General features: G+C 37.3%; 1 protein-coding gene and 1 long non-coding RNA gene across 3 annotated transcripts; one reads left to right on the top strand and one right to left on the bottom strand.

Annotated features, from left to right (window-relative positions):
• Positions 1-11074: 11074 nt before the first annotated feature.
• GABRA2 (gamma-aminobutyric acid type A receptor subunit alpha2) lies at positions 11075-72640 on the bottom strand. 2 transcript variants are annotated; one of them, XM_058025375.1, is made up of 10 exons: positions 72593-72640; positions 71896-71984; positions 69229-69344; positions 46496-46563; positions 33754-33974; positions 31375-31457; positions 28310-28453; positions 27353-27505; positions 19172-19374; positions 11075-15104 (listed from the first exon to the last, which is right to left on the bottom strand). In XM_058025375.1, the coding sequence occupies exons 2-10, from the start codon at positions 71964-71966 to the stop codon at positions 14796-14798; spliced, it is 1368 nt and encodes a 455-aa protein (XP_057881358.1). In that variant the 5' UTR covers positions 71967-71984; positions 72593-72640; the 3' UTR covers positions 11075-14795. The 2 variants fall into 2 exon arrangements, with proteins under 2 accessions (XP_057881358.1, XP_057881357.1); XM_058025374.1 differs by lacking the exon at positions 72593-72640 and adding an exon at positions 72083-72265.
• LOC131084177 (uncharacterized) lies at positions 72205-82653 on the top strand. The gene is made up of 3 exons (XR_009114520.1): positions 72205-72279; positions 81804-81911; positions 82570-82653. It is a non-coding gene; the product is annotated as an uncharacterized LOC131084177 (long non-coding RNA).
• Positions 82654-115076: the final 32423 nt, after the last annotated feature.

Here is a 115076-nt window from a genome sequence, read left to right as displayed (position 1 = left end):
AGAAGAAAGCAGAAGAAGAGAAACTCACAAAAAATATATTTTCATTGATTTTAAAGAATCTGTGCTTCTTCTTTCTTATGTATGCCTCTATCAGAGGGAAACATGCCCAGGTTGGAGCTGCACATCTGCACCATCAGCTGCTTGGGGCAAGACTGTAAGTCATGGGTCTGTTTATTCAGAAATTGCATTAGGATGTGAGCTGCCTCAAAATATTGCCTATTGAAAATAGCAATAACCTTTCCTAAACACTTATATACTCATTTTAAATTATTCACAAATTGTACAGGTACTGATATTTACATTCTGATGTTTTCTGTGTCCGATTGAGTTACTCCCCAATTATCTAACTAATGGAAATTACCTCGACTGTGTTTCTGACTCACAGTGAGGGAAATAGTCCATGAAATGAATATACATACTCCTATCCCACAACACATTTATTGAAATCCAGGTGCCTTGTAAATATTTTTGTGCTTTAAAGAGTATTACACAGTTGCATGAACAGGTGAGATGGAAAACTTATACAGGTTTTCTTATTATTTTTCTAAATATTAAGCATGATTGCTTCAAAAGTAGTCCTCAAAGAACCTGTGATCTCTCTCATGGAAGACATCTCATTTTTATTATAGGTGCTCCCTATGAATAAGAAACTTAGTTTTCATGCTTGTGAATACAATGTGCTTTGTGCAATCTACATTTTTAACCCTACTCTAAGACTTTACTGAAATTACCATATTTCTAGTTTGGCAGGAAATATACCTATTGTGCTTTTTGCTGAACTGCTTTTTAAAACAGATGTATCAATGAATCATGTTCCTTTATGTAGTCAGATTTTCTGAAGTGCAAAAGAAAATTACAAGGATTAATTCTTTAAAGTTAAGTCAGACTGGGAGGTAATTTGGACTAGAAACATGAACATTTTCTAAGATTTTAATTTTAAATCCATAAAAATATTCAAATATACAAATAATATGCCAAATTGACAAGATTAGTTCTGTAATTTGCTATGAAAATAGTGTGAGTCATTATCCTGAAGTATTCTACTTGAACAATTTCTCTCCTTCCAATTATTTCTCAATTAAAGTAATTATTTTCTTAGATGCTCTGCATATTTCATTTTCTTTTATTCCCTATGGTACTATACCACACAACAGATGTGTTGTAGCTTTTTGCTCTTGAAATTAAACCATTTTTGGGGAGGGAAAATAATATGTGGGGGAGAGAGTTCACTGACATACTATCAAAGGACTGCTAAACAGATACCCAGGTTATTTTATAGCCTCAACATTTCTTTATATTTTAAAAGCTTTTATGCAAAATGGCAAGCTATAAAAAAATAATGGTCCTTGAAGGTTAGATAATGCCTCCAGGCTTAACTGCTGGCATTGATCCTGGATTAGGTAGTTTGAAAACAGTTCTTGGTACAATGCCTATGGAAAGTAATTTAATTCTCTTTGCTGCAACAAGACCCCGCTATGAACCACTACGATGGGAGGACAGAGCACTGGCCTCATCCTCACTGCATTCCATGGTGCTTCCTTTGGGACTGCAATTAAACCTCTGAATGAGCTGGTCAGATAGCAGACAGCTATGGACCTCCCATAGGTGTACCATGAGACGGCGATCATCAGGGCTCCTGCCTTCCTCAGGCAGTTTTTGGTGTCTCACTCACTATGTACCAAACCAAATGGACTGTCACAGCTCACCAGAGCACCACAGGATGTGGCACAGAGAGGGGTTAAGCTTTGCTCTCCTACAGTGGCCCCATGAGGTGCCTGCTGGTGTTGAAGGGAACCAGAGAACCTGGAGGGGAAAGCCAAAGTCATGTAGAGCAGATCACAGTCCACCCGAGCAGGAAAGTGCTGTGTGAGGAGGTCCATTAACCCAGGATTAACTGAGGCAAGTCACCACCATATGGGCAAGCAGGTAAATCAGACGTGACGTGAGTACCAAAGGGTTTTGCTTCAACAGGGTCCCATTCTGCCTTTGTGTCACTGTGCCATTAACCAATGTGGGTTACCTGGGGCCTTCCCCTGGACAGGATTCTGGTCACTGCTGCTCCATGGCAGGGAGCATCTGGAGTTCAGCAAGGTGGGAATACCGCCCACCCCAGACCCCTTCAGCCTGGGAGGGCTTGCTCTGCAATCTAAGCAGAGGTCTGAGGTAAAGAGACACAGGGAGAAGGACTAGTACTTTATAACATTTGATTTGATCTTTTCTCTAAATGAAATGTGACATGTAGACATGGGACCGTTGCATATATCATAAGGCCAGGTGTTCACCAGGTCAAAAATGCTTGCTTCCCTGTGCCACTCCAGCCTTCTTGTTTGTTTGCAGTACAATGCTGCACTTAGTTCCATACTCAAATGCTATGGCTTTCCTCAAGGAATAGACAGGAAGCAGACTTCATCCTCTCAGTGGTATAATTCCTTCTTACAGAGATATGTAATTATGATATGCAATGGCCCGCTACTCCACTGAAGACTCTTTAGGCTGACAAGCTTTTGCTTCAGATTTTACATAAGGTATACATTTTAGAAATTATAATCAATAAATTAACTTGCAAATGAAACCATTAATCATTGTGAATAATATATGTACCATCTATTATCATCTATCATCTATCAGAGATTCAGAATTTATAAAATTCCTTCACCATGGATCAAAGTAAATTCTGATGAACAACACAAACATTCTGAAAAGTAGTATTAATCTCTGATTGCAACACTTAGCACAATGAAAAAAAAATTAACTGTTACTGAAAAATGGAATTGGATGCAAGGATACAGTAATTGGTGCTTGAGCAAGTGTAAGGGATTCAGGAATATTTACTGAAGTGAGAAATGAAAAGCCCACATACATAAAAAATAAATGTCAGAAGTTATACTTCTCTGTGGAAAGGGAATAGTTTAATCACCTTTATTTAAAAAACATTCAGTCAATAAAGCCAGGTAGAAACTCTGAGTGGAAAAAGGTAAGATCTGCAGGAGGAGTTAGTGAGGGAAGTCAAGCTGAGATATATTTCTTGTCATAACCCAAATACACTGCTAAAATTAACAAAATATTACTGATAGAAGATTCTCATTTCATTGTGATGATCCATTTATCATTGATGATCACTATTTCATAAACAGTGAAATAATTACAATAATATTGATATTTGCATCATGCGCAAAGGTCTTGAAAGTTTTGCCGTTATTATTGTCAACAAAGCAACTACACTTCAGACATAAATACTTAGACTTCAGCAACAAGTGTGATGTGTGAGTAGTGAGAAAGGCAACAATTTCAAGTAGTCATCTCTTTATGACATTGTGATTAGCTCAGAATAAAGAGAAATCATCTTGTTGCTGTGAATTGTCTACAGAAGTGAATAGACAATTTTGAAGTTTTCACTGTGAAAATGGAGAATGGATAGCAGGAAAAATGTTGATTCAGTTGTAGCATCTCAGCATTATAAGGACTATTTAATGCACTTTCAGAGTCATAAATATAGCATGTCAAATTGTAATAAGAGATATAGTCATTCAACAGAGAAGAAATAACTAAAGTCATGAAACACATTAAAAGCCTTCTCACACACTGGTTTTCTGTGGTGGGCAAAAGGGTTCTCCTTGCCAACACCAAAATGGGCCTGCAATTCTAGCATGTGTTCTACCATGGGAAAAAGTCCTTTTTAAAGGGCAGGTGTCTGTACCGTTAATATGAGTTTATTATATGCTTTATAACTTCAGAAGGTACTTTTAAATACATCCTTCCTTGCCTTACAACGTTTAAAACTCAGTTTTTTGATTCATTATAGTGTAGCATTGTATAAACCTCAGTTGGCTCTTATTTTATGATTTCCTCTTTCCTCTCCTAAGCACCAAAGTTAAAAATATGTATTTGTAGCCTGGCAGAGGAAACAAACCCTCTTCCATGCTCAAATTACTTAAATTGTCTTAATTGGAGTACCAATTAAATGATTAACTGATTTTTCCACAACACACTAAAATGACACTTCTCAGAAGTGATCTGTTAGTCAGATTGTCTGCAGATTCAGGGAGTGCTGCATCTTTTGATGTTGAGTGTACACTTCAGAAGCTTTCTTTGTAGCTGCAAGGAATGGAAACTGTTGTTCTAAGGCAAAATGAGACATCAGCATAAAAGGTAAGAAAGGGGGCAATGGTGAAGAGTTGCCTACTGTGTTGACTGTTGTGAGAATGCAAGAGATATAGTTAATTTTTGCTAAACTCTTTCATGTAGGAAAAAAGAATCTGCAGAATCAGAAAAAAATCCTAGCAGCCTAATAGTAATGTTATACTACTGGTACTGCTGGAAAAAATTCACTCCTTGATGCCAGACCTTCACAAGTAACGTCACACACATGGAGTTCAATGGGTCTGCTGTCTTTAAGGTGTTTGAAAATGTTTTCCTGGAGTATTTGTTTTGTTACAAAGAAGCCAATCAACAATCAAGGTAAAGACACCCTGTAGGTCACCAGAACCTCCTTCCACCCCTCTTTGAAGGTAGGAATAATATTTGCATCCTTCCCATCCTCAGACTTTTGTTTTCCATAACACTCTAAAAACTTAGAGTGTCTCCTTATCCCTTCCAGGTTATCTGCCCCTGCTTCCAACTTTTTATATTTGAGTTTAGTCAAGGCCAACTTAACTGTACAGGCCTCCTGCCACCTTGGCTTGACCTGTTGCTTGCCAAGTTGGACTTTTCTTGAGTTGGAGAGGAGTATGTTTGAAAATCAAGCAGATGCTCTGGACCTCTTTTTTCTCCAGGAACCATCTGCCAAGGGACTCTTTCAAGCCTTCCCCTCAGCTGCCTGGGGCTGTGAATGGAATTAGCACTGTGCAGAGATCAGGACCAGTCTGCTCTCTTGCAGTCCAGGGCTGGTAGCCAGTTTTTTGCCTTGTTCCTTCCTCTAAGGATCCTGAACACCTCTATCTCATGGTCACCCAAGGCTTGCACATCACTATCCTGTCCATTCCTTTTTGTAAGTATGAGCTGCAACAGAGCTGCATGAACTCCTTGACTCCTCTATCACCTCAGCCAGGAAGTTGGCATTAATGCACTTCAAGAGCCTCCTGTATTTCCCTGGGTTTTTTCAACTCTTTTTTTGGAGTTTTTTTAAATACTATGTCTTAGTGTGAGGTGTGAAGTTACCATTGGAACTGCCAGAGTTGCCAGACGGATCTAGTCTTTGATATTCCCAGTATCACCTGATCACTGGCTCATTGCTGGACACTTGTTCTAGACTATTAATGCTGTCAGAACTCTTCTATTAAAAATAGAAACACTTACCATTGTATACAACCTACAGTAAAAAGAGCTGAACTCTACCTATAATGAAACTTGAAGCATGGTTGACTAAACTCCCATCACTGTCATTTCTGAAAGCACTAACCTGTTTTGTGCCGGGTGGCTGTGGTAGAAAAGAATAACAGAAAGGTGTTTTGAAGGAAAATGTGTTCCATCAGAAATGTTTAAGATAACAATGTCAAGTCACAACTTGAGGGCAATTTTAACTGCTGGTTCTTACTAGCTCCAACATTAACAATTGATTTGGGTGGGTCGGGAGGGAGAGGAGTGCAGGAGTTAAATATGCTGCTCTACAAAAAACAGTAATCTTCATAAAACTGTCACATTCTTTGTATTTGTCACTCATGTCCAGCATTAGCAAAAAGTGATGCTAATCTTTGGAAAGTTGAAAAGACATTAAATTCCTTCCTCTTTAATAAGTTATAGCAGGGTCTCAAAAGATCTGCAAAGAACTTGAAAGCAGAGTTGCTTTTCAATATTTAAAATGTTATGAATATTCATCTTTCACTTTTACTCTGACTCTATCCACCACAAATGCACAGGACAAAATGTTCAAAATGTTTTCCATGCTGGATCTATTTAAATGGTTCTTTTCTCCCATATGAGTTGTCAACTCTGCAAATATTACTCAGGCCCCTGTTTACTTCTTATCCATACATAAAGCACATTTTTGAAACTAAATCCTTATTCATTACAGTCTGATTTTTGGATTAAGTGTTTCCTGAAAAAAATATACTATATTTTGGACCATTTTTGCATTGCTGTTAATCCCTCAGGCCTCCATAAATTGCCTTAGGCAAGGACACGTTCCACTAGACCAGGTTACTCAAAGTCCCATCCAACCTGGCTTTGAACACTTCCAGGGAGGGGGCAGCCACCTTGGGCAATTTGTGCCAGTTCCTCACCACCCTGAGACTAAAAAATTTCTTCTTAATATCTATGTCTTTTAGTTTAAAACCATTTTCCCCTCTCCTATCACCATCTACCCTATCTATGTAAAAAGTCCCTCCTCCTCTTTTTAATAAGCCCCCTTTAAGTACTGAAAGGCCACAATGAGATCTCCCCATAGCCTTCCCTTCTCCAGGCTGAACAACCCAGCTCTCTCAGCCTGTCCTCACGGGACGTGTCCCAGCCCTCTGAGCATCTTTATGGCCTCCTCTGGTCCTGCTCTAACACATCTGTGTCTTTCCTGTGCTGAGGACCCCAGACCTGGGCCCAGCACTCCAGGTGGGGTGTCACCAGGGCAGAGCAGAGGGGAGAATCACCTCCATGGAGCTGCTGCTGCTCCTGCAGCCCAGGATGGGCTTGGCCTTCTGGGCTGTGAGTGCACACTGATGGGTCACGGCCATATTTTCATCCATGAGAACCCCCAAGCCCTTCTCTGCAGATGTCTTCTCAATGGCATCTTCTCTCAGTCTGGGCTCATGTCTGGGACTGCATTGCACCTGGGCTTGCTGAACCTCATGAGGTTCACTTCCCAAGTGTGTCCAGGTCCCCTGAATGGCATCCCTTACTTCTACTGTGTCACCTGCACTGCTCAGCTTTGTGTCAGATGGTGCATGGATCTCATTGTCTGTGTTCTTGATAAAGATATTGAAGAGCATCAGTCCCAAAACAGCACCCTGAGGGTCACCTCTTGTCACTGGTCTCCACCTGGACATTGAGCCATTTGCCACAAATCTCTGTCTGTGTCCATCCAGCCAATTCCTTACCCATCATGTCGTCCACATCTCAAATACATATCTCTCCAATTTGGAAGGAAGGATGTCATGTTCTTCATCATCCATGAATAACATTTATGTGTTTCTTGTGAGAACATGTGACTTTACAGGAAAAGAAAGGATCATCCCAGAAAAATCTACAGCTTTTCCACTGAAAGATTTGGAATCAGAATGCTCATTTTCAAGCAAAAAAAACCCAAAACAAAACAACAAAACAAAAAACAACTCCAAACCCTCACCTTACTAACAGAATAGTTTTCTGTTTGTTTCTAAGTGAGCTTTGTTACCCCATATACTCCCACTGATGAATTAAGCTGTCTGGCAGGAGGTTTCTTCTGCTCCACATCATTTGGTTGTTAGTGTATACCCAGCAGCAACATGTTTTATAACCTTCAGAAAATATGAAACATTGCCATTTGTAATATGAATACATGCGGTTATTCTCATTATATAAAGAGGAAATCTGTTAAACTCTCACCAAGCTGAGGAATATTTTCTTTCCAATATATTGTTTGTTTCCTTTGGGAAATACTGTCTTTAATAAAAAAGCACCTTTGTAGAGGCTGTAATGGGTTGTTTAAAAACAAGAAAATGAAAAACCCACATGTAAGTCCTAAGAGAGAAGATGTGAAGGGAATTAAATATTTCTGCTGTCAAAGCATTAAAAACAAAATACAAAATGTGCTATATTTAAATTAACTTTAATAAGAAGTACAAAAAGATAATGTTAAGCAATATTTTGCATGTGGTTAATAAATATTCTTCAACAGCAAGCAGTGACACATTCAAACATAAATCCAGTTATTTCTTTTACATTTTAGAAAAGTAACGATTTTCCCAGTTAAAACAAGGTCACAAATTACAGAATATTATAATCTTCTTTAATTATTTATAACTATGAAACCTACTAAATAAGTAAACTGTCACCCAGAAGATTTTATATGACATTGATGTTCAAGGTTAAGTATACTTACATTTATCATGCAGTTTCTTATTGTGCATATTTGATTGGTGTTTAATTTCAAAATTATTGGTTTCATTCTTCCCATTCCCTTATTTCTTTTTAATATACTGGGAGTGCCTATTTTCCAAGTCCTATACATTTTCACACCTAAGTGACTCACTAAAGTAGATGTGTCATACAATGCATAAATGTTTTCTGGCTCCAGCCCAGCTGAGAAATTGCAAACCATGTATGAATCAGAGACCACTTTGTTTTTACTATTTTTTTTAATCAAGTAAACAACATTTAGTGTAATCACTTTCATTCAAATTAAAGTGCCTTCAAATGTTTTCTAATAAAGTGACTATTTGGAAGGGAGAGGGTAAAGGGGTGCAGTTTAGGAACTGATATTTTAACAGTTTATAGATACAGTGCATATGTATTCTAACAGATGTAAAGTACTACATTGCATTCCGTGCTATCGCTAAGCTACAGTAGCCTATAAACTGATAAATTCAGCCAAAATGAACATCTAATAAAGAATATCAAAGCAGTTGATCAAAATAATATCTTGTTCCATTCGCTATTTCCATCCATCCTCAACGGCGTGGTTTGGTGGATAAAGTATAGGAAAGCAAATATAACACTTCAACCTGTTGAAGCTCACCCCTTTTAATATCAGATGAATGAAAGCACTCATTGCAATCATCAAAAACCTTGAATGCATAAGGACACACTCCAGAACACCTTATCAAGTAAAGTATTCACATTATGTAAATAATTTGAAAGCAAAATAGAACTTTTAAATTATCCAACAATAAAAATATAATCATATATATTTATGTAGACTCCAACACTAGAGGAAGAGTATACATTATCTTGCATATTTTAAAGTATCCTCAAAATTCCTTTTTGTTAGTGTTATCACCTCATCCTAACTTACAGCACTTTCATAATATTCTTAAAGGTTATTAATAAATATCAAGGAAAAAAACAGACAAAGCTCTGTATTCCAGTATGGTTGACACTTTTAAGGGCTTTAAGGGCTATTTTCATGGATTAGAGAATGGACAACCCATATCCAAAGGAGAGCCCAGGTATAGTTAGGTGTACTCCTCTTCTGGAAAAGTCCTTACTGACTTCACTGATAGAGATTAATATGATGAGGATGTAGATTAGTTTTATTTTAATTTCAGTGCAAATTTTGCCCTGATCTCCATCAGAGATGTCAAGCCCTCAAAATTTATCCTCTTCCAGTAAGATATAATCATAGACCCCAAAAACATGAGTTAAGAGATTCACTAGAAAGATTTGAATCTAAAAAATTAAGTGGTTTCAAGAAGAGAGAAAGAAAACATTTTATGCAATTAACATATGCCAGGCATTGTAACAAAGTTTTGATCCTTTTACTTCTACTACTAAAGACCTAAAGTCCCTCACTGATTCTCAGATGACTGTAATTAATAATTTGATTTAGAAAATAATTTAAAGTTCTATTGTTTTACGGAATTTGGGTCATCTACACAAAAGAGGTGGAGGTTTCTTTGACTGAAGTGAAAAAAAAAGAGATATTAAAGGGATGTAACCAGAATTTATATGGTGCACTAAGAACATTCTAGCAGGAGGTTCACTGGTGCTGGGATGAGATGGAAGGAATCCTAACACTGTTTTATAAAGAACCATTCATTTTACTCAAGGCTGAAGGGCGATCTGACTTTTACACAAATTTACATAATTATTTTAGCATTTGTGTAAGACAAAAACTTTATATGTGATATGAAATTATACCACATTCGGAGAGTCTATTTAGGTCTGTTTAGATATTTCTACAATTGCCAAAATGTGTTTTTTAAATGAAGTAATTTAACTTACTGGGTTATTTTAAAATGTTTTCTTCCTCTACTTTAAAACTCATTGCATGGGTTTCAAAATTTTAGCATTATGTGTCTGCACATAATCGGGCACAGATGATGATAGCTTCATTTCCACACTGAAATAATCTTTCATGCAAATTTGTTAGGAGTGGTAATGTTCAGCAGCATAGACTTCATCTGGTTTGTGAAGGCCAAGGCAAACCTGTGCATTACTAAGCTTTCAGAAAAGGAATGAGAGGTATGGAGGATTAGTGCCGACTCTCTGTGCTTAAGTGAAAGCCATGCTTTTTAAGAAAACAAAGTGTAGAATTAACAAAATTCTACCTACTTTCTGAAGCTTCTTTTCTCCTCGCACCCAAGATGTTCCAATGAGCAGGAGACACCCAGTATTGCATGGTCTGCTTTCACAAAGCAGTCACTAGAGGCCTCTCGCTTTCCAAGGCACAACTCGTGTCCCTCAAGTTCAGTAGAATTATACAAGTGTTTTCATTTTATGTGCTCTAGAAGTTACTGTCCACAACTCACATGTGGCAGTGAAGGCTCAGAACTGAAGCTGAAACAAAAATACACATTACCTCCCTCAGCGACTTCCTCCTCAGTTATCTCACATTCCAGTGCCATGGTAACAAAGCCATTTGTGTGCTCTCTTTCCTCCTTTCCTCCCCCATACATCCCTACCTCCTCCCTGCTGCTTCTGGTTGATTTCATGCAGACATTTTTTTGGTCTCTTTTGAAAAGTCTCATCACCCTGTATGTTATCTGCAACCACTGGGAAGGGAAGGGAAGGGAAGGGAAGGGAAGGGAAGGGAAGGGAAGGGAAGGGAAGGGAAGGGAAGGGAAGGGAAGGGAAGGGAAGGGAAGGGAAGGGAAGGGAAGGGAAGGGAAGGGAAGGGAAGGGAAGGGAAGGGAAGGGAAGGGAAGGGAAGGGAAGGGAAGGGAAGGGAAGGGAAGGGAAGGGAAGGGAAGGGAAGGGAAGGGAAGGGAAGGGAAGGGAAGGGAAGGGAAGGGAAGGGAAGGGAAGGGAAGGGAAGGGAAGGGAAGGGAAGGGAAGGGAAGGGAAGGGAAGGTGATTCAGTAAGGCTCCTGTTCAGTCTCTAGATGCTCTTTCCTGTGACTATATGGGCAAATTGGCTCCTTAATTTAGAATAATGTTCAGTGGTATGAGTGGTCTGCCAAACTAAAGCTCATATCTCAGAATGCCTACCATAACATTTTTTTAAAGATGCTCAACAATGCAGCAGCTACAAGTTGAATTAGCTCACATATGACAGGTGGAGGTAATTTAATTGGCCACAGCACAATTGAGAATTTTCTACTCTTCTGTCATGAAGTCTCCAGCAGACAACTGGCTGATATACTGTGCTGATCTCTACTTTTCATACTGATTTATAAGTTACTGTTAAATTACCTGACACATGCATCCAGAAATATGTGCCCCAGTACTATAGTGGAAGCCTACTTCCTAAACCTCATTTAGAATTACTGTAACTCCAATCTAACTTTACCAGTGTTTTATCTTTGTTTATTTATTTTATTAATTTATTAAATCACAAAATATGATACACTGACCCAAGAATAATAGAAGTAGGTTAGATTAATATGCCAACCAAAAAATTCACTGTCAGATTCCATGTGCAAGTCCTTGAGAAGTGACTTGCATTTTCTCACTCATGCTCCCCACTTTAAGTATTTAAGATCTGCAAGATTTACTCAAATTATAGGAAACCTCTACATATTTGGCACATAGATTTGTGACATTAGCTTTAAAATCCCAGACACAGATTCTATGGTAAATGAAATGACACAGATTCTTTCTAAAGGAAAGTAAGGCCTAACTGTTGTATTCTGGTATTCCTCGCACAATGCTCCCATTCACTTAAATCTTTACATTTATATTCACTTATCCAGTTGGCAGTCTTACAAATTTGCAACTTATGTGTACTCAGTTGGGCCACTGTAAATGTTTCAGCAATGAAACAGTAAAGCATACTCCATCCCATAGAAGGAGATTGCTTTAATGTTGACCAATTTACTAAATTTTCTGGAGTGTGCCCATTTAAAAGACTTGTGATGCTCACAATAGCTGCATGTATGTATTTTAAATGTTTTGGATTTTTTTTTTTAACTGAGTTTAATTGTATGCCTACTTTGCTATATAAGTGGGCAATAAATGTAACTTTACCATGTGATAAACACCTGGTTTTTCTACTGACTCAAGCAACTGTAGAGAAAAGGGTCAGTGGATGAAAAAATAGTAGTACCTAATGAAAGTGGTAGCAGCAGGGCTGACTAGCATGAGACAGCATTGGGCTTCCTGTGCAAACTGAAGATGGGCTTTTTGCATGCAGCAAACTCCACCTGAGTTACCCAGGTGGTATTTTCCAGAGAAGTCTTGCTGGAGAAGACTTTACCATTAAAAGCCTTTGAGAAGGTCCCATTCTTGGATAAGGGTGCAAGAGCCTTCCTTATCAGGTAATTCAACATGACTGAGCACACTCACATTTGGCATGGAGAGACTTCTGACTATACAGTGTCGTGCATGGAGAAATACTCAACAGTTTCAACACTGTGAAGGGTCTGAGTACCTGGGATGTAGCCAAGGGTGAAACACAACCCTCTGTTTCTCACACCCCAGTCTTGAGAGGTTTGCAGAGTCCCTAGATCTTGCTGAGAAGAACAGAAGGTAAGAACTCTCACTAGGTCACAGGAAGGAGACCGCAGCCACAGAAAACATAATCGAGCTATTCAAGTTCAAGAGCGTTTTAGGAGGGGCCTCCATTAAACTATACAGTCAGAGCCCTTTGCCAAAAACAGAGCTAAAAGTGAAGGGATTTTTCTACAGTCCTAATATTTACAATTATTTGTACATATGTACATATTTATATATTTATTCATACTTGGACAACGGGATGTTCAAGGGAAAATTTTTAATTTACAAATGAAACATTTTAAAAATGTATGCTTATACCATGAAAAAACCCTTTTTTTATTGCTTGCCTTCTAGCCTTTTGTTCATAATCACACTATTGCACACATCTCCATGTTACATGGAAGATCTACATTTACATATAAATATATATGAAAATAAGGATATTTTTCTTTTAATGTTCTGAGTAAAGTGCTCGTTTTTAAGCTACTGTTGATGAGAAAGGTTTAGTCTGACAGTTTAATTAGAGGGAATTCAAGGGATACACACCATGTCCATGCTTCTCCCCTTCTTTTATAACCTACTAAATGTCTTTATTTTACTGATGTCAACTCTGTCTTAACTATTAATTCTATTTATAATATGCATTTGTGACCTTGGCATCTATACTGTCACACAAAGTACAAAACAGAATCACATCAAAAGCAAAGAAAAAGCAAGAAAATAAAACAGCAAAAGAAAGCAGTGTTTCTCTTTGTTGTTTTTAGCACACTTCCATGTCTTAAGATACTCTTTTATTTGATTTTAGAAATATTTGTACAACTTTTTTTAAACTCTGAACATATCTATTTTATGCACTATACTCAAGTTACTGTACAAAACTGCAATAAATGACACTATACGACTACATATGTCTCTACTAGAAGACATCATCATAAAGGTGTTTCTTTTTTAAAGGTCAACTAATAACTGCTAATGTATGTGTGAATCAAAATATTTTTGATTGGCCAAGTATACTAAAATCTAAATACAGTACACAGTTATTATTTATGCTATGATTTACCAGGCCTTTAGGGGCATAAAGAATCTTTGCAAAGGCTCAGAAGAAAAACAATTTTACTGATAGTATTAAATGTTCTTATAAAATTGCCAATGGCAGATCCAATTTTGTTATATTTGTGTATATGAAATACAGTTGATGCCTACTGATGATGCATGACCTTTTATTAAAAAAATAACATTCAAATCTTAGCAAAATCATTTCTAGTATACAAAGTTGTTGTAAAGTTATGTCAGCGAAATGTAAAGTTGCAATTTACAAAAGCAGCAGTAAATTTTATTATATGGACATATTCCTGAACTTAAATCATGGTTCTTGTTTCCCTTGAAAACAGTGCTTCCTGGGACAAATACAGGTAAATATTGTAATGGCAGGATTTAGGAAAACATTAAGCAAAGAAAAAAAATTATACTATATTACTGATAAACTTAAACCTGAAAAATTTCTGCGTGATTCTAGAAACCTGAAAATAATTCAATTAGGAACAAAATCAAAAATAATAATTAAAAAAAATCCAGCTTTGCTGAACCAGACAATCCAGCTTAGTAATATCAAATAAACACTGAAAAAATAAGTATCTCACTAGAAGAAGTTGGTTGATACTGAATTTGATTTACCCTTTTCCCTGAAATCAATTAGATGAATTTATTAACAACTTCAAAGAGGACAGAAGTAAGAAACTTGTGGATTTTGCCATACAGTAGAGTGTTTACTACTTCCTTAATCTAACTTGTATCCAGAATGTTTTGAAGAGCAGAACTGTACGACCTCCGTACTCTGTTATGTACATGGGTACTGCTATTGTATGAAACAATTACACCTTTTTAAAAAAATCACTTTTTTTAAATGACAGTTTCTTTCACTAAAGTAGAATTAGTTACTTTATAGAAAAATATTTTAACTTTAAATTAAAAAAATACTGCTCCTAAATAATTATGTAGGATCACATCTTCATCTCATTGTACGGAGAGAATATAATTCTGTATATTTGAATCCTAGTTTAACAGAAGTCCCCTGGGTTTAACTTTTAAAGAGCTGGCTGTATTTGCCATGGGTGCTATCTGTTTACAGACCCATGAATTAACGCTGTGTCCCTCCTTTGGAGACACACAGACAAGACATTTATATACACACTGTACAGAATGGTTCACAGATTAGCAGTTATTAGTCGGACTGTACATAGCGAACAACCTATCTGATTAGAATGATGCTTGAAGTCCTCAGTGCAAGTCAGCTTTTAGGTTGATGGTGCAAAGCCAAGTAAGACAGGCTCCCTGTTTAAATACGTAGCCCAATACACTAAATTAAAAGTACCAAATAAGACTGGAAACACTATTCTAGACATTCTGTCAATTTTGCTAACACTGTTGAATGTCTTCTTTGCTTCTTGTGGCTTCGCTTCTGGTTTTGCCTTGTTGGGTTCTGCAGTTGTAGCACTCTTGGAGATGGTTGGTAGCACTGAGTCCTTGGTAATATTTGGAGCATAGTTGGCAACAGCCACTGCATAGGCATTGTTTTTCTTAATGACAGATGCTTTTTCTTTTTTCTATTGGAAGACAGCAGGAAGTTAAATATTTCATGTGTATTTGCCAGAATAGACTTAATAAAACATAATTTCAAAAGTAAAAGAAACAAGTGAGCATATTAAAATAAATACCATGCCAATAAATTCAGATATAAAGAAAGACATTTCCAGTCTATCCAAAAAGAAGGTTGAGGTGACGTAAGATTGCTCTTGCACCATCAAACGCCCTACTGAAGTTGTGTGAGGAAGTCTCTGTTACTGTGACTGTAAGCATAACTGGAGAAGCATTGCCCTTTCTGTAGTGGCTTTGCATCTGTCTCCTTACAGCAGAATTGCAAATTCCTTACAATGTTTTCTGTGAAGATTACCCGTCATGGTAGTAAAATTAAAATTAGGCCACCTTTCTCACATAAAACTAGCATGACTATTGTTTGGGCATGTCATAACACACCACTAATAAATCCATGAATTTCAGTTAAGGGTTTATATTTTTGGAGACTCTGGAGAAATGTGTTTACACATATATACATAGACATACATATAGAGAGGTCAGTAAGAGATTGCAATTAAGTGAAAGAAGGAATCCAGACTGATAGTTTTGGAACTGAGCTGAGATTTAGCCCTAAAACTATTTCTGGTTTTCATAAATTATTGGTTAAAAAATGCATAACAATGATGAAAACAGGACTAAGAACATAAAAAAAAACAGCAGAAGATAAGGATAGTGGGATGGAATTAATTTAATGAAGCTCAGAAAAGGGCAATTTAAGTCCTGGAGCTGGGGAGGAATAAGCTATGGACCAGTGCAGGCTGAGGCTAATGGGTTTGAAAGATGCTTTGTAGAAAAAGCCCAGGGGGTCTGGGTGGCCACCAAGTTGAACACAAGCCAGCAGTGAGCCCTCACAGAAACAAAGCCAGCAGCCTCCTGGGCTGCATCACAGAGTGCTGCCAGCCAGCCAAGGGAAGCGATCATTGCCCTTGACTCAGCTCTCGTGAGCCACATCTGGAGTGCTGGATCCAGCTCTGTGCTTCCCAGCTCAAGAGAGACATGGAGATAATGAAACTAGTCTAGTCAAGGACCACAGAGATGATTTAAAGCCTGAAGCATCTGAAATACAAAAGGCCAAGAGAGCTGGGGCTGTTTAGCCTGGAAAAGAGAAGGCCCAGGGGAAGTCTTGTCAATGTATGCAAGTATGTGAGAATAAAGATTAGACTTTCCCCAGTGAAATACAGTGGAAGGACAAGAAGCAATGAGCACAAAATTAAATACAGAATATTCCACTTAAGTATTAAAAAACCTTCCATTTTTACTATGAGCTTGCCCTAGCGCTGGCATAGGTTACCTGGAGAGGTTGTGGAATCTTCATCTTTGAAGATATTAAAAAAAAATCTGGACAATGACCCTGAGCAACCATCCCTAGCTGACCCTGCTTGCACTAGGGGAGATAAATGTAATGATCTCCAGAGGTCAATTCCAACTTCACCAGTTCTGTGTTGTTATGGGACTGTGCATGCTTTCAAAGGGCTAAAGTTCAGCCAGGGGCAGGTCACTGGAGAGTCCATGTGGACACATGGGCACAGGGATGTATAATACAGGCTTGGGGTTTTAGACCAATACATAGGTTCACAGACTAATTCTGCAATAAGACTGTAATGCTGTAAATTAATCCAATGCTTTGCAGTTATCTCAGACTAAGGAATTTCTAATAAGAATTCCTACAAGAAAGAATGGAAGGCAGTTTCTTAGGAAGCAATATATATTATTTACATGTATATAAATATAACATATATCATTTTTATATAAAACAATACAATAATACAATGTAATTTAAAATATATGTATGCAATTTAGAGACAAACAAATAAATATTAGATTTAGTCTGTCTCTTCCACAAAATACAGAATTAAGCAGATGAAAAAATAGCTAACTTCTGGATCATATAAGAAATCATCAGTTGTATTGGTTTGTTTTGATTTTTAATCTGATGGATGTGACACAAGTAAGGGAATTCTTGTGACATTTCTCATATAGGCGCATTTCAGTTTTTTTACTTCCACTGGGAGGCATCTATTCCATTTCCAATTTTTGGTTTTAAATTACATAAAATTTGATATTTATCTGGGCCATCTAAAAATCTTGCTAAGATCTTCATGGTTGGATGTTGTGCCTGTAATATCTTGTCTTAGGAGATGGTGTCACATAAAAAGAGAATCTGGGAACCAGCTGGGAATTCAGCATTGTTCCTTATCGACTGGCATGTGAAAAATAGTTGATCAAATATGTAGCTTTTTCCTGCACTTGCCCGCCTGTGAGGCAAATTCCCTGTCAACAGCACTTAGAGAAGAATTTCCATATAATGTGAACACAGACAACTGTCACTGAGGAAACATATTTCATTTTAATTAGTGGAAAGTACTGCATTTTAATTAGTGAAAAGTAAGCCCGGGGTTAGGTGTACAGATACCTTCAGCTAAAAAGAGCAAATTGCCAACTCAAATTCATCTATATTACCAAATTTAATTCATCTCTAAGTCCTTCCTTTCAGACACAATTAGTGTGTTTTAAAAGGTATCTGTACTATCATTAATGAGACCTGCATAATAAAGCTGAACCATACTTTTGTCTGAGAAACTATGACTATGTTAAAAGCTTATCTTTTTGTTAAGTTAGTTTGAAGAAAGAAGAGAACTGGACACATGGATGGTATATAATCTTAAAATGTATTGTCACTTCTAGGGAAGGAATACTGGCTAGCTTTTAAAGAGCTGCCGCTCCTGAGATCATGAGACAACACTTGTACTTTAAAGGAATAACCAAAGGATGATCAGAGAGTTTATAAGGGCTCCCTACATTATTACAATTACAATATTACTACCATTATTGTAATACTGGCAATAACCAGCACACAGGGCAATGTGCCAGTCTGAAAAGCTTCACTCGAGACACGCTGATAAACTCGCCCTGATTTACTTCTAGCAAGAGGTAACAGATCCTGAAGTCATGGATAACACATGCCCTTCCAGAAGTCACAGGGAATTATGAAGAATGAACATTTCTTCTAATTCTCCTTTACTATTGACTGAACATTTTGCTTCTTTATGAATTGCTTCTTTATGCATGCTTCTTTATGCATTCAAAGTGATGAGAAATCAGTTAATGAAACCTGCTCCACACTTACTAGAATCATTTAGAAAGCAAATAAAATTCTATTCTATTTTAGGAAGGATCACAGAAGCCTGTGTATTTTTCAGAAGAAATCTGTTTTCATTGGTAAAATCAAGGACTACAATAGGAAAAAAGGATAAAATATATTAATTCAGTCAAAATGAGTGAGCTTTAATCATTGTTCTGTGTTATTACAGTTCTAAACTGCAAATACAAAAATCACTAGCTCATTCTGTTTATGAAATGAGAAATTCTATCAGGTCAAAACTTCATTCCATCATGGCTACACCATTATAAGGACCAGAAAATTAAGGCATGACTGTGTTTCTGTGTACTCAAAGCATCAACACATCATAGGTGAAGAATTTTGTACATCTGCTATCTAAAGTGGTTTTAAAATTAATGTCTATTTATCATTAGCAGTAAGTTTCAGAATACTGGAAATGTTCAGAAGTTCTAGATTTTGTTATTCATAGTACTAACATATATGGATATTAATTTGCTTTTCTAAACCTTACATACCATGATTAATTATTAATTATTACCAAATTAATATACATTATATATTTCTGTGGGTTTTTTTTTATTTCCAGCTCAACTGAATTAAAAAATACAAAAAGTGATACACCAATATAATCTAGATTAAATTTTATAAATAACCAGATAAACAGTTCCATCTGAGGAGTCAAAAAACAAGACAGGCAGTTCCCAAAAGATAATGTTCTTGATAACCAAATCTGCATTAGTGAGACCAAATGAGATTAGCATAAGGGCAGAAATATTCCTGTTCAGGACAGAAAATATGTGTACATTCTTTTGATGTAAAGCTTTTTTTTTTTGTTATACAGCAAAATATCATAACAATATATTAGAGCTGGTTTAGGTAATTGACTGGAAATAGAACAATTTCCTTAGGACTTACCTTATCATTCACTACACTTTTTCCATCCCAGGCCCATCCTCGCTTTGTGAAATAATTTACAGTTGCAAATTCAATTAATGCAGAGAATACAAATGCATAGCAAACAGCAATAAACCAATCCATAGCTGTTGCATATGCTACTTTGGGGAGTGAATTTCGAGCACTGATGCTCAGTGTTGTCATTGTCAACACAGTTGTTACTCCTGCAGGGGGACACAAAAATAGAACATCAACAATTTCACTTGGATTTTGAATGTTAGCAAAAAAAAATATCATGGTATTCTTTTGAAACACAATGATTATTTTCTTCTAAGTTGCTGACAAACATTGCTAGAATTGTATTAAATGTTGTATCTGGATTTTCCTTTGAAGATCAGTCAGTTCAATTTCCTGTCTAAACTTTCCTTTTTAGATGAGCTGATGATTTTACTTACAGAAAATAATTTTTCTTAACTTGTCAGGGCAGGATACCTTATTGTAACTAACAAAATTAATAATTTCTTCACAGATTCATAATATTTAGCAACATTAGAGCAATAATGATTAATAGGTTAATGTTTGGTAGCTGGCTTCTCTGCAATGGCTGCAGGTTTGGCACCCATATTTACTGAAATTACCAAACAAATACACTTTTTTAATGAGAATTTTTTTTCTTTACAGTTGCTGTCTTACTAACTATTCAGTGACATACTCAAAGACATAAACAGTGTAAGTTCTCATTCAGCTAACATGGATTTTATTCTAGAACAGCACTGATTTGAAGTGACAGATTATTGTAACTGTATTATGTGTCAGAAAACAGGAGCTGGTGATACAGGAAGGCTGTGCATTCACTGTGCAGTTACTAAAAGAACTTTGCAGTACTTTTTTACATAATAAGGATCCAGTTTAAAAAAAAAAAAAAAAGTCCCTCCCAAAAGAATCAGGAAGAAGATACATGGAAGGAAAGGAAGAGAAGAACTTCTGTCTGAGTCAGATTTAGCAAGCAGAAATCTATAGCCATAAATACAGTCTCCATTCCTTAAGTAAATCAGTTCTCCCACCTCAGGCTGAATCACACGTAGACAAACCAAACTATTCCCTTTGTGGCACACCATTAAGCATGTCTGCAGAATTAAAGGCAACACAAAGTGATGTACTCAGCACAGATCAGCAAACCTACACTCCACTATGATAGCAAAGGAGATGCCATGGCAGAAATATCAGTAACAGCACATCACAGCTTCAACAAATACACACTCATAAAACTGGTGTAGGAGGCTTCCCAAGAGAAAGTAAAGTGACTCTCCCTAAGCCAGATCTTCTGCTGTCAGCAATCTGTCACCTGGGTTCTGGAGGATCAACAGAGCTCTGATTCTCCTTCTGCTACAAGAGAAGAAGCAATTTTAACCACTGTGTGAAAGAGAAGAGAGGCAGCAATTGCATCTACTGAGACCTCCTCAGACTCCACAATTTTCATCCCTCCAGTAAAGATTCTCCATCTCTGAAGGTGCCACAAAGGGTGGCAGAGCAAAGCTAAGTGGACTTGGCCTCAGTGCCTTCAAAGGTCTGTGCAGCAGGGAAAACAACACACAGAAGCATCCTGCTGAGTCACACAGGAGACTCCTTAGCAAACATAAATCTCTAATTGCTGATTTTCAGCCTCCATAAATTAAAGAAGTGGATGGCCTGGAATCAGCCATGACACTGTTGGCATCTACTAGGCTATACAATGAAAAGGAAGCAGCTATCACACGGAACAGTACGAAAATCTGTAGACAAAATATATTTTGTAAAGAACTTAGTCTCTCCTAATGCTTACAGAACATATGGCTTAATTAATTTCAGCACCTCAGGGAAAAGACAGCCTATCTTACATCTAAAATTATCACATGTAAATTTTAACACTGGTCCTGAGCTGCAGATAAACCATTATAATTATACAGAGATTCAGTAAAGTGAGTGTTTCTCAGATATAAGGTGACCTTATCCACATGTAAATATATACAGTTGCTAAGGTATTACTCAGTTTAAATCCCACTTTATAGAGTAAATTAATCTTCTGGAAACCACGTTGACTTCTTCAGAAATCTGATTTAAGATTTACTGCTGACCTTTCCTAGTCCCAGTTAAAACATTGTGAATTTATATCTTGTTACCACATGCTACCACTTGACAATTTCTCTAAAAAGTTCAGCAAGTTACACCACTTTGTGACCCAAATGCTAATCAAGCAGCACACTGTCAGACCATTGCCAACATACTTTCATTTATTCCTTCACTCTATAAATTCAGTGATGATCAAGCTACCACAGTCATTTAACCTGAATTGAATGGGAAAAAATTGGACAGAAAATTTCATCTTAATATCTGTCAGTTTAGGATTCTCTAGTCCTTTTAGATTGCTATTATTCTTCAGAGAAAAGACAGATGATTTTGCACATTATAGTTAATTTGAAAAATCAGTTTTATCAAGTCTTCTTTATGAAAAAGGACTGAATGGAAATAACCTGCCTCCTTGCCACGGCTAAACCTGAGAGGACTGAAAAGTTATTAATGTGAAAGAACATGGTCAACTTGAACAAACAAAACTCATTTATTTCCTAAAGGTTTAACTTAAAACCTCACAAAATCCATACACTGATCAGAACAAAACTGTTCATCATTGCTCATCTAATTCATAACACTAGTGAACTAAAATTGGTATAAAATTACCAAGGGGATTGTAGCCCCTACAATGAAGTGGTCAAAAAACATTTAAAGGGCTATGTAAAGACTGCATGATATCACTATGATGCAGAAAAATCAGTTTACATACAAGGTAAGAACTCTCTTCTATAGCCCAGCACCCAGCAGATGTGGCAAGTGAATTGATGCCAGAAGAAACAGTCACGTATTATTTTGTAAGGACCATGAGCAGTCATCAGTTTGTCTTTGAAAAAGGTTGAAAAAAATAAACCATCCAACCACCTTTTTTCTCCAAAGAAGACCAAGCATTTTTACTTAACAGTAAACATCCTTACAAGGTTTGTTCTCAGCAGTGCATGCCTACAAAGCTAAATATCTTCTGTCACTACAGGTTTATCCATTACAGCCAAGACTGGAGTTATTTGATTGCCAGGATTTTTTTTTTTTTTTTAATGGTGCTGCTTTTGAAACAGCATTTGCTTACTGGAGAGAGAAAATCCATCTCCAGAGCTGCAAATTCAACACTTTTCACTGGCACTAAACTTATATCTCTGGAAAGTAGCAGCTCTGTTTTGCTTATAACAGTGGAAGAGGTAATCTGAAAAGCTAGAAATGTCTAACTAGAAACAGAGAGTGGAAATTGGAGGAGTTAACACATATATAATAAAGTTAAAATCTGTCAAGATAACTACTTTATGCCCACATTTATTAGTTACACATAATGGTTGAAGAACATATCACAAAAGGATTGATCAATCACTTTTTTTTTTAAATTTAGGAAATTAATTTCCTTATTCTATTTTTTAACAGCAATTGCAAATGTGTTTTGGTAATTAGATATCCAACCTGGTCCAAAACCCAAAGAGATTCATAAATACAAATAACAGCAGAAAGGAAAGATTGTTGGCCATTTCAGAGATACAGATTACCACTTCATTTTGTCACTCCAAGACCAAATAGAAGTGTAAACAAAAGTTTAAAAATTCTGTATCTAGCATGATATTAAAGCATTGCACCATAACATTTCAGTACACAGGATGCTGTTTGCTTTTATTTACTCAATGCATATGTGTTAGGAGGGAATGCAATACAAAAGGAGTGTACTTTTTTGCTCAAACACCAGCAGGTAAATCTGAACAACCATTGAGAGAATGATTACAGAAAATAGCTCATCACTCTGTCTACCCTTTTCACTAAAATAACAACACCGACCAGACTTTTTAAATAGCTTGGGAGACAAGAACTATAACAAAATCTATTTCCAGAAAAGCTGAATTCAATCATTTGGGTAAGCTATGTATCCATATGGTGAAGTTGGTACCATGCTGCTTCACTGGATCAATACTGAGCAATGGAACACAATTTCCCATTGAGCAACAGACAAGTTTATTCCCAAAGCCAAATGGCAAATGCTATTTACCCCAACTCCAGGAAAAGCTGCATGCAATTATGCCACCCCTGGAATATGAACTAGTGACTTCACACACAACTAAGTTGAGGAGACATATTGGTTTGTTTGTAACAAGCTCAGTCTCTTACTCAGGGCTAGTTTTCCACTACCCACTGCCTATCACTATGTAATTATATCTACATTAAGCAGAAATTCCCAATTAAAAAATTATAAACAGAAATGTGTGAGTGGTGAGATATCTCTAAAGGCACAAAAGATAATCTGCAGCATGTGGAAGGAGAGAAGAATAAAGACACTTGAGATTTTTTTTCAATGAAATGGGAAAATGTACTTTGTATTTATAGAATTGCTCAAAATGACAAGTCCTTATTATTCAATTCCCATGTAAAAATAACCAGAGAACAAATCTTCAAAGTTCTCCAAGAACTTTTCTTGGGTTCCTCTTTCTGTAGTGTCACAATTAAAAAGTTGCTTTGGGTTGGCACGGCAAGGTTTTGGTAGCGGGGCCTGCAGTGGTGGCTTCTGTGAGAAGCTGCCAGGAGCTTCCCCCACGCCTGAGAGATCCAAAGCCAGCCAGCTCCAAGAGGGACCCACAACTGCTGGCCAAGGCCAAGCCCAAGGGCAACACTGCCAGTGCCTCCAGGATGACATATTTAAGATGGAGAAAAAATTATATTGAGCAGACACAACTGCAGGCAGAGAAGACAAGTGAGAATATGTGACAGAAACACCTCTGCAGACACCCAGGTCTGCAGTGGAGAGGGAGAGGGAGGAGGTGCTCTGGCACCAGAGATGAGATCCCCCTTTAGCCCGTGGTAAAAGCCATGGGGAAGCAGCTGTGCCCCTGCAGCCCACAGAGAGGTCCACGGGGGAGCAGAGATCGACCTCCAGCCCATGGAGGGCCCCCCAAAAGAACAGCTGAATGCCTGGAGGAGCCTGTGACACCACGGAAATGTGTGCTGGAGCAGGCTTCCAGCAGGACCTGTGGCTCCATGCTGGAGTACTCTGCTCCTGAAGGACTGCACCCCGTGGAAAGAACCCACATCAAGAACAAGTTAAAACAGACACAGGAACTCAGAGCAACAATAAAATTATCACAGTGAACTGACAAAAGAACATAGCTATGTGAATTTAAATATAATAAACAATAAGACTAATTTTTGTTCTTTCCTGCTTCAGTTAACAAAGATTATATACCTAACTACATTTATTTTATCATTCTCATTGATACTCCATGTGAGTTAAAGGATAGATAACTGTAGAACTAAGGAAACTAATTTCTGATTTGTCACCTGCATCTAATGCTGCTATTCAAACACATGTGATGCTTCTAAGTGCTATGACCCATTTAAACAAAGCAAGAATCCAATAAGCTGCACAAGATTAGTTTTGCTAATATTGTTGACACTAAATGCATGACGATAAACACATTAGTAAAAGAAACAGATTGTAATCTTGCACTAAATGAAGGCATTATGAACCAGTTCTATTTTCTTTCATTAGGAATGCAATCAGATTTATCTGCTAGAGAAAACACATTCAAGACTTATTTAATCAACGATGACGAAACTTTCTTCTTCCAATAATTTAAAGCAAAGTTGAAGCAATATAGTAATATTAAACAGATGCCATAAAGAAAGGGGATTAAAGAGCTCAACTATAAAATAAGCCTCATTATACCAACCCCTAATGTTGGCCTAGAACTTGAAACCACATTGAAGAAAGAGAATAAAAAGGGAAAAGAAAAGTAACTTCTTTCACCCATGAAATAATACATGCTATGTGGTGCTTTGAATAACTTGAAGCTATGTTTCATTGAAAGGAACAGTATTCCTGTAGTAGGTCCTTAGCTGGCAAGAAGACCATTGAAATGAATTTCTCATTGATTTTCAAAAACACTTGGTCAGACTCATAACTTCTGTTTAATTGTATTTTAAAATTTATATATTTGATATAAAATGCAAAAATGGGTATCTAACAAGTGACTACTCCATATAAAAACTGAAAATTAAGTATGATCAATAAAATGTAAAGGAATACCCCCTAAACTTTTTATATTCTCTGCTGAATGTAGCTCATTTCATTAATGTGACTGCAGTATGAGCTTCTCTTGTCACTGGATGGAGCCTACTCCAAAGTACCACCCAGATGAAACCTTGAGTGTACCAGCCCAGCTCCAACTGACAAGAATATTTCCGTACGCTCAAAAACCACTAAAGAGCTACAGAGGAACTTTGTTATGAAACTCTGACGAGCTGCACATTTTTGTAACACATTCAGGCAAGACACCAGGGGGTATCAGAAATCCCAGTGATAACTGCTGCCAGTAGGAATGGAGAAAGCCTGGGAGATCCACTTGGGGCTGTGCATTTAGGGAGCCCATTGGCAGCTTCTGCTGTCAATCTCATCTAGAGTGCCAAAGAATGTTATGAAATAGCTCCTTGGGGAAAATCCAACCCAACCCAATGAAAAAGGCTATGCCTGAGGAGCAAATGCTGCATGCTAGGGCTGAGGTTTCTCCAAAAGGCAGAGCCTGGATGTGTCTTGTTTCCCTGGGTTAAGGGTGCCTGGAGGGGACAGAGCCCTTACTGGCATACAGGGTGCATGTCTGTGTGGCAGGAATAAAATACTAGCATAAAACTGCCATGTCTGCAATAAACTCATTGTTTTTAGTAAAGAGACTTCAGGTTCGGTGTCGCTGAGTGGTGTGATTCTGTTCTTGTGGCCCTCCAATTCACTTCCCTCAAGACTGAATCAGCCCTGAAGCAGGACACTTCATTATCCATTTTACACTAAACCCCAGGAGAGCAAAGCAGCAGCCTGCCATGGAGATACTACTTATTTCTTAAAAAAAATTATAAATTAAACAGAAAATAAATCAATAATATAGAACAGGTGTGCAGGAAGGTACACATTTCAGGAAAATTATCCCAGGGTCTTGTTATGCATGGAGTGCCTTGTTAACAGTGACACAGTAACAGAAAGTGCATTTTAGGAAGAGCAGATGTGAGACTTTTTTTGGAGAGACCAGTGACACTGTCCTATATGTATTGGAGTGGATACAGAAAAGGGCAAAGACAGAGATATAGAAGGATTTGACAGTGTACTTGTGGGGCTGGAAAACAGGAGTGTACATTTTCATAATCAAAATAGATAAATTCACAGAAGATTTTGAAGAAAGACAAAGAATCTGCCTGATAGCTGCCAGGAAAACCATGGTAGAATTCTGGTCCCACTGAAACCACTGAACCACTTCATCTGACTTCTGTAAGGCTCATATTCAAACCTGCAATTTTCACAGTGCTTTGTGTGGCATGTTTTCTACCAGGAGAGACAATAAATGCTTTGTTGTGCATCATATTTAATATGCATTTGAGTTTGGCCTATTTTTTGAAGAGTACACGGTGCTTACTGATGACTAAGCATACCATTTTATGCAGCATTTTTGATGGGTGATTTCACACAGAAAATAATTTTATTTTGCTAATCTCTTTTTCTTTAAAAGCAAACAAACTAAATGAACTTTGCTTTGCAAATAGGAAAGACGTTACTTTGAGAAACACCATCTTATTGCTCTGCTGAACCGGCCTCACAGTAATCTCCAATTTGAATTAGTAAAAAAGTGTTGCCCAAACCCCCGGAATAGGGTTTCTTTAAAAGAACTTCAGCTTGAAATTTTAACACAAATAATTCAACAAATTCAAATTTAATTTGCCTAATTTAAAAATAAATTTAGAAATTTGCTTATTTACCAAGTACCAGAATACTTGGATAATACCAAGGTAAGGAGGATATTTCAGAAAATAATGTAAGTTTACTAAATTTACTTTTTAAATACAAACATTAATATCTTTTTCTATTCTGTGATTTTTTTTTCCTCTTAAGACTCAAGGATATGAGGACAGTTTGCTTGTACGTACTAATTTCCAAGACCTTTGGGATTCTCGGGAGATGTGTAAGTTGCAGTTGAAAGCTGTTTGGACTAGAAATCATATCACATTCTACAAACACTTTAACTGTAATGAAAAAGCCCTTTGATTCAGAAGTACTTTCTAGCATCTTCAGCTACTGGAAACAGAGCTACTGCTACTCAGTATACTCACCAAAGACTGTCCTGGCAGGTACAGATTCTCTGTTCAGCCAGAATGACACTTGAGACAGAATGACAGTCATGATACAGGGGAGGTAAGTCTGAATGACAAAATAACCAATTTTTCTCTTCAAGTGAAAATGAGCCGTCATTACTGTATATTCACCTACGTGCCACAAACAAACAAAAAACAAACAAAAAACAAAAGGTTATCATCTTAAGAAAATCCATTTCCTTGCTCCTAGAACATTTGCTATATTTATGTGAAACAAATGTCCTGCACCAAAGGTATTTTGTAATAGAAAGCATCCTGTAGAATATAAGAAAGATTTTGAGTACAGCTATTTCTTATTCCCACTGTGTTCCATGAAAGATGAGTGTCAAGGAACTTCCAGGAACTTTTGTATGCACTGACAAGTACCTCAGCCTTGAAGTGTTATGCTTATAAGCAACTCTCTGCATTCACACAACAGCTCTCTGGGAGTTTAATCACGCTTAGAAAGAAGTCATGGAGGCCCTGGCCTGGCACATGCAGGAAAACAGTCTAGAGTCTAGTAGAATAGTCCAGTGTTTCATGTCAAAACCATGATGGAAGGGAAACATGGTTAAAACCTGTCTGCTTTGCCAAAATCTATGAAATGAATCCATGAAAAAATGAAATCCATGAAATTTAACAAATATCTCAACCCTGGTTTACAAATGTTAGGATTAAACATGAAGCTCCAGAGCTCCAGAGATCTAGCATTTTTACAAACAGTTACTGAGGGCAATTTCACCTCTGCTATCACCAGCTAATTACAATTTGAAAGAATCAGTGAAGTGCTGTTTTGTGTTACTTGCACAGTACATGCCTAATAGATCCCATTTAGCAACATTCTTTTTCAGAAGCCTGTAACACCACGTGGAATATAGTTTTCACAGCCTGTAACTGCTTTTTTTTCCAAAATATTTCAAAATTTCTTTTACTAACCTGTACTTGACTTAACTGTCTCTTTTCCAATTGTTTGGCCTAAAAGATCATACTGATTCAGTCTTGAGCCATCTGGTGCCACTTGCACTGAATCTGAAGCATTGTAAGTCCAAATGTATGTCACTTCTGAAGTTGTGTATGCATCTGTGGGAAACAAAGTGAAATATTTCATCAACAATTTAAATTAAACAGCGTCCATCAAAACTCACAGAATTACAAGAGCTCCTTATTTTTCAAATAAAACTCGCCCCAAAGAATTTAAAATTGCGTGGTAAAAATATCTTTTGTCGTTTAAAATAGCTTTACTATAAAGTAAGTGCCTATTGTAGCACAGGAACAGGGCATTCACTTGTGATCTTATTAAACACAATTTCTTTCTATTAAACTACAAACAACATTTCTTCTTCACTGTTAAAAGACTTGTCAGAGATTAGATATTATATTTATCCTATAATTTGTGATAACACAGATTAAAAGAAGAACAATTTGCAAGATTTAGGACACACAAAATTTTTAAAAATTCATTCCTGTATAGTTCTGATGTTCCATTGACTCCATGCTCAACTTCGGGGATGTATCACAAGAATTTTATTATTAGCTGAAATCCAGACAAATATGGCAAGCCAGCAGTGAAAACACCCTGGTACCTTGTTCTGCCAACCCTCTTAAATATCACCAGTGTCCATTATTTTGGGGCACACGCCAACATTAAACAGGCTGCTCTCTCAGTACATTCATGATCAAACATACATTTAGCCTGGTCTCTTCTCAAAATAAACTGGTATGAAAGCAAATCAACACTGTATTTTAAACAGCACTAATGCCTCTCCAGTAAGTAAGGAAAAAAAAAAAGAGTATGTCCTGAAAGTTTTTACAGTCTAATATGCTATTAACAAATGGAATATGAAAGAAAAAGGGTAAACCACTTTGAAAAATGAAAACCCAAGAAGTTGGGTGTTCCTTTTGATTGACTGACACAAGTACATTTTAAATCTTACACCATAATTGCAGTGCAATTAAAAAGTAAAGCATTGTTACTGTTGGTCTACAAACATTTTCACTTGAGAAATCTCTATAGGCTCAGAAAGTAGCTTTTTCATGCAACTAGCCATAAATTGCATGACTAACAAAATCTAGCAGGTGGGTAGCAAGTAGAGATTTTTAGCACTTCCCATGTATCCTTCCAGCTTTACACAAAAATATCTCTGCTTTAATGCAAACCAGCAGTATGCCAAATTGCTAATTTCTCTCCATTCTCTTCACTTTCAGCTAGACTTTTTGAAAAGAATAAAGAAAAGCAATCTATTAAGCTACAGCCTCTCCATACATTCAATGTGGCTTTTCTCTTATGTTTAAAGAGAGACATTCATACACGCTGATGATCCTCCTAGCAACGTAAGATTAGCAGCATATGAAGAGCTGTGACAAATATATACTACTGGCAAACTTGCCTTAGTTAAACCAAAATCCTCAGGATTCCTGCTTATTTTCACCACTATTCATCATTCAGTTTCTATCCCAGAATAAAAGCTGAAAAATGGACAGTTTTCTAGAATTGAGTCCTAGGTAAAGAAATAAAATGTGTGTGAAGCCATTCAAAATGAACAGAAGTAAGTGCCACCTGAGAATGTGCCAACAGGCACGGGTGACTTTGAGGGAAATGAAACACACTTTTCAAAATCACATTGCTCACATTTAGAATTCCTCTGATTATTAGAAAATCATAGGCAGAGAAAAAAAGAGCAAGCTGGTAAGAAAAACAAACAATCAGGACCAAAAAGAAGACAAAAAAAGGAGTGATTCACACAGAGTCTAATACACCTAGTAATAAGGATTTCCAATGTAAAATTGCTCCAAAAGAAAGTAGTTTTTTGGCCTGAGTATCAGTTATATTATTACACGAGTTTTCAAATTGCTTTGAGGCTACATAGGAGTCTTTTTTTCCCTGCAACACCTTATAAATCCAACATGCCTTGCTGGTACATATATGTCAATATTATTAGTCAGTAGCTGATTTTGGCTCACATCTCTGGTTTTAGTTACTTAGGCTGCATTATGTACTACAAATTTAATATTGAGGGGGCAAGGGAAGGCTCTATGATGTCAATAGCATTCATTCTAATGATCTTTTATCTCCACAGCTAAGATTTCCTATAAATGTGGAAACATCATCAGAAGCACAGGCTTTGTTTAATTTGCTATAAACTCCAAGGAAAAGGGATATTGGAGCATGATGGAGACAGTGTGCTTGTCATAGCACAGTGTTATGACAAGCATCTTGTGGTTAATGAGGTCCTTAGTGGCAGCATATCCCCTGGTTTGTATTCTGTGGTTGCTACAATTATTGTAAAGTCAGCCAGAATTTATAGGGCTTTAACTTGTTTCCTCAAAAAACCCCAATTTCCTTTCCCAGGCCCAGCAGAGAATGTAGGCTGCAGCCAAAGGAAAAAAAAAAATAAAGCTTTTAGTGTAAAACATCCAAAATATATATAATGAAGAAGAAGAAGAATGGCTGTAATCTAAGAAAGTGAAATAATGCTGCTGTTAAAAATAATACCAGTTAGGTCAAATGCCACCTGTTTGCAACATGGAAATGCAATAAGAATGAAATTTTTTATCACATGAAGCCATTCATTATTACTTTCACTGAATAACAACATTAAAAATATCATTAACAATAAAGAGAAACTAAGTTTTGGTGATAAATTTAAAAAACCCACTCACTGAATTCCTCTATCTGCTCTTTGTTAATGCTACACAGGCTACGTGCATCCAGTTCTGTGCTGGTCAGTGTGATTTGCACACTTCAATGAAAGTAGACCAGTGCAGTGTTGATCAGGTGCAGGCTGTTTGTTGTTAACTGGAGTAATGAAATCTTTAAAATACACTAGAAGACACAATACTTGAATAGAGAAAAGAGATTTTGATGTGTCAGGTTACAGTAATTTTTTTAAGTCCCATCTTGTGGTTTACATTTCTCATGTAACAATTTACTGAAACAAAATTGTGCTGAGAAATGTTAGATATTCACTAATCAAAGGCTCTACTTCCCATTATATACTTACAGCTGCCAAATTTCAGGGGGCACGAGTGAGCATCCATAGGGAAGTCCTCCAAGTGCATTGGACATTCAGCTTGGACTGTAAGCCTAAAAGGCAAAATATCTCTATGCATTAAAGTCATTTAGCAGGACAAGAAAATCAGTTCCACAGAAATGAACAGAGTTCATGCCAATTTAGTAGACTAAATTGAAATTTTATATTAAACTAACAAGAATTTAAATCTACTTTTACTTCTTCCAATTTACGTGGTCCTTTGAAAGGCATTTACTTATCATATCAAGAACCTGTAAAAGCTGACCTCAAAATTATGAACAAAGGTCATTTAAAATAAAATACAAATTAAGTACTGCCAGGCTGTTAAGAAAAATAATTTTTCTCTCATAGTATTCTGTGGTACTTGTGTGCTACTACAGCTCTTAAAGGAGCATCTAAAATACAATTAACTTGCCAAAAAACCCTACTCCAGTCTTTTTAATTCAATTTTTTTCACAGTTTGAATGGAAGATACAGAGGAAAAATATTTGTGTTCTTTCAAAAGACTGCTGCTGCTCATTCTCCATGTTACTAGTATTACCCTTTACATTTATGTAAAGTGTGACAGTATGTTAACAAAGCATCCACTTTTGCCTATTTTGTGAAATATCCCAGTATCATCTATGGGGATTACTACAATAAAAAATAATTTAAAACAATTTGAAGAAAGCATTTCATGGACTTCCCCATTATTTTTAATTTTTAAAAAAAGCCAAGAAAAAAACCCTATGTTTCTCCTTCCTATCCTTTAAGTCTTCTCTGGGTAGAGATTTTTTTCTGTATGCCTTTTCTTCCTCTTCATTCAGCCCCAAACATCAGTTTCACCCTTCTGTATTCCCAGTGGTTCCTAGTCATTGTATTCTCTGCCATATTGTCCCAGCCTTCCACCAAAAAATATTTCATATTTCTACTCCTCCACTCCCCAGGATTGTTTATCTGAATTCAAGGGACACCAGGAGATACGAATCAGCAAACAGGCTGAAGGCAAAGGAAAGAACTGCATGAGCCTCTGATGTAAATCACACAATCATTTTTATGTAGACATGAAAAAAACAGCTGTTTAAAATCTAGGCAAAACAGATCAGTGTGCACATTAATCTCATACCCTGAGAACCAACATACTCACAAGTAACAAAAATGCTTAGTCAATTATAATTAACCTGACTCAGCTTATGCTTCATAATGGTTTCAAACAGTATTTCCTATAATTTATAGTATATGATTCTTATACTCTCTGGAGAAAGAGAATTTCAGTCAGCTTAGACAGATTATTCTCAAATAATTATTTGAGCCAAAGCAAAAATACAACATAGGGGGCTTAAATTTACTTCAATCAAACTTTTCTGAATCTCTCCAAGCACTACATCATCCAATATCATCAGCAGCCTACTCAAGAACTCTCAGTAGTGTAAGGGTTTCAGAGCTGTGTAGTAAAACTGGGTTTCAGGGATGCTGGCATGGCTGCATGGAGAAAGTACCAGAGTACATGTTAACTTTGAAGCTCACATTTTCTATCTGACTTAGGCTGGGGATTTTAAGTCAGCATTCACGACAACTTCAATTTATTAAGTATTCTCCAAGAAAAAGAAAAAACCTAAGTCAAGGGCTTCTGGAAACTTGGGTAAAATATTCAAAAAAATTCACATAGGTAACAAACATTATGGCCAAAAGAGTTACCAAAGAAGAAATCAGTCCTTTAAAAATGCTACTAATATCTGCGTATACATGATTTTTTATAACTTTTCATATTCTATATTCTATTTTCTAAGCAAATTTAATACATTTTACCAGCTGAAGTATTTATCTTAGTTACAAATGATGCACAAGATGAAAGAATTAAAATTTAAAGTTAAATATTGTAATTATATATAAAGAAACAGTAATTACATAGTAAGACATATTTTCCCTTTAGCTCTTGCTGGAAAGAATTTGAGACATTATTATCTCTTCATTCTTGCTCTGTTTTTTTTATTCCCCCGATCTTAATAAAAAATTTGCTTAGGGGCTCATATATTCAGTACAATGGCTGCAGTAATAGGTCAACTCCTACATTATCTTAATAATTCTAAAACAGAGTTGGTAAACTCTACCTGAAGGTCTCACTTAACTTTATTAATCTGTTCAGTATCTTCAATGCATTACAAAAATTGAGGCACACGTAGGAAAACTGATCTAACTCATTATCAGCCAAAAGACTTTAACAGAACTGGAAACAAAAAATACATTTTTTTAGCTTTCTTTCTGCTTAGAGAAAAACAAAACAAAGGAGAGTTCTCCTGAAACCTGATTTAATTGTTCAATGGAAAAATCCCATCAAGAAATAGCTTGAGTAGAGATGAACAGACGTACCTCATGGTGTACAAGAGCGTCCCGTCGTCCTGGATTCGTAGAAGCTTGTTTGGCATGGTCATGTTATGAGCCACTGACTTCTTCCCATTGTGGAAAAATGTATCTGGAGTCCAGATTTTGCTGGCCATTAGGTTATTCAGTCGAAGAATGTTCATTGGGCCTTTAAACTTTAATCTCTCATCCTTCCATCGCTGACGGAAGAACACATCTATCGTGTACTCCTGCAATGGAATAAATACATGGCTTTTTTGACACAATGAAACACTAATCTGCTTTCTGAGAACAAAAATAGAAAAGCTTTGTCTGCAAAATTCCCTTGGCAAAATTGTCAAGGGAGAACAATCATCACAAAAAAAATTGTATAGTACTGAGAATAATAAGCAGGAAGTCAGCTTATTAAGGGTATGACATTCTTCTTCATGATTGCTAGGTGTTGTTTTCATATTGAACTCTTTCAATATTTATATATATTTCTGATGTACAAAGTAACTGTGACCTGAGTAATTAGAGCAAACAGAGTAAGGAAGGAAAGTAAGGAAAAAATACACAAGATTAAATAGTTCTTTCAGCATCTTCTCCTGTAGAGTAACTCAGCATTTCAAAAGCATGGAGAATGGCTGAGCCTGGAAGGAAACAATGCAACCTATAAGGGGTACAGTATATACAAACAGAATGATACAAGATTTTTCCGAAGAGGAATGTAAGGCTCTGTAGTGGTGTGGATTTTATGAACAAAAGTACCTAGTTAGGAAACAGCAGCTGATGATTAACAGGTGACACACACTGCCTGGTAACATCACCCTGATGCCTAGTCTTGGAAGCAGTACAGTGGGGAAAAAAGGATGAAAGCAAAAACAGACTGATGACCTAGACCAGACGCCGGTGTCAACAGGCTGGGTACCCCATCTGGTGGGTGTGTTGCTGTTTAGTTGGTTGCTGGCTGGGCTTAAACCACAACACAAACAAACAAAAAACTGATTAAACATTGAGAACGTAAATTTATCAGCTATCTTCAAAAATGAAACTGCAAATGAAATGAGTGCTTTGCTTTGCCCAGCATAAAACTTAGATATGAGAGAGCTTAAAAACTATGTTGGAAGCAAATTGTATTCAGCATATTGGCAAATGCTACCTTGGTGCAACTTTGTTTTGTTGGACAGGTACAAAATGTGGTCTCATGACTTCCAAATATTAGTATGCTGCAACAGTCTGTACTACTGCAATTGCTCTGCATAGACCATTTTCAAGTAAATTACTTTGAATGGACAAGGCCTGATAAAATTTAACCAATATAAAATTTTCAAGGGATTTCAATATAAAAGTGACTTCAAGGAACTTATCAGCCTCTATCATTTTCTGCTGGCTCCCTTGTGTGCTGATTAACAAGGCTTAGGGTTCTTCTCCATCAATCATACAGAAATACAAAAGGAGTGCTGACTAGACAGAGACAAGTGACAGCTCTCTTTAGCTCCTTTGGTCTGCAAGCCAAAGAGCTGTGAGGACCTTTTCCAGGTCAGGGCCAGAGGCTGAGGAGAGAATGAGGAGTAAAGGAATTTTGTAATGTGAAGGAGCATGACAGGGGCAGGAGAGAAAGCAGTTCTCTTTATGAACGGCGACAGATGCAAAGAGATATTTTGGAAATTATGGATACTTATAAACTAATCTGACAAAAAACAGAAGCTCAGTTTTTAGCTATACCAAGAGGTATATACATAATACATTAATGTAATAAATTCTGTCATTTTTCTAATTAAAATTTTAAATTTTTAAGGTAAACTTAAATAAAACTAACACGATAGTACACTGAACATTTATTTGCTTGATTTTCTTTAATCTCATTTTCTATTTTCTCTAATAATATTTTAGCAAATATATCTGTTTAATACAAAACTATGAACCTCTAAAACATGCATTTCTTTGATATTATACTGGATTTTATTCAGTGCCTCATCACTGCTAGAGACACTGCCTCATAACAAGTGGTTTGCTCACTTCTTTATGATAGATCACATTTAATTGTCCTCTTTTATTTGCTGATTTACATGTTGTTTTATTTTTTAGATGTCATGTGACTTAAAATCCCATTTACAAATAACAAGTTACCTATCAGTTCAGTTGCAGACCAGGGAAAGTGACAAAATGCATAATATCATGGAGGATCAGGAGCAGCAGGGGAGCACATGAAATATAGATAGAAATACCCGGTAATTAAAGGAAAATTGCCCTAAGAGCCTCCTTGTACCTTTCATCTGAGGGGCTTTACCAATAAATAATTTTTATGGTAAGACTGATGTTTGAGGTATAAAGAAGAAGAAGAGCCTGAAGGGATTAAGACTTTGAAATTCCACTGAAATTCAATAGGAGTGAGTGATACGTCCTACAGGTTCTTTTGACAAACACCTCTGCACATAAATGATTAGAATATAAATTTGAACCTTTTTGCAATGTTTCCATCAATAAAGAGCTTCAAAGATGCTGCTTTTTTACTGTCTTCCAACATTCATAAAAATAATTACAAGAGAAATAAAATAGAAAAAAAAGCAGACATGAAATGCTACTAAATCAAAACAGCAACATTTCACAAAACCCTGCATCTGCTGCATGGCAACAGCTAAGGAAGTAGAATTTGCAGGAAAGAATGAGCAGTAAAATGAGCTGCAGCCTTGAAAGATCCTACCAGGAAACCTCTGACTGATCCACAGGTAATGGTTAATGGCTCAAACACTGTTAAGGTAATCACCAAAGGACTTTGCCCACTATGGCAAACCATATAAAAAAGCAACTGCTCTTCTGTTCTGAGACAACAGAACTCCCCTCTCTCCCTCTCCCCACTATGTCTCTGTGAATTCCTGGAAATTTGGACAATAAGTTAAGCCTCCAGATAGGAACTTGAGATAAGATAAAGGTGCTAATATTGTCCCATTATCTCAGGTCTAAGGAGAAGTAGACAAGGCTGAAGCAATGTATCTACAAGAAAAGCCAACTCTGCAGATGTGCTGAAAGTAAGCCCTGGCTGGGTCTGGCAGGGGGAGGCCATAGCTGCCAGACTCATTTCTGGGGTCTTCCACCTGAGGTCTGCACATGATCCACACATGCAACACATCCACATATTGCAAAAGACAGTGTAAAGCTCCCTTCCCCAGGAGAGGTGTCTGGGCACTCCCATGCAAACCTGAACATACATTACTCCATTGCTAATACTGACATACATATTAACTCTATGTTTCATGGTCTCCCCACACCCCTGGCAGATCAAAAGTGTGGCCATCACTTTGACTAACAAACACTCAAATTACATCAAGTCTTGTTGAATCCATGTGTGGTGATATCTTTCTATTCTCCTTTCCTTCTCTTTCTGTCATTTCCTTACAAATTTTCTTCAGTGTTATTTTTATGCTTTTGTACTGCTATATTGCTATTGATACTAATAACCAAAATGGCTACATACCCCCTTTCCATTGCAACCAAAACTTTCCAAAATTAACTCTCACACACACACACACACACACACACACACACACACACCTATATATATACACATGTATGTATGTATGTATGTATGTGTTTATAAATACTGGTCATTCAGTGTTGCTTCGCCCTAATCTGCTCCCAGGATCAATTAATAAGAACCTGAGTTACCCTCACCTTTATGGTGGTTTGTAACACCCTCCAGTCTGCGCTGGAGATCTTTATTTCAGAACATCTCATTTAGAAGATGGAAACAGGATAAACCAAGGTTTGGTGTGAATGATGACAAACACCTTCTGTTTCCATTTTCCACAATAGTAGTAAAATCTCATAGCTCTTAACTTATCTTTCTACAGACTTCTTTGCATTTTTTTTCAATGGAAGTATTAGGATCTCAATTTTGTCACTGTCCATTTAAAATTATTATTTAAGCACCATACAACCCTTGTCTTTGCATCCCAGTGTTATATTCACTGACCCTATGTTCCCTTCTGTGCCAAATTTATTCTACCTATGATCAGGAATATCCCTACTGATGTTTACCATATTAAAAAATTAAAAAATAGGAAGGAATTGAAGTACATTGAATATAATCAATATGATAAAAAGCCAGCTACAAAAAGCTGCTACATAAAGATTTTGAGACTAATTCCTATTCAATATGTTTGATATATATAACTTTGTGATAAATGCTGTGTAATGTTTACTTTTCAGTCAAGACTAATGCCCATGACAAAGGCAAATCTGGACTCCATAAAAAATACTGAGATTAATAGCTGATATTTCTTTCATTCTGCAAATATTCTCCAATGAAAAACCCCTGTTTTCTCTGGATATGACCTAAGCACTCTGCACTAAATAGTGCAGTATATCCACAAAACCACAGGAGCAAACTTCCAGGTCTTCAGAGGAGTCCTGTGATAATTTCTAGACGAGAAAGGCTGCCTACTGTGTCGTGTCTGAAATGGTGCTTATACAGCCAGACTCTAATGCAGTATGATTAAACATAATCTTTCAAATATGTGTTATACTACCTTACATGAAATTTTAGGTGCAGGCAATGAGATTCTTGCTGGAGTTTTAAGAAGCACTCGACCCTCTGCCAGTTCAATGAATAATAAAATGGCAAGGAAATTTTATTCCTCTTTTAATATGCAGTTGTTGTGCATAACACTACGCACCATAAAAAAGATGATAGTGTCTCTGGCTGAAGCTTTAACCGACCTAAGTATAAGCAATCCCTCCCGACTACATGACAGTCTTTATTTTTTTTTTGTTTGTTTTGTTTGTTTTTTGCTAAGGCCAAATTTGTATCCATTCAAACAACAAAAAAAGTACTTTCATCCTTTCCAATAATGGTTGGTATATTTTGGAAGTTTTAGCATCTGGAGTAAAGATGGATGTGTTCCAAATATCTCAAAAATTGTAAGTGTCCATTAGCAAGCAGTATTGTCCTGAAGCAGATGGAACATTTTATTAATTACCTTCTGGAACACAGCATTTTGTTTAATGAATAGTTCAAGCCAGAGTTCCTCATTCCCTATTGTAAAGATTTTTCTGAGTAATTTATCTAAATTATATTTGTCTTTTTCCTGACCACTCTTATAGCAAATAATGGACATATATATATAACCACAAAACCAAATTTTAAATACTGCTAAATATAAAACATTTAAAATGCAAATAAAAAAAATTAAAAGCAAGCAAAGGGGAAATGGCACCTACATCTTTCCACTGAGTCCTGAAACAGTTAGAAATACTGTGGTTGATACACTGATGAGACAGTTCAGATTCATGGACCTAAATCTTGTCTAGCTAATATGGGGACTGAATGTTAATATTTATTTTTACAGCAGTACAATTTCTTCATTTTAGTTCTTAAAATGTACATTCTTGTTTTCATATCTGCCTTAAGGAAACGTGTAATTTTTCTTTTGAATTTTTTTAAAAACATTAACGATCTTAGTATGTAACTGGTGCAGCAGAATACTAATATGTACATATCTAAGCATCAAAATTACTTTCAAAAAAACCAAGAAGGAATTTAGAAGATTCAAAAAATGTAATCAGTCAAAGAAAATTAATCTGCCCATTATATGCACTCTTACCATAACCTGATATTTATCGCTGTGACGAGTTTAAGTTTGTGATGCAACTTCTGCAATTGAATTTATTAAACCTGCACACTAGATATTTTCAGTGAGTGCTGAAATTAGCTTTACAGTAGGAGGATCACATCACATCACATCACTAGTTGGTTGTCTTGGTGGTTGTCTCTGTGGGCAGATCCATGCAGGGTGCAGATGGCAGAAGGAAGGACTGACACACTACAGCAGTCTCCTAAGCTACTGCATCATTGCACTGCTTGGTGGGCTTTGCCTAGGCCCACCTACCAGAATGGACAAATAATCTATCTCACTTTCTACTTTTCTCTTCTCTAAAAACAAGCAATTGTCTTACAATATGAGGACTGAAAGAGTTCTCCTCCAAACCCCCTCAATGCTCCAACAATAAGTACTGACTACTCAGGCTCTGTACAAGCCCTTGTCTATCAACATCAAACCTCACTGCACAGATAAATAAACTGAGTCCATTTTCTCTTCTCCAAAACCTACCTCCTGATGTGTGCACAAGACAGAACATAGAAGGAAACAGCAGACAGACAGAAATTCCCTTCAAGTCTTTCAGAGTGTGGATCGTACATACTAGTGACTAGAATCCTTGAAAATATTCTGATGAAGGAGGATTCTGGTTTGAAACTGCACTGTTGGTTACTTTTTATCTAAACCCTTCACAACCCTGTTAAAAATTGAAACACAATCCCATCACTGCATTTCAAAGGAACATGTATTCATTTTTAAATACATAAGTAATGCCTGCCAGATACATATGACCTTTCATACTATCAAGAATATGTGGAATATTTCTAGGGACTTGCAGCACAATTTTTCTCTATTTGAAGAACATGTTTCAAGCCTTTTATTTCTGCCTAATCTGTGAACCTCAGTCATTTCTGTCTAGGCATTTAATCGAAACATGAAGTATTAAAAAAAATCTGGAAAGAATGTGTTTAACCAGTTTGAATGATAGCGTCTAGGGAAGAGAATGTCTTTCTATTCATATTCATCTATGAAAAGGACCTTCTCAGAATAATTTTCTCTCTCTTTTTTGTCCATATACCTGATGTAGAGTGAACTCTGAGTCTAAAAGAAGCACCAAGGAGGGATAAGAGAGTTCTGTAGAAGATACATATAGGGATTACTTAGAAAAGAAACTACAGGATGTTTTTCTGCTGTCACGGAAAATAAAAACACCTGTCATTATCCCTTTTTTATTCAGACATGGAGAAAGAGCAACCCTGAAACAAAGGGGAGGCCTGGTGCCAGGAACAGGAGCCCAAACAAAGGTACAGAGAGAGCTAACGGCAGTGACAGGCTTGGACACAACCTCTGACAAATCAATCTCCAATACTGATTCCCTTGGCAGGACTTTGAACAGAGGAAAAAGCCTTCCCAACAGAATAAATGGACAGAAACTCTGCAAGAGATCATGTGAGATATTCTCATCAAAATTTCAGTGTATGGATTTAACTTGCAAAGGCAATTACCTGAGCCAACAATGTATTGACTTTTCAGAAATATATCAATTATAAAAACACAACCTAGATGTTCCCCAATTCTGCCCAAAAATTCCAGTGTATTTAGCATTTCCTTTACTCCTTAGTCTTCTCTTACTGAGTTCAAATAATAACTATGTAAAAGTAACTGCAGTACTTTTTTTTCTAATCTATTTGAAAAATGAATCATCTTGATGCATTCCCTTGTTCTGTCCAGACTTAAATATCATACCAGTTCTGTAAAGCTTCTCTTAAGGAATTCTACCTAATAATTAGACTCTGAAACAGAGCTAAAAATAAGTTGCATAGAAAAAATACCCCAAACAAAACCCAAATACAAAGTGACGAAAGTGACGAAATTTGAAAAAACAGAGAGAAATAAATAAACAGGGTTCCATGTTCAGTCACTACCTCTAAAGAACCATCCTCAATTGCAGTGATGAATGCTGTAACAATCCTTCTGCTTATTTCTGTATTTGACTTTCAGCCTTCACTGAAAATTTCTGGTTGTATTTGAAAAATCAGAAACACTTATTGACATTTCAGTTGAAAACTGATGAGATGGAAGTGTGTGTAGTAATGAATATACACATCATACACATACCAGCTGTGTATATGATCTCTACAAAGGAATGTTCCTATTCCTTGAATTCAAAGTGAAAACAGGAAGTCTATCATCAAGAAATTAGGAAAAACTGTTGTTTACAAGCAACTTGGGAATAAAGGTGCAACTACAATGAACAAAACTCCCCAATAACAATGAAAATCTAAGACTGCAAGTTGAAATATAAAAGTTTCAGAAGGCTTCTTAGTTTTAATATTCAAGCTAAACTGATTCAAGTCCTGCCACCTACTAACCATGTGTTGGAGGAAAGCAGGAAAGACCGTTCCCAATGACAATCAGAAAGACTGTTCTGAGGCAAAATTTGCTGCATCTTGGCAAATCTTTCTTCACAGCAGACCTTATATAAGGGACTCAGTACCTACATAATCTGTCTTACATAAAATAACTACTGCTTGAGGAGTAAATAGGTGTCATTTATTATATGTATGTCTGTGGCTGTGGGAGAAATTTTAGGAGCCAAAGTGTCAGAGAGAGCCCAGAAGGACACCAAGCCTGAAAAAAAGAGGCAAAAATACATAGCTTTCAGTGTTGAAATTCAAGTTAGCAGCATGTAGATTTATAGTGATGGTACAGTCTACCAGATTTCAAACAAATTTTTAAAAATAGAAAAATAATCAGGTTTAATGTTCAATCCTTTTATATCCTACAAATTATAGTCCAAAGAAGTTCATCCTTTACCTCTGAATTTTCAAATATTAAACATTTTAATTTCATGATAAAAGCTTTAATTAGCCCCTGTAACAAGAACTTAATCCTACAACACTTCAGAAAATTAAGAGATGCTTTGTTTTTCAGTTGTTCTGTCCAATTTTTCATTTGTTTGTTTTTCTAAATAATGCAGCTTTTCTTCTCTCAGGCTAATGTCAAAATAAATTTTTATCACTGATTGGGTTGGAAGCCTATAAGGCATAACATCACAATACTGAACTTGAACATTTCTGAGAAACAACAACTCAAAAAGACAGAAGGGTGAAAATAAAATCTGTTTAAACTTATGTTTTTGCTTTGCCTTCCTTGATTCTCATTAGCTTGCAAAAGGAAGTTGAAAATCCTTATATAATGGCACTGCATATGTGACATTAGATAGAGTGGTTGACATACAATAGCTTTTCTTTGACACAAATAGTATAGATACCAAAATATTTTTGTTCATTTGAAGCACAGTTTGCAACTGACTGCTGGCCAAGAGAGAACACATTTGGTAGCTGGTTATTTTGGTCAGAACAGAGAGTAGCATCTTTTGAACTTAGTCAAAATGTTAATCCACTACAAGCACCAAATGTTTTTGACTCTTAACACATTTAGAGAAAAACCTCAGCCTCAACTTCTACTTCCTGAATTTATCAACAGCAATTCCAGCTAGCTTAAAGTCAGTTAAAGATCAAATTCCCCTGGACATAATGATTTGTTTGCAAAGTTGTGATACTGCAGAAATACAGCAAGTGGGAATAAAAACCCACACTCAGCAATGACTGAGTCACAGATCAAACACCATACCACACTACCATTAATGGGAACAGCTAGTGAGGGAAACAGACACCTCACAAATTCATAGCAATGCAGCAACAAAGGTTAGAATTGAATTTTATCAACTTTGTGTATCAACACTACATGAGAACTGTGTCCTTAGCTCAAATCCACCCATCACTGCTTGTCTGTCACTTCCTTATTCCAGATTGTAAATGCATATTAAACATCTCACATGTCAGTGAGTCCCCTTCCTGTGTTCAAAAGCACCTCTCTTCTTCCAAGCACCATTATTCTTCACAATATACTAACCAAGGAGGAAAAAACAAACTGCAAAACAGATCATGTAAAGGGGTGCAGTCACACAGCTGATGATCTTATTCCTGTAAGAAACCACAATAGAAGGAATCCTAAGGGCAGCAATAATCCTCAGAGTTTTGGGCAACAGCAGTGTTCAGCCTAAATACCTCACGTGACTGAGGGCCTCACCATTCCCATTGTGCCAGCAGAGGACTTCCTGAGATGGGACCAACCTTCCTGAAAAAATCTGAGCTTAGGATCTTCTAAAAATTCTAGAAGACATGGGCAAGAGTCAAATTTATTCTTGCAATAAAGCTTTTTAAGGAAGAAATTTTAAAAATTTATAATATCCCTGAGTTTCCAGCATTTACAGAAGAAAATATCAATGAATCCTCTACATAATAGTTTAAATTATTGATTCAGTCATGCAGCTCCTAAATGAAAAAGTACTCATGGTTAAAACCCTAATGTCACCTTCATGTTCGACAGGATATGTGATGGTTTGGAAGCTATTATCTCAAAACTCACATGTTGGAATTTTCTCATTGACTGCTCATACGTTTCAAAATTATTCTATAATTATCAACAGAACAAGCTAAATTAACCCTGAAGCTTGTAGCAATAAGAATTAAACTGCTCTTACTTATCTATCTACTTATGTGCAAATAAACCTACCCATTAGAGTAACAGCTGCCATTCTGATGCACTGCACTCTGCTTTGATTAACACCTCTGCACAGATCTGTGCACTGTCTATATGTCTATGCAAACAGACACCCAGAGTTCTCCATACATTTATCCACTGATGTCAGAAGTGTGTTGGGAGGGAGGGAATAGGCTCAGGGAGCTTTCATTACTTTTCCATTTAAGCACAGATGACTTGCACAGCCTTGGGTAAGTCTCCTTGTGGCTCAGTAATCACCTTTAAAAGTGGATTAATATAATCTTCCTGTTACACAGGAATACCATAAATGCCAGACTTCATCACTCTAAAGTCATGAGATACTAGACCAAGAAGGTCAAGATGTTCATATCATCTCTGTACATAGCCGTGGATACCTTTTTTACAAAATTATTAACAAAATAAGAATTATTTCATAAACCTAAAATCATCAGAAAAAAACACCTCAGGAGAATCAGCAACATGTACAGTAATATAAACAAAAGTCTCTTTCTCCTATGAAATCGCCTTTCATGGCCTTTAATGTGAAATCTTACCTGTGTATTCATAACTTTCAAAACAGAGCTTGAAAACACAAAACAAACCACACAAAAAACCCCCACAAAAGCCCACTAGAATATATTTTCCAAAGCTATGATTACCAGGTAATCAAATAACTTTTAACTTAAAATAACTTTTAAAATGTTCAATGTACTGTGAAAAATTTAGCTTCATAAACTTGTTCATAACATCATAATGTTCCCTGTTTTGTATGATGCATAGCCTGATTTTTTTCCATAGAAAGAGAAATGTTGTCTTATTTTAAAAAATATTAATTTTGAGTATCTCCAGCTACACCAAGGTAGTATTTAATACGTCTCATACATAATAAAGAATATTTGAAACATTTCAAAAATAATTTCTCGCAGGGTTGGCAAGGGTAGCATGAAAGACTGAGATGTTAATGGCTAATGGCTCAAACAATCAGCCATTTGCAAGAGCAGCAGGTGCTGTGCTGAGGATGAGCACAGTAACAGCCCAGGTGCAGAGGGTGTGAGCACCAGGGGATGACCATGACAAAGCAGCCTTTGCTCAGCAAGAAGCTGGGGTTTCAGACAGATAAGGGCCAAAAAGAAGCAGATCCTGTGAGGTGGACTAATACTTTTTGTCATGCTGATGTCCTTCCTTGCACAAGTGGCTCATTTGTGAAACTCCTCCCCACCTGGGGGACATACTGGGACATTCACACACAGGCCTGAAGATGTTCATCCCTTCTGATGGGGCATAAGGGGCTCAACTGCACTGACTGAGAGGCAGTTTTCATGTCTTAGAAAATGTCACAAACCATCAAAAACCCCAAAAATACCCCCAGAATAATTCCTGGGGTCTTCCACCAGAGGACTGAGCAGGATCCACAGCTTTGCAACAGATTCAAGGTGCTGCAAAAGACAGCATAAAACTCCCCACTCCAGGGAAGGTGCCTTGGCATTCCATCTAAAGCTAAGCATATATAAACACTCTGGAATTTGTGTTTTGTGGGTTTTTCCCACCCCTGATGGATCAAGATACCATTTAGACCAAAGGACATCAAAATCGAGTCTTGTTACTAAATCCACAGATGGTGATATCATTCTGCTCTTATCCTTTCCTTCTCCTTCTTTCTCCATTTCCTCTCAAAAAATTCCTGTCAATGCCTTATTAAGTGTCCTGTATCTGGATTTGAAAAGCTTGGCTAAGTTTAAGTTTGCTAAACTAAAGTTTGTGAAGTACTTACTTTGGATGTTGTTTTAACATCAGTCTATCTTATTCTATCTTGATGTTCTACATTTTGCAAGTAAAAGATTGTTGTTGACTCTTCTGAGAATTTTGTTCTCTCCTACACATTTCCCAGAGTCAATTAAACCACCTCCCCCTAAACCAGGCAAGTGAACAAGAGCATGACAAGTAAAGTAAGTTTGATACTGTCCTTCCCTTTCCTTTTAGAGAGCTATATCCATCAGGTCTTTCTACCCAGTGTGAAACATTCTCCCTAGTTTCTGTACTATTTTCAGTGAGCCTACAAACAATTCCTTATAATCCAGAGCAATATTCTGAAAGTTTCTTTCTTTTTTAATGTCACTGACTTCTTTAAATGCTTACTAAACAATGCAAATTATCAAGGACAGATCTGTAAAACCCCACAATCATGTTGATTACCCAGCTTCCAAGCTATGTCCTTCAAGAAGTTTTAGGTTTGACTTCCATCAGGTCCCTCAGTCTATTGCCAGTATTAAGAGTGCTCCTTTCACTCCAGGTTTTCAGGTTTTCATGCAAGAGGAATCCAGTTCATCCATATCAAGATTGCTCCAGAATATAAACCAAAGTACAGTCAGTGGGAAAATCAGAAGATTTACTGGTCTAAATTAAACAGGTAACACAAGCACACTTATCATGTAAAATCCATAAATCGATTTTCAAATTTCAAACTACATGGGGTTTGGCACATTCTGATTTCAGTGAGATTGTTTCAAATCCATCCACAATAAGTAAAAGAACACAGGTTTAAAGGAAGTTTATATATAATCTTACACCATTTATCCATATATGCAAAAGATTCAGGAACTCACCATATCAGTATCTGACACAGGTCCAAAACTGGTCACATAGATGTTAGTGAAGACTTCAGTAATACTATCTGATATAAAAAGAAAAAAAAAAAAAAACAAAACAAGCAAACATTTTAAATTGACAGTACTTTTTCTATTGTTATGTAAGATTATGGGACATTTTGAACAGGTTTCTCTCCTTATTTACTACCCCTCATCAGTGTCCTGTTGTAAATACTGGGGGTTTCTTTCCCACTTAACACAGAGGTTAACAAACAAGCATTTGTCCCACAGAGCAGCTTGTTTCAGCTTGTTCAGTTATACAATCACCAGCAACTACACACACATATCCTGTTTCTCGACCCGCAAAAATACCCCAGCATCGTGGACTTAACATGGAAGGAGAGTCCTGAACACAAAATGCCTTTGTTGCATAGGTGTTACCTCTGTTGTTGCAGATCTCTCCTATTAAAGCCTTTCTAGTTGAAGGCTGTTTTCTACATTCTTAATAGCTTTTTCAAAGAAAAAGACAAGAAAAGGCAATTATTGACTGTACCAAATGTAACACAACAGCATCCTACTTTTCAGTTGCGTGTGTTTTTAAGTGGCACATATTTTAATATAACAGCTCCTTTCCTTGATAGGCAATGCTCATGACACATTGCTGTGGTACTGTGAACACTTTGAGAAAATGTCCTTCCCAATCATTGCAGTCAGACAGCCATGAAATCAGAATATTAGATATTGTACTGCAGGGAAAAATAACTGCTTAGTTTTCTATCTTCAGTTTTCAATTAGGCTTGAAATAGAATGATATTCACTAAGAGGGGTAGTATGCACAGGAAATTTCTTAACAGCAGTTGCCAACCACAGTCTGCCTTCTAGACACACAGTCAGCATTCTAGACAGTCAACACAAGGAATTCTCTGCCTTAAAGCCAGCTGCTGATTGGAAAAGAAAAATGTGAATATAACTAGGTGCAATTTGACTCATTGCAGAATTTCCCATTCCCAAAAATAATACAACTGCCTGTTGTATAAGTGATCCTGCTGTTATATTATGATTATACTTCCATATTTAATCATTATTAAATGTGGGTAGCTAATAGTTTCTGTTTTCCTGAAAGCTGCCTTTTAACAAATACATGATACAAGCCAATTTTACTTCTAATTGTATGGAGGACAACAGTTCAATCCCTGCTCCTCACTGGGAGAAACCAGTGGTGCTCACTCATGACAGCAGAGTCTCTGCCAGGCACCAGGAAAAGGCCAGGACTGATCCATGAGCAGCTGCATGGGGAGCAGTGCATTTTCAAAGGGATGTTGATGCAAAGACACAGCGATTTCAGACAACTTCTGGACATGGACGAGGAATATTTATCTGTTCTCATCTGCAAGGAAACTTCCTTTTTCAGCCAAACGCTAGAAATATGGGACTCCAAAAAGCCCTTCCTACCAAAAAGAATCTTTTCCCCAGGATCATGTCTGCTTTTTAAGCAAATAAATAAAGATTGACTCCTAAAATTCCTCTGCACGTCCTGAGATAAGTTTATTTGTATGATAGAGACTTCTGAAATCCATTATGAAGCATCCTTACACAAGCTAAGTTGATTTCTACTCCGAATTTCTTACAAACAAATTTTAAGTCAGTGGACAGAAAAGGTGCTAATGAGTCTGCATAGCCCTTACTATTCAACATAGATAAAGTAGAGGTATGGCTGAAGTATCCTACAGGAGACACAGGTACATTTCAGAGGACTAGAGGCTTCATGCTGCCTGTGGGAGACTCTCCAGAAAATAAAAAAAGATTATTATCTCCAAATGGTTACCTGGCACAGACTGGAATGAAATAAGAGAGTGACAAGAGAGCCACTCTTCAGGAGGTAAAATGGAGCTGCAGGGACTAATTGTGAAATTTGGCCTGTACTGATGACAATACAAAATATTAATTAAAATTCCAAGAAAAGCACTGGTGTTACAAAAATATGACTGACAATCAAGTATCCCAACAGCAGAGTATCAAGGCTAAATTCAAATATACTTGTATAACTTGAAGGAACCCTACTATAGGCAACAAAGTCACTTGGCAAATCTTTACCTGCATGCTCCTCACGCAATAAATGCTTGGAAACATGATCCTCTTGTAAACTCACTCTAATGCTACCAGTTATTTGTATGTGATTTTTTTATTTGACACAGAGGAATGGTTTTAATATTTGCATTTAATAAACTACAGGACATGGAATCTTCAAGCTTGCCTTGCATTCGAAGTTTTAATTTTTAAAAAAATTCCCATATTCTGTTATATGATTTCTAAACTCTTCTGGATCTATTTTTCCATCAGAAATGAGTAGAGAAGACAGAGAGGAGAACAAACATATTGACCACAACTTATGCTATTAGAACAGTCTATCGATTCTCCCTGTTGGTTTGTGTTAAGAAAAAGTACACTAAAGAAGAAATGGCAGTTTTTTATATTTTTACCTCCTATTTTCCAAATTCTGCATAGTTAAGAAGTTTCTATTCATACCCTACCTTAAAGAAAACAAGCCCTTAAAGACAAAAGAAGCTGAAATGTAATAAATCTTGAATTACTCCTGTTACCATTTGTGTTAGCAGCCTGAATCTTGTGTTTGTTTCTTCCTTGTTACTTTACATAGTGCTAAAATAAAGGTACCTCTGAATTAAATATTTGAACTTGAGGTTTCTGAATCAACATCTACAAAAACAAAAAATACATCATCCTTTTTTACAATAAATATTGTAGCTACTGCTTTGAAGGAGTATGTACTTGTCAAACAAACAATTCAGAAGCACAAAGCACAGTTTCAAATGGGCTCTCTAATCAAAATTCATCCAGCAGGCGTCACAGTTACAGGCTTTTTATAACTCATATTCTGTCAAGAACAGCACCAGTCATCATACTTAGCCCACCAGAGATTCAAACAGTTCTGGATCATCAGTTCTTGTGGAAAAGCCAAGGAATATAGTCAGCTAAAAGATGTTCCATGCAACATGTGTTTGCATAAAAATCTAGCTTGTTTTTTTTGAGAAAAGGACAAGCTTTTCCCACTGGGATTATAAAATTTGTTTCCTCAAGTGACACATATGCCTGTAACTAAAAGGCCTGATTTTCAAAAGTGCCGAAATCAATGGAGGCCCATATTGAAAAACAGTCTAGATTTTAAAGAATCCTCTGTTGGGAGGAAGGGGTGCAGATTCATTTATACTTGTGGGCTCTTAAGTTATTCTGAATCACTGCTTTTGAAAGTTATACAAAGAAATGGGAACAGCAAAGGGTAAGGATATAATTTCTATTTAAGATGCTTCTTTTAGGGGAAAAAAATCTCAGGCAAAGAATAAAACAAGTAGCTGCCAGCATCACATGACATACTCTAAAACAAGTAGCTGTAAAGGCTATTATAGCACCATTTCTAACTTGCTTTGGTCATAAATGTTAAAAAAATTCCCGATCTGACTTAGATCAGACCAGTTTCTCAGACGATGGAAGTCAAGGGTAAACTTACAAAATGTAGTCAATAAAATTAATGATAAACAAAGGAAGAAAAGCACATCCCGTGGAAGTAAAAAAAAACCCCAGTAATTATTAAGATCACATTGCACATGGTTCTCAAGCACTGGTTTCTTCTGATTCCCCTTCCATACTTGAACTGACATGGTATTACTACTGGGGAAAACAAAAAACAGAAAGGAAGAAAAAGCAATACATATAACAAATTGTAGAAGATTTATACATCCTTATCTGTCCTTAGCTGGAATGTTTGCTGTGTATTTTAATTACATTTAGGATTTAAAAAGAAAAAATGTTAATTACAACAACTCCTCTATGAAGATAACAATGTTATTATCCTCAATTTTCCTTGGGAAGCTGAGGCAGAAGGACTAAGTTATGTGCAAGTAAAGTGAAGCACAGGTGTTTGCCAAATCTGGTTACAGCTGTCCAACACTAAGTAACCACACTGGAAAATGTCAACATCATTGACTTGTCAAAGAATTAGAAAAGTGGTTCAGCACTTAGCTGGAGTTGGTATCAGTGGCATCACCAATTCCTTTATGCCAACCCTCCAGCTGTTGGGATACCCTTTCTGATGGTCTGGACCCCTGCTGACTTGTCCCTCAGCAGAAGAGCTGGCTCAGCTGAAGCAGGCTGCTTGGCAGAGAATTTGCAGTGGCTGAAGTCTAAACCAATCCAGGCTGAGTAATGGAGATGATCAGAAAAGTCAGAAGAAAAGGCTCCTCAGGAGCATCTACCAGCTTGTCAAAATGCTAAGATTCCACAGAGGCATTTAAATTTTCAATGAGTTCCTTTGGTCTGCTGTCTGACAGTAGTTTTCAAAATTTTTTCGAGTTCTTTCATATGCCCCTTCTCAGCTGCCTGCATCCCTGACAGGGTACACAGAGTTCCAGTCTGTGATGGACATGCAGGATTCTGCATACCTGAGAGCTCCCCCTCTCCCGGAGAATGCTGAGAAGGCATCACATTTATTGAAATAAATTTTCAGAGTATTTCCCATATTTGACAATGACCTGAGTATTGAGAATGACCTGAGTATTATTCATTCACCCCCCACCACCACCAAAATAATCTAGATTCCTTTCCTCACAGAGGTTAGGGACAAAGCATGCATGGCTCACTCTAGGTATGCTTAAAAGAAGAGAAGAAAGGAGCGTGATCACTGCAAAATCTTCAGAAAAGTTCCAGATGTTTGTTTGCATGAAACTGGCTATATTATTGATTAATGTGTCAAGGCTGTTTTCAGAAGAAAACAGGCCTGAAAGATTGGGTTGGGCTTTGCATTCTTTTTAATTTCAATTTTTATTCAGTAAAGCTGTAAATACAGGCTTTGGGCAGCTAAAATAGAAGACAATCTCTTTGAGGTAATCAAAAACCATCAAAAGTCTTCTTGGTGGGATAGAACTTCTAAAGTATACATATGCAGTTCTAATGTATATAATAAAAATATTCAGAAAAACATTATTTTAAATGTAGAATTAATAGTACCTGTGAGAACACTGCAAGGCTGTAACTGAAAGGCTGCTAAAGCATGCAAAAAAAAAAAAAAAGAAGCAAAAATAAAATACTGGTCTTTAAATAAATATGTCAACAACAACAAAAAAAGGAGGTCAAGTTGCAGTGCTATGGGAAACTTAAGTGAGGATTTCTGACTTTTTGTGGAAATGCTGTCAAAAGCTTGATGTTAATTTAATTATTTTTCTATAAAAAATTATTTATCTGGAATTGACATTGTTCTGACATTGTAATATGGTCTCCAGGGGCATGCTTGGCAATGTTGCCCAAAGGCCTTGAAAATGTCATTCATAATACAAGTCAGAAATTGCACAGGTGAAACAGCCAGGGTCTTAATCCATCAAACACTGTTCCAACTCAACATGCTGCCCTTATCTGACAAGCTCCTTAGTGTGTCTGTTGACAGCTCAAGACACTGACTGGCTGGCAGGGAATGGGGGTCAGAGGAGGTCGTGCAACACAGAGCTGTAACAGCAGCAAAATCCGTGGGAACACAGATATTTCAAAATCATGTTCTGCCATTTCTTTATTTTTGGTTTAGGTGGTTTATGCAACAATTTTATTTATCCAACTTCAGCATCTTCATTCATTATCCACTATTAAATTCCAACAGTCTCAAAGCCACATATGCCCTACATAAAACCACTTCCAATTTATAAACTGAAGTCATCTGTGAGAAGAGAAAATCCATTTCTCCCCTTGACATCAGCACTTCCCTTCCAATGGGCTCACTTTAACCATGAAATATCAGCAAGAAAATTTCTTCATATAGGCCACAATTGTCTTTCAAATCTCCATCTTTAACAAAGCTTATGTAGAATAAGCTTACCAGTTTAACTTCTGGAGCTTCTAGTAAAATACTACTAAGTATCATATCAACAGCTGCACTCTTGACTCACATTGGTGTAAATAAACCAGAATCAGACACTGTACTGAATTCCTCATAGTGTTGACTGGAACAAGAATATATTCTGGAGAAAATGTCTGGAGGAAGAGACAGGAGTTGAAAGCCAGTAGGCTTAGAGACCCCAACTGACTTACTTCTGAAGAGCTGATATCTATTAACAGATATTATATCACTTATTAAATTAATGACAGCTCCATATAAAGTCTATCAGGGGCCCTCCAAAGGCCTATTCAGAACTTTCAAAATTCAGCAGCCCTGGAAAGCAGTACCATAAATACTATTATGTCATTTACACTAACAAAATATTTGGGCTGCATATAAGCCCACCCTTTTATTTCAGCAAAGCAGTATTCATTATTCTGAAATAATTAAAATTTGTTCAAAATGACAAGAATTTGCTATAAGAAAATAATTCAGTTAAACATTAGTGTTTCTTAAGAGATGAGTAAGACTTTTTGACCATCAGAAAAACACACTAACCTGGAAAAAAGAATTTAGCTTAACTGTCAACACCCTTCTCTACTCTAGCAAAAAATATGACTTGTGAAAACATTCTCAGATATTTTTTTAGCTAATCTAACAGCTTTTTTAGGTGTAGGCTACCCACAAAATGTGCACAGAAGGATATGTAGGCACATCTTAAACACAAATAAAGTGATATATTATCACAATCAGTATTTACTGTTTGTGCTGTATGTAGAAGATGCTGGTGCGAACTGCCTTAGCATCATTACCAGATATCAAATGAAAAAACAAAAAAATTCTGTGCTGAGAGAACATTTACACATTACTAAGATAATTTTCACATGTATATGACAAATTTGAGGCTTAACTCTCAGTGAAAAAGAAGAGTGCAGATCACACACATAAACATTATATTTACTACATTTTCTTCTCTCTTTCCTAAGTGACCTTTAATTTGCAAACCTTATTATTTCATATCACAAATTTAAATTTCCAAAGGGTCCTGTGAATGAAGAACTTTGGATATAAGTGACATTTGGGGTGCAGTTTTAACTTTATTTTATGCTTTCTCCACAAATTTGAGAAAGGTGCTCAAGGATAGTGCTAAAGACTGATTTTGGTGCTCAATTATCTCTTAAAGTATATTGGACAAGATGCACAAAGTTATTTAAGCTCCAAGTTTCCATTTAAATCAATCAAAGTTAATCTGAATGTCTCTGTGGTCCAGATCATAATGACTAAGTTTTGCACTTATATTTGTCTGAATCCCCTTTATTCCCAAATTGCTGTCTAACACTGTCAGTACCTAAATTTCCCCGGCTGCTTATATTTCCACCTTAAGGCAAATATATCCCAATGCTGCCAAGCAGCCTAAAGAACTGGCTCTCAACCAAGTCCCAACGAGTTCCTCAAACTATAAATAATTACAAATTTACTGAGCCAGAAAGATTTTGAGAGAGAAAGCAAGAAAACAAGCAAAAGACTATTTCCACAGCCTAGCACTACTCATGGGATAGAGCAGACTTAAACTGAAGCCTCTGCTCAAGATCTAATTATTTACACAAAGCAGAACAATTCCTTCCAAAGACTGAGGAAGCATGCTGTGTCTTAGAAAATTCACCTCTGTGGTCAAGACAGAACCTGACACACAGTAACTGAGCTCATGTCTCTGCTTTAAACTAGAGCATGCACTTGACAAGAGCTGCTCTCTATTTTAGAAGTTTCCATTAAACCCGACCATCAGCTTCTCTCATGGCTCTTTTCAGGAAAGGAGGAATGACATGAGAGGGAACACCCCTGTGAATAGATGAAAAGGAGACTGGTAAAGTTTTCACACCCAAACTTGGTTGTTTCACATGTGTTGGTAAGGAAAGGCTTCAGCTGCTTGCTCCTCTTCAGCATTTTTAATTACTTAGCTTGACAGATTTCTACTCAGTTTATCAACTTTAAGAGCCACATTTGTAGACAGTTATGCCAACACCATCTCTGAGATGTGCCAACACGCCCAGCTTTGCTCATGTTCCACATAGGATGCCCAGCTGTTGGAAGCAATGAATTCCACTCTATCTGGGCTCCAGGAGATGTGGGAACTGACAAACCTAAGCCCTCAGTCTTGTGGAGCCAACTGGCCAAAGACCATGAATGCCCCTAAATGGCAGCAGGAAAAAAGAGATCTCAGTCCATGTTCTGACACATAGGTAGCTATTTTATACAATTAAATAAGTAAAACATCTCCAACGGAAGAAGCCACTTTCTCAGAATGATCAAAAGCCCTGTGCCTACATAAAAGGTTTGGAAAGTGGGAAATATGGATTCAGAACCCTTTTCCAAATCAGGTAGGGAGTAACTAAGATGTTTAATCTAGAATGAACTTTATCCCTGAGGAGAAGGCGTTGTACTGACTGGTGCAGCTCATATCACATTGGGCCAATCAACCATCCAGGGTCTTGCCTGAATCCTGCCACTACTTTAACATGAAAGAGATTTCAAACAACCCAAAAGTGCATAACTTAATTGGTTCTTTGCACCGGGAAAAGAAGATATTTACTCTCACTCATTACTGTTGAACTTCATAGACTTTTGTCACCTCCGGCAACATTTTGACAATCTCAGAGGTATTGACTGCCAAGTGATTAAGAAAGCAATTAACTATCTAGACAGCTTTTTGGATTTTTTCCCTATCATTTAAACAGAGAATTCCTCCAATTTACAGGTTCATTGTAAAGGTATTAATACAATATGGATGCTTTGGTTGTATAAACACTTGCAAAAGCTGGGTAATTATGAACATTAGTGTTGACCATTAAAAAGGGAGAGACAAAATGCGGAAAAGAAGTAAATTAAATCATTGGGAAGAACAATCTAAACACATGGGCATAAACTTGTTCCCATAAGACTACCATGAAATCCACCAAATCTCCCTTCTTCCCTTTTCATTACATCCTCACACACAGTGAAGGAAAAAAAATAAAAATAAAAATAACTTAAAAGTATACAGCTCTAAAATAAACTACCAGTGTGAGAAATTTTTACTTAAAGTTGCACAAAATGTTCAACAGAAACATGAAATTGAAAACATAGTTGAGTTTGGCTGGAAGAAATGTGATCTTGCTGAAACAGATTACTTAAATGTTGAAGTTAGAGGAATTTAGCTAGCACACAACACATTTGGCAGCAAACCAAAACTACATGTCACACAAATGAAAACTAAAACATCAGCACTAAATCTGGTCCCTTTAGACACTACAGCTTCCATCAGGATGAGGAGTGTTTATAATTACCAGGCTGAGTAATAAATATGACTGCTGCATTGTTTAGATCAACTGGATGAGCATGATGGAGCTAAAATGAACCAGACTGCCCCAACACTCTCTAAAGAATGAGACAGAGGAAGACAAAAAAAGCACTCAAACAAGCCTGGAAGTCTGGAAGGGAGCAGACTTTGACAAAGTAGAGCAGTACTTATTTGAACTGACCTGAATTGGTGTCATCACACAAGTAGGGAGGGCAAAGTTATTACCCGCATGAGACCATATTTCTGTCTACTCTGCTCAGAGATTTGTGCTACTAGAGAGAAAATCATAACATGTAGGTAAGGCACAAAAATTCCCAAAATGATTCCAGATTGCAGAAATTTATACTCAGAGGTCTTCATCTCTCTTCTTTTTTTTAAATGTTTGAATTTTATGACCTCAGTACTTAGAGTCATCAAACACCTTGGCAAATTCTGCAGCATTACACTTCTAGGCTAATTTCAGGTTTAATCTCCGTGCTTTACTCCAAGTCATAGCATTTATAAATCATCCCATTTGATACACTCACTCTGACAGTCCCTCCTGCATTTCAAACCACATCTACCCCTAACAGCAGTATCATTTTTAAAAAGTAGCTGCTTCCAGTTTCTCTTTGCAGTCATAATGCAGCCAAGTCTGGGTTTCTTAACAAGTGATTTTATTGTATAGTGGCTATTGGCTCTTCAAAAACTTCATTTTTGTTGTTAGCTTATTTGCTTGCCCATCACTTACATAGGCCCAGCTGCTGTTCTAACCAAGATCACTCATTCTAGATTTTATCCAAATTAGATTTCAAAAGCCAGTTTGGTTCATATATATATATATATATATATATAAAATATGTAACATGTCAACTTGCCAGTGAAAAGTGAAAGTACAAGTTATAAAAGGATGCTGTCCTTCAGGACCTTCCCACATTCTAAACATTAAAAAAACCCTCAATTTTTGTTATTTCCTGGAAAAACATCAGAAGTCTGCATCCAGCACTGGTAAAATGGCCACAGAATTCAGTGGATTGTCCAGGAAACTGTGATAATACATTATCATATATACATAGAGCATAGATATACATATAATATACACAGAGCATTTCGTTATTTGGCTACTCTGCTTTCTCTAAGCTGAAACAGACACTGTCACAGTGCTTATTAGCCTTGTTAATTATTTAATGAGGAATTTGGGTAGCAGAGCCCACTGAAGTCAGTGAAAAAGTCTTTGCTTACTGACTACCAGCTTCAGCAGAAGCCTTTGGATTATGTCTGGCCAGCCACAGCAAAAAAGTTGCCACCCTGGAGCTGACAGAAACTGTGATGAAGCTCTGGGAAGGATTGTCTCGCTTGTTCTGGGGCAAGCACTCACATCACCAGAAGCTGGCATCCTCCCAAGGCTTGCAGCTATCAGAACAAAGTATGAAACTCACATGTTTCAAAGTCCCAAAGGCTGATGATGTCCTCCAGAGATCAACAGACATAAGAAAGCATTGAAAATTAAGATCCTTTCAGACAGATTAATTTTAATGTCTGTGCTTAGTGTCTGGGTATTATAGTCCTGGATTGTGTAGTCATTAAAAATGGAGCTGCAGCTCTTTTATCTTTTGCTAGCCTTGTACTTTGCATTCAAGCATGACAGGAACCAATGGTAGAAAGAGGTAGTGCCTTTATTTAATAGAGCTGCATATTAGTGGGCACTTTTAATGCATCTTTTTTGCAGCAGGATCCTCAAATATATTTTTCATATGTAATGCTGTATGAAATTCTATAATAGTATTTCAGAGGACTGTGATACACTATTAAAAAAAATAAATTACAGAGTGTTCTAATCCTTTTATCAACCAGGCAGCAGCTCCTATTTCAAGCCAGGTAAAATAACTATGAAAGACAGGAAATTAATGTTTGTCCAGACTACTCTATATTCTCAAAAAAGCTAGCCAGAGGAATTACTAAAATCACCCAGAGGTTGTGTGCTTGTTAACACCCTAAATACCTGGCATACTTAAGCACACGTAGACACACACTTCACTCACACATTCCTGAGCATCACAGCTGCTGAAACGCAGGGAAGGAAGGAGTACACTTATGGTTTCAAGACACAGCACAAATCAAACTGGCTGCCAAGCTGCCTTTTAATTTTTTATTAACATTTTTTGTCTGGCAGGACAACTCAGGAGATGGTCATGGGTAATAAGCTTCCTGCTAAACAGGACTCCTGACAAACAATGAGTTCATGGCTTGATCCAACAGAGAATAATTTTAATACTTCAACGAGCATCTCCCAAATAAGCAAAAAATACTGGCATGGGCAGCAATGAAGCAATTTTTAATTTCCATTTTAAGATGCTACAGAGTTGTCAGCTATTTTTCTGCTATCCAGTTAATACTAAAAAAGGTCTTAGTGTGTACAAGAAGTGTACTGTGGCACTCAGAAGTCCCACAGCTGAGTCACTAGAATGTCTCCAAGCTACTTTACAGATAACAGTGTTTCCCTGGATCTCCTCTAAAACATACTCCCAGGATACTCCCAGAGCTTGGATTAAGCAGCCTCAAATTTGTCTTTTATTTTCGCCTATGACAAGAGAATTTGCCTCTGGCTGTCTATGGAACTTTGTGAATCCACTAGGTTTCTATATGTGGAAAGACTATATATTTGAGACTGGAATCTGCTTGTAAAATTAAATTAACAGGTTGGAATTTTTGCAGGCATAAATTAAAAAACAGAGTGTTTTTTTTTATTTGAAACAATGCCTAATATGAGTTTAATCAGAACCCAGTTCTTTAAAGTGCATATTGTTCTAAGCAGAAATATTTGTGAAAATGCAGGTAATATCTACTGCAGATATTATTTTAAAACAGTCAATTACTTTAAAATAGCATTATCATGCAGTAGCAAACCAGATTATCTATTCTTTTTTTTTTTCTTCTAATGGTCATTAAAGACAAAATGTCTAGTAAAAGCATAAAGAATTCTCTGACAGCTTTTAGCACCCAGCAGATGAAAAGGGATTATTAAAAATGTGACCATTTCCTTATCTCAAGTAACAGGCATTTATATTTCTCCTTTCTCATCTTTACTTATTTGTTTATTTATTTATTTATTTTCCCAGGTGGAAGTCTCTTCCCTTTTCCTTTCAGAAACTGCATGAGATGATGCCGTACCAAATTCACATTTACAGATCTGGTAAAAAGAAGTTCACTGTTCAATGCTCAGTTAAAACTATTGACACAAACAAGTCCATGAAATGCTATGGAATGCCTTAGGATGGCAGAGTGGTTATATAAACACAGCACTGCATCTATGACTAAAACCTTTGGTTTTCTCATTTATATACACCACAATACAACTCTCTTCAGCTGCTTCTCATTCAGTGAGCCTTTAACTTATTATTTCAAATAGTGAGAAGAAACAGGCATCTACAGCAGCCTTCAGACTGTCACTCAGAATGACACATCTAGAACATTATGCTGGTGTATTAAGGGTAGGAACTGTCCCTTGAACCCATCTCTAAATTCTTGAATATAAACACAGACTTCCTCACCTGTTCCATTCCTTTTCTGCTCTCTGGTGTTGTGCTGAGAGGCTTACACACTTGCAAGAATGGAAATAATAATAATAATAATAATAATAATAATAATAATAATAATAATAATAATAATAATAATAATAATAATAATACTTCCTAATTTACTGATAGAAGTCTGAGGAACCTATTGTCTTAGAACAACTAAGAACGGATACAAGAAAGAAAAAGAGGGAATGTGTTGGAAGACAATTATCTCTTTTGGATGAGAGAATCAGCACCAAGCAATTGAGACAAACAAAGAAGAAGTAGCAACATTCAGGGCAATCATTCAGTCAGAACATACATTGCCTTCATGTCATCTTGCTGTTTAAGAGATGGACAGTATGCAATTTTTTAAATTAAAACAGAAGAAGGTGCCAAATGAAGATAGGTAACTCCATGAAACTACTTTCACACCAAAGATCATAAATGCAAGCAGTCTTGAAAATTTTACAGCATACACCACTTTTTTAACTGATTTATATGGAACCATATGTGAAGGTCAGTGGTCCATAGCACTGAATTTTATCTTCAATCAACTCTATTAGTCATAACACTACCAGATTATAAAATACTTAATTTACAGTCTGTAGAAAAACACAGATTAAGCAGATGGAACATGGGACACCCAGGTTTTCTCAAACAAACTAGATAAGGACATGTGATCTCTACTGGTTCAACAAAAAAAAAAAAAAAATCATGAGGAGGACCAAATATGTATGTATATACATTAAAAAATGAATGCAGTTTGGTCAGACTAGATCCAATCTCTGCAGCTGCACAGCTTCACTGCAGTGTTCAATGTTCTCTGATGCACAATAATCCCAGGTAAGAGGGGAATTGATTTACATTTCTTTCACAGTGTTAAATGTTCTAATTATTAAATAGCCCTCAACATATGGCAAGGAATTAAGGAATGTAAATCAGGAGCCGTGTGCTGCACAGTAATCACATAAATGGTTCCCAAACAGCAATACCACTTCTGGAAGATTAGCAGAATCATACTTTTGTGATTTACATACAATTTCCACAAACTATGGTGAAATACTCTGCATGATAAAGCAAACTATTAATTGGGTGACAGTGGTAAACAAAATTTATTTTAGCTCGTGATTAATTTCATTAGAGCATTAACATGTAAAAAAAAACAGATATAAAAATGTATTTAAAGATTAATATTGGGATATTAAAGTCCTTTGATTCTTATAAATAAAATTTATTAATTTTTGACAGTATTAATTCAAAATATTCTGCTGGTGCTTTAATTTAGCAGTTTGGTGAATAGTACAGCAACACATCCTCTATACCTGTTTCTTGAGATGGATGACTCATTGTTGAACAACTGTAATATCAGAAATTTAAATGCATGCATACACCATAATGATAACATTTCTTATCTATTCTACTTTCAAACTTCCAAAGGATATTTGAAAAAAAGATCATACAGCTGTTTAAATCTGCCATTTTTTTAAAAGTTGTCAATGGTTAGTATGACAATTTTATCTTCTTTCACTCGTCATCTCTTTGTTCTTCTCTCCTTCCCTTTCCCATATTTATTGCTCATAGTGGTTTTTCACCTTGGCTTGTATTACCCTAATGCTATGTTGTTGAAAAAGAGCTTTTTTTCTACTTCATATATGTTATTTGGAGTATTTAGAAGCTACTTTTAGATATTAATTGTAGCCATGAATACTGACAATTAAAACAGACCAAAATACTGGGGGAAAAAAAAAAAAAAAAGCCTGCCCTGTTTTTATATATAGACAATTACAATGTCCTCCTCTATGATCCTTTCTGACGAAATACCTCTATCTCTCTCTCCACACTATTAATTCTAAAAATTGGATGCACTAGATTGTGCATTGAAAAGGTTATTCTAAAAGACAGTCACAAAATGGTAGCATTGTAAGAAAGCAGAAACAGGAATATGCAGTCAGGAGAACTGCCAGAAGCAACAGATCTGTCTCAGACCAGTCAACAGCACCAGAGAACTGTGCTGGCACAACAGGAAAACCATTTTTTCTGTGGGTAAAGGATAATTTTTGCTTTCTACCCACCTAGGAGCCTGTCTTCACATCATTTCAACCTCCTCCATCCAGTTCCACTGGATAAGAAATCTTTCAGGCAGCTGGATGTCAGCAGCTGTATTACATCTACATGGCAGGTCTCACCTGGACTTAGCTAACTTTATATTTAGATGGAATTGGACAAATTCATCAAATTTTGGTCAAAAAAGACAGTTGGGCATTTTTTATAAGAATAGACAAAATAGACAGGTATTTAGAAAAGAAAAAGGCAATGTAAAAACTGAAGAATGAAACAGGAGGAGCCTTGGAAGGTATCTTGGGGCACTTCAGAAGGGTAGTGATTAGAGACTCCTGGATGCCTCCTGAGGAGGTGTTGATCTCTAGGATGCACAGTGTTGTGCAGCTTTTCACTTCCCTGTACATTGCTGAAGTAAATTGAAACGGATTTGATGAAATACAGTGCCTGTCCTTTAAAATACTGTCTTTTCACATATTTAACCCTTTTCAGGACTTCAGCATAAGGTGATAGTAGGAAAAATGTGGCTAAGACTACAAACAAGGATATTTCCTCTTCATTTTTGCAGATCTGTCTACCCAAAATCTTATATTTTTCAGTGGGCTCTTTATGAATAATAAGCTCAAGAGTTATACAACACTGTGCATCCTGCTGTTCTGAAGCAGTTTAAAACTTTCATTTACACAGACTTTTCCTTCAGCTATATCTTCAAGATCTAATATACTAATTTTTTTTTTACCTTTTCCAAGTAAGATGGAAAGCTGCAGCCATTATTTCAATGTCTTGCTGGCTGTCAGTTAAAGAATCTTAGAACAACTGAGTTTGAAAAGAACCTTTGGAAGGTCCAAGGCAGAGCAATCTCTAAAAACACAGCAAGTTACCCAAGTCATATTCTGTCAAATTGTGAGGGTCTCCACAAAGATGGAAATTCCACCACAACTCTGAGCAGTCATTATCTCTGTAACTGTTGAAAATCATCAGCATTGGCATAATAGTAATGAGTTATATTATAACTATTATGAGTTATGAGTTTGCCTAGTAAAGCTAAGGAGGGGAAGAAAATAATTCTTCTTTTTTTTTGGTCCTTTTAGATTATGTCTCATAAAGACACAGTATTGTTACACTGTTTTGCCACAATCAGGCCTTGAATGTAACAGGAGCCCAATCTGCTATGCAGAATGAATGTCTTGTGGCAGTTTTTTCTTTATAGGTGCTAAAATATATTTAGATATATTTAAATGTATATTTACCATTACAGGGCTCAAGAACAAAGGTTACGAAAACCCCCAATCTTTTCTACACAAAGTTGAAGGAGTTATACATGCCCATTTAATCCCAAGTTTTTAGTTTTCATTGAAAATAAAATGTCAAAACTTGCCAATTAATTGTCTTGAAAGTTATGCTTCACTATTTGTTCAAATATTGGTTGTTGTAACACAAGTAGAAATGAACATCACTAAATAGTGATGCCAGTCATACCACAGTGATATAATTGCCATTTTTCCTTAAATCAACCATCTTCCAAGGTCCACTTTTTTCACCTTAGTGGAGGGCAGTGTATTCCAAATATAGTCTGCATCCTATGCATCTAAACCCAAAATGTGAAAGACCATCAATGCTTTATTTTAAACTGATTTAATAGCTCTTCACCAAAATTTTCATATTATCTGTAGGTAATTATATAACTGAAAAAGAGATCTCTATAGCTTCCTTCTTACACTCTTAATTAGCACTCTTTTTGGTATATCTTCCTTAAGAAAATATTTGAAATGTAATTCTATGTGTGTCTCCTATAAAAAGAATATACAAAACTGGGTACTCCATGGGTGCATCACAGCAGTAAACACGAAAGGATTTCCCTGATATTCTTTATAAGTGCAACCCAGAATACTATTAATCTTGTATTACACAATCTCTTCATTTCTAAAGACTGAATAACAATTTCTTCATTTTAAGCAACATATACATTGATTACTACATTTTAAATTAACTTTTTGCTTGGTTAAAATCCACTAGTAAAAACCCATGAAATCCATTAAAATAACCCAAAGTTATCCTGGATGAATTTCTAATGTGCTTAAATATCTCTGAAAATGTTTTAGAGTTAGATTATTTAAATAATAATTGTATTTCCAATTCAGGTAGCTTTATGCAAATTGCATCATTACACAAGGGTAATAAAAACTTTGGAACTATGATATTGCATTCCTTTGGTACTTAGCTATTTAAACTAGTCAGCCTGAATGAGAAGTAGTTGTATATTTGAGACAGAAAAAAATCATTGCAAGATTTAATAAGATAAAAGGCCTTAGTGGAAAGCAGTCAATAATAGAATAACTTGGATACCAACAAGACCACTGCTTCTTAACCCTTTCCTAAATAACCCAGAATAACTGCATCACAGATAAAAAGTGATGGTTTTGATTTCTTTGTTTATCAAATCTGCCTGAAAAAAATGTTATCACCCCATTGGTCTGATTTACATTGAGCACCAATGAGCTACAGAGAAATCTGCAGTATCTGCTTTCACATCTTCCTTGCAGATAAGACAAAAGTAAGCAAAGCTCTAATTCAGCATTGGTGTCGTCAGCAGTAATTCTAGCATTAGAAGCAAATGCTGATGCTTTGCCAGGAAAGAAAAAAAAAGTACTAAATATACATGTTCAGTGAACTGGGAGAGCCTCCCAGACCAGCTCCTCTATGGGCACATGTAACTACTGTACAGTACCTACATTTCTGTTAACTCATCTGAGGCAGAGCATTTGACTCTTTGGGATGGTGCTGTTCAGGCCCTGGAGTTGGGTCCAATGATCCTTGTGGGTCCCTTCCAAATCAGCTTATTTTGTGATTCTGTGCAATACTTCCCCCAGTTGCACTACCCTGCACAGCTGTAGCATTCATTTTATTTTTAAGTCTTCACTGTTGATTTATTCACAGACTTCAATAAATAAATAACCAAATAACCTCTGTCTAGCTACTCAGCCCTATCCTATACTAGACAAGTTTTCTGGTTTGTTCTTAAGTATCAAAGAGGTTTCTGTAGGTTTTTTATCCTTCCTTTTTCCTAATAAATCATTCCCTGGAATGCTTATAGCTACTGAGTTACTTCTGTTCTTGCATCTTAACACTGTCTGCATGCCCTGGATAAGTTATTAATGAGATGTTCATATCCTTTCTCTATCGCTTCTCCATTTTTTACAAGGAATGCTTTTTGCCAATATACATTATCCACAGCTCTAACATAAGTTTCTCACTGACTCCTCTGAAAGCACCATTATGGGCAGATTCCATGTGGCCCTTCCAGGTATGCCCAAAAGGGGAGCATACATACAGTAGTTTATCCCTTTGTGTCCCAGCATAGCTACAAGGACAGTGGGCTTTTAGAAGATGCAAGTGCTGCTCTGCACTAGCACTGGCAGAGAGATATTACCATTTCCAAAATATTAACCTAGATCAAAGAAAGCCTAAGGAAGCAACCAGAACTGAGATGGGGAGCTGCACTTTTTCCCTTTAAAAACAGTAGTGGAAGGCTCATTAAAAACTCTGAATTACAGTGATATATAAATACAGTGCCCTAAATGCAGATTATAATATAGGGTATATTATTATGCCCTATTCCAGATTATCAGCATATGACCATGGCTGTGTTTCCTGGCAACTGAAAACCTCCAACTATGTGATAAACACACACACACACACACATATATATGGATACAGCTCTCCTGATCCAGGCAAGAGAAAAAGGTAATCTGTGAAAAAATGAGTTTCCCTTGTGCTCATATTGGTGAGCACATCACAAAACTTTTAATCACTAAGTCTGATATTCTACACCATTACACTGATTCTATGCAATGAAATATCCAGTTCTCCAAAGATGAAAGATCACACCTGCAAGTGCTCATTGCTGACCATCTCTCTGATAGGAATAGTCAGCAAGAATTCCCTTCAATTCTTTTCAGTTTTCCTGTTCAACTGATTTACAAAATGTTGGGAAAAAAGAGGATTTGGTCTGTCTGTGTGAGAAATGCAATGCAGATGCTTGCTTAAAGCATTCAGGACATTTGAAAGCAGAGATGGTTCCTTCAAAATAGATTCACAGTGCATTTAATTTTCACCTACCTACTGTCTTATCTTCCTCTTTTTTAACAACCATCATTCAACTCTTTGGTTACAATAAGAATACCATTCCTGAAGCTGATGAGACTGACCAGTTTGCAGAAGGATCCTGACATTTCCATAGATTTTTTCAATATCAATATGGCACTTGAAACTTTAGGCTAGGAAGTCCAGTCTTCTGCCCTTGTAACTTCCCTTTTCTTTTGCTTTGTTGTTTGTTTGTTTCTTTTCTCCAACATTTTAGCTTTCTATTCAGTTCTGTTTTATAAGTTTCTGAGAGTAGAAAATACAGAATTTCTTTAGGTGTTGGAAAGGCTAATTTCAGATGTGAGAAAGTAAAGAAGGCTGAATAACTTATGGAGATAGTCACAATACTGAAGTATCCAGCATGATCATGTCTGTTCATGGGGCAGAGGAGAGCAGACAGATAATTCAATCACTTACAGATATTTTGGTTCCTTGCTTAGTTTTAGTGCCCATTAATGTGTGGATTTGCTTTTCTACATGCTAATAAAAAGCAAAAGATTTATGAAAAAATGTTAGCCTAAGTGTATTGCAAACATTACAGCAAATAAAAAGAAGAAAATACCTTCATTAATTGTAGAAAGTCATAAACAATGAAGGTCTGTATGACTTGCCATTTGCATGGCTATATTTCATATAAATTAATGCTAATGATACAGGAAAATTTGGTTTGAAGTCAAACTTGTAATTTATTTTGATGACTAAACAGAAATGGTATAGAATGTTTGGGTAAAATGGTTCACTTCAGAGCTGAAAGTACAGTCAAGAGTGTTCCAGCTGGAATCCTGTGCTTAGCATAAAATGAGTACAGAGAAAATATTATCTCCCCTCAAATAAACCCATGCTCATGTCTATCAATACAGCAGGCTGGGGTATGTAGCTAAGTCATATGAGATGTCTCTGGCTTCAGGGCATGGTGCAGTGTCATCTTCCCCCTGCCCACACCCATTTTGCAGGTCATTTCATCACTGTTGTGTTCATACACCACTCAAGGATCCCAGCTGCTAGGATAGCCAACAGCCAACAGCCAAAACCTGTTTATCTGACCAAGGTGTACCACCAGTAAAAGTTAAACCTTCCTCAACAGCTTATAGAAAATAGTACTCTGTTTTGAATTGCATCAGTAAAGCATCAAGTTACATACTGTCAGTAGTCAGACTGTGTCCCAGGAAAATGAATTCCAAATCTATCCCTTAATTCAAGAACAACCTCCAAATCAGACATTTATTTAGCTGAATTTAATATACAGACTTTCAAGAAGCCTGTACATTTCCCTTTGGTTGGTCAATAACTAGATAAAATGGTAATATCAACCCAAAACATTTCATTACTAAAGGAGCAGTTTTTTACAATGAGCTAAATCCTTGCTGTAAGACATCTCTGAAAATGTCTTTCACAGCAAGTGAAAGTGGGCTGATGAACAGCTCTTGCTTTCAGATGACTTCAGAAGGATCTCAGACCCTGGACTATTTCTGTTGTAGCATGTTAGGCCAGATTGTGATCCCAGTCATAGCAGTGATATGTTCACGACAATGCAAACTGCTGTGCCAAAGTAAACATTCTGCTGCATTCAAATGAGCTATTTCAGATTCATATAAAGAGAAGGGAAACGCAACTGAGACTAGGTATCTTAAATTAATGATGTGTGTGGCATGGTCAGAATGCAGTAATCTCTTGCAAAAACACTTTTAGAAATTCCCAGGCTTACTAGGCACATAGTGTTAAAAAAAGGAAGGTTAATTATTTCCACATCTCTTTTCAGACTACAAGTCAGTATAGAAAAAGGAATAGAAAATTCCTGAAATATGAAGATATTTAATATGTAGATAATTACTAAGCACTATGTACAAAAGTCTAGTTTGGTATGTTTTGTATCATGAATTATCACAACTGCCATTTACAAGTGTTCTTCTAAACTGTAAGAATCCATCCATCCATAACTGAAGTATTTTTGAGGATTAAGATTAATGTGTCATGAATCACCACGGTTTAATATGCATGACACAGTTTCATTTCACACATATTCTGCATGGGTTGATTGCCATGTATACCAATATCAAACAGATGTTAATTCTTTAATTTTTTGTTCTCAGAGTATGTTTTAATTATCTATGAGGCTTTATAAAGAAAAAGAGGGAGGTTATTCTGAAGCAAATTTAGTGAAAAATAGAAAAATCCATTACATCTGTATTTCATGCTCTCAAAAATATTATTTCAAGATTAAAAAAATGCTTGATATGCAAAGGAACTGCAGACTGCTCTCATTAAATGGCTCATCCCTTGTAAGCAAGAAAACTTTGACTATTTTTCTAATAAAATGCATTATTTTAAAAGCCCTGTCAATTCAACATGAGTTTGGTGATATGAAATGTTTCTGCAAGTCATTCTATGTTTATACTATGCGTAAATTCTTAAATTTGAGTATTTTGCAAAGAAATCAAAACTCCACGTAAAAAAAATTACTATATAAATTCTGGCATCAACAGTTCTATAGGTCCCCTGTATCATCCAAATTAAGAAATCTTTGAATATAAAATATTTCACAAGCTTTCACTGTACAGAGGCCAAAAATGGAAATGAAAAGACATCCTAGTTTAAAAGCAATGCATAATGAGAAATCTGTTTCAGTCAGCGTCAGCTCCCACTTTCTGCTGTGTCAGATTCAAGCCACAATTCCCCAGGACCAGAACAGCAACAGAGCCACAGGTCAGGATGGAATAGTGTTGGATAAAAACTCTGAGCTTTAACTAAGGCCTAATTTGATCAGAGCTGTTATTGTAATTTCCATGGAAGTTGGAGTGTGTCTCTAGCTTTGGGCCTGATCTTCCTGAAATCAACAGGAACAGGAATGGCTCCCAAGGATTTTGTACTGGAATTAGCTTCACCAAGCTGAAACAGTCTCCAGGTTGAAAATTACAATTACCAAAACTGTTACAAATAATAATAGTGGCCGTAGAAGTGTATATTTGAATCATACATGTCAATGTTAGATAGTATAAATACAGATAAACAATAGTAGTAGACAAAATATTGTCAAAACTGAGATATTCAGCCCCTCCCTATGTCATAGGTATTTTTCTGTACTCAGTAATATTTTCAACACCACAAAAACTATTTAAATTTCTTGCCAATATAACACATACTGACAAAAGATGGCATCAGCTTTAAAATCAAAATGTGAACTGACATTTTGAAAAATAACTGACAGTCATGGCACAAGAGTGCAGAGACCTCTGTCCTTCAATATTCTCTTTTTCTCTATTTTTTTTTCCAAATGCTCAAATAAGTGCAAGGTGCCCAGAAATGAAATGTATATTACCAGTGACACCCCAATTCCAAAGAAGTCAAAATCACAACATTTTCACTGAACTTACTGGGCCAAGGAACAAATCTCAAATGTGGAATTTATACGCATCGCACAAAACACTTGTGCAGATTTCTGAAAACATACACCTATCAGATTGCAGGGAATTAAGCCTAGATTCCTTGTTCAACCAAAATTCCCTGACTGGAATAACAGCTTTAGATGTTATTTTTGTTCACATTCTGTTTTACTATGTTAAAACACCAGATTTTTTCTTTTTACTTAAGATAAATGTGTGAAAATGCCTTCTTTCCATTCATAGATGTTATCTTCCTCAAACTTCAAATGATTCATCTGGGTGAATGCAGTTATAAATAATTTATCAAGATGCATACCAGTTGTTAGGGGGAAAAAAAACCCCGAAGGAAGAATATCACTGCATAAAATCTGAACATTAAAATTGATTTTTTTAAATCAATCTTTAATTGGTTGTATTACCTCCTAATCCAGGTCTGAGGCGATTATCATAACCATCCAGAAGTCTGTCTAGAATTCTTGTAAAGATGGTGATGTTATTCTTAGCTTCGTCTTCCAGGGAGTCAGCCAGCACCGATCTAAATGGATATTTTACATTTTAGAGGGTGCTAAGTATGTTTTAACATACACTCAACATGCATTTTTTTTGGACTGGCCATTACTTGCTGCATTCCAACAGGAAAGGAGTATTTATAGTATGCAAATACAGAATTTCTATATAACAAGTTCAGACACATAAGGGTCAACAGAATACTACTTAAAATACCCAAGAAGTCATTTTGCAGTAGTCTGTACTTGCATGCATCATTGCATTACTGTGAGTGCTGCTTCCAGCTCCCCAAACATTGTTAGTGGAGGCTGCACTGGTGCAAAACCCTGAAGAGCCTCCCAGGCTTTGGTGGCATGTCACTCCTGGGCTGATAACCCGGGTTCCCATGCACAAACCCATCTCCTTCTAGCTCTATCTTATCTGTCCTCACTTAGGCATACTCTATCTCTGGATAAATCCTGTGGATTTGCCTCCACCCAATGGTCATGTAATGTACATGACCAGAAGAACTAACATGAGGGAAAACTCCAGCGATCATGCTCAGGGAGTCCTCTGACGCCAGCAGTTGGTGGGAGGGAACACCAGCGCTGACTAGCAAGCTGCAGGGTAGCTGTGGACAGCCCTCATCTTTCTAAAATGCTATTTTGTCATAAAACGCGCTGTCTGATACTCCATCAGATGCAGACAAACCTTATAAATGCTGGATGGAAAAAGGAATCACAAATGAAGTGTCAAGAAGAATCTGTAGAACACTGATGGTTTCAAAGTTCCCCAATAAAGAAAGAGACATTACAGCCTTTATGGTCAAATCTCTGTGGGACATGCTACAGGGGCTGGAATATGAACCTGCTGCCCAGCCAGCCGTGGTGCCCCACAGTGCTCTGGAACCTGGGCACCCAGACCAACAGGGTTTGTGCCAGGGAAGCCCCGACACACAGAAAGCCTTACACATGCAAATGTTACCGTGCCAACAATTTTAAGCACCATGCATGTGAAATACAGGAGCTCATCAGTTTTAACTACTTAAAACCAGCACATTGGTATCAAGGAAGTAAAGCATCATGTGCTACGCACATACCATTTATATCTTTTTCAGGTACCTAAATTTTTAACCCTAAATGTTTGAGTATTAGTCATCTTGAAATGAAGGTATTCTGAATGCCATAATAGCAAGCATGTTTTCCTCCTCCTCCAAACCGAAAGTAGGTTTGGGTGATATTTTCTCTAAAGGAAGCTATAAAAGGATTAAAGACAAGGCTGTATGTTGGTCTCCAGCTCAATGGCATAAAGAAGTATTTAAATGTAAATCATTGCAGTCTGTGCTTTCCATCATATAAACCATAGAATCGACGCAAATCAGATAACTTAAAAAGAACCCATGAAAATGTCATGTGTGATTTTACTCATGTGTCAGTTTTTTCTTAGTTGCAATTACTGGATGGTTCTTTCTCAGTTTGTAAAATGTATCGTTGTACTCATGGACTACCAGAGTACGTCTCTGCCATTTTTAAGCTTCTTTTTGAGATATAACAGTTTTTGAACTCAAGATTCCACTAAAAATATTAGATCAATATAATTACATCAAATTAGTGTCGAATCTTGCAAACTTTACTCAGGCATAAAGTCTTTAATAACGCTTATAGTCTCTTTGACGTCAGTAAGATTACTCACTTGAGTAGGGTTTGCAGGATCTGGCCCACTGTGACTCAACTAATACTGCACCATAGTTAGGTATAAAGTGAAATAGAAAATATAGTTTCAGGAAATATTTTGTTCACTGGGAAACAAACAAAAATATTGGAGACATGTTAAATCATAGGAAACTTGCATTACATAGCATACAATCTTTACCATATTAGGACAAGACCTACTGCAGCCACAACCAAAGCAAGTGAATCAAAGTTACAAACTACAATTAATTATTGTGTTTAGGGACTGTGAGCAACACAAAAGTATAATGTAATAAAAATTACTTGCTCTTATGCTGTCACTTTAGAAATTGAGAACTTTACACAACATAAGAAAAGTTGATTAATAAATGATGGTATTGTTTTATTATATGTGATTGTGAAGTTGTATGCTATCTCCACCTAGAGGTTTAAGGCTTAAGCATCATTTTGAATTCTATTATGTTTGACCAAAAAAAAAAATCAAGGGAAAAAAAAAAAAAGGCATGGCCATATTAATAAATATATGAGCATTATTTTAAGAACAGTGATTTGCAGTGAGACTTCATAAAAATCTATTTCTCCATTTTGTATGGTACAGAATCACAGTCATGCAGTAACTCAAGTCTTTAAGATCCAAAAAGGCATTTAAAGAAATTGTTATTTTAATGGTGGAATAAAGCATCAATTCACAAACCGTTTAAGGACAAGAGATCAGGCTTTTATAGTCCTTAAACTACATTCTACTGCATTTGCTCTCGAAACTATGTAATACTGCATTCAAACAGCTAAGAAAGATTTTTTTATTACGTTACTACATACTGTACTTTTATAGCCCCTCACACAAGCTTACCCTTAGCAGATTGTGACATGCATGTTCGCACTGAACAACGAAACTAAATATCCTCTCACCTCGTTGGTAGCCACACCAATAAAACGAGAAGAACCAACTGCATCTCGGAGAGTGCCAGCTTCTTCTTCATCGCTGCTCTTTGCAAAACCTAACGGTGCAAGAAAAACACAAACCCACTCTCAGTCACAGTCAGTCTCCGCCAAGCAGTGCTTTCAACTTAAACCCGAGGAAAATATGGCACTTCACTGGAGAAAGGAAACCACTGGATTTCCGCAGCACTTTTCGGTACTAGCAACTTATTGTATCTCCATCTTTCCCAACGATGCTGCTCTCTGCAAGGAGGCAATGTATGATCAGAAGTGGCATGTGAGCCGGCGCATCAGATGCTTTCCTGTTCCGTGATGTGAAAGCCCCGAGACGAAAAGGAACAAAAAATAAAAGCCGTGTGTATGGGAGGATGGGGGTTTAACCACCCCTCGCCTCACTACGGCACACCGCAGCCGGGGGGGCGGGGGGGCGGGCGGCAGGCAGAGTCATGCCATTCGCCGGGGCTCGGTGCGGGGACCGAGCGCGGGCGAGCCGCCCCCCGCCGCCGCCGAGCGCCCGGCACGTTTGACAGCTGCTCGGCGGAGCGCCGCCGGGGAGCGCGGGGCGGCGGCGGGGGCAGCCCCGCAGGCTGACAAGTTGCGGAGCGCAGCAGAGCCCCCGACACGGGCGGGCGCTGCCGCCGCAGCTGGGGACCCCCCGGGACCCTACCTGGGAGCAGCGGGCGGGCGGGCTGGCGGCCGAGGCGGGGAGGGAGGGCAGAGGGAGGGAGGGAAGCGGGAGGGAGGGGAGGCGGGTGCCGCCGGCGAGCGGGGCAGGCGGCGGCGGGGAGCGGCGGGGAGCGGCGGGGAGCGGCGGGGAGCGCGGGGCGGCGGCGGCGGGCGCGGCCGGGACCGAGCGCGGCCGGGACCGAGCGGGGACCGAGCGGCGGGGGCGCGCGCGCGTGCCCGCTCGTGCCGGGGCGCGGGGCTGCCCCGGGGGCCGTCACGGGGCCGCGCCCGCCGCCCCCGCGGCCCGGCCCTCACGGGACACGGCGGGCGCGGGGTCCCCGCCGAGGGGCGTCGGCACCGGCACCGGCCCGGGGCGGCTGCCGCGGCCTCGGAGCCCGGAGCCGGCGGGCGCGGCAGTGCTGCCGGTGCGCGAACGAGAAACGGGGCGGAAAGCGGTCCCCGGAGCGGTACGAGACATTTTCCGTAGCCCTCCCTCCTCAGCCTCCCGGTCGCCTCCGGCCAAGCGCGCGTTCGGCGGGGCACAGCCCCGGAGCCGCCGCGCTGCCCCGGACTGCGGCGGGAGCGGGAGCCGCCAGCCCCGGCTCCCAGCCCGCTGCCGCCGCCTCATTAACATTCCCTTCCCCGCTTGCCCACTGGCACAGTCTAATTGGAATGCAGAGAGAAGAAAAGTCTATCATTTAATGTGAGCTCAGGATGAAGGCAGACAAGAAAACAAACCTCGCTCGTATTTTTTTCCCTTTTTCCGCCTCAAATTGCATTACTTTCTGTTGTACTGTCTTTTAAGCACGCTGCCCTCCTTTCGTATACGCAGTCCTTCTCTGGTAGTAACTGGATCGCTGCTGGGATTCATTCCCGTAGATTTCAGGTTTTCCAGTACAAGTAGAACAGGACAGGCTTAATAATTAAAGATAAGGGTTTATATTTAGTGTACCCTCATTTTGCATTGTTAACTCGGAAATAATTAAATAACGCTGGCAATAGTATTAAAGCCCTTTTCTTGCATTTTAAACCAATCCTCACCTATCTCCTTTCCTTTCAATCTCTAAACTGCCCAAAGCACCATCTCGATTATCCTCTCTTAATGTCACTGGCCCGCTTATTATGTTTAACTGAAATTATTCTGATGAAGTTTGGTCCTGAATCAATACCAGTCCCAACATGAACATGTGAAATAGGATGCACAGACATGGAAGGGGTCTGGGGGAGGGGGGGGGCAAGGAGGGAGGAGAGGGAAATAGGAGGGAAGGAGAAGTAGGAAAAAAATAAGAAAAAAAATTCTTAGGTTACCTATTGAATTGGGGTGTTCCAGTTTGCAATTGGTGGTGTCCTTGTTTCCTTCTCCTTTCATGGTTTAATGACTCCACAGTAGAGGATGAGAAACAGAGAAAGGAAGAAAAAAACTTGGGCAATCAAGACAATTTGTTCCTTCCAACTTAGAGATATTTTGTAACTTGGAGTAAGACTGAGAAGAGAGAGGGAATAAGCTCAATGTCTTTGTTTTCGAATAACCTGTAAAATGACAGCCCAAACTATGGAAAATGACAAAGATAAGGACAGAGGAGCAAAAGCTGAAATCTGAAAAACACTCTTTCAGCAGCCATCTAACACTGGCTGTGTCTAAGACACAAGGCCCTCATCTCTCCATGTACAGATGTGAAAATGTGCTGTGTTCACTCTCAGGTATCTATGGTCGATCCAAAGTCTTCTTTGAATCTGCCTCTAAGTCCCACACATTAGGAATTAATAACTGATACTAGATGCAGAATCAACCCTCACAGTAAAGGAAACTAGTTTTAGCTACTTGTCCTAAGAAAAAGTGACTTCACAGGTATCAAAATGGAAGGAGAAAAAGAATCACGGAAAGTGAAGTCTTCATGATTTATTCTTATATGAAACACATTATGTAATCCGAGCAGAATGATTTTTTCCACAGGTATTCATGCCATTCCTTTTCAAAACACACTTCCAGTAATAATAATATTGAAGCATTAATCTAATTTCCATATGTAAGTTGCATCAAAAAATTTAAAGACCACATTCATTAAGGAGAGCAGTCACAGTGGCTCCTTGTTGCTGTGACAGCACATTGTCACTCCTCAAAGGCCACACAGGGTAGCTATGTATTTATGCTGAGCTTGTGCTCATAGACTTTCCCAAGGAAAATGTGCTAGTTTTTAGGCTCTAATCACAATTACCCATGATGTTCTTTGAGATTTACCATAGCTTCATGCATTGAAGTCATGCTTCAGATTAAAATTTTTAAATAACCCCTCATACCCATTTTAAACAAGTTGGACAGGCCTGTGAGGTATCCCAAATCACAGGAAAGCTGAGTAGAGGGATAAACTATGTGGCAACATGAAAAATCAGAGGCAAGATAATTACTAACAGAGAGAAGGGTTTTTCTGGTAGGCTCACATACTTACAGCCTGTGCTGCTGGTGAACTGGAAAGTATTTGGGGAGAAAGCTGTGGTGTTGCTGGGCTGTTATTGCTTTGTTGGGCTACATGCAAGCATAGCTCAAATGTGTTAGCTCTAGGTGGTTAGAAAAAATGTGTTTGAGCCCCCTCAGGTGCACAATCAGCAGGGAACCTTTCTTCCCTTCTGCATTATTATTTCTGGTATGGTATTGAATGCCGTCTTTCATTATTGAATTTCAATTAACTCTAAGTGATATGCAGTGTCCATCATGTCACCAGGGTTTGTGAGACTCCCCTGAGTCCTGATGCAAGCACCCTGGAAGGTGGGGAGCCATGCCCTTGGTTTAAATAGGACTTGAAATAGTCCACAGGAAGGCAGCAGGTCTCCAAATTGTTACTTTCAAAGTATAAATAAAATATTTTACTTAAAAGGCTTTATTTCTTTTGTGCTATATTTGCTGCAATATATAAATAGAATTCAATCCCTATTTTGATATTTAAAAAAATCTTAAAAACAAACAAAGGACCTTACAATCCTATTATCCCCCTTGCCAAGGATCTCAAAACTCTGCACAGGCTGATAAACGATGTTTCAGAATTCTTTTGTGAGACTGGAATGACTTCCTCTGTGAGCACAAATTGAATAGCAGGGTAGGTATGTGACATTTCATAACCATTTCTTAGAGTTTAGAGGTAATAGAAACACAGGAGAGGTTAAGCCAAGGCCTCAAGTCATTATCCAGACTGAAAAACACTAGATTGAATGCTTCCTTTAAAATTGTGCTTAAAAGAATCATCTATATGACAAAGTTACACCATCCTTCAGACAAAATAAATTACTCAAAAACAATACCTCCAATTTGTAGCCACTAGGGAGGTCCCAGTAATCATTTTCTGTCATGGACATAATCAAGTAATGCAAAACAGAACTTAATACATAATTCTGATCTGGAGTACATTCTGCAGTATAGCATTTCCAGAAAAAAATTGGCAGATTGAGGTAATCAGCATTTACTTTGTACTGCTTGAGAATAATCCCCACCCTTATATCTAGGCCAGCAGCACTCTGAGCTGTAAGGATATAAACAATAATCACTGGAGTTAAATGACGTGATGCATATGTGTGAAAATTGAAGTGATATATCAGAAATTTTTGTATGTGATAGGTGGATATTTTTAGTATAAATTTTGCTTTTTATAAATATTCTTATCTCTAAAAAGACATAAAGCATATTTCAATATATTAATTTTCTGATAGACTGTTTCATCCTTTTAAAATTTCTATTTCCATTCGTTAAATAGTTAAATATAAGCTCAAGTGTTGATATATATATCCAAGACATAATTTCTATGTAATTTTAAACATGTATGTTATCTTATTTCTGTAAATAATGATAAAATAAAATGCTGAGGGGGGGAATTAGTTTTTGACCCTAGACTGGCTCATCATAGAGGTACATGACTGCTAGTCTAAGAAAAAAGAAGGAAGAAGCTGGTTTTTTCAGGAGCCCCTTAAAACCATGATGGAAATCAGATTTCTGTAAGAAAGCTCAGGTGTCCAAAACTTCTCCTCCTTATGCAAAATTGCAGCACAAATTTCTAAGAGTTGAAATTATTTTGAGATGCGCCATCCATCACTAGATGCTAGTATAACAAGGAAACACAAAAAAAAATCTTACAACTTTATGCAGCACCCACCATTGTAAATGTCTGAACAACTTTTCAATTTGACTGAGTCACTTTCAGATTGGGAAGGGTTTCTGTGCTTGTCCAAAAGCTCTGGCTATCATAGTCTTCCTGACTGAAGAGCAAGAGCAGAAGCAAAGGGCCAGTGCCAGCTTTATTTCAGCTGTGTGTAATCGGCTTTAAGTTGCTTTCCAATGTGCCCTGAGAAGTTCAGCAGAACAGGAAATTGAAATGAGCTTTCCCACCTTAAATATTGATGAATGTTTCTTCTTTCCCAGGATTATACTTCTCCCAGATTTGAACCTTAAATACCAGATGAGGATTTTTAGCTTTCTCCAAACACAAAGATATCTGCAGAAGGAGTGAGCAGAGCGTCTTTGCTGTCTATCAGGAGTAGTGAAACTTTCCTCATCCTTTTAGAGCAGATCTTCCTTCGTGGGAGAAATGCAGGACAAGCGACAGAGGGCAATGTAACACATTTACCAGCTGGGACAGGAAAGCTCCAGTAAATAGAACTGGCTAATCACTCTGGGTCTGAGTTGAGAAGGAGTTATGCTTTTATAAAAGCAACACTTTTCTTCATCTGCAAATCCCTGTTTTCTGTTGTATAGCTTACAGCAAAATGAGACCTTTGCTTGAGTAGACAAGGCAGAATGCTGGAAATGAAAATACATGTTAAATTGTTCTATAAATATAATCATTTTTGTGTTATTTGTATAGATACAGTTTATCTTTCACTTGAGTATTTCTTGGACTCTGAAGATGTTTTTAAGTTAAAGCAACACACATCTATGCTGTTTCATGTCTCAGTTTGAGGCAAGTAGAACTTTTATTAGAAAGATAGAAATATACTTAATTTCAAAAAATCAGTGTTGATTTTGAAATGAAATTGATATTCAGAGAAAATTTTACAAATTTATGGCCAGTTATAATCAACTCTTTTCCCAGGAATAGAAAGAAAGAAAAGACACTAGACTTCTGCCACTTTGTGTGGCCTAAAAAATCGCCATGTGCTGACTTTGCAGCCTGGTAATATGAGGAATCATTTGTCCGTGGTTATCTTTGTTTCTGCAAAGGCCTCATCTCCCCTTGTCAATAGCTGATACTGGCCATCCTAAATAATGTTTGATGCATGTGAATTTATCAATGACCACAGGATCTGCCTAAGCCTCAGGGCCTCAGACAGCTTCTTAGAGGATGTGCTTCTGCACATCTCTTTCCAGCACCATAATGCAGGCTGTAGGCAGATGACACAATTGAGCGGTGATATTTCTATGTTTAAAATATCTATTTAATTACTTAAATTCTGCTTCTGAGGATCTATTAACATAAAAGATCACTTAAGCAGAAAGCTAAATAGAGTATAGCATGACAAACAAAGGGATTGAGGAGGCATGAACTTTTCAGACAAACTCGTTCAAAAATACTGTCTTTTGTGAATAAGCACAAGTCACTCTAGAACAAGAAGCACAATACAGACCTTCAGATTGCCTGAAAATTACTGAAACTGGCAGTTCTGGCAGTGCCAGGTTTTGAGCAGAAAACAATCATGGGGCATTTATTCCTACCAAGAGTGCCTTTAAATTTTAAATTTAAAATAATTGATGTCTTTCTAAATTCCTTGTAAAAAAAAAATTCATCCTTTGTCCTTATTTCAGTTCTCCTCAAAAAAATGGCCAGAATTCCGTTAGCAATCTGTTCAATAACTGCTCCTAGTCAGGAATGCTTTTGTTCCTGATCCAAGACTACATTATCTTGGGTGGCAAAAAGTTTGCATTTTATAAATGATTCTGCCTCCCAGGACTTCAAAGAGTTTCCTCCTGTCTTTTACTAATGTTAGCTAAAACACACACAAAGGTGTTCTTCTATCAGTAACAACAAATAATCCAAAGACAGTTCTAACATGAAATGTCTTGCCTAGCTTCAACAAGAACAACAACAACAACAAAAATCACATCACTCCATACTTGTGTTAACACAAATGCAGCTTCTACATCGATGGAGTCTAGGAGGAGAAATGTTGTGCTATGTCCCATGTTTTTTAGGAAAAAAAAAAACAACATAAACCACATAATTGCTAAGGGGTGTAGCTGTAGTTTATAACAGTCTGCTCACATTTTGCAGAAGCATGGAGCTATATATATCTGGGTTAATTAACTGCCATTACAGTATTTTTATGCATTTAAAAGAAGAATTTAGTTTTTCAGCACACTGCAGATGACATATTATGCAGGATGACAATTAAATCATAATATAGACAACTGCATAAACAAACTGCTGGATTTCAGTGCGTGCTTCAAGTATTGCTGTTTCCTAAATTGCCCCTTGCTGCACCAACAGCTAGAGAGATCAGAAAGCTTCCAAGCTGGGCAGAGGAGAACCACCCCAGGACCTGAGGAGGTGGTTAGGTGGTTAGATGGGTTCTCAGCCTGCCCTGCTGGAGGAGCTTGAATTACCCCGTAATTTCTCCTAGCATGCACCTAAGCTGGCAGTATGAACCCTTCCTTCACTCTTCCTTGCTTAAGCACAAGAGATCTTAGTGTGGATGAAGGTTCTCCATCTCATCTCTCCTCACTTCCAAACATGCAGATGCCAAGTACAGCCCAGAGCCTCCGGCCGCTGTCAGTCCAGCTGCATTCCATTGCTTTGAGAATGCCCCGGGCTAAAACAAATAAATAAATAACCAGATAAATGGATGACAGCTCATATAAATAGTCCTCATTTACCTTCCTCTCCTTCCAAACAATGAATCACCAGTGAAAGGGTGATGACTCACTAGGGGAATCCAAAACATGCTTTCTCTTTCATATGTGAGTCTGCAGTAGCCATCCATGCTCCAATGGGGGAGAAAACTGGGCTGCATTTAAATATTCATTTTCACAAAGCTGAGTCAAAGCTGCTGGTAAGTGCCAAGGGATTTTCAAGGAAAAACAGCTGCCCTCATATCTCCTGGATGTCGTGAGAATTTATAAATAGTTGCACATGGCAGATAGTTTATGCCAACACAGTATTTCATTTGTGAGAGTCTGAGTAGCAACTGCTGGACACAAAGCAGCATCTGCAATAAAAATAATACACTTCTGTCTACAAAGTAAGAACTGTGTTACCCAAAAGCTCTGCATGGTGCTATTCAAGTTTGCCACACAAAAAGGGATGTCTGGGGTAAGAGTTCATTAAATATCACCAAGATTGTTGACAAGAGAGCTTGTGTCCTTTTTAATTGATTCTGTGGTACCTGCCTTTGTGCTCTGAGCTCATTCTGATGGTCTCTGTTGTTTCTCTAAGAACTGGACAGGTTATCACCTTGGCCTGATAATTTGTCCACCTGGCATGGGTGGACAAATTGCCTGCCACATTTTGGGAACATGGCATCAGGCCCCTCTTCCCTGTTTGGGTTTCCCTTTTCTCTCTGCACAATTTCCTCACTGTGCCACCTGGTTTTAGAGGTTTGCTTTGGTGCATTGCAAGTCCCTTTTTCCTGGGAAGCCCTAGGGGGATGCTGTGGGTGCACAGGGACAGTTCCTTCCCCACCCTATCAGGGGAGTGCAGGGCCACATGTGATGGAGGAAGCTTTTAGCTAACCACAAATTGCCACTGTACTGAAAAGCAGGCAAGAGGATGGCCGTATGTCACAAACATGCTTGTTAGCTGGGACAAGATGCTCGCCAGCACTGACTCTCCCTCAGCACCTCAATCTGTTATCACAAACACCAGAGGCAGCGGGACAGTGATCTGGGATGCAAGAAATTGAAGAAAAAAGTAATTTTTTAATCTAATTTACTGAGTCATAGAGCTTAAACTTCTAGTTTACAGTCCTCACAGAATTCCCACTCCTCTCTTTTGCTTCCCATTTACCACAGGCAACAGTTCATTAGGAACCTCATATTGTCATATCCTTGACTGTAATTTTTTTTTAATTATGTATATGCTCAACAGGATTATTTCCACTATAAAAATTGTATATGTGGCTGTTACAATTCTCAGTTTCTCTTCAAGGAAAAAATGGTACGGAATGGAATCCTATTCAGTTTTTGAAATTTTAAAGGACTAGCAGGAGGTTCTCTTTGTATAAGGATCTTTGTATTGCTCCAAACCTAAAGCCTACATTAAAATCTGCAGCTAAAAATAAAGAGATAAGTCTACCAAAAACCAACAGCTTACATTCTAGAAACTGAAGAAAACATAGAAGACAGTCTTTGTGCACTGTTTATATTAGAGATGTACCTGCAGCCCAATATGGCAGACTTGTAGCTTTCACAGACTTTCATTGGGGTAGTTTGGATTGCAGAGAAGTCTTTCTTCTCTAGGTTTTACTCATGAGGGACTGGATTGAGTCCCTCATGATTACATTCAAGAAATGGAAAATACTATTTTTTTCTTTCTGCATAGCAGCACATCTATCTTTAATTCAGTATAAACAGAGCGTTTCCTCTAATTAATTTTATCATGCATTAAAAAAAAATTAAAAAATCAAATGGATCAAGCTATTCAAAGAGACTGTAAAGATTTTTTTATATATATAATTTATTTACCCAATTGTCTTTCTTTTTCAGGGTGATTTTCTTCTCAACTTCCTGCATTTTTTATCAGCCTGTTTCATTTTAAGAAAAATATCATAGGCTTCAAGCTGCTCCTGTGTTACATCATTAAAATGCTGGGAAAATTACTATTCCAAAGTTAATTGTTACTAATATTTTAATTTTGTGAATATTAATGTAAATGTAAAATGAGTCTTTGGTGTTCTATCCCTTAAAGTGAAAAAAATATTTTGGCATTAAAGAATTTGTTATCAGCTGCATTGATAACAAGTCTCAAAAATTATTAACAGTACTTGTAAAGCCATGCAAGTCTTCTCAAATGACACAGTATGGTTTTATTTGGCTGAAAATTAAAGAGTAAATTAAAGTTTATTCTGAATACTGTTCAGACATATAATTTAAACAAAGACTGCTTGTTTGCAGTTTTCATTATTTTACATGTTCTGTACTTCAACTCTGTCAAAACTTGGTAAAACATGAATCACATGCCACCAATTGCATATTGTTGCTGTGTTTCCTCAAGTTTTTATGTATCTCTGCATTCCAGTCGCCTGGCAAACCCAAGCTGTAGTGTTAAAACCCCAACCAATTCTCATGACTTCCACAGGACCCATAATTCTTTCCCAGGGTTTTCACTTCCGAGCCTGCTTTGAAGGTGAGTCCTTTAGATGTGTTTTACAGAAGAATGACAGCAACTAGCACATTGTTACACCCAAATACCTGTGCTTGAGTGAGAGCATCTGTATACTGCGATTTTTTGGGAAAGAAATGTGAACAAGCTTCAAAACAGCTCAGTAGAATTTGGGAATAGGAGCAACAAAAGTTGCTTGATAATGTTTGCACCTTTGAGATGGCAGGGTGGTAGGTAACTCCATGGCTTGAGTGCTGTTAACCCAGATTTATCTGCAGGTTGCTCTGGATGTATCAGGATGAGTCCCCCTAAAAACTTATTGCTTTTCAGACAGTATTTATGAAACATATTTAAGATGCTAAAATTTTGCATATGGTCCACAATGTCTTTTCTGTACCTGTGATCTGATGGACTGAGGATGTAGAGGAAAATTAATACATTATCAACTAAAAAATGGAATTTTCTACATATATTGGTTTTGGAATAATCCTGAAGTATTATAAGATCATGGAAGGACTATTAACATAATATATTTATACAAGGATAATGTATATTTAATCAGTACTTAATGGTGATATCATAATAGGTTTCCCCATAGAGAACGACAATGCGATTTTCATCTTCCTGAATTAATAATCTTGCAGAATACTGAAGACCATTTTTACATTTCACTCATATGCAGAAAGAAGAAATCTTTTTCTGAACAACTAAGGAAACCTCTAAAACAAATCAAAGCTGTGGGCAGTGAGCACAGAGAACTCATTAACTCAAGGCAAGTAACCCAGGAAAATTAATGCTGGATTGGGGGGAGTTCAAAGACTTTGAGGGTAACAGTTTAAAATGAAGTGTTTATGGCCTTGAATAGTTAAGACCTTGTGAATGACTATATTCTTTTCAGAAGGCATGAAACATCAAAGGAAAGGGGAACAGAAATAAATCTGTGCACAAAAAGAACTGAGAAAGAGAAAGGAAGAGCTTTCATTGTGTTCACAGAAGGGAAAAATTCCTCAAGATCCTCAGAGTCTACTCAGGAATCAGTGACCACTACTGCTGCACTAGGAGCAGGGGCAGGGATGCAGGGACATTGTCAAAGGATCATGTGCAGGGGTCCAGGTATGCTGGGCACCCCTCAGGTGGTGTGTCTGGTGGATGCTCCAGCTGTGTCAGGATCTTCAGCACAGTGTGTCCCAGGTCTGCAAGTAACTCCTTTTGTACTGTTCCTAAATTCAGTGTGCATTAGCCAGAAACAGAGAAGAGAGGTTATTACAGCGACCTGAGGAGGTCGCTGGGGTGAGAAAGACGAGAATCTTGTTTCTTGATCAGAAGGCTGGATTTATTCATATATGATATATAATACATTATAACTATACTAAATAGAATAGAGAGAGAAGTTGCAGAGGCTTGCTAAGCTAAGCTAAGAATAGAAAGAATCTATAACAAAGTTCTGTATCCAGGGTCTCTGTCCCCAGCTTGCTCCTGTGATTGGCCCTTAATTATAAACACATGGAACATGAACCAATCACAGGTGCATCCTACTGCATTTCACGGCAGCTGATAATCATTGTTTACATTCTTCTTCTGGGGCCCTTGCTTCCCAGAAGATGCACAATCCCAAAGAAAGGATTTCTATGAAAAAATGTCTGAGACAAGAGGTGCCTCTGAAACACTGATATAAAGTGGCACTGTAAAGCAATTGTGGTCCTAGGACACACCAGGGGGATTTTTGCAGGAGAAATAAAGTTTTAGTACCTCAGTATATGATGCTTATGTGGTCTCAGGAATAATAATGATCAGCTTTTAAATGGGTGTTTCAGAAGAAAGAACTGAAACTTAGAATATTTGTCCAAAAGGGCCATGGAATGACAGGATTACTTGCATTACAGAGGAAAGTCAAGAGTTGTTTCCTTGTGCCTACCACAGTGAAGGCTGAAGAAAGAGGGGCAAAAGGAGGTAGGAAGCTCTGACAAGGTGTCTTCAGGAAACATCAAAGCAAAAAAGAAATTTTGCTGCTGAAGGACAAAAGAGGTGAGTAACCACAGGTCTCAAATAGATGTACCCATGAAAATAGAGGGTTTCTAGCAAAGTGGAACAGATGCAACAGGAGACTGTGATAGAGAAAAACATAACTGTTGGTAAGAAAAAGGGAGCAAACCAGCTGTTTGAACATCAATTTTCTGGATGCTTGTTGTTTTGTGATACATTTCTCATTCTTTGACTAAACTTTGAAAATACTGGAAACCCCTGTTCTATCATCTTCAACTATATTTTCTCCTGAAAGACAGTGTTGACTGGGAAAACTAGGAGTTATTTTACTTCTGTACATCCTGAATGTTTCAGCACTATTTCTTGGTGGTAGAATAAAAAAATCAATGATAGCAACAATTTTATAATAACTATGGTACAAAACTGAGGAGCACACTTTATCATAAGTGCCTACAGGTGAGTGTTAGTTTGGCAACACTGGTAGCATCTATTGCACAGATATTTAAATACTATCACTGTCCAGTTTTTGGATGGAGCTGTCTTGCAGAAAATTGTATTTTTGAACAAATAATGTGTACACTGATTCCTTACACATGAAACCTGCTCTTTTCCAGGCAACCACACTACATCAGCTCATTATGGTTATGAAAAAGATAGAGTATTAAAATATGTTACCATGCCTGCTCTAGAACTTTTCAACACAAACCTCCTTTTTTTTTTTTTTTTGAGATATATTAGCTGGTTGAGACAAACTTCTTCCAAAAAGACATAGAGAACAACAGTTCTACAATTCTTTCCTTTGTTTTGTAAAATTAGGATTTTCCCCTTAAGGCTCAATATGGATACAGTGACATCATTGTTGTACATTTTACAAAAACATATATTGTGAATACCTCAGAAGAGTAAGATACATGCTGACCAAAGTCAGAAATAAGTGAGGTGTCTCAAAGTGTCTTATAAAAATCTACATATGGATGAAGATCAAGTTTGGATATTTTCTGCTTAACAGGAGAGTATTTTTACAAAACTGTCAAAGTATTTATTAAAAATATTTTTAATAATATAACATCTCATTTTCATTTTACTGTATAGTAAAAATTACAGGCCCTACAGCATCACCGTAATTTATTCAATATGCTACTACCTCATTTTTTTTTCTCTATTAGAGAGAATGAACCATTACATGTATGTGTGTGCATATATATATCTACACACTAAAAAAGTGTGATTGATTAGGCCTGATTTTGATTAAGCAGATATGCATTGTTCATTTCCATCCCAAAAGGGATGGAAGGTAAAAACTGAATGAAAAATGTTAGCAAAGTCATTTAAGAATGAATGTGATTAGAATGCATATCTTTCTTACTGTACCCAGAACTCTCAAGAGCAAATGGCAAATGTATTCCAGCCACTGGCAAGCAAAGATTAGATAATAAATCTCAGAGAAATGAGAAAGGTTAATAGAAGACCATAATAAGGAAAGAAAATTATCTCATGAATTCAATTAGGAACTTTGATATCTCAGGCTAAATGTAGAAACCAGAGATTCAGACGTACCTGGACATGGAATTGTATGTCATTGAAACAAGAAAATATAGAACAAAAATGCTTTTTGGTAGAGAGAGGTCAGTTTTACACAGGTGGAAGAGGGACAGAAGTGTTTAGTCCACTGAAAAAGCTTTTTTACTAGCTGGACTGGATACTGTTTTGTTGCTGTATTAAAGCTGGATTGAACATTTGCGTGTTTCCTACAGTGTGATCATATGTCAAAGCCAGTCTCAATGGTCAGCAATATCCCCTCTTTTCCTTGTTTCACAAGGGGGTGTATTCTTCAGTGAATTCTACAGCCCTGTTTTTAATCTTGATTAGTTAAAGATAAATAGGCAAGTATAAATAAAAAGAGCAAACAGTTTTCTCTTACTTTGGTCTGTTATTACTACCAGATACAGTTAAGAGAGTTACTTATCACTTCTGTCAACTCATTTCCAGGTCCTTGTCCAGAATTAGGAACCAGAAGTACAGAAAAGATTTTGCAAAATGTTATTTTATGATTTTGTAAAAATTATAAAAGACAATTCCTCCATTTTAAAGAAGAAATTACAGGGATAAATTTAATAGGATGTTCATAAAACTTGAAGTTAGAATAGATGTATGTCTGCAGCAAAAAAGCAATTAAGTTTCAGGAAAAAAAAAAAAAAAAGGAAATGTCTCCTAGAGCTCGAGGAATAGTTGTTCACACACTTGGCCAGGAGAGGGACTGCTGATGTCTGAGCCATGCTGTGCCCAGCAGAAGCTGCCTTAGCTATGCCTTGTGCCAGGAAGGCATTTCCAGGACAGCCCTGCTGCCAGGTAGTGGGGTTTGCCTTTGATACTAAACTGCAGCATGAAAGAATCTCCACCTGGAGATTCAGTTAAGTGCCCAAGCTTTCAAAAAATGCACACACACCTCAAAATACTGCATTGTGCTCTAATGGATGAAGGGGTTTACCTAGATTTAAAATGACAAAGACATTTATCCAGGCTTAAATGAATTAATTATACAGCAACTACAATACAACTAAATCTCAGCAATATGAGAAGATTCAGGGATATTGCTATGAAGGTATGTTTCTTCAAAGATATTTTCAGAAGGGATGTGTTCTGGAGAAAAAAAAAAACAAACAAAAAAACAAGAACAAGCAAGCAACCTCTCATCTCACACACACACACACACACACAGGGTTTTTATTACTCTGCACTTCTTACTGAGATTTCTGAAGAATCTGCCTTGGTAAAAAAAAAATACAGAGAGAAAACTTAAGTTACTCTTTCTTCTCCCCATATGCTGCAGATTTGTCTGATTTGAATGAAGAGTGGTGGGTGGGTATGCTGGATTTTCAAGGACACTTACTCCAATTGTACAGAAAACCTCAGCATCCATTCTGCTTTTGGCAGAGCAGAAAGCATGTAAGCAGCTAGCAAAATAGAAACACTAAAACCTGTAAATCCTTACTTGAACTGAATGTCCAAGCTTCTGCCTGTAGGTGACAGACTCCATTCCCCACTGGTGCAAATCCTTTTAATCAGTGTATTACTTCAAATAATACAACTGTAAAATAAAGTAATTTGTTTTAATTTCTTGTGCTGCTGAGAAATATACTTCCTATTGTCAAAGGCGTCTGATACACAAGTCACACAAAACATTTTTTGGAGAAAAGGTTTAAAATCCAATGGATTATGCAACATAAGACAGGAAAGTGTTGCATGAAAATGCAAGCTGTGCTGCTAGAGGTTTTTGCAAAGCAATCACTGGTTTTAAAAGCTATTTCAGAAGAGTATTTAAAAGAGCTGTTAACCCAACTTCTCATTCACATGTAGGAGTTCCATAAAAATTTATTTTAGAATATAAAGCAAATGTCTCCCCAGCCACTTCAAAGAGATTGTATCCCTTGTTGTTTCAATATGTTAAGATGCTGAGCATACTATTTTATGTAAAGTTTTAATATGACTAATAAGGTTGAATTAGTGTGTTAAATAATCAGTCCTTAAAATAAGTGAGGGAAGAGACAAACTAAGGCATTATGTTTTTCTTCCTCTGAATTTATAGTTATAGCTCTGCTATTACCCTCTGAGCATTTTTATGGTGCGTTTGCATGTTTAATAAGTATTGCAGTCCAAAAAAAGGTTTAAATAGACAACAAGAGTAAAAAAAGTTCTTACATTTCATCAAGCCAGGAACACAAATATGCCAGATATATTTGAAGCCAACTACATTAGTAAATTGCATTCATTTAGGACCTTTCACAATAAAGTAAGTAGACTGAAAAGCCATTTAATAAATTCAGTCATCATGGTCAACAGAAATCTTTTCTCTCTGCTTTCAGGACACATGACTGCTATTTCATATCATCACTATTTTTGCCAGTCAACTCTCGTGATTGTACAGCCCTGATTTGCAATATTTGCTTCCATCCCAGAGGCACCACTGAACATATAAATGACTGCTTTTTGTGCAAAGATCACACAAGTTACACAGGGTAAAGAATCTGAGTTAAATATAATCAAATATCAACACTGTGCTATAAAATTACAGCCTGAATTATTTTTGCCTGCTTGTAGTCAAGAGATTTAAACAAGCATTTCCAATAATCTCATTTTAACATTTTAGATCGACACTTTACAATAGCTATAGTTGAGTCAATTAAATGTTTGGGTACCAGAATGAGGAAGGAAGGGAACTTTATTTGAATTGATTGACTTTTTCAGCTGCTCTCTGAAATACATCTCCAGCATGCTCACTATCCTTGTCCTACTCAAAAGACACTATTTTGACTGTAAAATGAGATTTCAGCTTCAACATCAGAAAAGAGATGGGAACATAGGAATGTCGAATTATTGGCATTAGCTATCTTTCCTTTTCCTTGAAAATTATTTATCTCAAAAAGAAAGAAAGAGGCTTCTAATCAAACATTTTGATTCAGTAGAACCCAGAACTTTGACATCTGATAGACACTGACTTTCTAACTGATAACACTGTTCTTTCAAATATGTCTGAGACAGCTCTGACACAAGGACTGCTATGCAGAAGATTATGGGTGAAGTACATCCAATAAGTTTTACAAGGAAAGCTTATTCTTTCTTTATGCAAAAATGTATCTTTTTCTTTAAGATTTTGGAAAACAAGATCACTTTTTCCCTTTGAAATTTTATTTTCAGCTTTCAAAAGAACCTGAAGAGACACTTAGAATATTTTGAGTCTTTATGTTAAAACCTCCACCAAACTGGAACGTGCCTTCACTGCTTAACATTCAACTGTGATGACCAGTCTGAGCTCACTCTCATCAGGGATACTTGCTTGGGCATCTTTAAAGCAAATGGATGGAAATCTCCTCCTATCATATGTCTCAGCTCAACTTACTCTCCATTCCAAATGAACATCCTTTTTACATGGACACTTAATAAGCATTTCAAGCTTCTAGACTGATCTCTTGTTTCACTATTGCACAGGAATCCGTACAACTGGAATTGTAGTCTTTGTGCTGAGGCGTAGTGGTGGAAATCTCTGCAGTGTGTATGCCTGAAAGATACTGCTCCCCAGAAATAATGTGCCTATGGCAGCAACAGGAGGACGCACAAAGTTAATTCCCCCTATTATCCACTGGAAAAAGACATTTGAAATGAACAGATTTTAAATTGAACAGATAGAGAGTACATCAGCAAATTGCTCGCCTCTCCAATTCGAGCTATTGAAAGAGCACTTGGGGACTGATTTGTGATAATCTGGTGATTCACTGGAAAGAGCTGAAGGAACAATGCCCCCCCTGTTGACAATGATAAGCAAGAATGAGATTTCTTATTACTGCCGATGTACCTGCTGAAATTACTGCTCAAGTACTTTTTGCTATTGCTGTTTTTCCTTCTGTTGTAATTAAACAACACCAGAACACTGCCTTCTGATGTGTTTCATTTAAACCAAAGTCAACTTCTCCATGAAATTCTATCCAAAAGGTTTACAAGGGGAACAATATACTAACTTTAACATTCTTTCAAAAGTTTTAAGCACTTTCACTATTTAGTGGGGTCTTTATGTCAGAGAATAGCTTTTTCAAATACTCATGAGAGTCCAGATGATTTTGTTTTTTCTGAGGTCACATCCTCATTATTAATTTAACTGCAGTAGGATTGCTGGTTGATCCTAGAGGTACCAAGAATGTAAGGGTGCCAGCGTGTGACCTGAGAGTTTATCATACAACAACTCAGATAAAATTCCATTTTCTTTCAATAGCTGATTTGATGGAAGGAAAACGAGTATGGAAACACACTCCATGATCTGGACCAAAACTTCATCCAGATTCGCAGATGAGATAGTAAATGTAATTTGAATGCCAGTATCAGGTTTATTAACTAGGAGCTAAGCAACATTTTCTTTCTCTGCATACATAAATTGGACTTGTCTATGACTTTAGTCTTCAGCTAAGAGCACAGCCCCTTCATGGATCAGCAACTGAGACCTCACTCCTGCAGAGCTAAGACCTACTCATATCAATCACAAGTCATGGGGAATAGAGCCTTCACCCTGCTCCTGGACACTGAAGTACTTGCCGTTTTAGAGGGAGTATGAAAGGCGACTATTGCTTAAAAGGACTGGGATTAAATTACCGCTCTGGGATATGTAGAGCATATTCCCCTGGAAACTTTTCTCTTAATCACACAAGATATGTCTTTATTGCTAAATAAAGCCAGGTAGGCAAGTGTCCACATGTTTAAGGACGCTCTGACATAGCAAGTTGAGATGGTCAAGTTGAGATGGTATGGTCCAAAACAGAGACGGGCAGCAAGTTATCCGTTCAGTAATTCAGTTAGTCAGGACATCAGTATTTGATCTCATTTTCTGTGCCTCTTGTTAACAAAATAGAGGCATGATACAAATGCTAAGTAACCCACTGCACAGAACCATGGCTAAAGTCACAGCCCTCAAGCATCTGCCTTTCTGCACCTCTTCTGTCAATGGCACAGGCTCCCTCTTTCCCCAGACTATCCAGAGATGCAGTGGCTTAGGACATGGATCTAATGCTTTGTCCATACCACTTGTAAATGTTCCAGTCCTAGGGGAGAAGAGGAAGAAAACAGCAAAAGGAGGTGATAACAGATGTCAATAAATATAAAGGCAGAGAAGTTATGTCCATCTCATGTCCAGTTCTACTGACACAGCTGTTTCTTTATAACCTGTATCTATCTATCTAAGTGCACAGGTTTTTATATGAAAGTAAAAGGCAGTTTCATATTACAGATTAAGGAAACTAACCCCTAGCTGAAATCAAGTGGTCCCAACATTCTCCTTATACTATTTCCTTAACATTTGCCTCACTTGCAATGAACCAGTTTTAAACCCTAAACTACACAACAATACCTTACTTTTGTCAGCTCAGTTTCCTGAATAAATTAACCATTGAACAGGGCCCCATCATTGTGAGCCTGCACTGGAACCCAGAAAGGAAGGTGCTTGACTGGGAGGCAGAAAGAGGAGGAGAACTGGCCTTCATGTCAGCCATTAACTATCTGACAGGCTCAGCTGTACTTGCAAACATACTGTCAGCCAAGAAGATTTGTATTTAGCAGAGATTTGTTGGACCTAACAATATCTACTCTTGCATACATACATTTTGACAAAGAAAGATTTATTCCTTAAGACCTGAAAATACAGTTAATGAATAGACTTAGATACATGGGTGTGACAGCATATGCCACAGCACATGCCATAGTTGAGATGGCCACAATACACAATCACCTTAAAATTTCAGAAGGCTTTAAGCATTCACCCAAACAGAGTAACATCAAACCACAGCAGAAGGCTTCAGCCACCTGCCCATACAGAGCAACATCACATCTCTTCAAAAGGCATCAAGCATCTGCCCTTCTTGTTCTTTTGCCCAACCTTTTATACCCCTCGAGTTCACACATTGCACCTGTGTGCCTTCTGTTCCCTTTGGTTATTGGTCAGTGCCCCGGGGCACTCCATGGCTCAGTGCTGCTCACCTTCTTCTCACAGCTGTACCCACTGGGGATGAGGCTCAGCCACAGCCCCACTCCCAGTTACCACAAACTGTGTCCCTATATATGGGTCAATTTGAAACTGGAGCACTTTCTACTTTTTAGGATGTGATGTCTATCCAGTCTTGCCTTGAATCTCATGTCAAAAGTCAGATCCCAGCATATACCTGCTGCTTCCTCTTCAGTGAAGGAGCCATAAGTACATAAGCAGCAAGAAACCTCTGTCATCTGAAACTTTTGCTTATCCTTTTAGAACACTCCTTTCTGGAAAAATTGAGAGTAAATGACTTCTATGGACTGAATCTCTCAGAAGATCACTGCATTATTAATAGCTGATTCAATTTAGCTAGTTAGACAAAGAATTGTTTCTGAAGTTAGATTGGATTTCAAGTACCTTTTTTGGACTTATGTTATTTTTATCCGCTAATTGTTTCCTGTGCATGGATTGCCACACAGCTATAATTCCTATGTAATACTAAAATGAATAGCTGCTAGGCAATGCTAATCCTTTCTACCATCATGCCAGACATTTTATTGCCCTCCCCCCCGCCCCAGTTTGACTCTTTCCCCAAAAATGCTTTTTAACTTCATCTTGAAATTGCATTGTTAAATTTTTTTAGTCATGCCTTCCCACTTCCCCCACCTCCCACCAGAGATTCTTCTGCTGCTAATTTTTCATTGAGCTCTAACATATCATAGAACCCAAAAACTTGTCAGACTGGGAGGGACCTTAAAGATCATCTAGTTCCAGCCCCTTTGCTATGGGGAGAGGTTGGAACTGGTCTTCCTCCAGACCAGGTTGCTCACAGCTCCATCCAAACTGGCCTTGAACGCCTCCAGGGAGGGGCATCCACAACTTCTCTGGTAGTAGTGCAAGGCAGCTTCACTGCCAAGATGTATGAGGTACACTCAGCCATTCTGATTTAGGAGAACAGCCAGCACGAGGGCTGTCCTCTACCAACATGGCTTTTTAACAATGAAATCTGTTCTAAGAAGGTTTTCAAAGTAAAAATAACGCCTCAGCACCAAATCCCTTTCAAAAGGCAAAGACAGTAGCAATATATTACTCTGTACCTTTTTCTAAGATCGAGAATAAATACAGTATATCCTTCAGCTACTTCTTTCTAGATACTATATTTATATTTATTTTCTGAAACTGAGCAATATACAGCAACATTCTGCAATGAAGCCCCAGCGATACTGTGCTGTGTTCACTTAAAAAACACAGTAAGTTTTGTGTCACCAGCAGATATATGGCTTCTGCTCTGAGGCTTTTTTGACTGAAAAATTTCTTCAATTTCTTCAATGTCATAACCTCACATACACATATAATAAAGTACTTGCACAAAGGATTTTAGTTAACATTTACAAGCATCTTAAGAAATGAAGAATGGTAATGATTTTTCTTCTTGCTACTTATTTCATTAAAAAATTACTCTAGGTGTTAAAATGGAAAGCAGTGGATATGAAGATTCCAAGAAAGAGTCATAGCAAAATATTTCCAGATATAGTGAAGGGATATGACATTAGCAGCCATATTTTTTGTGGGAAAAGGGAGAAAAAAAGACAATAAAGCAGTTTGAGTGGTCACACCACATGAGACTTCAAGCCTCAATACATTGAGCCTCTGTTGAAAGACTGAGATTTGCTTTGGAAGGAATAAAAAGAAGCCATGCATGAAAAGCAGCCTGGGTCTTGGAATCCAGCAAGTAATGGGGGTCATCTTGCATATTTTATAATCCATATCCAAAGACAAATAATAACACTTTGAACACATATGTTGCTTTCAGTCTTATTAAATTACAACAAGTTACTTTCTCATCAATCAATTAAATAGGCAGGACTAGAACTTGACTGTAAATTCCTGCGTTGGTCTGCAATAAATCAAGCCTACAGCTGAATGAGTGTTTAATTATGTGTTCACAAGCGGTAGTGTATAAAGGAATTTACCTATCAGATCATATCTTTTACTTCTTATTTGAAGAATTTTTTTCTCATTAACCACTGACTAGCCACAGTGAACCTTCTTTTCAGCCCAGTGTCAGGACAGAATCTCACCTAAAAAGATCCTTAGGGGAAGCTGTATGGGGGACAGCTGAGGTCACTTGGTCTGTCCATCCTGGAGAAGAGACTGAGAGGGGACTTGAGCGCAGTCTTCACCTTCCTTGTGAGGGGAAGAGGAGGGGCAGACACTGATCTCTTCTTTCTCCTCACCAGTGACATGAGGGAACAGCATGAAGCTGAGTCAGGGGAGATTTAGGTTAGATAAAAGGAAAAGGTTTTTCACTCAAAGTGTGTCTGGGCACCAGAACAGGCTCCCCAGGGAAGCAGTCACAGCAGCAGCTTGACAGAGTTCAAAAAGTGTTTGGACAACACTGTCAGGCACTTGGTATGACTTGGGGATGGGCTGGGGAGGGGGAGGAGTTGGACTCGACTTCTTGTGGCTCCCTTCTAATTCAGAATATTCTGTGATTCTATGTGTCCATTGACTCAACTAATTGTAAGCTTGAGTAAAGGACTCCATACCTTGCAGAAAGAGGATTCATTTTCAATCTGAATGTGTACACTTCTGGCTTTGTTTATCTTGAATTTGCTGTATTTGGCCCATGCTTGTGAAGTGAGTACAAAATTGAGGAAAGCTTTATATCAAGATACAAGTAGCAAACCTATTTTTAGACAATAGACTGAGTAAAAAAACCATGAAGAGTAAGAGCTTTTTTCATCTATTGTGACAAGAAAAGCCACAGAATAGGATGCCTTCCAGTGCACTCAAAAGGATCAGAAAAATATAAATTTTCCAGAATGGATTGTGTGCCCAAAAGGTGTCATGACATCCATTTTTAGTAAACTTAGTAAATAGCTGGACCATAACCAAACCACAGTGGTTCACAATCTTTCTACATTATTTATTGAAAAGCATCAACCACCTGGGGTTTTTTGCTTGCTTTTAGGAATATTTAGCCTAATGGGTGATCATGTGTAATCAGTCTGCACTTCCTTGTTAATGCAAACAGTTGAGTGCACTGGGCTTTTTAAGGCTATCAGGCTACTGGTAGATGTATCTCAGACTCCTAATGCAAGTCATTACTGCCCCAGAGGGAGAGTTTCAGAGACAGACTTCATATTTTGTAAGGACAAAGCTATTTGGGAAGTCAACCCTAAGATCCATAATCATAATTTCTCTCCTACTGATATCCTAAGAAATAGACTGTTAAGAACTATTCTCCCATCTTCTCTATTTGGTCTTTTCAGTATATTGTTCTCTTGAGAAGAAGCCAGGAAATCCACATTTCCAGAGTGACTTGGTGCCCAAAAGATGATATACAATCATTGTTATCAGTTAGTGACCCACTATGATGAGCAAGTCATGAGAGGAAAAGAAGTTTCTAACATCAAAAATTATAATGCTTAAAAACTGAGAGCTACATTAGATAGAATCCAAAGAATTCATCTTCTTTGACCACAGCTTATACATAAAGTATTTTAAATGGTAAGCCATCATATGTTTTGTCCTGATCTTAAACTTTCTTCTGTTACTAAAACATGCCTTTCAATGGGCAGATAATCACAACATTAGAAACCTGAATTCTCTTTCTTCCACCATTCCAGCCAAGGCTGGTGATGAGTCACAGAATTTTTTTTCTCAGAAATAGCAGGTCTTTACCAGGTTTGGCTGGTCCCAGATGCTGTTATGTGTGCAGAGAACAGATCACCCTATTACAGTGCCCTTCAGAATCAGTGGAATATTCTTTAATAAATTTGCATAAGGGCAAAAGCTCAAATCCTAAAGTAAAAAATAAAGTATCAATTTTAATTCATGATGCCAAAATCTTTATCTCACATAACTTCTGCTAATATATATGAACATTTGGAATCCATAGAGGTTCCTACTGGAAAACCTAATTTAGCCAGAGATCCAAGAACTGCCACTAAAACTGTACCTTAACATTTTGTTGAAGAACAGTGAAAGCATGCTCTTTTAATCATTCTCTAGCTTGCCCCATGAAAACCATATCCACACTCATAGAAGGTGATCTGAGAGCAGTAAAATTGCACATATAGTGCAACTTTTAGGGTGCCATGGAAGAATTACAGATGAATTTGAAAGATTAATTTCAGGCTCTTTTCTGAGCAATTTAGACTCTTGGTGTGGGAGGAGAATGGTCAGATCCAGGAAAAGCATGAGATTTCCAAGAGGCATGAAGGACATAGATGTTTCCATCTCGTACACCTGTAATCAATACTTTCCTGGTGCAACCATCTTAGCATGTAGTAAATGAGACACTATTGGCTATTTTCATCAATATTTTCACCAAATGTCAATTCTTGCCAGACTAGATCAGTTTTGCATTTTTTACTGCTGAGAGCCACATGATGACTGCCCTTGCTAGAGTGCAGGATACTCTTGGATGGAAAAAAAAGTGAGAGAATGCACAAAACCCCCCAGTGTTATTTTTCCCCTCCAGAGAGTGGGGAAAACTGCTGAAATAATCTAATTGTTTTTGTATGATTTTTTGGGGGGAATGTGGAAGTTCTCCTGTTGAATCTTGACCATTGACTGCATAGTAATGTATCACTGCTTATGCAGAAAAAATGTAAGTCATGATCTTTGGTGTACCAAACATCTATGATTTCAGTTTCTGGTCAGCTTCATATACTCAATTTTCTCATATTCTACAGCATGAATACTTTGATACATGACCATAGGCTAGTTTAAATTCATAAGCAAGGTATTTATTTACAGAATCCCTACAGAATCCCCCAGATTTTAATTTGCCTCAAATATGTGTCCTTGCCAAGGACATATCAGAAGCCAGATAAGGTAATTCAGAAACTTATTACAGCTCCAAGGCTTTGATCTAAGACAAATCAAAGGCAGATTTTAAATTTGAAGGTAATAAGTCCTTAATATCCCTTTGGTACTTGGCAAAGTTGAGGTTTTTTTCTGTGGATTGGGAAAAGACTGCATATATGTCCCAAAATCAAAATGTATTTTGTATTTTCTTTCATTTACAGCAAATTAACTTTTTTTTCCCTTTCAGCATCTTCATAATTTGTCCTCATTCCAGAAGGAAGGTACTCAAATTTAAGGCTACCGAAAAGAATGTAGAGTCAATAGAACTGCATGGGTCCCCAAGCTAAGGAACATGCTTAGACATATGTGGAATTCAGCCTTTAATTAGTTTCCAGCCCTAGGAAATGCTTTTTAAGCAAGGGAAGGTACAGAGTACATCTTGGTTGGAACATTTCATATACAGCAGGAACCAGGGTCATCTTGATCTAGCCATGAATGTCCTAAGTAATTAACCAGCTTCTTGATAACACTTATCAATGTAATTATTTATTTTAAATAAGGAGAGAGAGAGAAGACTCCTAAATTTAGAGTTATCCTGGCATTTCTAATACTACTAAATACATGGCTAATGAGAATGAAACAAAGAAAATTCTGAAGATAGGAATGCAATCACATAAGCAGAAAGAATTAAGTACCTTGGTTGTTGGTGAGGAATTAATTTATATCATCACATTAGGTCTCACTACCTATTTGTTCCTGCAAATTAAACCAAATGAGTTGTTTAAACTCTGTTTACTTAATGGAGAAAGTCACTGCATTTTTAGTGGAAAGAGTGGAGACAAGAGGACAGGTTGACTATGTCTTGCAAAATATATTCTGTTTAGGCACCTTTGTACATACACTACGAATGCTAATGGGAAATCAGAAAAATGCAGGAAATCGAACCCTCTGCCTATAGGAGGCCAGGACAGAAAATTTCTGTCTGTCTATGTAAGACTACACATGAAGAAAGGAAGCAGCTCTAGTGCATAAAAGGAATAGAAAAATGGTGGATGAGGACTGAGTTTTAAGAACAGCCTTCTAAGCAAAAATTTTAACTGGATGCTAAATTATTTAGAAGCTGATGAAATTGGTTTAAAAAACATACCTATTTTTTGCATGCCAGCTCAAGTCATAGCTTCCTGAAATCTTCATTGCCACATCTTCTTTTCTTTTTCTTCAAACTGGTACAGAAACCTCTGCAAGTTGCAAGGATGTGTCATGCTTTTTGATTCTCTTCTTCTTAATTTCTCTGCTACTGGGTTGTGCAAATCATCTACTTCCAATATCTTAAACTGCTTCCCCTAATACAAATAGTAAGAGTCAGAAAATCACTGGAGTAAAAGTTTATTGACAAAGATAAACATAAGTGAATAAAGTAATGAAAAAAGACAGAGGTATGTACACTTTAAATACAGAAGAAACCAGCTGCCTGATGAATTTGCTTTCCCACAGCAAAAGCCATTTAGCTTGTGTTTAATAGAATAATAGAAAATAGTAAAAATCATTAATAGAAACAGATATCACTGGGGCTACTTAAGTAAGAAAAACTAATATGGTTAACTACTTGAAGCAATATAACATTTAATGATGGATACTTATAGGGAACTTTATGTGTTCCAGGAACTGCACTTACAGCAATTAATCCTTAGGACACCCCAGGGAGACGACTGTGTAAGAAATAGTATCCTGCTCAGTGTGCAGAAGGGGTTACAAGCACAGAAACAAGCTGTCATTGTAATATGCCCAAGACTAAATAGCACTTTGATAGGAACAGCAGGGCAAGGACTCCTGAGGTTCTGGGTTTCTGTTCTGCATTAATGTCATAAAAGTGGCAGAACCAGAGTGATGTGGAAGATAAACACACACAATTATTTTGTGTGTTTGTGCCTGCGTACTCTGCTCTTAAGAGCAGATCTCATACACTGAAGTTTTATAGAAAGACGTCTAAAAAAATATTGATGCAGTTATCAGGATGGAAATCCATGATTTCCTTCATTATTTTCAGTGCTATGATTAATAGAAATAAGGGCTGATTTTAAAAAGTTAAAAAAATAATATTTGGGTTGTTTCATTTGGAGTTCTATTTGAGAAATAGTAGGGAGAGAAGAGTGTTTCTTTGCTGGTGTTTTGAGGATGAAACAAGATCTGGCATAAGTTGAAATTCTCTCATATTTTCCCTTGGTATCAATGACTCATTTGAACAACAGATAGACAGCAAAAATGAGAGAATGAAAAAGGGCAAAACAAAATATAATCAGAAAGGGAAGGAAAGCTTGCAATTTAAAATTTCTGTGTTTTATTTTAAATACTCAAGTTTTTCCCCCAACAGACTCATATAAGCAAGTCTTCATCTACCTTACTGAGGTTCACACAATAATTTTATGTGTTCCCATTTACAAGAATTTTATTGAACATAGCAATTATACACTATTATCTTTATTAGCACTGGGTACAAGTAGTAGACCAACCTGCCATTATAAAGACAACAACAAAATCATTCCTCCTTCAAACAATTTGCACATTCTTTTTAATGGGATGTGTAAAATATTATAATGAGAACAAGTCTGAATTGCAGTGATTTTCCTGATTAAATGGTGGCATGTACAGAAACTTCAAAGACTATTTTTTTCTTGTAACTCTTACATTTAAAATAACCAGAGTTTTAAAGCAAGCTTGATAGAGAATTAATATGGACATGATCATTTTTCATTCAGACAATTAATACATTTTTTTACTTGTTCTAAAAAAGTAAAAAAGGAAGAATCTGATATTGCATTAGCTGTGTGTCCTGAATAATAAAAATTGAATTATCTTGTCCCGAGTGTCAGTGATAAGTCTGTGGACTTGAGCTTGCATGCTCAGAATGTTTATTGTGATGTTTTCATGGTTCCTGCATAGGAGGGATGTATCATGGTTTTTCTTAGGTAATATTCTCTGTCAGATAAGCTCAGACATTGTTTTTTGTATTCTGCCATTCCAGCTGGATCCATAATCCCTTCCTGCAAAAAGGACAGTACAAAGATCAACCATACTGTGAAAGCAAAAAGTGACTCTTGAAAACCAATCATGATTTGAAATAGAGCTACCAATTACCATACTTTTCTATTTGAATCTATCCTGTAGTTGTATGTATAGTAGCTCCCCAATTTTGCACTGCTCCTTTTTTATTCTACATCTGCTCTCATTGGAAGAAAACAGTAATGAAGTATCCATAATAACTCACAATTACAATGATACATATTGCAATGACATGACCTTTCCTCAGAAAGCAGGAGATGTCAGATTTTTTTTTTTTTTACTATTTTGCCACATATAGTCTCTGAGAAAGAAGCTAATGCAAAGTTGGAAATCACAAACTCTCTATTGTGTATAAGCAATGAATCCTTCTCCTAATCTAGGGACATGAAGTTCTCTTACAGCCTTAAAATATTTGAAGGAAGAGCCAGAAGCCAGGAAGACTAATTAAGGAACACAGTGGAAATATCTGTGTGAGGTTGCTACAAATCTAATTAATTAGAGGCAAATTTGGAGGGAAAGAGAAACTAAACCTAACCCCTCGTAGCAAGGGATAAGAAATCATAATTCTTACTACTGGTGTTCAAGTAGCCTCACGAGAGAGGAAGTTCACAGCTATGCATAAGGAAACCAAGAAGAAAGTCTACTGAGCACAATGAGAGAAACTTACTCTAGGGACAATATGGTTTTAACAAAGACCAAAATAACTTCTTACAGAAAGAACTGCTTAAACCCCCAACAATATAGGGTAATCCCCCAGCACCTATCCTAGCAGAAGTGCTGAGGCAGTGAAAAAGGGAGCTTTAGCAGAATCCATCTTTAACTAAAGAGCAAAGAGGTCCAATGAGAGAGGAAAACCTCTGTGCAAATGGTATTCAGAACATCTGAGCTAGTTACTGTGTCCTAACAACGGGCAATTTGGAGCAAGTAGGGAATTCTTGCAGTGCCAAGGCTGAGGCAGAACTGCACTTTGTGGTGGCTTATTGGTTTGGGGGTTTTAATTCATTTTCTGACTTTTGTGCATTAAAATTTGAATTTTAAGAAAATTATTTTTAGCCTGATCTGAATGTGGTGATGAGCATTCTCAGAAACGCCCAGGGCTCATCACTAAGCTATTACCAGATATTACCCCAGTTCTTTCTTCCTTATGGAGTAACACATCACAATACAGGGAGGACTGAGGGCAGAAGGCTCAGCCAAGAGAAGGGTTCCTGTAAGGGAGTATTCCCAGGAACAACTGGGATTTGTGGTTCACATCAAAAATATCCTGAAGTGTGCAAGATGTGACTGCTGCCTTCATCAAACAGAAACTAAGGAAAACTTGTTAATGCCTTTTTTCTTTTTTGGTCTCCTCCCCCTTCCACTATTCTCCCCTTTTTTACCCCATTTTGAGAGGAGTTCTTTGGATCCCAGGACTAATTCGTCTCAGAGAAGAGGCCAGATTTTGCTGTTAAGAGCTATAACTCTTTCTTTGCAAATCTCTTTGCTCCAGACTTCTTTATCTCCAAGACAAATTAAATTCCTAAATAACATGCTTGGGGCTGGTGTTAGCCCTAAAAGTTCTGATCCTCCACTCACATAAAGCATAAGAAAAAAATAATCTCAGCAGGAGCAGTCTTGGGGGAGGGCTTGTAGTCCTGATTAACAGCAAGTCCCAGCACTTCACATTCACTGCCATTTGTTTCTGCAGCACTCCAGCGACATGTAATTCCTTATCCTGCAGGTGACAGATATCTTTGGTGTTATTGCTGCTCTGTGGGCAGTAAATCATCACTCAAATATAAGCTTAGGTCATGCCATGTGACAACTTCTTTACTTATTTGCATCACTGTAAGGCAGCCTGGCAATTATACAGAAAGTATGTTACCATGGCAACACAGGGAAACTGCAGCATCTAAAAAAAAATTAGACTGCAGAATTACTTAACATTTTATTCTCCAAAGACTTCAGTATTCTGAGTTTAAACTTTGCACAAAAAATCATAACAAATGGTGTCTATTTCATAAATAGTGCTTCCTACATATTTTAGAAGTAATTGCTTCTTTACATCAAAGCATTTTATATTTTCATCTTCTTGGAATATAGAGTTTAATGAGTAAAATACTCCTCTCTCCCCTGTCCAGATTTTTTTTTTTTGCAAAAAATACCACTTATTAGTCAAGTCAAATACGGTAATTATTTCAGCACAGTTAATGCGTAAGTCCCCTCACACACCTCCCACACAAATGACTGCAGACAGCTCTGACAGAGCCTGAGTCTTGGTAAAGCTCTGCAACAGCACAAAGGAATAGCTGACATATTAGTCTGCACAGGATGGGAAGAACCAAGCAGTCTGAATTGTGAAAAGGGACACAAAATGTAAGAGGCACACAACTATCCAGTGTCCAAGTCATGGGATGGTACCCACTGACTCAAGATACAAAATCCCTGGCTTCTAGCACAAGTCAGAAGGTTCCTTTTGCTTAGTGCCTAATTCAAAACCGAGGCTCAGACAATCAAAGATGGCTTTATCATCCAAGTCCCTCCACCTGCACTGGTTTTGGATGTCAGGTTGTTTTAACCTTTTAGCCATGTGCTGGTGATCAGGAAAACAATGGAGACAGTGCTGCTGAAGAGTCCTTGTAACCCAGGGTTTCATAATAATTCAGTATTAGCTACTGCTGTCATCTTATTACTATAAATAGTGGCAATACAATAAAGTACACATACAATATTAATGAAATTCAAATAAATTTTAAAAAAATTCACATCATCCTAGGGCATTTTATCTCATGCTGCTACCATTTCATCTTACAAACATGGTCAATGCATGCAAAGGCAAAAGCTGATTAGTTCCCTAAGAGTTATTTTGTTCCTCAGAACAGAAATAACTATAAGCATACATGAAGCAGTCATAGTAGTCATTGTTTTAGGACACCTTCCTTGCAAACAGAGGGCAGGCAGAGAGCCCTTTTTGACAAAAATGGAACTTTGTGACACAGATATAAAATTTTAGAGGAGCCCATTAATGCACGACTAATGCTCTCCACTGAGGTAAATACTCTGACTTCAATTCTTTTTCTAAAAGATTTGACACTAGTAGCAGCCTACTTTAAAGTCTGATTTTGTAAAATACACCATTCATTTGTTCATTGGCACAGTCAATAGAAAAATATATATTGACATCTGAAGATCAAAATTTAAAAAACAAAGTCTTGCTGTGTCGTGTCTCTGATCTACATTTCATGCTAATTAACCTAAATATTTAAACTGAAAACAGACCTTGCTTCCTTATCAAGAAGCCTAATTATGTTACCTACATTGCATTTCTGAAACAGATGATAAAGTTCAGTCTCAAGTCTTTGTTAACACCATTAACAAATAAAATTCACAGAGAGCTGGTTAGGAACAGAAACACTAAAAATGTCCAAAGCATTTCAACAAATAAAACATACATCATTTAACCACCATGGGATACCCAGAATTATCCATTGCCTTACTATGTGCAATAAATATGCAAAAGAAATTCAAAATAGCCCACCTATCTTTAATAAAATTCTAGATCTTAAGGCCAACAACACAGCAGAACATAAACAGCTCAATAAAAACTCAGAAATATAAGCAGCAAGGGAATGCAGACTTTTGTTCCAAAGAATAAACCCATTGAACAAGAACCAGAATGCCAGCACAGGAAAGAGCAGAAGTAGCAAGACGAGGAGAGGCAACACAGGGGGATACTTGATGCTGTCAGGGAGTCTACTGACGTGTCAACTGCAGAAACAAGATGAGAGCTGTGAAAAGAAAGTGGAGAACATGAAGCAGCAGCTCAATCATTAACAAGCAACAGCCAACTAATGGGAAAAGACATCCAGCTAGCAGGAAGCCAACCCTTAACTAAAACTGCCACAATGGAAAGGTGACCACCTGGCCTGACTGAGAAGAAAACAACAACCAGCTTCACATACCAACAAAATTATAAGAGGAATTGAGAGGAAGCAGCAGGAAGAAGGGAAGCCTGAAGGTAAAGCTGCAGGAGGGTTTTGGCCACATTGCAGACATTATTTGAAACTAATTTGGTTTTGACCACAGCTTCATGTGGTTTAGTGCAGCATTCACAGTGAAATGAACAGATTTACAGGTAGTAAAAAAATCTGTGTTCCTTCTGGAGAAAATGAGGTATCATCATAGGAATAGAATTACTTACCACCTCAGACTAACTGCTTACCTATTCCTGTTTGTAAAAGTGCTAAATTGAGTGATATTTCTGTTCACAGCACAGTGATATTTCTGTTCATACCACAGCAGTATTTCCCATCATGCCAAGTCCCAAATAAAACCACATGTCTAACTAAAGAGAGGGAGGAAGTATGACACAGTGACATCCACACGGGAAGTGAGGAGTCAAGCAGGTTCAATTCCCTGCCCTGCCACACCCTTCTGGTATAAAGTTTCACAAGCCAATTTAGACAATTCAGGTCCTTCCAGTATACCATGGTTCATAGTCTTGGCATGGATTTCCACTGGGCTCTGCAGGTGTTGTACAAGCTTGTGTTAGGATACCTCCTGCAGTCACACTGGAAGCCTTCCTATCTTTTGGATGAATATAACAATCTTCCACATCCTATTAAAATGTGATCTGGGCAGAGATATGGATGACAAAGAGCTAGTGAAATATTAGGACTGTATACCCTCTTTATTCACAGAGCACCAACTGTTGAAAAATCTAATGGATATAGGCTGAAAGGAATGTACAGCCACCTCTACAGAAAACATATGGCTGAATTCAGTCTTGGTGTAAACAAAAATACTCTGAGTTTCACACAATTTTTTTTTCTTCTTTTTATTTCACACTTTTCCCAATAGCTGCAAACTATCGTCAAAGCCCATCACAGATGAAGTCATTTCTGAAGCCAAGCTATGCATTTTTAACGCCATTTTATCTTTTCCCATATGTCACTCTATCTATTTCTGTTGCTCTTCTTCACCTTAAGCTGATTATGTATCTGGTAATTCACTCTCCAGCAAAGCCTGATTCATCTGTAACCACGTAAGGACAGATTTCATGATGAAATCTTTGACTGAGATGGTTTGGAGGAGGGAAACTTCACAGTTTCCTCCAAAGATATTTTTTTCAAGGCATTCCACTTCTGAGGAAAACAGCTCTCTGAAGCCTGTGGAATTAACATCATAAATAATACAAACCCTAAGGCCAAAATTGCAAAATAGAGATGACTGTTTCTGGACAGGTTTTCTTTCATTCTCCTGTGCATATTTTTTTCTTTTTTAAGGACATTCTTGGGAGTGATAAGCTATATTTTACTTGTCTATAGTAAGTACAAAATTATTTCAGCAATTTTAAAAGATACCTTTCCATATTGACACTTTTTGTTTTGCCTGTATATCTAGTCTTTTGACTCTAAATAAATTTTTCCCTAATATTTACTTTGAATGTTTGGAACTCATGGTTATGTTTTACCATCAAAAGAAAAAAATAGGTCATTAAATAAGTATATTGTTCAAGATATTGTTGTTTTTAATACATCTCGTAGTCCTTCAGCTCTTTTTTTTTTTTTCAAGTGAATGTGAATGAATTTTTGTCAGCTGATTTCATAGAATGAGATAAAACTCTGAAATTAAATCCAAAGATATTCAGTTTTATCTGCTGCAGTCTGTACAGTCATTGATTTTCTACTGTACTTTTAAAAGAACAATTAAAAATATACCTAATAAAAAACAACTTTTATAAGAATCATGACAACTCCTGCTCAAAATATTTTTATATATTTAGAGAGATGGTTTTTGCTATGATTCTGTTATGCTTCTAGATGCAGAAGTTAAATGTGTGGAAGGGTCGTGACTGTCCTGCTACCTCAATCCCTTTCTTCTCTACTCCCGATTTACTAATCAGTACAAACAGGTGGTTTTCTCCCATTTTCAAGCAAATGACAGGTTAAGTGTTCACCCTGAACACAACAGAACACCATAAATTCTCCAGAGCAGTAAGTCCCCAAGGCTCTGCTTCTTCAAGTGTTTCCTCACTTGCTCCCTTGTCCTCTCCTGAAATTATTTCTGTATGACCTTTTCTTATTTCTAGTTTGTGTATGCACATACGACAAAGAATTTTGCAGAGAATCTCAATCTCTGCCATTTTCAATTCATAATTAATTTGTTCCTCTTCATTTATTAATGAACTAATTTCTTGCTAAGGTTGAAGTTATTCAAAAATGAAAAAAGGCAGAACTTTTTCAGTGCATGAAGGGCTCGTCAGTTAAGAAATATGTTTTGGAGGCCTAAATCTCATAGGAATCCACACACTACAGCAATGAATAACAGAAGCTGAATGTTTGGGGAAACTGGGACCTGACATCTGTTTTGGACTTGCTTGCACTTCGTCTTTTTAAGCCATCTAAGTCTATTTAGACTCTTTAGAGGAGGAAAACAAAACCATTCCCCTATAAACACCCACAGATAAAATCTTCACAGCTTTTGAAGATGTGCCTCCCCACCTTCACACGTGTGTGGATAGTATTTATTTTCTGGGGATCTTGAAAGCAATTATTTGAATTTGCATAAAAAGTATTATGATCATTAGCATCCTGGAATGGGAAGCTCAGGATTTCAGGTGTCTAAAGCAGGAATTATAAGGGCATAGCAAGCTCCAGTTCCAGTGCAACTCTTACCATGTTGGAGCAGTGCAGTTGTGCAGGTTTAGTTCACAATTTACCTGCATTAATTCTCCCCTATACACAGCCTGATCACTACACTGAGCTGCACATCCTTTCCTATACATTGCAAGGTAAGGGGAAGTGTGGTAGGGGAAGATACTGCATCCATACTGCTTGCAGAGATGTTTTTGAATATTGCATGCCACTAACCACATCCTCTGGATTACGCATGCCTCCTGTTCTCCCTACCCTCTTGCATGATTGAATGTTATACACTGATTTCAGATCAGGCTCACTCTCTTTTCACTAATGTTACGTTCCCATTTCTAAGTTCTCTTAGAAAATGGGCCTTTAGCTCATTTGACTATGTGATATGCACATTTCTAAAATAAAAAATAAGGTCAATCAAGGTCACCATGACTAATGGAGCCTATTCTAAAATTATATAGCCCAGATGTGATTTTTTTTTCTTTTTTAATCAAATGTAGGACAAGAGTAAAGAGTACTTGAATTGACACATTAATATAGGAAGACTATGTGAAGAAGGAATTAGAGTTATAATCAAAGCCTGCTGCATAAGAGCAAATTGCTTCAGCTATGTTCAGAGTGGAGTATAATTTGATCTGTCTATCCATTTTGATTTCTTTATTGCTTTGTTACTGAAGACTTGTATTTCTATACACATACACACAAGCTGTAAGCAAGAGATCATAGTTACTGTTGGCAAGGAAACAAGTTACTGGGTGCTGAAAGTCACATTTCAAATTAAAATTATATTAGTATTTGAGCCAATTCATACTTCTAATTGTTATTGAGTTTTTATTTGTATATACTGAGAGCAGGAAGTCATTAATTGACTTGAATATATTTGAAGGATATAAAATATATTTGAAATACATTTGAAGGAAAATTATTTATTCCACTAGTGTTCAGGGAGAGATACAAGAAATAAATTGCTAAAGAATGTGTGGCCATCCCTGCACAAAAATCAAATACATAAAATTGCAATAATGTGCTTCCCACAGCTTTCAGTAAGTTTCAAGGAACCAAGAAGTGAAAACCCAGCATTTTTTTGTTCGTTTCTGTTAAATGACTTCTATAGACTGCACCTGAATTATCTGCCTTCCCACAGTTGCTCTCCAGAAAGAAAACAACTGTCATTTCCCTTTCTCCTATTCATGCTCATGTTATATTCACATGCAGCCTTCCTCACACCCCTCTGTTGGAGCCACTTCATATTTTGTGCAGCTGTTCCAAGCAATTCAGCACTTCTATTTCTCCTTACATTTTAAGACAAGCAAGAAAAAAGCCTGGAAATAATCACTGGACCAAGGTTGTACACACCTACCAGCAAAAGTGAAAGAAAATGTTTACCCTTTATGGCTCTTCTGAGGGCTTCAAAAGGAGCCAGGAAGGGATGTACTTGTGTACCATACACCACAAGGATACTGACAGCATTTTCCTGGTAGGAATTGCTTGTTACCCGAACAAAGTCCAATTACATGGCCATTAAACAAATTTCATTTTTCCTAGATGTAAAGACTTGAACCTGAATCTAAGCATAGTGCTACACCAGCTCTTTCTGAAGTAACATTCTTTTCTTCCATATAGCAATTAAAAAGATTCAGTAGGTATTACTGAAAATGTTACCAGCTTATGCAAAAATATAAAGTGTGGCAGTTCAAGTGATAAGTGGAACAAGTCAGCATTTTAAGTTTTCCACATATAAATCAGTTTGTCACATGTATCTTATTAAGATATTATAACTGAATAATTCACTTCCCTTTCTGTTCTCATGGTAAAGCTGGTAGAGTCTGGGAATGTATCATCCCTGCTTGAATTACTTCTGGGAGTTACATGCATACTGTATAATGAGAATAAAACTTCATGTCATATTTTGAAAATGGCATTTATGGTCTATTTATGGCTTCATAGTTCAAGGTCATTTATAGGGATCATTATCTCCACTTATTCTGCCAATTCTTTCAATAGTTTGACATAGTCAACTAGCAAGATTTCTGAAAGCATTAATGCACAAGTTGCCTTAGTTTAAAATAGATGACAACTTGGATACATTGTGAAACTTCAAATTAGAAAAAAGCACATGATATATAATTTATAGACACAGAATCACAGAATCTGCTGTGTTGGAAGGGACACACAAGGGTCATCAATTCCATCTCCTGGCCCTGCACAGAACCATCCCACATCACACCATGTGCCTGGGAGCATCGTCCAAACATTTATTGAACTCTGTCACCCTTGGTGCTATGACCCCTTTTCTGGGTGGCCACAGCACTAAGACTGACAGAGTTGGTTCCTGTACCCAACCACTGTCTGGACCTTTTCCTAACATTCAACCTAAACCTTCCTTGACTCAGCTTCATGCTATTTCCTTGAATCCTGTCACTTCTCATGGGTGAAGAGAACAGTTCCTGCCCTCATCTTCTTTTCATGAGGAAGTTGCAGACTGCAATGAGATCTCTCCTCAGCCTTCTCTTCTTCAGGCTGAAGAAACCAGGTGACCTCAGCTACTCTTCATAAGGCTTTCCCTCCAGACCCTCCCACCATTCTTGTTGCCCTTCTTTAGATGCTCCTGAATAGCTTAATGTCTTTCTCACACTGCGGCACCCAAAACTGCGTGCAGTATTCAAGGTGAGGCTGCCCCAGTGCAGAGCACAGCAGGACAATCCCCTCCCTTGCCTGGCTGGTGATGCTGTGCCTGATGCACCCACAGCCCTCCTGGCTGTCAGGGCACTGCTGGCTCATGTTCACTTGTCCTTGACCAGGACCCCCAGGTCCCTTTCTGTGGCACTACTCTCAAACCTCCCATTCCCCAGTCTGTACACACAGCCAGGGTTGCTCCATCCCGGGTGCAGAATCCAGCACTCGACCTTGTTAAGCTTCACAAGGTTGGTGTTGCCCATCTCTCTAATTTGTCCAGGTTTCTCTGCAGGGCCCCTGTGCCCTTGAGAAAGAGAACAGTGCTTTCCAATTTAGTGTCATCAGCAAACTTACTTGGTATTCCTTTGAGTCCTATGTACAAGTTGTCCATGAAGATGTTGAGGAGTGTCAGGCTGAGGATGGAGCCCTGTGGAACCCCACTGGTGACCAGACACCAGCTGATGTCACCCCATTCCCTGCAACTCTCTGTACCAGACCCTTGAGCCAGTTGCTCACCCAGTGCCTAACACAGTTATTCAGCTGTGGGATGGACATTCTGTCCACAAGGACACTGTGAGACACAGAATTAACAGCTTTGCTGAAATTCAAAAAGATTCTATCTACTGGAGTTCCTAGATCAGCTAGGTGGGTTACCCTGTCATAGAAGGAAATAAGGTTGGACAAGCAGAACTTGCCCCTCATGAAGCCCTGTAGGCTGTGACAAATGACTGCTTTGTCCTAGGGATTTTTCAATACCTCTCTGAATAATTTTTTTCGTGATTTTACTGGGCTCTGAATTGAGACTGACAGGCCTGTAGTTTCTGGCCTTCTTTTCTTTCCCTTATTGAAAATCAGGATGTTAGTCAGTTATATTATTAAATACAAGAGCATATAATTAACTAAGAAATTTTAAGCAGTTTTGGGGTAAAGATTCCTACATTCCTGGAATAATTATTAAATTCTGTATGGAAAATGGCTCTTCTAACTTTATGTCTTTATGCAAAAAAAAATTCTTTATAATTTTAACCTCAAATACAATTTCTTTTTTTTTTTTTTTGTTAAAAAGAGCAGATTTTGGAAATAATGAACAAGAAAAAGATGCTTAGAAACAAGCTATTAAATCCTACTACATGTGTCTAAATGTCTAAATCTCTTGGACATTTTTCAGCCAGCAATATGTCACAGACTTATTTTATTAAGAGCTTTATTTCATCTGAATAGAAGGAAAATTCTTACTGATTTAACTTCATTAACTATGTATAACCATCAGCAAATTTAAAAAATAGAATTATTAGAGAGTTTTCCTGTTCCCTCTAGGGAGAAATTTTCAGTCTCTTTTCAGAAAGCTGTGCAGAGCTGCCCTACTACAAGCATTAACCTCTTAGCATCTACAGTAATGATACATTTTTCTTTCTCCTCTCCTAATAAAAATAATTCAGGTGTTGAGTACTTTAATTATTACTTCTTAGTACTAATGGCTCTTTATGCAAGTGGATCTAATAGCACTGAATTATCAGTACTAATATACTCCATAACTCCAACAATGAAACTACCTGGCATCAGGTCCTGTGCAATGCTGTGAATCTTATTATTTTTAACTTCATATGTCTACAAAAAAAAAACCTTATTTGCTTACAGATGATGAAAAAAAACAAGTTCTTTAGAGATATAAATTTTTTTAGTAAGCACCAGCAAGTAAGACATACAAAGCCAAAAAATATTCGTATTTGAATGTAAATACAGACACTAGCTACACCAGACTTAAACTTTGCCATGTGAGCTTAGAAAATCTCAGTTTAAGTTTCGTGTGGATCCTTGCTGCAGTTGTTAAAGGTGCCTCACAACCCAATGATGATGGATTTATCATAGTCATATTCTCAAGGGACTTCAAAGCACTGAACACATCAATTTAAATAAGAAATGCTTGGTTCTTTCAGAAATACCTATAATATTTTTCTGGCTACATTCATCCCAGAGTCCCAGTGCTTTGTAAACACTACTGAACATAGCACAGCACTTTGTTAGTGCATGGAGGTGTAGACAAATTAACCAAACCCATCACAGAGGGATTATTCTAGCCAGAAGACTGGTGACTGCTATAGGCAACTTTTACTATTAAAATAGCTAATAATAATTGACATTTCTTTCAGGTCTTCGGCACTGCCAGCCACTAAAACAAGTCTCCTTTCTGTTGGATTTCTCTTTAAGCAGGTTTCAAAAGCAGGATCCAGAGCCACATGTTCAGCACCCATACGGGAAGTGGAGCATGTTCAACCCTACTGTGCTTGGGAGCCATGGGCAGAAGTGTGGCTGCCTGAACAAGCTAAGGAAAAGAGGCTCTCGCTGACTCTCCAGTCTTCAATGACAGTGTGGAATTTTGTGCTATTGGTGAGAAATCAAGCAGCAGGAAGCCAAGTGTTTTCTAGAAGAGCTAAAATATTTTCCAGCCCTGAAGGTACGCTTTGTTTTCTCCTTGCTTTGAATGCTTTTCCTGATCCTCCTGAAACTTCCCTTTCTTCTCTGGTGTTTGTCTCACACTGCTTTCACCACACTTCTCACAGTAACCAGTTGCTCTACTTGTGAAAGACAATGTCATGCTATGCTGGTACATCTAAGAGAAATGCCAGACAGAAAGCTATAGAAGCTGTTGCTAGGTGTGGTTTCGGGGAGACCTGTGCACTTCAGTACATGTATGTGCACAGTGTTTTCCTCTCTCCTCTCAACCAACCTCAAACCAGAAGGGAATGTTTCTGAGAAAAAAAAATCCAAAACTCTATAAAATAATTTAAAACCAAAGCCATCTGGATGCCCAAATTATAAACAACAACACCAGCGACTACTGTTACTGACTCTGCAGTGGGTATTTCAAGGGAGTCAAGGAGAGACAGCTCTCTCTGGGCTAATAACCACTGAAGCTGAGCCACTTTTTTCTATAGCTGAAGTACTCCTAGAGAAGCTTAAAAGAGCAACACAAACTTCTGCTTTTCATCCACTTTAAAAATATCTATATTGTTACCTGTTTAGAGCCTTTCAGAGCATTTTTGTGCTTTCTAACCCGATTTTGGTCATTTGACATCATATACACAACAAGGCATATGTCATTCTTGCAACAGATCTCCTTGCCGTTCTACTCCTTTTAGGTTACGTACAAGAAAATAATCATTAAAAAAAAGAAATCCAAATAAAATATGATATTGGGGAAAAAAAAAAAACTTTGTTTAGAGTCAGAAACAGTTCCCAATATATGAAGAGAATTTCTGAAATCACAGTGGAAGTTCTCTCCTCCAGAGCCTAGGTGTACTTTCACACATTCCCTGAGTGATTCATGGTATAGTCACTAAGTTGATGAAATAGCTCTAAAGGATTTAAATAGATTATACCAATTAAGTTAAGTTAAACATTGGCAACACATTAAATCATCAAAATTATTACACACTTCAGAAAACAAAGTTATTTAAGTAGAATATAGATTGTGGGTTCTGTTGCAATGTAGTATATTAAGAAACAGCTGATACCTTTCTTTCTTTCTTTCCAATAAGCCCTAGGTTGAAAATCTGTTCTTTGCCCATCCAGTTTGTCTGTATATTTTCTCTCAACAACAATAATCCTGCTCTCAGCAGCGTGTTTTCCTTAATGCAGAGTCTCATTGAGAAGCAATGCACCGATGTCTTTGGTGGAATTTGGTGCTCAGCATATGCAGCACTCAGATGTGCTATGAATAGCGTACAAATCACCTCTAAATTTGTTCATTCCAGTAATGTAAATTAGCAACATTCTGAACACATTTTTCAAAGCATTCATCACAGAAAAAAAAATTTAGATCTTCTGTGAATGCTAGTTCTGCTTCAGTATCAGAGCAATACAAATCCCTGTCTTCTTAAACTTATGGAAACATGCTCTTCATCCTATCACAAACAAGACTAACCTTAAAAGTTAGCACTTTTTTATTATTTACTTCCCTAAAGCAGTGCTCTAACTCCACTAGTGCTCGAAGCACAGCCAGTCAGCCAGCTGTATGTCTGTTCAGCAACACAGAATCTTCTCTACCTAAACCACTAAAATCTCTGTTTAAAGACATGTCGAACTATCCCATGGTGAATAGAATTCTGAACAGGAGATGCTGTTTGCTGGTTAATGATAAACAAGAGATATAGTTTCCTACCCATGAAAATAGTTAATCTTTAGGACTTGCACTGTTGTTATTAATGCCTCCTATTAATTTGCAGTGCACAGCACTGCATGAAAAAAGACTTACATAGAAAAGACATAACTGAATTCCATAGGCTTTTTTCCAGGCAAAAGCCATTACTCAATTAAAGACTGCAGAATTTAGTGCACAGACCTTGACCATTTGTCTCATACACAACAATGTATGGTTTTCTAAAATAAGAAAATTTGACACTAACCAATTTTATTTCATCTTCCCATCTGACAGACAGCAGAAATATGAATGTTTATATCCCTTCTATAATTCCCACTTCTAGTACAACTGTAAATACTGTGAAGAGATATATAAAATGTTAAGACTTTTCAGGTTCTTGTTTGCCATCTGTCTGCAATGGTATCTTGGGGCAATACAAGATAGAGTTTAATTATGCATTGCAAAAGAAATCATAAGTGTTTTTTACTTAGCTTCATGTTGAACTGATTGAATGTTCCCTTGCTGTCAGCATCTAGGAACTGTGAACATGAAGAACGAAAAGAGACCCCAGGAAATGATCTAGATTAATCTCCTCTCAGAAGAAAATTAATTCCACTTACTGTCAGCTAGAAGGATGCTCTAGTCTATGACTAGTCAGTTGTAAGTTGTATAAGATGGACAAACATCACCTGATTTTTTTTTTCTGAAAACATATTGAAGTCTTTTCTTATATTCAGTAAGGATTAATTATTGCCTATTAAGTTTAAATTACAAAAGGGGGCCACTACAGAAAACAGCCAATTTCACTTATCTTTACAATATCAACTGTGCCATTCCATGATTTCTAAGTAGAATTTAGAGCAATTTCAGCTTCTAGATTTGTTATCTTTAAAGTAATTACTACAGTTCTTCCCAAGGGACAAATTCCTGCTGTTTATTAAGACACACAGAAATTTTTGCTGTCTTTCCTACAAAAGAATGCACAATGGACACGACTGACTTCAAAAGCAGTAAGAAAAATTCCCAGAAAAATCTCTGGTGGGAAAGCAGATAAGGCAATAAGACTATGAATTTAAGCATAGCCCAAATTCAATATTCAAATGGCTTTTAGATCCAAGATAATTTACTGGGTCAGAGCCCATTCAACTTCAGCAAAGTGCTAAATTTTCTTGCTCATCTAACAAGATGAAAAAGCCCTGAGATATCTGGAAAGGTTTAGCTGACTTCTCTATACATTTGTACGGAAGCAACTTCTGCAGGAGCAAATTTCATAGTGTGGAGCCATTTAATAAGTCAGTACTGATACAACATACCTAGGACTTTATCCACATGATGGATAGCTTCATCACTCAGAGCATTTCCAGCCTTTCACTGCCAAATCTGATCTGCCCTCTAACTCCCTCTCTGAGCAATGTATGCAGCAGAAAAAATTGTGCACAGCAGTCCCCTCTGGCTCAATTAATTGCTGCCTAGTTTCTGATGATGTATATGCATTTTTATATTTCATTCTCAAGTTTTCCAGTGAATCTATGAATTCACTTTGTACCTTTAGCCGTAAATAAAATGTTGATTTTACACAAGGATGAAGAGAATATAATAATCTAAATGCTTCGGTCAAAGTTTGGAAACACTGCTGTAACTTTTCCAGGAAAAGGTGTGTGCTTCATTCTTTAGTAGTCCTTTTTAGGTCAGTCTGGGGAAAGTATCTATTTTCAAACAAAAGCCCTGTTTATTCAAAAAATACTTCTGCAGTGAGCATGCTCAAGTGCAATTTTCCATCAACCATAATACCAGCACAACAGCAGAGGTTAAAATTTAAATTCCTGTTAGCATGTTCACTTTTATAGTCTGTTCTTTCTCATTCTACTCTCTAAACCTCTTATAGTTGAAAGGATGTGTCTCAAGAACACAGCTAATGCAGGAGGGCATAATGTAGGAACCATTCACAGTCAAGGCTAAACCAGTCCTTACCTCATTAAAGTTATGATTTGTCAGCTGTTACAGTCTATCAGGAAAGCAACCTTGCAAACTAAACAGTGTAAAATAACTCAGCACAAAAATAAGGATTGTTTGGTCCTACCTCTGCATCTTACCATTTTAATCAGACTCCTGATGCTAGTTTAGCATATTTTTTTCTCTGGATTCCCTTTTTGGTGTTTAAAAGGACAGAGGTTGAATAAACATTTATAACAGATATTTTATTTAAAATTAAGTGTGCTGGTGAAAAGAACCAGGCAGAATTCTGATGGAACTCAGTACAGCAAAGCTCCAATTTTCCCCAAAGTGCAGCAGAGTTTCACAGGAGTAATCATTTTTCCTAATGTGAGGTCTCTTCATGAAAACATTCACTTTTCAGAAAGGGCTCCGCACATCTA

The sequence above is a fragment of the Melospiza georgiana genome, chromosome 5, assembly GCF_028018845.1.
Source record: "Melospiza georgiana isolate bMelGeo1 chromosome 5, bMelGeo1.pri, whole genome shotgun sequence".
NCBI classification, from domain to species: Eukaryota; Metazoa; Chordata; class Aves; order Passeriformes; family Passerellidae; genus Melospiza; species Melospiza georgiana.
The sequence above is the reverse complement of the archived record's forward strand: the minus strand, read 5'-3'. Positions and strand labels throughout refer to the sequence as shown.

What these genes read in the sequence shown, in the direction of transcription:
- GABRA2 (XM_058025375.1), bottom strand. Translation starts at nt 71,966, where the DNA reads ATGAAGAAGAAGCTGGCACTCTCCGAGATGCAGTTGGTTCTTCTCGTT. An exon ending in ACCTGCCAGGACAGTCTTTG is followed by an intron (nt 19,375 to 27,352) that starts GTGAGTATACTG and finishes GTCCCCCTGCAG; the next exon opens with GAGTAACAACTGTGTTGACA. An exon ending in AAAGTGTAGTGAATGATAAG is followed by an intron (nt 15,105 to 19,171) that starts GTAAGTCCTAAG and finishes GTCTTCCAATAG; the next exon opens with AAAAAAGAAAAAGCATCTGT.